This window comes from Emydura macquarii, unplaced genomic scaffold, assembly GCF_026122565.2.
Source record: "Emydura macquarii macquarii isolate MOO-44397 ecotype Brisbane River unplaced genomic scaffold, CSIRO-AGI_Emac_v2 contig_1027, whole genome shotgun sequence".
NCBI classification, from domain to species: Eukaryota; Metazoa; Chordata; order Testudines; family Chelidae; genus Emydura; species Emydura macquarii.
The window spans coordinates 13,423,827-13,542,806 of record NW_027131164.1 but is presented as its reverse complement, the minus strand read 5'-3'; the positions used below and the strand labels follow the sequence as shown (position 1 = coordinate 13,542,806).

The 118,980-nt window shown below is 44.5% G+C and overlaps 2 protein-coding genes and 1 long non-coding RNA gene across 6 annotated transcripts; 2 read left to right on the top strand and 1 right to left on the bottom strand.

Moving 5' to 3' along the window:
• The first annotated feature begins 3,230 nt into the window (after positions 1–3,230).
• IAH1 (isoamyl acetate hydrolyzing esterase 1 (putative)) lies at positions 3,231–19,452 on the top strand. Of its 3 annotated transcripts, XM_067544786.1 has the most exons (6): positions 3,231–3,349; positions 5,706–5,758; positions 6,248–6,396; positions 7,846–8,007; positions 18,237–18,358; positions 19,143–19,452. In XM_067544786.1, exons 1-6 carry the CDS (start codon positions 3,269–3,271, stop codon positions 19,332–19,334), a joined length of 759 nt encoding a protein of 252 aa, XP_067400887.1. In that variant the 5' UTR covers positions 3,231–3,268; the 3' UTR covers positions 19,335–19,452. The 3 variants fall into 3 exon arrangements, with proteins under 3 accessions (XP_067400887.1, XP_067400890.1, XP_067400889.1); XM_067544788.1 differs by lacking the exons at positions 3,231–3,349; positions 5,706–5,758 and adding an exon at positions 6,773–6,842 and having other exon boundaries at positions 6,262–6,396; XM_067544789.1 differs by lacking the exons at positions 5,706–5,758; positions 6,248–6,396 and having other exon boundaries at positions 3,256–3,349.
• A 2,320-nt stretch (positions 19,453–21,772) lies between these two features.
• On the bottom strand, positions 21,773–79,776 carry ADAM17 (ADAM metallopeptidase domain 17). Of its 2 annotated transcripts, XM_067544784.1 has the most exons (19): positions 79,526–79,776; positions 60,165–60,297; positions 58,443–58,576; positions 50,159–50,247; positions 47,602–47,770; positions 46,608–46,738; positions 43,371–43,457; positions 40,913–41,026; positions 39,166–39,310; positions 38,416–38,504; positions 35,843–35,995; positions 34,715–34,914; positions 33,440–33,543; positions 32,534–32,668; positions 30,807–30,937; positions 28,999–29,077; positions 27,588–27,676; positions 26,427–26,483; positions 21,773–23,897 (listed from the first exon to the last, which is right to left on the bottom strand). In XM_067544784.1, exons 1-19 carry the CDS (start codon positions 79,641–79,643, stop codon positions 23,547–23,549), a joined length of 2,508 nt encoding a protein of 835 aa, XP_067400885.1. In that variant the 5' UTR covers positions 79,644–79,776; the 3' UTR covers positions 21,773–23,546. The 2 variants fall into 2 exon arrangements, with proteins under 2 accessions (XP_067400885.1, XP_067400886.1); XM_067544785.1 differs by lacking the exon at positions 27,588–27,676 and having other exon boundaries at positions 23,758–23,897.
• A 2,612-nt stretch (positions 79,777–82,388) lies between these two features.
• Positions 82,389–85,611, top strand: LOC137150837 (uncharacterized). The gene is made up of 3 exons (XR_010919088.1): positions 82,389–83,527; positions 84,047–84,119; positions 85,155–85,611. It is a non-coding gene; the product is annotated as an uncharacterized lncRNA (long non-coding RNA).
• The last annotated feature ends 33,369 nt before the right edge of the window (positions 85,612–118,980 follow it).

The following is a 118,980-nucleotide window of genomic DNA, read 5'->3' as shown; positions in this document are numbered from 1 at the left end:
TCTCAAATGAATTGGTTGTCACCAACTAATTAGATAAGGATAAAGAATTCTCATAAAGAAATACTGATAAATGCTTTTAACATTTTGTTTAAAAGAAAACTCCTCTGTGAAATGTTCTTGTTTTTAAAATGATACTGTCGAGGATTTCAGAAACAGCGTCTGTTAAAATGTTTATAATCTGGTGGGAAAATTCTGATTCTAAATCTATTTTTTTACCATCTTTTACTATCTATCATTTTTCTGTACTACCCATCACTGTAGTATTAAAGTCACTGAGAATTTTTTTAATATAGCCTCTGTGACAGGATTAATTTTGTTTGGCTACTTCAAAGTGAGCAAAAAGTTAACTATTCCCAAGAGCTATGTTGACGCATGAGTAATGCTTCTATCTTAAGCAGCAAATACAACAGTTTGAGTCATGCTGGGGTATGTTTCATAAAAACTTTAAGAGGAAATCAGAGTTTATTCAGTGGACAAGAAGAGAATCATCTCTGGGTAGACTGCTGTTTTCATGAACAAAAGAAATTAAAAATAGTCTGAAGTACCTGAAATTGTCCTTTTATATTTAATCATTTCTGTTTTGAGTATTTCAGTATATTGGTTTTCAGTCTGGTTCATGGAATACATCCTGGTGCTTAACACAGCTGCTTCTGTCATATTGGAAAAACATTTCTCAATCTTCAAGCAGTAAAATTTCCTGCAAATTATGGGCTTGTCTAAGACTCCCTTAGGATTTCCCAAGAGAAGAGATACTTTACTTTCAAAGTCCTTTGATAAGGGAAAGGAAATAAACAGCTGAGATCCAAACTGGGGTGGGGATGTAAATAAGCAACTTCTTACCAATTCATTGCATTAAACTGAGGTTATTTTAGCTGTTGGCACAGAAAGAGTGATATTTTGGCTGAGTTTGAGTCACTGTTTGAATCTGACAATCGAATAATTTTGGGGACATTTTATAACCTGTGTAATACAGGACATCAGAGTAAATTATCACAATAGTCCCTTCAAGTCTTGGAATCTGTGCATCAATAACCTCTTCTGTGTAATGAGTGTGTTTATTTCAGCTGTGCATCCCTTACTTTGGGAGCCCTCTACAAGAAGGATTTACACAAGCATTCATTGGGGACATGGCTCACCCCCCAGAAGGAAAAGTCTTGACTATGGCCATCAACTGGGGGATGAGTCCATCAGATATTGAATAGGGCTTAAACCCTGAAGATTTTGAGTCTGCCATGGCAGCTGGCACCTTACCCTAATGTACCAGGATGGAGAATCTGTTGGGTTTTTTTTCCCGGAAGCATCCAAATTACAGAATTAATCAAAGATAAGAGGGCAAGGGCAAAGAAGTATATCTTAAAACGATTTATAAAAGATGAGTCTGCAGCAAGGAGAAACAGCAGGTTGGACATTGCAAGATTAAATCTTGCTGTCAGGTGCAGTAAAAAGGAACTAAAATAGGGTCATGACTGAGCCACTCATGCCTGCTCACAGAAACATGAGGCAGCACAGGGTCGATGCCTGGCCCCAATGTACAGTGCTATTAAAAATGTCATCGTATTTATTTTCGCTATCAGAATTAGGCTATATGCTCAATGCTCAATTAATGTTCAATTAATGACTTGGATAATGGAATGGAGAATATGCTTGTAAAAAGTTGCAGACGACACCAAGTTGGGAGAGGTTGCAAATGCTTTGGAGGACAGGATTAAAATTCAAGACCTTGGCAAATTAGAGAACCGCTCTGGACTCAACAAGATGAAATTCAGTAAAGACAAGTGCGAAGTACTACATTTAAGAAGAAAAAAATCAAATGCACACTACAAAATGGGGACTAATTGGCTAGGCAGCATTATTGTTGAAATGGATGCGGGGCTTATAGTGGATCGCAAATTGAACATGAATCAACAATGTGATGAAGTTGTAAAAAAGGCTAAAATGTTGAGTGGGTGTATTTACAGGAATGTTGGGTGTTGTATGTGAGTCACTGAAGATAACTGTCCCGCTCTACTCAGCACTGGTGAGGCCTCAACTGGACCATTTAGTCCAATTCTGGGCACCACACTTCAAGAAATATGTGGAAGAAACTGGAGAGAATCCAGAGGAGAGCAACAAAAATCATAAAAGGTTTTAAAAGATAAGGAAAGATTTTTAAAATAGGGCATGTTTAGTCAAGTAAAAAGACTGACATCTTCAAATACGTTAAGGGCTGTTATAAAGAGGATGGTGATCAATTGTTCTCCATCCCTACTGAAAGTAGCACAAGAAGTAATTGTTTTAAACTACTGCAGGGAGATTTAGCCTAACTATTAGGAAAAGAATTCTAACTAGAAGGGTAGTTCAGCACTGGAATAGGCTTTCAAGGAAGGTTGTGGAATCTGCCTTATTAGAGGATTTTCAAGAACGGGTTGGACTAACAACTGTCAGGGATGGTCTTAAGTTTATGCGGCACTGCCTTGGTGCAGAGGGCTGGACTTGATGACTTCGCAAGGTCCCTTATGGCACTACAGTTCCATAATTCTGTGTTGTGCAAACTCTTCCTTGAAGGGTTTAAAAGCTAACCACGGCTAACTAGAGCCCCTTTGACTTCGCTCGGCTTCCAGGCCGCAGTGCAACAGGCGATGTGAAAAGGTCTCGCGATGATTGTGTCCCTGCGGTTCCAAACCAGAGGCACACGCTGGGAGGGCAATGGACAGCACCAAGTGCCGTCTTGCTCTTGCTCGGTGCCAGCCCCTGCCTGCCTGCAGTTTTCCCTGCGGCAGCCGGACCAAGGCAGAGCAGCTGCCGCTAAAATGAATCCCGGGGCCTGGTTACCCCCCAGCCTTCCTCAGTGCCCAGCCGGGAATCCCTGGCAATGGGCAACGCACCCAGCCGCAGGCGGGGCAGGCCGGGCTCTGCCTGGGTGACTGGGGCTCACCAGCCACTGTCCCTTGCGTGCGGGTGAGGGGGAGCCCTGGCGCCTAGGCCGGGCCTGCCGGGTTCCGGGTCTAGCCGCCCCTAGAGCTGCTGCCCAGGCTGCACCTTGGGGCCAGGGGGAGGAATTGGCGGGAGCCTGCTGGGCCCAGCCGCCGGCTAGGGGGGGCCGGCCCGGGAGCTCCCCCTGGGCGGGGCGGGGCGGGCTGTGAGGGGAATGGGGCCAGGGCGCCGCGGGCCGGCTAGGCCGCGGGGGGGGCGGTGGCGGAGCGGAGCCGGATGTCCGCTGGCGGTGGATGGTGGCAGCCGGCTGAGTCCCGTCCCGCCCGCCCACCCGCCCGCGCGGCAGGCAGCGGGGATGGCGTTGGCGGAGGCGGCTCTTCGTCGCCGGCTGCTGCCCTGGCCCCGCATCGTGCTGTTCGGGGACTCCATCACCGAGGTACCAGGGCTGGCGGCCTGCCCTGCTCGTTCCCGCCGCGCCGGGCGAGGGGCCGGGCCTGAGGCTGTGCTGGGCGCGGGGGCTGCCGGGCGCGCTCCGCTGTGGGGCTCCCCGTGGTACCGACCAGCCGCAGCCTCAAGGGCGCCACTGTCCGCCGCCCCATCGGCACCCCCTACGCTGCCTCCGTGTCCCGGGGTCCGTACGCGCCCCTTTCCCCCGCGGCTGTGGCCCATGCACCGCCCCAAGGGCCCGTACAGCTCGTGTCCCCGTGTCCATACACCCCCCAGGGTCTCATACAGCTCGTGTCCCCGTGTCCATACACCCCCCCCCCAACGGCTCCGTAGAGCTCGTGTCCCCGTGTCCCATACACTCCCCACCCCACGGTCTCATACAGCTCGTGTCCCCGTGTCCAGTACACCCCCCAATGGGCCCATGCACCCTCTCCCAACGGTCTCATACAGCTGGCTAGGCTCTTGTAATGCTGATGTAAAACTGATTTGATCCACAGACTCCCTGGTAGCTACTGTAAGTGGTTTGTCAGATTGGCCAACCACCTGTGAGAGGCAGTTCTAATCTGTTGTATTGTGGTTTGAATTTTCAGTGTGCACCAAGTCTGTTAGGTACTGGCCTGGGCTGTGTTAGACTGAGCACCTGCCATTGATTAAGGTTATTTTTAACCTTAAAATAAAAAATGATACCTATGTAATTGAACAGGAGGTGTGTTCTGATCTGGAGTCCATGTGGCTACTGAATAGTTGTAGTTCTGGCTCCCTGAACCTGCCTGTGTGGGTGGCCTGGGCAAAGTATTTAACTGCTGGAGGGATTTGCCAGGAATTCTGTTTTACTGTAAGAATCAATATAGGTTACATGTTGGGGCTTCAATCTATGTGGCTGATTGTGTGGATCCTTAGTGCTTTTATTTCTGGTTCCGTCTTCAATTACATAACTTCCCATTGAGCATTTTGCTATGAACATTGCTTCATAAAAACGAGCTCTCTGTTGGTTTTAACTAATAGGGAAAAGAGGAAATCAGCTGCTCTCTGCCCTCAGACACAGGGTGATGGGACATATCTGAGGTCAAAATTCAGCACCTGAGCATTACTTTTTCTCTTCATTAGAGAAAGCATTTCAGAAGCCACCTGTGTGCTGGTACATTGTGAGTGGATTCAATCCCGCTTTGCATCAATTCTGTAAATTCATGTACTAGAAGTAGTTAACTGAGAATCTCAGGAAAAATATAGCTGTGACCAGAAAGAGAGCCCAAATGCAATACATTCTAATTGGCCTAACTGCCTGATCAGTACAGTTATAAGTGGCAGTCTGGCTCTCTGCATCCAAGATGAACCCCAATATACATGTAAGAATTACATTTCATACAACCTACTGTCTACTCAAAACTGATTATGATAGTGATTCATTTCTTAGTATGACGACTTTCTACGTGTGTCCAATTGGCCTGTGTTATCAGTTGGTAATTACTGTTTGGCTATAAATTAAAGCTAATTAAAAATTAGATTTGTATATAAAAGGATTTTCTAGCCTAATGCAAATAGATTTTCAAATAGATGCACGTCTGGTTTTTAAAATTTAAAGTTTGTTGTTGTTTATAAACATTTCCCTGCAATTTTTGAAAGGCTGATTAGGATGTGACAAAGTGAAATAGGCTATAAACAGAAATGCGAATGATCAATTGTCATTATCCAAACTGAGCAGTAAAAAGTAAACAAATGATGTAAATAATAAAAAGTAAATGTGATTCATTTGGTTTTAATAATCTGAGACATAATTAATAAAAGATACAGAGGTTTGGTAGCTGTTAAGGAATCCTTTTAAAATACAGTTAACAGTTAGGAGTGTCACTTTAAGTATTAGGTAGAGGATACACAGATCATTTATATGAACTGCTCTGCAATCTGAAATTAAAGCTACAGGTCCACATTTAGAAATGATCAGAAAAAAATTGTTGGCCTCAATCATGTATTATGTCACTTGTTACATATTTAGTTGATTTACTTTTGTATGGCTTGATCCTGCACAGTTCTTAAACCCACAGTGAAATAAGTGATAGTTTTGAGACTGGAGGTACAGCAGGATGTGTAGTTCTCCTGTACTGTTCCCTAATGCAGTAACAAAATGTGTGGGGATTGGGCAAAGCCAACAGCAACCTTAGGGGCACACTAATGGCCTACCCTTCAGAAGATGAGAGGCCACAGAAAAAACAAAGGCCAGTTAAATATAATGGGTGGGGAGAAAGGGAAATAAAAATGCAGAGAGGAAGTGGAGTGATGGGTGTCATACTAAATCGTTATCCTAGATATGTTTTAGTTAATGTCTAAACTGTGTCCCTTTCCTTTAGTTTTCCTTTCAGGACAATGGTTGGGGAGTGTTGCTTGCTCAGAAACTGGTCAGGTGAGACTTGTCAAAGTTTGTATTTTAAATGTAATGTTTAGGATGAAAGAAGACCAAGCAGCTTTCTTCAAGTAGATGATTTTCCTTTAAAAAAATATCAGCATTTATTTACTTATATTTGGATTTGTAAAAGGATAATATGGAATGCCTCAGTACTTTCTCCTTCGGTATATGTAAATCCTTATTGAAGTCTACTGCAAAGGTTGAGTAAATACTGCCCTGATTCTTCATTCAGAGCCATGCATATAGATCTTTGTGTCCACATGAATCAGATTGCAGGATTGGCATCTATATATTTAGACTGAAACACTACAATATACTTTATACATACACTACATATATTAAAATATCCCAGTGTCTACTGTGTAATCTGGTTGATTTTAGAGGGATAGAGAGTCTCAAGGCAGGTGTCCAGATTGAATGTTTTAAAATTTCCAAAGTTTTGCTCTTTGAAAGGGATTGTCGTCTTGTTGTATGTGTTCATTTCAGAAAATGTGATGTTTTAAATCGTGGACTGTCAGGCTACAATACCAGATGGGCTAACATAGTTCTTCCCAGATTGATCAGCAAAAGTTCTGATGCTGAAAATACTATTGCAGTTACTATCTTCTTTGGTGCTAATGACAGTGCTTTAAAGGGTAGGTTAATTTTCATTTTTTCTCTGTTGTTCTCGTTAAACAAGTTTTTAAAAGTGTATTATGTCAGATAGAGATTACCAAACAGATTGGGACACAAAGGAGTTAACATTTTCTCCTGGTCCTGCTCCATGAGTTCTTTTTTTACAGTGCACTCTTGATTTTTTTAAAAAATGAGTTTACAGAATTAGTGTACTGTTAATCATCTAAATTTCATATGTACTTCTGGTTTTTGTTGTTCTTTCTCTGGCCAAATATTCATATGTGAGGGACTATGGGGGAAATTTTCAAAAGGCACAAATAGCTGTTAAGTATCTAACTCCCATGGACTTTTAGTTGGAATTAGGTGCCTAACTGCCATTTGTGCCTTTTAAAATAGCCTTGTAATCCACTGGCTGATGGAAATGTGAGAAAAGAGACAGCAGAATGCCTTTCAGACTCTGTTAAAGGTATGTATACTAACATATATAAATATTCTAATGATAATTGTAAAGTCTCCAGTGGGACCATCCCTCTGTAGCATCCACACTTTTTGCAGCAATGAATTATTGTGGGCTGTTATATATATTTAGTCTGCAAAAGAGAAGAATGAGGAGGGATTTGATAGCAGCCTAGACTGCACATAGCAGTCAAAGCCCTGGTTGGGATGATATAGCTGAGGTTAGTCCTGCTTTGAGCAGGGGGTTGGACTAGATGACCTCCTGTTTCTAATATTCTATGATTCCTGCAATTTTAAATTTTAATGTATTTACTTACTTTAATTTGTAATCCATTGTCCCATGATGAAACTTATAGAGAGTGGATAAACACAGTCGTAAACGTCTCAACATTTCTGGTCTACTTGTATTGGCATTGTGTATATGGCTTGACATTTTTTTTTAAATGTTTTTTGACATGTTTTCTAATACCTTTTTTTAATTAATTAATTTAAAAAATCATTTTTTTTCAGGCTACATTCACTGCTTGTCTATATGGAACAGAAATGTACACAATGGGGACGTGATTTCTAAAGCACACAAATGTGTTGCACACTAATTGGTCTGTACAGTATTGTGTTAAAACGTAGTAGGGAACTTTAAGTGCACACCAGCAGGGTCTACAGGAACAAGTTAGTGTGTAACACATTTTTCCATTTTAGAAATCACATCTTGTGTGCATTGCAGCTCCATGTAGACAAGTCTTAAGAAGTAAAACCATCTTCTCTTCAGTTGTTGTTTTAAGTGGATAGGAAGTTATTTACTTGCAGTTTTTCCTCTGTCTGGCTCCTATATCTTGGATTTTCCTGTGTGTCATTTTCCCACCACATCTGATGAATTTATGACTCATGTAGAATTTCATACTGAAAATAAGCAAAGCATCCACATTCGTATGCTGTGTAAATAGGTATTGTATATAATTTACAATGGGCATCTTGATTTTATATGAACAATACATTGTTTCTCCCCTAAACAGATGTGAATCCTAACCAACACATTCCACTGGATGAGTATGCTGGTAATTTAAAAAGCATGGTACAATATCTGAAGTCCGTAGACATTACTGAGGACAGAATTATTTTGATAACACCACCACCTCTCTGTGAATCAGCTTGGGAAAAAGAGTGTATTGCCAAAGGTAAAAGTTTTGGGATAAAAAGAAGTAAAAAGTTGTTAGTGTATGTGTCCAAGTTGCTGACCTCCAAACTGACAAAGGATTTGCTTTGTCTTTGTGCCAAACTGCATGTGTATTCTCTGAGCCAATGGAAAGAGGCTGCTGGTGGATCTGCTGAACATCTCTGGAATATCCATGTGGACAATGATCGTTAATAACTAATAATAGTTAATAGTTAATAACATTCTTTTAAAACTGTAGTTTTAATTGGGCTATTCATTAATATAACTGGTAGGAAAAGCCACACTTAAAAAATTTAGGGTTTATCTCAGAACTTTTTTTATTTATATAAAAATAGTGACGACAATATTTAAGCACTGGGTTCCTGTATTATTAGACTATATAGATGTCGTAATCTGACAATTTAGTGTCTTAACACCCTTTGCATGATACACCTTGGATCATTTCTATGCTGTTACAACATATTCCTCATTTATCAGGTTAAGCAGCAATAGTCCATCTTATGCTTTATTTCTGAAAAGTACAGTTCTGAGGCTACCAAGAAAATGAATCTCTGTCTGAGGAAAAAGTAAAAAGTTTAATTCCTTATGTAAAGCACGAAGGATTCTTTCTCCAAGAATCAGGCAGCACAGACAATATTGAAGAGGTTTATTCACGATACTGGAAAGTCTGATAAATCAGCTTCAACTTCATCGTGTTATAGTGGTCAATTATATATACTTTCTTATCACTTACATAGTACGTTTTAAATTCTTTATCTATTCACTTACAAATACAGACATTGTCCCATCCAGAGAGAACAACAGTGATAATGGTTGTTACATACATGCAGAGGCCCTTTTAATCACTCTGCTTACATCAAAGATGCTAGGGTTACACTCGGGGTGGGGGTAGGGTGGAGGAAAAAGGGAGGGGGTCCTTACAGATACGTGGCAGATGAGACAGAAATTCTAAAAGCAAATGTGCTGTTCTCATTGGAATTAGAATCACTAAGAGGACATCTGGCTTCCTGAGCCATCGGATGCTTACACTAGCCCTTGTCCTTAAGGATCAGGTATGCTCGTTAGCCATTTACATGAGTTTAGACTTACAGCTTGTTAGCTGAGAACAACCTCAAGCCTTACACTTATCAGTTTCTCCCTGTACAGTTCAAGTCGCTCTTACAAGGGAGACATAACACTGCTTAGTTACTGGTGCGGAGTCTTCCTGAAGGCTGATACTCAGCTGGTGTCAATTGTCATATCTTCATTGACTTCAGCTACATCAGTTTGCAACAGCTGAAGTGCTGCCCCGAAATGCTCATCTATGTCTACACTGCAGAGTGAAATCGATTTCATTTCAGTCGACTTTCACCTGCCAAACTTACGAAGTCGGAGGCACGTGATCACACCACGCGCATTGCATTGGGGGTTTGTGTCCCCACCAGCCGTGCTTGCATTGATAATCAGAGCAGTGCACTGTGAGTAGCTATCCCACAGTGCAACTACTCAGTGTCATTTGGGAAGATTGGCTTCCTCCATGATGCAACATGCTTCGTCCCCTCCCTTGTTGAAAACAAAGAGATGAACGTTTTTTTCACACCATTTCTCCAAAACCATCTCTGCCTCACACATGCCGGAGAGGCATGGAGCCCGCTCAGCTGTGCACTATCATTGTGAGCATCACAAATACCTCATGACTTATCCTGCAGTATTTTCAAGGCTGAGACAGGAGGTGCAGTGTGGAAAATTGCGATGTTACTGAAACTGCCCTACTACAAGCCATAGAGTGAAACAATTCCTGTTTGCTGCAGGCTGTCACGCAAAATCTTCAGTCAGTGGAGTGCCAGTTCTGGTCCCGGGAAACAAGCACAGACTGGTGGGATTGCATCGTTATGAAGGTGTGGGGTGGTGATCAGTGGCTGCAGAACTTTCATATGCAAAAGGCCATTTTCATTTAACTTAGTGCAGAGCTGTCCCCAGCCCTGAAACACCTGAATACTTGCTTGAGACCTGCTCTGACAGTGAAGATGTGAATGGCTATTCCTCTGTGGAAGCCAGCAATGCCAGACTGCTACTGGTTAATTGGGAATCAATTCGGAGTTGGTAAATCCACCGTGGGAGCTGCTGTGATGCAAGTGTGCTGGGCCATGAATAGACTTCTGCTAAGAGTACTGACTTTGGGAAATGTGCAGGAGATTGGGAACCCCCTCAGTGGGGTTCCCAAACTGTGGTGGGGTGATAGATGGCACAAATATCCCTATCTTAGCACCGGACCACCTTGCCACAAAGTACATAAACCAAAAAGGATACTTCTCATCAGTGTTGTAGGCCCTTGTGGATCACAGAGGACATTTCACTGACATCAATGTGGGTGGTCTGGAAAGGTGCATGATGCACATCTTTAGGAACTCAGGTCTGTTAAAAAAGATGTAGGCTGGCACTTTCCTGATTAGAAAATAAATATTGGTGATGTTGAAATGCCAATAGTGATCCTGGGGGATCCTACCAACCTCTTGCTCCCCTGGATAATGAAGCCCTACACTGGGCACCTGGACAGCCAGAAGGAGCATTTCAATAATATGCTCAGCAAGTGCAGAATGGTGGTGGAATGTGCATTTGGCTGCTTAAAGGTAAGATGGTGCAGTTTGCTCCCTAGGTTAAACCTCAGTGAACGCAACATACCCACTGTTATCTCTACCTGCTTTGTGCTCCATAATGTGTATGCGAAACAAAGGGGGAAATGTTCCCTCAGGGTTGGGTCGTGGAGGGTGATAGGCTGGCCGCAAATTTTGAGCAGCCAGATTCCCGTGCTACGCAGAGAGCTAACTGCGGCGCGTTGTACCTCAGGAAGCATTGAAAACCTGTTTTTGCAACGAACCGCAGTAATGTATGTCTCAGTGCCATACCTTCCCATCCCCCACCCTAGCACCATCAGTCCCCTTCCCCTTCTTTCCCCGCCGACAATCCTCGAGCTCTCAATGAATAAAAAGTAATGTTTTTTAAAGCAGTACTGTTTTACTGGTGACCTGTTACAGTGTGGGGAAAGGAAGATAATTTAACATTCTCATAAGACTGCTTGGCTATTCAGATCAAAGTGTGACTGCAAACAGCAAAGCACACACATTCCCAGTTCTTAAAGGGGCCATCACTTCTTTCTTATCCCCTCCACTGGCATGGAGTGGAGCACGTACTGCACCCTGTTCAACCTCTTCCTAGAGCGTTTGGGGGTGGGGGCTGATATGAAACAGCTTGTTGTTTGAGTGTTTTGCAGGGGCTGCAGAGGAAGTCTGTCCTGCTGCTGCTCTTCCTGGAGCTCTACCAAAAGCCTCAGCATGTCAGACTGATCCCTCATAATATGCAACAGCTCCTGTTGCATTGCATGCTCCTGCGCTGATTTTCAGTTTTCCATGTCCATGTTTAGTTTCTCTGGCAATGACATCCTGAGCTCAGTGTCAGCAGCCATGGAGGCATTCATTAGTTCATTGCACATATCATCCTGAGGTGTTTTTTTTTTCTGTTTTCTAATCTGGGAAAGGCGCTCCGCAGGAGTGGAAGCTGGGGTGAAGGCCGAGGTGTCCACTGTAAGGCAAGAAAAACACAAAGTTGACATTGTTAGCTGGCCCCATGGACAAAAAGAAATGTTACAATGTAAAAAGAACTCCCTTTCATATTCACAAGGCAAAGCCAAACCCGCATACCAATCAGTACCTATTGCAAGAGTGGTGTTCCAGCCAGGGTAAGTAATGAGCCCTTGCATCCATTATAGGGAAGCCTTTGTAGCACTAAATTCCCCATTCCACACTTAACCAAGGAGAAGGATCTTTGGGATGGTAAAGGGGAGCCCAAAGACTGGTTTGGGAGGAGGTAATCCAAAGGGAGTTGGTAGAGTGTCACTGGAGAAAACATAGGGGCACCCATTCCTGGACCCCTAACAACCATGCCAACAATATCATGGCTAGGAATTGTCTGTGTTGGGGCCCAGGACACCATCCATGGCAGGGGACTAACACACAGTGACTATATTGGTCGGGTACTATAAACTTGCGCCATCTTCCCTAGGTGACCATTTCTGATATCAGTCTCCTGAGGGTAACCCAGGTGGAAAGGGAAGTTTTGCTGCAAGCATCTGGGTACAGGCCTGGCCCTTATGCTGCTATGCTGTGTTCCACAATGATGCCTGCTCATTTAATAGCAATGGCGTGGAAAAGTGTCCTACTGTGGTGGAAGAAATAAGGCTGCCCTCCCCAGAAATCTTCTGCAAAGGATTGCAGAGTACCTACATGAAAGTTTCCTGGAGATATCCACGGAGGCTTCTCGGCACATCTCTGTGCACATAGTCTGTTCCAGGGGCAAATCTCTGCTTCCGTAGACCAAAACCCAGGAAGAACCCCATCGACACAAAAACACAAACTTTTTTTCCCACAAATAAGAAGCTGGACTGGGGACATAACCACAGAAATGCGATTTGCTGTACACACTCACCAGATGTGCCTTCCCCCAGCATCTCGGTCAGTAATGCTGTCCTGTGTCCGGCTGGGCTGCTCTGGGGTAACAAACAGGTCCTGGATCTCAGGAAAATGGATACCTCATTTTCTTGCGCCATTCTCATCCTCATCCACAGAATCCTCCTCAGAAATCCTGGACTGGGATTCTTCGGAGGTATCAATGCTGGGGCACAGTGGTGGGAGGTCACTGCTGAGAACTGCATGCAGCTCCTCATAAAAGCGGCAGGTCTTCGGTGATGAGCCAGAACGATTGTTCACTTCCCTAGTTTTCTGATATGCTTGCCTCAGCTCTTTGATTTTAATGTGGCACTGCTGCGTGTCACTGTTGTGCCCCTTCTCCAACATGCCGCAAGGTATCTTCTCATAGATATCTAAATTTCTTTTGCTGGCTCGGCGCTGAGCTGGAGCAGACTCTTCACCCCACAGGCGGATGAGATCCAAGACCTCAGGTCAACTCTATGCTGGAGCATGTTTGGGGCGTGCAGTTGCCATGAGCAGTTCAGTTACAAAGCTCTCTCCATGCTGACCAACCAGGAAATGAGAATTCAAAATTTCCCAGGGCTTCAGGGGAGGGGCTGTTTCCTGTGTATGTAGCTGTGGTGCAGCAGAGTGCAAATGTCCAGAGCGGTCACAACAGAGCATTATCGGATACCTTCTGGAGACCAATGACATTGATTTATGTTGCGCTCTGCCTACACTGATGTTCATTTGACCCATATAATTCGACTTCAGCACTATGCCACTTGTGGAGGTGGTTTTATTAAGTTGCATTTTATCGTGTTTTTGGTCGGGGGAACTGATGTGCCAGTGGTGAGGCATACTTTGTGGTCGACCTACATTGTCAGTGTAGCCCAGGCCTGTGTTCTGACAGCCTGTGCAGTGGCCCACTATTTACACTTTTTAAAAACTTGCTGCATTTGCCTTATTCCTTCTATATCGTATAGTGAATACCTGGGGGATATTGCAAGTACAGAGGTACAGTTTAGTTAGCTAAGACCAAATTTAGAAAGGTTTGAAGACAACCATGTATTTAATTATGATGGATCCATTTCTATCCAGTAACACAGCAATTCCATAGAATAGCTACCTTTCAATCTACATAGGACATTTTAATCCAGTAGGGCATTCCCTATGTTTCTATTCCAGAGAATGAATCAATGGTTTAGGTTTGACCTAGCTCTTATATAAGAGCACAGTGATGCCTGTCTCTCTTCTCCAACTGGAGGAGGTTACTTTTGAAATGTGATCATTTCTGAGCGTGGAAAAACTTCCATCTTTAATGTTGTTTAGTGTCTCGGCTGCTTAGATAAAGATGTATGTGCAATTAAATTCAGTATCTGTAACCCTATAGCATCTTATTGAAGTTGTTCTAAACAACATTTAAAAGCACTACACAATAATGTATGATTGACTGCTGTGCTCACAAAGCTTAACATATAACTCTTATTCAGAGTCACACTCATTGCATACAAATTCCTAGCCTTTCATGATCTTTTGTCTAGGAAGACAGACAGAGGGGTTTCAATGGAGCACAAGAGGTGGAAGCTGGATTGGATAGGGTCTAGGATGGAATTGGAAGAGAGGGACTCTAATGATTGTAACCAGCACATTCAATGAGTACAGAAATGAAAGGGAGGTATGGTGCTATTTAGAGAAGCAAGTGGGGTTAAGAGTTGGGGGAAGGGTGATAAAATGAGAGTACATAAAGCATATTTATATCATGAAGGGAAGAGCCAGAGGAGAGTGGTTAAGAAGAGTATGGAGAGGATGAGGAGGGTGCATGGGGGATTAGAGGAGGTCATTGAGGTAGAGTGGAGGGGTTAGAGGAGAAACTTTTGCATCCGTGACAGGGAAGAAGGAAGAGACAGTTGTAGGAGGGAAAGAGAGGCAAGCTGAGAGGATGGGGAGGGTCATGTCATCTTGTCAGTTTTCTCTTGGAAGAAATCAACATGATCATGGCCAGAGAGAACAGTGGAGGCAGGAGGAGGGGGGAATTTGAGGAGTGAGTCATAGGTGGTGAAAAAACATGTCTGGGATTAAGAGAGTGGGTTTCAGTTAAGTTGGAGAAGTAGAGTTGTTTAGCTAGGAAGATGTCAGAATGGAAGGAGGAAAGTACGACTTTGTAATGAAGGAAGTGGCGGAACATTACATATAGGGGGAAAAAAGCTGTGTGATCATGAGGGACTTCAGTTTGAGTGAGATATGCTGGAGGTTTCATGCTCCCAGCACTAAAACAGCCTTGGAATTTGTAAACATAGGTGACAATTTCCTAATTCAAAAAAGTGTTGCAGCCAACGATAGAATTCTTTATTAGACCTTGTCTTAACAGATAAAGAGGAACTGATCATAGAACTAAAAATTAATGGTAGCTTAGGTACAAGTGATCATGACTTGATCACATTTATAATGTACAACCAGAAGAAAGCCCAGACCAGTAATGTAGGCCCGCCCACCCACCTGGTGCTTTAATAGGGCCAATTTCACAAAGCTGAAAACAATTATGAGTCAGATCAGCTGAGGAAGAATTTAAATCAGTAAAATATGAATGATAATTGGTAATCGTTTGTGTACACCTTACTAGATAGCCAAAAATCCACAATCTCACAACTGAGGAAGAAGATTGTGCTGGAGAAGTGAGGGCAACTATAAAATATATAATATATAACAAATAGAAAAAAAGGAGAAGTTGATAGTAATAAATATAAATCAGAAGTTAGGAACTGTAGAAAATTGGTATGGAAAATAAAGGGACAGAAGGAGAAATCTATTGCCAGTAGAGTTAAAGACAGTAAAAGAACGAGTTTTTTAAAATATATTAGGAATAAAAAGAATCCTGACAATGTTATTAGTCCATTACTTGATAGAAATGGTAGAATTATCAATAATCAAAAAAGTCAGAAGTGTTCAATAAATATTTCCATTCTGCATTTGGGAAAAAATAGATAATATAGTCTCATTATATGGTGATAACACTTTTTCCATTCTACTAGTGATTCTGGAGGATGTTAAACAGAAGCCACTAAAGTTAGACATTTTAAAATCAGCCAGGCCAGATAACTTGCATCCAAGAATTTTAAAAGAGTCAGCTGAGGAGCTTGCTAGACCATTAATGTTAATTTTCAATAAGTCTTGGAGCAATGGGGAAGTTCCAGAAGACTGGAAGAAAGTAATGTTGTGCCAGTTTCTAAAAGAGTAAATGGAACGACCTAGATAATTTTAGGCCTGTGAGCCTGACATCGATCCCAGGCAAAATAGTGGAGCAACTGATTCAGGACTCAATTAATAAAGAATAAAAGGAGGGTAATGTGATTAATGCTAATCAATATGGGTTTATGGAAAATAGATCCTGTCAGACTTACTTGGTATGTTTTTTATGAAATTACTAGTTTGGTTGATAAAGGTAATATTTGTGATATAATATACTTAGACATCTGTAAGGCATTTGATGTGGTACTGCACAATATTTTGATTAAAAATCTAGAATGATGTAAAATTGACATGGCACACATTAAATGGATTTAAAACTGGCTAACTGATAGATCTCAAAATGTAACTATGAATGGGGAATTGTCATTGAGCAGGTCTGTTTCCAGTAAGGTCCCGCCGGAATCAGTTCTTGGCCCTACATTCTTTAACAACTTATAAATGACATGGAAGAAAACAAAACCATCACTGATAAAGTTTGCAGATGATACAAAAGTTGGGGGAGTGGTAAACAATGAGGGCAGGTCACTGATTCAGCTTGATATGGATCACTTGGTAAACTGGAGGCTATCACACAATATGTGTTTTAATATGGCTAAGTGTAAATATATACATCTAGGAACAAAGAATGCAGGCCATACTTATAGGATGAGGGACTGTATCCTGGAAAGCAGTGACTCTGAAAAAGATTTGGGGGTTGTGGTGAATAATCAGCTGAACACAAGCTCCCAGTGTTATGCTGTGGCGAAAAGATCTAATGCCATCCTGGGATGCATAAACTGGGGAATCTTGAGTAGGAATACAGAGGTTATTTTACCTCTCTATTTGACAATGGTCTGACTGCTTCTGAAATAGTGCATCTAATTCTGATGTCCATAATTCAAGAAATATGATGATCAGTTGGAGAGGATTCATAGAAGAGCTACAAGAGTAATTAAAGGATTAGAAAAACATGCCTTTTAGGGATAAGCTACATAGAGTGAACTCTTTGTCTAACAAAGAGAAGGTTAAGGGGTACTTGACTAGTCTGTATCTACAAGCAAAACAAATTAATAATGGGCTGTTCAGGCTAGCGGAGAAAGATATAACACAATCCAATGACTAGAAGTTGAAACTAGACAAATTCAGACAGAAAATAAAGTGTAAATTCTTAATTTTCCAAGGGTCATGGTGAATTCCCCATTACTGACAATTACTAAATAAGATTGGATGTTTTTCTAAAAGATCTGCTGTAGGAATTATTTTGGGGAAGTTCTATGGCCTGTGTTACATGGTTAGATGGTCACAATGGTCCCTTCTGGCCTGGGAATCTATGAGTAAGTCATCCTGGCCATGGGATTTCTGCCAGAGATTCTTTGTAATGCTAGAGTAGGAGCAGAGGAAGTGGATGTTAGAGGTGAATCAGAGCGGAGGGTTAGCAGTACGAAACTCGCTCTGGGGAAGAAGGGCAAAAAAGTCGAGGCTGGAGAAGAGTGAAGGATGGAGAGAATCATCAACCATACCAGTGGAAGAGAAGGCAGGAAGGAGAGGGCTGACAGCAGATGAAGTCATGATTGTGGATGGAGAAGTAGTCGTGGAAAGGCTGAGTGACAAGGTGTAAGGGGGGAGGCCTCATTTTAAAAAAAAATGCTTTTCAGTTTAATGAGACCCCCAAGGTGGGTGAGAGAATACCTTTTATTGGACTAACTTCTGTTGGTGGAAGGTACAAGCTTTCGAGCTACACAGAGATCTTCAGATCTGGGAAAGGAAACAGTGTCTGTTCTAAATACACATTGGGACAGATTGTTAAGCAGAAGGCGGTTACTTCAAATGAAGTGCATAATTGAGGGTTAGATTGTTATAGCAAAGTTTCATTGCATTGAAATAGAGGAGTTGGACTATAGGATTTTTGGTGCTAAGGCCCATACAGCATCAAGTTCTGTACAATTGAATATTGCATCTGACACGGAGCAACTGATTTCTAATAAATTTGCACTTTATATATACTCTTATCCAAGGATGTCAAAACATTTTACCAAGACAGATAACTATTTAGCCTTATTTTACAGAGGGGAAGCTAAGGCAAAGAGAAGTCCAGTGTCACCCAAAACATGGATGACAAGTTTGTGACTAGACCTCAGATCTCTTAACTCTGTTCTATATGTTGGTGGCATAGGAGCATCATAAACAGTTGTAAACAAGTAACGCAAATTTGATGCACATAGGCATTGGACAAAAAGCACTGGCTAATGGCAAGCATAACACAGAACACAGGGGCTATGCTATGTTCTTACACAGCTCTGCCACTGTCTCTTAATTCTCACCTGCCACACGTCTTCTGAACCAAAGTTTGTATTCAAATTAATCTCTCAAAAATCAGCAGGCTGCAACAGAAGATCTCTAAAGACACAGATTTAGCTCCCAATTACTTAAAAAATGTAAAGGTTCAAATTTTAGTTTGAAATGTTTAACATTCAATAAATATAATGTACAATAGACAGTGACACAGCTTGACTTAATTCCTGTATTCTAGTTCAGTTAATATTTTCTTAACTTCCAATAGGTGACAAATTAAACCGTTTCAATTCTACCACTGGAGAATATGCCAAGGCATGTGTTCAAGTAGCTAGAGATTGTGGGACTGAGGTACTTGATCTGTGGACACTTATGCAAAAGAATAATCAGGTATGATATTCAGAAAAGAAGATTGTGAAAATGCTGACTTGTCTTGTGTAAAGCATTATTTAGGAATTGAACTGTCAACCTTGAAAAATAAAATCGTGCTATAGTTTACAGTATTTGGGAGGAAACATAAATCCAGAATACTTTGTGCTGGTCTAGGAAAATGCTTAAGGTGATTTATTTAAATACAACTGAATATTGTGTTTGATTATCAGACAATAATATATGGCTGCTCTAAATTAATTGGTCTCCCATCCTTCCTTTATAAAGGCAATCAGACAGCAATTGCACCCCATACTGTACTTTGCAAGAATATTTGCATAAATAGCCTTCCTGAAAAGTAACTGTCTGACCATCACCAGAAGCTGAATTTAGGCCAGACTTTCAAAAGTGCAGTGCACCCAACAGCTCTTATTCTGACACTTATAGGCAGATTTTCAAGAGCTCAGTTTTCCATCTACTCAGCTTTTTAGAAAATCTGAGCGCTTACTTTGATCAGATTTGAGCTGTTTTGAAAAACTTGGCCATAACCAGTAATTCTGTTGAGACAAATGGAGTAGACTCAGTATTTTAGTTGTACCAGTTCATCAGCTGATAGTGACATAAACACAGTACATTTACCTGTCTTTTTATTCTTTCATAATCTTGGAAAAGTTTCTTAAAACTGAGATGGATTAAAAACGACATTTGGTGACTAGAGTTTATTTATGAAACAGTAGTATGAAATTAGCTGTTCTGATCCTATATTGTTTCTTAATTTGAATAAATCTTTAACTCCCCCTTATAGGACTTCTCTTCCTATCTATCAGATGGACTTCATTTATCAGTAGTGGGAAATAACTTTTTAGCAGCTCAGCTTTGGTCCCTGCTGGAAAAGAAGATTTCCATGTTACCTATGCTGCTTCCTTACTGGCGTGATGTAGATCATCTAAATCCTGAAATTAGCCTTTGTGAGAAATCCTGCTCTGTAACAAATTGACCAAGTCTATTAATGGACAGGAGAAAATGTGTATTAAGCAAAATACTCCTAATGTTTTTCTTAGAAAAGATAATACTGATGTAAGCTTATGGAAAAATAAAATTACCTTTAGACCTTCCTTGGTGTGTTTATTACCATTTTCTCAATGACTGAACGTATTAACTGTATATATCTGCCAACTGTAAAGCTCCGTTGGACAGTTTATTTCAAGTGTAAATTTTGAACTTTGCCAACCCAAACCAGTACTGAGCTTCAATATTGTCATTACTGACAAAAGTTTTTGAAACTTTCACTGGTGTGGTGCAGGACATGTGCTCAAGGACAGTCGAAAATCTCACGCAGCTTTGGATGGGTAACATTGAATTCTTTGCCCCTTTGGTTAAGAACCTCCCAGTCACGAGATTCTAAACATTTCAAATTATAGAGCATCAGCATCTACTGTCTGGCAGAGTTTTCTGCAAGTCCTGTCCCTTCTTAAGTGAGGTTGTGAAGTTAAGCAACATTCAGCGTGGCTAAATGTGTCATTACTAAACAATCCCAGCTCCTAGTGTCAAAGAATTTTAATGGAGGATGCTGCAAGTCAGAATTTAAGAAGCTAAAAATAATACATCTGCAATGGGAGCTTAAGGACTTCGGCTTATAGCAAAGAGCCACTTTCAGTAGTTTAGCATTATGGAACATAAAAACTACGTTACCTGATTACTTCTTTTGTGGATTGGTTTACATCCCCTGTGTAATTGAAGGGACTTAAGTCAGAAATTACTTCCTGTGCTTTAGCCAACTTTTTTATACCTTTTGCAGTCTGTCAATCAGTACACCCTAGTGTTAACATCAGCCCCTAATCACAATTGCCTGCTTGATCTACTACTACACAGAAAAGATTGTCATCACTTAAAGCAGGGGTTCCCAAACTTTTTCCCTGAGGCCCACCTGTGCAGCAGCAATAGGCACTGTAGCCCATCCCTTGTGGCCCCCCCTGCTGCCTCCCCACCTATCCACCCTCCCATTGCCCCAAGATCCCTTCCATGGCCTCATACCCCAGGCCCAACCTGCTCCTTGCCTCTTAACTACATCAGCCAGAGCATGGCAGCTGCTGGCCAGGTAGCCAGCTCTGAAGGCAGTGCTGCTACCAGCAGCAATGCAGAAGTAAGGGTGGCACTTCTGGCCACCCAGACTGAGCTGCACAGGAAGGAGTTTCTGAGCCCAGGGGCTCCCCTGATCATTGTGCCCATGGGAAGGGAGGACCTAGGAGCTGGACCGTTGGCTCTGGAGGGGCAAGCCCTGCTGCCTGCTCACCCACACTCATCCCCCCTCAGATAGCCATGGATCGCAGGGTGCAGCAGCATGGAACAGGAACAGCCGTGAACCCTCCAGCCACGCTGGGATCTGCCACCTCTTGGGCCAGCCCCTTCTTGCCCTCCATCCACCTCCCTGCAGCTCCGCTTCGCCCTCTGCCAAAGGTAACTGGGCTCCTTGGGCCCTCGGAAGGGAGCATTGGTGGCTGCCACTCCTCCAACATATACAATTTGGGGAGGCAGTGCCCCACATGCCCTCCCCCAAACTCTGCCCGTGACAGCTCACCCCAGACTGTGTCACAGCTCACCCTTTGGGAACCCCTACTTTAAGGAGATGCCACACCCCTAATGAAGGGATTCCAAAACCACCTGTAATCATTGAGTGTCTGTTCAGCTCTGCATCCTCCAGAAGTAGCCCAGCCTGTCCTGGCTAACATAGAATTCCTTCAGTCGGGCACCCTCCGGTGTGGCAGACAGAAAAGAGGGGTGAGAGAAATGCACTTGGAAGTGCAGAGAGCTTAGAAACAGGACCAAATGTGCACTCAAGAACCCTTAATGAAACTGGTTAGTTCCTTACTGGAAATGAGCTGCTTTTAGGATGAATTTGTGTAGTCTAAGGTGAAAATATTCTATTTGCTAAAGTGTGTCTAAAATTCAAGCAACAATGCCAAAACCATAGCAAAACTGAGCAATCTATTCCATTATAGACTCAGAACAGAATCTCAATTGTTGTTTCCTTTGGGTCATATGGGGCTTGTTGGCAATGCGACTGATTGAGGCCTAAACAAGGCTTGGGTTTGTCATCACTGCTATTAGTATTTAAAAAACAAAAACCCAAAGATTTCTTCTGTTTCCACATGCAGTCTTAGCATAGGGTTTGCATCCTGCTGCTGTTATTTATAAGCACAAATGCATTAGTTGCAGAGGTTATGGAACTTTTCACACACCAGTGAAAGTAATGAGAAACATACTAAAAAATAAGATCTACTGGTTTTGTGCTGAAGGAATGAAGCAATGGATATCAAGTTTGGAGCATGACATTTTGCTACTTACTAAAGATCATGACCAAGGAGCACAAGTGTCTTAGGTAAAAATCCTACCTGTGGGGACTGGCAAGTCTTGGTTTCAATGTAACAATCATCATCCTATAAAAAAAACTTTTATTATTACATTGTACTGGGAGTTCAATTTAACTCCTCAAACAAATTTTACAACTAAATATCAAATCCAAAAAACAGTGTAGCTAAAATAACATGGTTAGTTAGATATGAATACCATAAGGCACAAGTTCAAGTATTAGTGTAACAAGTATCCTTGAAAACACAATTCTTTTGTCACAGGTTTGGTTAATCGCCATCAGATTTTTAAAAATACAAGTTTTCCATAGTTAAGCTTTCCTGGCTGATGAACACAGATTTGCTTTCTAGTAGACATTTAAAACAGCTGCAGAACCATTTTAAATAAAGTTTATATAAATCAAAGTTACATTATGACATGATTATGAGGTAAGATAGATGAAGAGCTAAGATCTTTCTGTAGGACCCAAGTAGTAAATAGTTGCCCTATGATTCTACTCTGACAGTCTATCTGTTAATACAGACGAAAATAACTTTGTTTATGGCAAACAGATCACACTATTCACATTTCTGTCTTTGGAAAAAATCTTATCAACTTAAAGGGGCACCACTCCATTAAGTTTAGGCTTTTTATATTATATTGTAATACCCTCTTGGAAACAGTATAATTAATAAAGGTTTCTTATTAATTTTGTCCTTTCAGATTTGGTGAACCTTGATTTTTATCAGTGCTTAGAAATGAGCTGAAATTAATCATTGTTACTTATTGGTCTGTACAACTCAGAGTAGTATTTTCAGCAAACTGCTACTATAGAAAAGAGCTCATAACAAGTGATTTCTGGATCCTACGAGTGGCTTTTCTTTTTAAATTTCTTGGCAACAGTGTTATGTATATAAAAAAGTAGAATCAAACTGGTCCACACCGAAACTACCACTGTAACGATAGATCAAAACCTGAACTAATTGAGTGTCTGAGACTTTCAATGTAAACAGCTGTTCTTTTCTTCCCACTCCCCCAGACAGAGATCTGCAATTACAAGGTGTATTTTTAAGATCGTAAATATCTTCATTCAGAATGGGAAGACATAAGTAAGTTATTTTTCTGTAATGTGGGTTATAAAATGTAGAAAAAATGTTGTGATTAAATTTAGATCTCAGAGTCTGGGAACATTTTCAATGAATTATATAAAATTTTACCATTGCTGTGTGACTTCCATTGATTTTAAAGGAAGTTGTAGAACTAACACCCAGTGTAACTCTGAACACGTATCACTTTCTCAGACTCTGTTTAAAATACAATTTGTACCTACCTCACTGCTCTCATCTGTTTGAAAACAGAATAATTTTATACTGTTTAGGATTTCTAAACTGCTACATGCTCTAGTCTATGCAGAAAACTCACTACAGTGTTTGTTTTTTTAAAAACAACCAAAAACAGGATTTTTTCTATCTGTGCTGTTCCAACTACAAAACGTTAAATTATAAAAACGCTAATATACACAATCTAATATCCAGCAGGATGTTCCACTTTATACCACAGGTTGAAGGAAATGGTAAAGATTAAGAAACTAGAAAAACCAAATCCAAAAGCTTAAAAAACAAGCTAGTTTTAGTCCAGATTTTTTTTCTTTGTTTTAAAAAGATGCAATTGTCTAATAACTAAGGAAGGTCATACACATGACCAGCATCTGCAGTAGGTCACTTCCTTATTTCCCCAGTCTCCCAGCCCCTCACAAAATATCTACCTAGCTATATCTGTATTTATATAAACAAAATGATTTTATATCAAATCAATTAACTTTATTTTGCACACAGTCATGAGGTTGGAAGGCAGCAAGATGCTAGCATTCTGTTTCTTTGCTGTCCACTCGATTTTGGCGCTGTAATTTAAAAGATGATGCTTTTTCACTCCTAGTGACAGGATGGTCTGTAAGATCCTCAAAAGATTTAGCAGCTGAGCTGCTATTTGGGAAAGGGTCCTTCTCAAAGCCATCTTCATCCATGTGAGAGTCAGTACTTGGGTCCTCCTGAATAGTGTCCATTCTTTGGTGGTCCAGTTTTGGTGCTGCAGCTACTACGGGCATTGGTGTGATGGGCTGCAATGGCTGATGTCGGCTTGTAGACTGTGCGGTAGGAAACGGCTTGACAATTCGAACAGACGCTGAGTCCATACTACTGAGCATCTCAACATTCTGCAAGACACAAGTATCTCAGTCAGGGAGAGAGGGTAGGAAAGATCCTTATCTAATTTGGAATTCCACCTTCGTTTGCTGTCCCTTCACAAGGAGAGCAGACAAAAACACCTTCCTTTTGGAGTTCTGGATACTTGGGGAGGAGAAAGTTACAGTAATTCATAATTCAAGGTTGTGACCTGATTGCTTTGGCCTGCCTTCCTGAAAGAACAGATGCTTAAAGATAAAGGAAACATTCTGATGTTATCTTACACTTGTCAAGTCTAAACTCAAATAGTTGACCTTTTGTCTAGTTCACCTGATCATTCAGATAATCTGATCTATTATATGACTGCACTGACTTTTAGAAGACTGGCTAAGTTAAACATTCTTTCAGCTAGGATGTCATGTGGTTTGTGCAGGTTCTAGTCTGCTGCCACTCCTGTTCAACATGAAGCAATTATGGGAGGCAGTGTGGGCTGGTGTGTCTTCAATATGCAGTTTATGCCACTTTCACTGGACCCAGATCATGCAGTCAGTTTGTTTAACCAATACTTGGCTCAGATATGGAACAGGAGAAAGGGAAGATAGCTGCAACTGACTCCAAATAACACTGAAGTTATGGTTGGGGAAAACAACTACGAAGACTGGCAGAAGTGATGTCAAATGCCCTTAGTTGATAGAATATGCCACACGTTTCATTACTCAATTTGCAATCTTGGGGGTTATCTTTGTATTTTAGCTGTTCTGGTATGTCCAGGGTGCTACAGTGGCTACAGTTAGATTTTGAAAGCCCGATGGGATCATTGTGATTATTTAAATTGACCTTCTGCATAACATAGGCCATAGGACCTCTCTGAATTAATTCCTGCTTCAAGTATAATAGCTGCAGGTGGAACAGCAGCAGATCTTTTAGAAAAATATGCAATCCTGATTTAAAGATTTCCAGTTACAGAGACTATACCACAACCCATGGGAAACTGTTCCAATGGTTAATAAAGGAGGAGGGAGCACAGAGAGGTGAATAAATCTGCCTACGGTCACACTGCAGATCTATGGTAGAGTCAGGACGAGAACCCAGATATCTGAGTCCCAGTCCAGTATCCTCCACACTTGCTGTAAGTGCCATGAGTGCTTTGGATTTATTTTGGTTTAAACAGAAGGTCATGCCCTTGTTATCTTGAGAGTGCAAGGTCATATGTACTACTGGGGCTGCAATTTAAGACCACTCAAACACAGCTTGTGCAGAACGTGGCAGTGTTTCTTCCAGGGGCCACATTACACCTCTGCTCTGCCATTGTATCAGCTTCCAAAGTTTTTATAGATAGAAGTTATGATATAAATGATTAGATGATTTGGGCCATGTTGTCTGAGACCTGTTGCTTTCCCTATGTGGTACTATGGCAGTTGAGCTGCGTAAGCTAACAGCACCTTGGTTTACTTATGAGATGGGCTGGAGGCAGGGATTTCTCATTAAGAAGTCCTTGATTCTGGCATATGGTTCCCCTACTGGTTTGCAAGATCTCACATTTATTGACCCTCAGGATCATTCTTCAAGGCCTGTTCTCCCAACCCAGCCTTTTCGACAGATTAAATATGTGGTGGCAAGGGTTTTCGTTGCAATGGATGTACATCTGTGGGAGCACATCTGGGAGGGTTCTAATGTTAATGGATCAGTTCTTCTGTTCATGAAACATTTTATTAATGAAGATTGTACATGCGCCCAAAGCACTAGATGGGTACATTTAATTACACTGAAATAAAAATGAGAGGGTCTTGGAATGGGCTACAACTATATATGTACTTATATGACCTGTGTCACCACAGCATGAACTAGCAGGAAGTATCAATGCCTGAAAAGTGACAGATCCTTCAGCCCTGTGAAAGACATTCCAGTGACCAACTGGAAGCAGCCCAAGGACCACAGTGTGAGAATCTAGAGTTTCAGTTGGAACATCCAGCTGCTAAAAGGATATTCTGTTACTGAAAGGCCACTTTGCAAGAAATAACTAATTCACTAGGTAGACTTTTCTGCTACTGCATCATCAAATTAATATTACTAGCCCTGGAAACTCTCAGTTTTCTTTGCATCACTTGGCCTAGGGATATGTGGTCAGTGGTTGAAACTTGCTGAGCACACAGCCAGACAGGAACTTTGAACACAGACACTTGCCACAGGATGCACAGCATTGCATAACAAAGCAGCTTCCTGCATAAAGTGCCATGGCTAGTGCTTGGGAGCTAGCCCACCTTCAGTGAGCTAAAGAGTTCACCACTCTCAGAGGGAAAAAAGCAAAAGCCACAGTATTTCATTTAAGTAGAACTAACATACCTTCTAGAAAAAAACAATCCTCACAAAACATCCAGCTTCTGTTTGATCTGGCAGAGTCTCTATGCATAAGACTCCATGGCTAGTTTTCCTTTCTTTGATGACTATTCCACAAATGTCTTATCAAAATCAGTTTGTCTAACAAACATTACATTTCAAAGCTAGCTCTCTGCTAGCCCACTGTTAAAACAATTAGTGCTCCTTGAACGCAGCAAACTTACACTGGGACAAAATAGAGGTTTTGTGTTCTCCTCATACTGCTTATCCAATTTCTTGTCCTAAAAAGAAAGAAAACAAACCAGAAAGTCAGTCCTATATTGTTTGCTGACCAGATGAATACACATTCTTTTCCCCCCACAGCCCATTCTACTCCCAGCCCCAAATTGCACCCATCTGATTCCCCTTCCCTGGATAACCAAGATTACTTTAGCAGGGAAAAAATAATAGAGAAAGAGGCTCCTTTGCAATTAACACATGCAGTGAATCCTACACAAGAACTTATTAAAGAATCTCCTATCTGGAGAGACTGTGCCAAAGTCTACATGAGTACGGCTCCTAGGCACTACAGCAATACAAATAATAATAATAATAATAATAATAATATCCCCAAAACACCTGAGTAGAGTTCCCAGTTCTGTTTAATCAACTGATTTTTGTTGGTACCTTGGTCAATTAAAACCTGTACATGTTCCTGAAATACTAGAGAGGTTTGCAGCAAAACGTAAGATTCTACTATATTCAGTGCAGCTTCCTCACAGCTAGTTCAAATGCCCATCTCTAGGAGTTGTTTAGTTAATCCCCTGCTGACAGGGCAGGTTATTTATCCCAGAGTGGGCTGATTTACAGCTGTTCTACTCTCTAAGGAAAGCTAAGGGGTTCTTACAAACAGTTGTTCTGGCAGCTGAGATGAATGCTTGCTGTATCTGATGTGATACAACAGAATCAGGGTTAAATTATTCTGTTTGCTACAGCAGGTAACTTCAGTTTCTCTGCTCAGGTCAGAGCCCATGACTCCAAGCACAGTACCAGTGGTCAAAACGAGGATGATTATCATCTATTATGTAATTCTAAGCAGCACTGGCTAGCCAAAATAATTAAACAAGCCCAATTTAACAATTCTCCACTGATGCAATCTCCTCTGTTAATAGGAAGCAGGTGAGTGTTTTGGTAACACTAGGGTTCATTACAAGGGGCCCTAGAGAAATTAGTGTGAGTTTTACCTGTCTAAGGAATGATGATAGATCCCAAAGAGTAACAGTTTTACCTTTATGTGCTGTTATCTGCTAAAAACTGACCCCCTGGATCTTTGCCATTACGTGTATGAATAGGTTCCATCTACAGTATAATCAAACGGTCAGTCACCTTAAAGTAGGTTTACTCACCACACAATGGACAAGAATACTGAGAGGAATCCAAAATAGCAAGGAGAACACAAGTACGGAACCCACTATATTGTCTGCAAGGAATTTCCCTGTAAACAAGTCCAAACCAATTAGTTATGTGCCAAAGACAACACATACAACCTATTTATGAACATAACATGGGCCTGATTCTGCAATCTTTACTCTTGTGAGTAACCCCACTAAAGTCACAGGATTGCTCGGATGGGTAAGCGCTGCAGGATTGAGCCCATATAAAGTATCTTTTTAGAAAGTTAAACCTCCAAGATGCGTAAAGTCCCAAATCCTTTTCTCTGCCTCCTTTAACACTTTAGTACTAGCTCTCATTCTTTCCCAGTATTTCATATGAGCAGGCTGGGATCCAGATACGTGTAGTTCTCTGGGGCACATCTTTCATTGCTGTGAGCCTCCCCTCCCCCCAGCCAATTCATAAATTCTAATCTCATTGGAATATAACAAAATACATGCCTACTCTAATACTAGGCTTGCTTCCAAATATCAAGAGACACACAATATTTCTGTTTGAAGTTACCAAGTAGTTTTAATATTAATCACCCGGAAACTGCAGTTCTCAGATCTTATAAGCCTATAGCCCGGAAGACTGAAAACCATATAATTACCCTATAGATAACATGGCATTTACCTTGAACTTACACAGTCTGTTACTCTATCATGACAGAACCATGTATTTAATATCTTTTGATATGGTTACAACACAGTGAGGAGAGCTGTTACACCAGGACATACCCCTACGCTTTGTGTCGTAGGACTGCAGGTTAAAGATAACATACATCCAACCACCTGAGGAATGTGTGGATTCAGCACAGCCATCCAGCTTGGAGTGCATTACTTTATACTGTGATATTTATTAACCAAAAACTCCTCTGTCTACATTTAAATCCCTCTTTAAAGATCCATTTTAATTGTGCTGCCTATAAGCAAGTCCATGTGACTGGTATATAAATCACCTATTGTTACTCCTTTTCCTCTGACCTCTGACTACTGATTTGTCTTTAAATTTAAGGCTTCTTGGAACAGAGTCATCCTTCTTAAGTGCTTGGAAAGTCCCTAGCAAATAATAATAATAATGGAGTAGGAAATGCAAGAAAACCAACTTTAATTTTAAAGATTTTGAAGGACACATCAGTATTTTCAGTTCTAACATGATGCACTAAGTTAATTAGAGAAACAACTCCTACCCAGTCCCACCTTCCCAGATACAACCTTTGATTTGTGGGAGGGCAAGCTGCCAGAGAGTTCCCACCTGCCCCACACACAGTAACAACAGTCATCCACCAATCTGATTATTTTCAAAGCACCTTCGGGGTAGAAGTAACTGGGAATGTACGTTCCTTAGCAAATTTTTAAAAAATAGTTAGTTTACTTAATTTACCAAAAGTATTGATGCTAAGCTGATCGATGAAATCCCAAAATCGTTCAATCACATCCTGCACTTGCTTCTCACATTTGCCCTGCAAAAGTAAACATTTATTTCAAAGAATGATTTTACATTACTTAAGCTTTAACCATCCTGGCCGGAGGGCGTGAAAAAGATGTAATGTGAAACATAACTACACAGTCAAAATGTATTGTGCATCGTTTCTGGACATGAATTTATATTGTTTTTCAATGGCCATGGTACATTTCTGACTAGCTGCAGTTACTGCCCTAAGGAAAGTCTATGTTTTGATTTGTTTGTCTAAAAAGAGCTCTTAAAATCTAATTGTAACCTAAATCCATTAAAACAGAACAGTGTTTGATTGAAAATTAGTTAATGACGGAGGTTAGTTAATGCTTGTACAAAGCTTAGGATGCCTCCTGTTAAATTTTCAAAAGTGAGTTAGGCACTAGACAGCCTAAATCTCATTGAAATTGAATGGGATTAAGGACTTTAGGCACCTAAATCTTTGAAAATGTTACCCATGGAATTCTATATAAATACTAAATATTGTTCTCCTGCTCAGATCCTTGCATTGTATGCATCTCCACCCATCTCCTCTCCCAAAACAGTTACTACATATGTACAGGGAGCAGCAGATTAGGTCTTGAGCTATTCTGCTATTCCAACTGATTTGGAAGAAGAAATGGGTGCTGACAAATGGAGAGATTTTCATCATTTGTTTGTCTGTTTATAGTTCATCAATCCCCTCCACTGAAGCATCAAGCCATTGCCATCTTTACAGAAACAAAATATTCATTTTGTTGGTCTTTTGAAGCAAAGCTGGCAAGTCTGTGAAACTATTAAAAAAAAAAACCAAGACAAAGTAGGGATCTGATTCAGAGAGATGCTGAGCACCCAGCACTCTTGATCCCTTGGGAAGTGAGGGCACTCAGCATCTTTCAGATCAGCTCTTAAGCAAAAAAATATTGTTTCAAAACCCTGAAAAAAATAAACAACAACAAAAGTTCTCCAGAAGTCCAATGACTAATTTTTTCCACCACTGCTTCGCAACTCTACATGGGATTCCTTGTGGCCCCTTCAGGTGTCACATCTTACTCCTGACCAACGACCTGGATGTCTGTGTTAGTTTCTTCATTTTCCATAGCTTTTCTGTGTTACCAACTCCGATCCCTTCTACAAACACCAGAGCTCACTCACAAAGAGTCATTTATTTTCCTTCTAGTCAAACCACACACATGGTGAATCTTGTCCCATCAGTCCCACTGATGGAAAAGCTCTGCTCTTGAAATACAAGGATCACTAAAATGGGCTTGGAATAAAAATAAATAAATAAAAAAACTCCAACGATACTTCTGTGGCCCTAGAATATGGCAGGGTCCAAGAACGCAGAAAGCCCTTACACAGGGATTGTTTTCACTGATGTAGCTGGAGAGTTTGTGCAACAACTGCAGAATCAATGCTAAAGTAAAGAGCAGGGCTGGCTTTTGGTAGTGTTACACTGTCAGCAGCACCATTAGATCAGAGCAGTGGACAGGAGAAAGTCAGTCAGGTATGGGTAAGAGGAGCATTTGTGCCCTGTACAAGGGTTTTCCCCCTCCATTGCCCCTGAAAAAAATGAGATTTAGTTTCAGTAGCAGAAGGGCAGTTTAGCAGCAGATTAGGTCTAGGACTACTCTGATGTATGAACAAGCAAGAGAAAATAGATTATGCGAAGGGGAGAAGCTCCCAGTGTTTTATCTAGAAAATCTATTCTTTTGTAATTAGAATGCTTGGAGCAGCTAGCTCCCAGGAAGACTCACATTCATGTCACAGAATCCCACAGTGCACGGCTTTCCTTTCCGTAAGTACAGGAACTGCTGATTAGCATCGACGTACGGACTGCATTTGTCATTCTCATCCCGGCAGCAGACCTTGCAAGAATTGTCAGTTTCTAAAATAAGAGCAACAAATTGTTTCCCCTGGCTCGCGTGGTTATTTTCAATCCATAACCAAGAGTGACTGAGCATGGAGGGGCTTCCTTCCTGGTCCCCTGGCTGACCAAGCCTGTTCACAACAGATGGTGTGTGGAACGGAGGCTTGTGTAGTCTCTAGCCACACAAAGAAGCTTCTTGAGCTGCTCAAAATACACAGAACCTGAAACTTGCCAAGACGCTCCATGCAGCAGAGTGGGGGAGACAAAGGGTGCTCTAGCCTTTCTCTGTCCAGCTCTCGAAGTTAAATTACTGCAGCCTCCAGATGTCAAGGGTGCAGGTGAAGGGTTTCAAAGGCACCTGAGCCCTGGCTCACACCCATGTGCAAATGACATTTTAAAAGCTTCTCACTGGCCCTGTCAAACTTCTGAGCAGTCAGCTGGAGATAGGAAGAACAACCGCCCACAGCCTGAACGATTTTAATGAAGGGGCTCAGGGGTCTGAACTAGAGTGATACTTGGATCTCTGCCCCTGGATTGTACAGAGCCTGGCAAGGGGGAGAGGAAAGTGGAAGGAGGGTGTATTTCTAAGAGTCTGTAACAGACACATGTATGAGGGAATTCTTTCAGTTAGCACAGATGATCAAATTTGCCCTTCAAATCCTCCAGACACGCCCTTCTCCTCCCTCCTGTCACTAGCCCCTCTGTCTAGAACAGTGGCACATGTGGCAGCTGCTGATGGCCTGGGGAGAACTGGCTGGTCACATGGTGCTATCGTTCTTGGTTTCCAACAGCTACATCATATTAAAGACCTTTAATGTATCATTGGGTACGTCTACTCTGCAATAAAAAATTGCGGCACTAAGTCTCAGAGCCCAGATCAGCTGACTCGAGCTCACCAGGCTTGGGTTGCTGGGCTAAAAATAGCTGTGTAGACAGTCAGGCTCGGTCTGGAGCCCAGGATTTGAGACCCAGCCCCCTCACGGCCAAAAGTCTATATTGCAATTTTATAGCCCCACAACTGAGCCCGTGTCAGCTGACCAGGGCCAGCCACAGCTTGGCCACCAAGTCATTTACTGCAGTGTAGACATACCCTCAGTTACTCTCCTGAAGTGCCCTTTCTGTGTAAGCAATTAGTGTAGCTGCCACAGGCAATGGCTTCTGTTACAACCCTTGGCTGGAGGCTGCTCTGGCAATTCTGTTCTCAATGCAGTTGGAGAAGCAGCCTCCCAGCTGCCTGTCAGACTTTCCTTCCCCAGCCTGCCTCGCTGGGGCTGAGGGGAAGTAAAGACATCTCTACTTCCCACACCCAGAATCCCAGTTTATTAGCTTCATCTATAACCCTGTGTTTGCTGCTCTGATGGTTCCACCCTAAATGTCAGAGCAGCTTCCTCAGCCTCTCCCCAAACAGGAAACAAAAGCAAGGGCTGAAAGACAAAAGCTTCTGCCTGGGACTTTTTGAGGTTGGTTGGTTGGTTTGTTTGTCTGAAACCCTAATTTGGGATTCAAGGCCCCATCCATTGACAACTTGTAATCGTAAGAGCAGTGCTAACTGTGACCAACGGGGCCTTGACAAGACATGTCCATCAGGGAAGTTGGCAATCCTGTTTTGCTCACCATTACACGCACATGATTGCAGGTTCTTCTCCCTTATACAGAATGAAACACATTCTCCATCTTTGCACTTGCCCAAATCCACGCAGACTGTATCATCCAGCGCATTCCCCGGGGGTGGGCAATCACTGCTGTTCCCTGCAGACACAGGCATTTAGAAGGATGGCTGCATTAGTACACATAGGCATGGTAAAGGGACAGCGCATTCTCCATGTGCTGGAGAGGAAACTGAACCACAGATGCTCATTATATGGCAACTCCCGATAGCCTGTTCTCAGAGCGAGACTGTGGTCATCCTTCGCGGGCTGCTGCCAAGCACCCCGAGGAGCAGCAATACATCTGGCAGATTCGACAAGAAAGGGGAGTGCAGGAGGGTAGGGAATGGAAAAATTGTGGCTCCCAGCATTCAAATACTACAATAAATTCCTAGATTAGACAAAATGCACAAAATGGTGGGCAGCCCTCTCAGGGTTAACCAGCCTTCAGCAAGGAAAGGCAACTGTCTGGTCTGATTCCTTATCCCCAGGCAGAGTTACTATCAGATGCTGGATGAAAGAGAAAAAGGAAGTGAGTAGCAAGTGGGGAAGCAGAGGTTAAAGCAAAGTCACCCCCTGCCACAGCAAGATTCAGCAGCACACTTCATGCCTCACAATGACGCGTTCCTTTTTTTTAATTATTTAAATTTAAGGCAAGAACGCCATTTCCCAGGTCCGCTGGAGATGCAGAGGGCAGAACAATTCTTGAACGACAACTAAACAGCTCATTTGTAGGACAGAGTTTCTTGGTACTTAACTGAACTCTAAAAGTAAAACATACAAGTTCTATAAAAAACACCAAAAGCTAGTAAAATAGGTCCCTGAGCCTGCAGCGCTGAGTTGATAAATGTAAGAAAACATAACAATGGCATACCAGTGCAATAGGACTCTCCTTTGCAAGTAGCATTTATGGCTTCCTGGCACTTCTTCTGAGCATTTTCAAACTGGCAACCTTTACAGCAGGGGCTGTTCCGATCACTGTGAGATGAGTGGAGAGAAAAGAGGAATATTAAGCCACTCAAGAAATAAATGAGTGCTAATATTAAGAGTGTGACAAACCAATGGAAGCAAGAACACGTTCCTTCTGAGAGCTCTGCCTACTATATATACTCGTCCCCCCATTTTCTAAAGTGTGCTGAAGGATGGGTTACATAAAAGCATGTAACATGTACAATACTACACATGGAGAGGCAGCATGGGACCCTTGAACAAGGCACAGGACAGACTCGGGACATATGGGTTCTTTTCCTGCCTCTGCCACTGACCTGCTGGGTGACTCTGGTCAAGTCCCTTCACACCTCTCTCTGCCTGTTTCCCTTCCCACTCTTTGTCAGACTTGTCTAGTTGGACTACGCTCTTCAGGGAAAAGACCTTTTTTTTTACTCTGTGTGTGTACAGCATCTAACACAAGGAGCCTCCACTCCCCCAGGCACTACTGCAATGCAAATATTTAAAAATCCACATTCATAAGTAAAGTTACAAATGAACTCTGTGCTAGGCAAGGACTAAACATTCATGTCTCAGCCAAAACCAAAATGAGTAAAACACAATTCCTCCAGTGGAAATGGGAGCAGATCTGGACTCTGTGTGCAGGTCGGACAGTGTGCAGTGACTGAGACAGGGACCCACCCACTGAACAGTGAGGATAAAGACAGAGCTCAGCTACCAGAGTCACTGTCCAGCTTGCACACTGGGTGTTGCTGGGATCCTTGATAATATGTGATCATGCAGTTAGACTGCCTTGCAGTGCAGTGCATATGCAAAAGAGGCAGTGTTAAGGTTGCACAGGGAACCTTAATATTGGCACTTTCTGACTTTTTGAGTGCTGCAATTTGCTCTGAACTTTTTTCGGTATGGAATTTACTATTACACTGCATCGTTGTGCAGTTCTCAGCAAGAAAATGGAACAAAGTAGTTAGTCTCAATACTACTGCATGAATTAACATAGAGGCTACCAAGTAACGGCATACACCAAATCTCTCTCCTGGACTCTAACCCTCCCGATGCTCATTTGCCCAGTAGAGAAAATCTCAAGGTACTGGAGTGAGGGTTCATAATAGTGCATTATGCTCCACTGCAAACAAGTTTTTGACCCAGCCCCATATTCCCTTCCCCTCCCAACCAAGGCTATGGCTTTAACACCTCTTACCTGCACTTGGCATTTTGTTTCAGTTTACACTCAGCAGAGCAGCAGGGATCATCATGCTTGTGTAAAAGGCCAGGATCACATTCCTCACCTTCATCTACCCTGGAGTTCCCACACACTTTGTTGTTGCGCTCTTGGAAACATTCCCGGGCCTTGCTCTCAATGGTCCTACAGATGGATTGTTTACTGCAGCTTGAGAACATCTAAAGAATCATGAGCGGAAAGAGCAGCGCTGAGAAGGAATGCGGCATTCCTTTTCAACAGAATACATCCAAGACAGACACCATCACCCACCTGATACCCCCAATTTTGCTGTTTTAAGAAACATTTATTCCATTTACAATGCCACTGTGATACCTTGGAAAAATTTAACACAGAAAATAGTAGCTTGGGTCTAAAAACTGCTTTGTGATTAATACCTATCCATACACATACACACAGCCCTGCATGAGCAACCCTTGGGAGGGGTTCCAAGACCAAATCCAACCCTCCTGCCATCACTGGGGGTTCAGGTGGAGCAACACATCCCAAGAAATAGCCATGAAGTTGCCAAACTAGGGATAGACTTTTCTGACCCTGGTTGTAAGCTGCAGTGCTGTTAGTAACCTTAGGCTAGTCATTCACTCGATATCTCAGTTTCTCCATCTGTCAAATAGGGCAATACCAAGTCCTCAGGGTGTTATAATGTTTATAAGATTAACAGAGACTAGTATGTATTAGCTTAGTGCTTGCCATCATTCTCTTTCTAGTGGCTAGCCCAGTGACCAACAGCTTACTATTTAGAAGCCTGTGTTCTGGTACTCAAGGTCCAAGCTGTATTCCTGATGACAACTGTGATATTGGTAAGTGTAGGCAGCCAAAGTTTGTTACAAAATATCATCCTGGTAGGGCTCGAATGCCTGTAGATCTTAGCTATTTGGGATGAACTTATCTAACACTGGGATATCTAATAATAATCGTTAATGAGTATGTCTCCCTCTAGCGGCTGTTCAAGCAATTAACTGCCTATCAGATACAGGATAAAGGAGTGCACATTAGCTAAGCAGATAGGGACTTGTGCTTATGGTGTGGAAGGTTCTGGGTCAGTCCTTGTTGATTGTAGTGAGATAGTGGAAGTGAAAGTAAATTTACCTTATTGTTTTTATCATCTCCACTCACAGCAATTGGATACATAACATATTTCCCTCCCTGGTCTTCAGTGGGGGCACATTCCGGCAGACTGTCAGGATCATGCTCTGCTCCAAAGTTGTGTCCCAGTTCATGAGTAGTAACCAAGTCTGCTTCCTTGTTTGAGACCAAGAAAATATATCTCAAGTCAGTATGAACATGTCGTGGAGGTCTAAGCAATTCCAGATCACTAGATTTTTAGACGTACACTTAATTACAAAACAGTTCTTCTGTTAAGCATATAGAAGTGCTAAACTGATGTTAGGGCCTGTAAAATTACCGAACTCTTAAAAGCCAACTGCTAGAACGGGGCTCAGACTGCTGCAGCAATGCGAAGGACAAAATTCTTTCCTCAGATGTAGGTTCAACTTTGTTTTGAGTGAAGGGGCAATGGGCATATAAGAGCTCCACATCTGACACTGAGAATTCATTTAAGTCTAAGATTAACAAAATATTTTCTAAAGAAACTTCATGCCACAAAAATCATGCATTTGTCACATTTTCATTTAATTCCCCTGGCAATTAGCCTTATTTTTATTGAATCAACAGTGGCCATTAAGAGCCAAAAGTAAACTCACATTCTACTGTGCTGGTGCTAGAAAAAGGCCTAGAAATAAGATAGAGTGGATTGACAGGACTCACTCCACTTAAGATTCCAAACCTGCTGCAGGAAACCCTCCCTTTCCACCACTCCTCAGCCTGTGCTCTGGATGTGACCTCTTGCCCTTGACCAGCAGGGTAAGTCAGGAGTTCAGACTGGCAGTCACAAGGATACCAACACAGAAACAATAGCTAAGTGCAGGGAAGATGGCTGGACGCAGCACACAAACAAAGGAGGGAACAGTAGCTAGGAAAGGGGCAGGAGAGACAAATTTGGCAGATTAGCCTTGTGCTACTCCACGGACATAGGAAATTTTGAACAGTGCAATAACAAGCCAAACTGGAGCTGGAACACTGGCACACATGCCTGTGCATTACAGCACATATGGAGTGAAAGATGTGAGCCCTCTCAGAGACCACTTGTGTGCTTGGTGATATTTACTTTGTGAGTTGTAGTGCTTTTGGAAGCCAGGGATAGCCTGAGCAGACACTGCAAAGATGCTCCATATAAAGCTGATCTGTAATGCTCCTGCTGTGCCAAGTCCTGGACTGATCTGCATGAACAACTGTGCCAAACTGTCTAGAAGTTTGGTGGCAGAGACTAGGAAGAGGCCAAACTCAATTTCACTTGTAACCAAAGCCAGAGCTCTAACTCGGAGGTGAAAGGCTAACGTAGTAGGCAGTGATGACAGCGAGAGCCCTATTACAGCACTCCTCTAAGTTAGTGGTTCAATGACTTCTTTTCTTTTTAAACTCAGAGAAGTTTCATTCTTTTTGAAAGCTTCTGTGCCAATTTCCAACCCAGAATAATTCTGATACCAATTATAAACTCCCTTTAAAATGAGGGTTTAACTAAACAGTGTTAAAGAAGCCAGCATAAGAAAATATTTTACCCAAATGCAAAAGTTGAGCAATTCTATGCAAATTATAATATTGAGACTCCTAAGGCTTTCAGAATTTGACAAATTCTGCCAAATCCAAGCCTCTCAATATTTACCATCTAATAGATGATTAACATAAGACGTAAGACTGAAAAAGTCAAGCCAGTTTATCTTAAGGGTAAGGTTAACAACTGTAGGCCCAGTCCTACAAATAGTTATACTTCATATAACTCCACCAAACTCAATTGTTTGCCTGATTGGCCCATATACCAGTGCAGTTTGAAGCTATTCTATACCTATTCATTTTTTGAAAAGCAGAAAGAAACAAGACAGAGGACTGATTAAGGATCCAACTCAAGTCTGCTGGCATGCCTGCACTACGTAGCCCTGCAGGTACAAATAGATTTGGCATGCTTAATCCACAAAACTAAGCACGTTGTAGAAGTATAAAATACCAGAGGTGCATGGTTTTTTTCTTAAAACAATCAGCAGTGTTCAACTTTATTCCACTGCCAATCTACTAGTTTAGTCTTCAGGTTTATTTTGATTTTGGGGGTGGTTCTAAGCACACATTTGGGTATGAACTTAGTGCTCCCATCTTTGGAGACTATAATCTTATCATCAATAGACAAGGTCAACACAATTAGAGCCAGAATGTTTCCTTCTCACTGGTCCACCAGTATTGTCAGAGTAGTTCCCTCTCCAGAGCCATTCAGTCCTGGCTCTCTCTCTCTCAACAAGGATGACAATTCTGATGGCATTTTTTGCAGCACAGGGACGCAGACTGAGCGCAAGCAGCTCTTTTCAGACAGGCCTCCAAGAGCCAGTCATATCACTGTAGTTATAGCACTGAACAACCTTCATTTTATCTTTGGCTGTTAGCTTGTGTTCTCTTTTTTCTAATGATTTTATCTTAAGCTACTGGGGTAGTTTGGAGCCTGTGCTCCTCTGTAATATGTACAACTACACAATGGGAAATAACTGGCTCGGAGGGTAGTGTAGCAAGGCAAATGTTTAACAAATACGTCCCATATACCCACATTCACTTTACAGTACCTTTGTGAGGATGGTTTTGCCATAGTTCTTTGTGCTGGTTAAGCCGCTGTTCAGATAGATGTTTTTTTTGGCATTTTGACTATGATAAGCTATAGAAAAGAAGGGGAAAGAAAGTGAAATTCCTCGTATAGCACAGGAAAAGTAACCAGGCTTTCTATAGATTTTTTTTTGTTTGTCTTTTAAAGAGAAAACCATGTTTTAAGGGAAACTGAAAATTCTCCCCAGCTTTTATCTTTCATCTTGTAAATAAATGACTATAATATAACAGCACTCACAAGCTTGTGAATGAGTGTCCTTCCCTCAATTTTTGCAGTGGGGAATCCCTTCAGTCAGAATATAAATAAATGCAGGCTTTAAAGACTGCAAAGCACTCATATACTCAAGTAATGAGGGCCATATAAGTACTTAAGAGACAGATGTTGGATTCCTGCCCACTGCAAAATTTGTCACGCCAGACCTGTTAAAAGCTGCATCTTTCTAGAGCAGCACATGAAGATTTTAACTGCTCCAAATGGGGTCATAATGGCTTTCACTCAACCTATTAATTCAGGTAATATAACTGTTTTGCCCTATCCCATTCCCCTTTTTGTCTGCAGCCTAGGATGCAGCCTTCGGTTCCATTCCTAACTCAGTCATTAGGGAATATTTAAGTGACACTCATTGTGCCTCCTTCAATCCTTTTCCAATTTTCAAAACAAAAAACAAAGATATTCAGCCCACAACTGGGGGTGGGAAAGAGGGAAATCTTACCTTTTGGGCAAATGCCACCATGGCTGTTAGGCCTGGGAGATCCAACATAAGCTAGTCCAAGTGTTCCCATATCGAAATCTTGGTATGTAAAGAGATGAGCAAGGCACACGTGAGCTGCTTTCTCAGCTATATCATAGCTAAATTGCTAAAATAAATAAATAAATAAAAGCAAGTGTTAGAAAAATCTGTAATATGTATGGCAAAGAAATTCAAAGATGAAAAAATCATGTAACAAGCCCGGTATTTTCCAGTTTCAGTTTCTATTACACCAAATGAAGAAATCTGCTTCTTCCCTAGATCAGTGCAGGATAGTCCCTTCATATATTCTAGTACTTTGTCTAGCTTAGTTTTAAATATCACCTCCTGCCAGAGTATAATCAACAGTGTTAAGATTCTAATTCATCAGTAACATCTCAAGGAAAGGAAAAACTATTATAAGGGCCATCTTACAATACAGCAAATTCTTAGCTAACAGTGAACATTAAAAGATTTCACTACAGAATGCCTTCAATTACACTAGGAATTTGCTGCTCCCATTCATGCTGCTGAAAAGATGAAGGAGAAGAGCTGAATCCATACCCTAACATTCCCCTTAGCTTCTCTGTTCAATGTACAATGCATGTGGTGACCAAGTACACCTTTTCATTTGTGTTTCAGCAATTTATTGAATCATTTTTCTGGCATTCCAAAACATGCTGGTCTTTTCACAAGAACAAGCAGGAAAGGAGCGCACAAACTTGTTTTGAAATGGCACTAACAGTGAGGGCAATAGATAGGTGATTGGGGAAGAGAAAGGTGAGGACAGTATCACATGCTTCCTCAGTAAGCCATGTCCACTTCTGAATGGTTGGCGTTTTCTGCTGGTTCTCTTTTCTCTCTTAGGAGGACCTTGTAAGCATCATTGCAGAAGTAAGTTTTAAGAGGAATCTGAATTCAGCCAACAATGTGCATGCTTTACTGAGCATCTTCACGATCTTATTGGCAGCCCTGTCCTGCCTCCCCTCTTTCCCATGTATAACCTCCTTCCAGTGAAGTCATGTCAATAAAGTTGTGTGCTCCTTTAGGAAGGGGCCGTGGCTTTCCACTTTTGGGAGATGACTAGTACGTTCTGGGGGAACTTCAAATACAATACATTTTTTACTTTACTAAAACACAAAATCTGTACACTAGCCATAAAGCCCAAGACATTTGGTAAATTTGGTCAACTGAATAGCAATTTAGAAGATTAAAAATCATGGAGAATTTCAACAAATATGAAAGAAATAAGTTCAACTATACAGCCACAAATTAACTTAGTAACTGAGCACCTTGCAACCATTGGTTTGCCCTCATTGTGAAGTCGGAAAGTATTGTTAGCCCCAATTTACAGACAGGAAAATGAGACAAACAGCTCAAATGTCTTGGGCCAAGTCACGCAGGGAGCCTTTGGCAGAGTCAGGAATTGAACCTGGGCCTCCTAGGTCTCACTCCAGTGCTTTAACCACAAGGCTGCCTTCCTGTCTCAATAACCATGTGAACATTTCTATTTGTTTTGCAATTTATAATTGTAATCTGTAAGTAGATAATGAAGCATCTTGCCATGAGGCTGGGTAGAAATATCCTAGCTTTGTATCCTTGTAATGACTACACATTGTGAAGAGGAAGAAAGGAGTTTCATTTGCAATCAGAGAGACTGATCTTGGATGACAAATAATTTCATTTTTTTTTTTTTTAGGTGGGTCATTTTGTTTGAGAAACAGAGCTTTACCTCCAGCAGTGTCTTCACATCCCAAGCATCCTTCTCTTCATTGGGCTGATTTTTTGCCATGTTATAATGTTTTTCCCCAGGCATCACATGACTTGATTCATTGTGGACAATAATCTATGTACCAGGATATAAACATAATTAGAATAGAGAACTGTAAACAATTCAACAAGCTAAAGATATAGGCAGTGAAGTGCCAAGTGTTGCAATTTTAAAGTAAAAATGTTATAGCCAAGGGAAATCTTTCACCCTCCTAAATGGTGGCCAAAGCACCTCATTAAAATGCCATCCTATTCTTAGATTTAAATATTACATATTCGTAATAGTGAACTCTTGACCTCTTAAGTAAGATCATGCCATACACTTTGACTCATACAAATATAATTACAGCTACATAACTTACTGTAAGAATGCTAATGTAAGTTGCACATCCCAAGTTTCCATTGAACCCCAATGAGATATTCATTACCCTGTCATAAAAATTCAGGGTTCAAATTTGTTATTAAAAAAACACACCAGTGCACTTTTGATTTTATTTAACCAAAATAGATTTACAAGGATTCTATCTTTTAGAAATCTAGATGTGCAAAACGAAAACTGAACAGTTTTTTTTTTGTTTTTTTTTTACACTAAAAGCACTTTTTTTCACATTTAGGCTTTTTTTTTTAATAAAGAGGTAGTTAGCTTGCAGTGTGGCATATGTTTAGTTACGTTACAGTAACAAGAGTCACAGTGGGCTTTTAAAGGATGGCCAACAGAACCTTTATTACTGGGGATGACGACAAGAAAAGAACAAAGTTCATCTTGGGGACTGAGAGTCAAGTTAAGAGCCGGTTGTTAGAAATAACTTGTAAATTGCATTGGATGTGGAAATCATCAACACACAAAGCTGGACCTCAGACAGTCACTTTTCAGAGTAAAAACGCACTCTACATTGGAGATAAGTCCCAAAAGATTCAGGAATTAAGGTTCCCGCAACAATACAAAATGTACTTTTTTGCATTTTTGCCTCATCTTTTGTCACATGATTACTAACTCTGCTGAGTCACAAGTAATTTCCCACAAAGTCACAGAAGGGTAAAAAGGTGGAGGACCTTCTTAACTCTGTTTCCACCATAAGAGGCAATTTCTGTCGCCTAAGACAGTGTTTCCTACAGCCAATCAGGCAACAATGTGTTGACTATCCAATTGCACTGACCATCCTAATTGTGGCCCATTTCCACATCTGATATCTTCAGATATCAGGCACAGTATTTTGAGATTAGCAAACATAGAACTGTGTCAAACAGCCCTTCCCCCCAGGTTTGAACATTTAGCTGGGTTATGCTTGAAGCAGCACTCCAAGATCAGATTTGTCTAAGTTAGGCAAGACCACAGTAACCTGGTCAAAAAAATGAGTCAGATGTGACAAATCCTCTGCTTCAGTGTACATACCACAGCACTGAATGCCCTCTGTAAAACCTACTTGTATGACGCCTACAAGACAATAGCCCACTAAGATTTCCATTTATTTTAAATGCATTACTCCACAATTTGAAGCCATAATTTTCAAGAGTTATTACATGAACTTACTGATGTCACCCACACACAGTGGCTTGTTACCCACCCCCAGCACCATTCACTGCACCATGTCCGAAATTAGTTGCTACTCTTCAGAGGAGGAATTGTGGCTTTTTATCTGTACTGTGGGGCATTTTGCAAACTCTTGGGCTCTGTCAGATAAACACCACTGGGGTATATGACAATATTTGCATAACAGTATGTTTATGAAACAGCCATACATTTTTCAAATTTAGCACAAAAAAAAGAAGCGTTTTCCAACAGAGATCAAATGTGCCAAGTCTCAGCCTGAAAACTCCTCCCTCCAACAGCTGTATATGTCTGATAAAGGACAGGCCAAACCAAACATAGCTATGAAAATCCCTAGGATGATGCTTTTAAGGGGGTACTTATATGACGTAAGTAAGTAATTTAAGAAGTTTTGATTATTTGTATTCTTATTATTCGTATTCTGATTCCAGAGCTCACCGTCCAAAAGTATTATATATATTAAAAAAATCAGAATTTATCATAACAGCCAGAATATGCTCCAGTGCAGTAGTGCCCACACTTTTTACTCCGTGTCCCCCCTTAGTCCTGTCTGCAGCCCCTGCTGTCCCCTCCCCCTTCTCAGCTGGGGTTGGGAGCAGGACCACAGTTGGAGCCGGGGGGCTGCGGCAGGGTGGCGGGGCTTACGAGCTGGGAGCCCCGGGATTATGGAGCTTCCCTGCTCTCAGCCCCACAGCTTCCCTGCTCAGAGATCCGGGATGGTGGGGGCTTCCCTGTTGGAGTCTCAGGGTGGCAGGGGCTCTTGTGCCCCCCACAATTGTCCTCTGTGCCCCCCCAGGGGGCACCCCACCCTTTGAAGACCTCTGTTCTAGTGCCAAAGATTCACAACCTTTTGCATTGGCTCTGTGAATACCTGCTGTATCTGTATGCCGTATCCTTTCAAGTTTGCGTCCCAAGAGGTATTTCGATAGATGTCATCCACTCTGTCTATTAATTCGATCTATGCATGGAAGAGGAAAATAAGCCATTATTTAGATGCAATTCATGTAACAGTTGAAAATATCGAAAAAAAAGTTGTAGCCTATGTATCTTTGAACATCCACTTAAAGTCAAAACTGCACCTCATAAAACACAATGGACAAATTTACTGTTCCAAAAATATCAGAGCAGTGGTCCAAGGTGTTTCCCTGAAAGTTTTCCACAGTCAAAATACAGCAGACTCTGCCATTTACCATGATTTTGTATAGTGCAATGGAAAAGCAATGTAAGATTAAGAATAAATCATCTTGGTAAATACTTTATTTATATGCTAGCATTCCACTATTACTTTTTTTAAAAACTAGAAAGTATAGTACGGAGCAATCCTGTACTCCAGGCTCTCTCTGCAGGCCAATAAACTATCGCTGTCCTCTTCACTACATTTAGTGTTGGGGCTCCAAAGCATCCGCTCTTCTCTCCTGGTTCTTTTGTTCTTTATAGCCAAGGCCTCCCCTTCCAAGAAACAAGTTCCATCCAGAAATTTGCATGGTTTTTGTACTGAAATGCACCTCCAAATTCACTCAGGATGAGCAGCAGGGTTGTTGGTTGTTTTAGGGATTGGGAGGGTGGAGGAAGAATAGATCAAGGGGGTTTGAAATTCTTCTAACAGTAAAACTGATAGAAGAAACACCTAGCGATAGTGGTACTTGAAATGTCCTTCCCTTCCTCCTAGACAAGTTTAGATTTTAAGGCATTTTGTTTTTAAACAAACAGTTATTCCCTCAAAGTAATAATTTCATTCTTTAAGATCCATTTACTTCAGTTTTGCTGACATATTGAAAGCACGTTTCTCTATTCACAGAGACTATTCCTAGGGTTTCTTCTAGTGAAATGGACTCCTTCCCGCACATAAGGCCAGCTCATTCGTAATAACATTTGTAATTTATTTTGGTCACAGATCTCTGGAAGGGGTCAAAGAAGCTAACAGGAACAGGCCTTTCCTCCCACACACATTATCTAAGCATTTCTAAAACCTATCTTTAAAAAGGGAACAAAGAGGAGCTGGGGAATTATAGACCAGTCAGCCTAACTTTGATACCTGGAAAGATATCATAACAAATATTAAACGGTCAATTTGTAAGCACCTACAGGAAAACAGGGTTATAAGGAATAGCCAGCATGAATTTATCAGGAACAAATCATGTCAAACCAACCTCATTTCCTTCTCTGACAAGGTTACTGGCCTAGTGGATGGGAGAAAGCAATAGACATGATTTATCTTCATTGTAGTAAAGCTTTTGACACCCTCAGAAGAAAACTAGGGAAATGTGGTCTAGCTGAAATTACTACAAAATGGGTGCATAACTGGTTGAAAACTGTACTCAGACTAGTTATCAACAGTTCACTGTCATACTGGGACAACATATCAAGTGAGGTCTGCAGGGTCTGTCTTGGGTTCCAGACTACTCAATATTTTCATTAATGACTTGGTTAATGGAGTGGAGAGGTTGCTTATAACATTTGTGGATGACACCAAGCTGGGTGGGATAGCAAGAACTTTGGAGGACAGGATAAGAATTCAAAACGACCTTGACAAATTGAAGAACTGGTTTGAAATCAATAAAGACAACTGCAAAGTACTACACTTAGGAAGGGAAAATCAAATGTGCAAATACAAAATGGGGAATAACTAGGTAGGCAGTAGTACTGCAGAAGAGGATTTGGGGATTACAGTGGATCAGAAAATTAAATATGAGCCAACAATGTGATGCAGTTGTGAAAAAGGCTAATATAATTCCGGGGTGTATTAATAAGAGTTTCGTATGGTAATCAATTTCTCTTCATGTCCGTTGCAGGTAGGACAAGTAGTAGTGGGCTTAAACTGAAACAAGGGAGACTTATGTTAGATATTAGGAAAAACTTGCTAACTATAAAGGGTAGCTCTAAAATAGGCTTCCAAGGGAGGTTGTGGAATTCCCATGAGTGGAGGTTTTTTAAGAACAGATTAGACAAGCAATTGTCAGGGGTGATCTAGATATACTTGGTCCTGCCTCAGTGCAGAAGAAAGGACTAGATGGCCTCTCGAGATCCCTTAGAGCTTTACATTTCTATTATTCTACCTAGGCATCAGACATGGATTATAAAGACAGTGAGGACTGTCCAGAAGGTCAGTACATGGAACTTGAAGTGGATCTGGTGGTAATAAAGAACTAGTGCAGCTTGCAAAGCACTATGATATTCTCTCTCATCTCACAGCAATGAGACAAGCTACAGTGCTGTGCACCAGCTGTAGCATCTTTAGTTTCAGGTAGAGCAGGTTACAATAGTTCAGCCTACATGTGACATTTATCTGTTCTACTTAACCTTAACTACAGAGTCGCAAATGGCAACTCCATAACTAAGCTACTGTGACATTATCTGAAAGAACGTGCTAATTGGCAGAGGGGAGAATATGGTACATCCTGTAATATACAGTGGGGAGGTAGGCAGGTTGGAAATGTTATCATCTGTTGCACTCATGTCTATTCATACAATGAAAGTGGGTGGTCTTATTTTGATATTTCTTTAAGAACGGCATATTTTTCTTATCACAGAAGTTTATCGGGTTCTTCCTGATATTTCTGATGGGTTAGAAGGGAGAGATGTTTTAGATTTGCTATAAATAACTATGCAGTAGACTGGCTGTGAACCACTTATCCTTTTGGAGAGAAGTGTTACACAACTGGAAAATATCCAGTACTCAAATAGTCACTGTTGGAATATTTTAAATGATGAGCTTCACATTAAACAAGCCATACAATATAAATTAGTGCATCTGTATAATTCTATAGAGTAAAAAGACAATTCTTAGAGAAAATCTTAATATACGATCCATGGGGGCAGGGAGAGATAGGGGAGGGAAGAAGTTAGAAGAGCTGCTTAAAAATATTCTGCTTAAAAAGGTTTATTTAATTGTAGCCATCAGCCACCAGTGCAAAATAAATTATTTTAAAACTTCAATTAATTTAACACCCTCCAGGTAAACAGCACTCAGAGTTAGCCATTAAATACAGTATTAGATAACATATAGATCCTGCTAGCTTTCTAACTACTACAGCACCATCTTCCAGCTGCAGTGCATCTGTTTGCGTGACTTCTTCTACCAAACAATAACAGATTGTCACGTACTTACTAAGTAATTAATAGTTGTGCTTTCCTCCCCGCGGCCCATATACTTGAAGAAGCGATGATCTGCCACCACTAACATCTTGCATGTGTTCTTAGAGAGGTCTCTAGTGGCTCTTTTCTCCCGAAGGATGTTCACTGATGTGAATGTTTAAGTGTAATCAAATACATTAGACACACATTCCTGGACAATTTATAATATATTTAGTTTCTATTTGAAAATGCAATTAGTTTTTTTTAGAGTAATCCCTCTGAAAGCACAAAAAGTCTTAATCATCCTCTAACCTATTTATTGTAGGAAAGGAGTGGAGAACAGTGAAACTGTATAAGGAAAGAGCAAGTAAAACTAGCTTTATTTCTCAAGCAAGTCAGCTAAACCTTTCATCTCATTTTCCCATTAACTGAACTTCCTATATACCTCCCGCCTCCACATGTTCTACCAATACCCATTTTGGCAGAGAAGGGCTAGATCCAACTCTACACAAAGTCTATCATGGCTTAAAGAGAGTATCTAAAGAAAAGCACTAGATGTACAAAGAGAGGCTGTATGGCATCACTGGCATTAGCCTGGCATTGGCCACTGTCATAAGACAGGATAGTCTGATCCAATATGACCATTCTTATCATAAAGAGACAAAAGCAAAGCACGAACTCATAAAACCATTTTCAGGTCATCTTTAAAGCCAAAAGAGTAACTAAATGATATTTAGCCACTGTAAGGGTGTGGGATTCATATTGGTCAGTTCTGTGCTTTGGAGGAGCCAAATGCCCTTTCTGAGCATCCTCCTTCCCCCAAACTGGTGACGGTCTTTGGGGGTGAGTTTGCCCTCCCCTGCCACAATGAGTTTCAAAATGTAAGGCTTAAAGTGATATAAGAGAGAGCCAGCGAAGTAGACAGCTTTCCAGACATGAAAGCCTCACGGCCAGATTATAAACTTACACTACTACCTAGCTATAGAAATAGATTTCAAACATTTCACTCTGAATAGCAGCATTCTCACCTTCATTTAAATGGCTGTCCTCTAGTCCTTCAGGCAGCAATTCTTCCTCCTTAAATTTTAAATAGCCACATACTTTGGGCGACTGTAAACGTGAGAAATCCTTAATATCTTCAGATCTGTAGACCAAGAGTCTTTCATCTTGAGTATTATCTATATACCTCCAAAGTGGCTAAAAATAATACAAGAAATGCAAGTGATTTAGGTATATTATGCATGCAAGGGCTTCTAGGATTATCCATATTTAATAAATATGGCCAAAAAGTCCCACTAAAAACAGCCACCGCTGTATACATAGAAATTACGGCCAGATGCCGTTTACTTTATTCACACAAGTAGTTCTATTGATTTCAACAGGACTATTTGCACAAACAGCGCAAGCAGGAACATTGAGAAACGGTCAACAAATAAAAAAACAAAAACAGACATCAAGAGTTCTTATGCCTTCTTAACTGCCCTATGGACAAAGCAGCAGCTGCCATCTCATCCTTGTCAAAAGGAGGGGGACTATGCAACCATTTTTGAAGCTTTAAAATAGCACTTACAAAAAAGTTCATTTGGAAGGAAAGAAAGCTGAGGGGTCTTTCCCCAAAGAAGATCCTAAGAACTGCAGGGTTGGGCAGATGTAGGAAATTTACTACTTATTTACTACCCTGCCTCATTCAACACAAGCCATAGTAGATCACATGGATACATCACTGCACGCTTGCATATTTCACGAGGCAGTGGTTTAATCTTAATTCTGTAGGTATGTCATGTGCAAGTTGAGCCCTCTTCCCATTAGAGTACTGGAAGATAGTTATCAAAACCCCTTTTTAGTAACAATAAATTACTGTGCCTGCATAAAATATAGTTTTTTAAACTCTCACAATTTATCCAAATTAATCCCAAATTTTCACAGGCCATATTGAGGAAAAGAGAAAAACGTGTTCTTAAAAATTACTCTAATCTAATTTGGGACCATAAACACTAAAATATCTTAATCATAATTACATGGTGTCATTACGGAGCAATGTTAAGGTTGTTTGGGTGCCCTAGTTGTGCACTTTCATACATTAACATGATTGGACTTCTCTTAAGTTTAACCTGAGTTTATAAACTCAGGATTTTGAGACAATTACAATATCCCTATAATGCATTTTACCCCACCTTGCTGATATGTACCGTAAATCTCCATGCTCTTAACATAGTTTTTATGCGGAAATATACTGCATAGAAACAACTCTATATGGTAGTATTTAATAGTCTATTTGTGAGATATTTACAGATATTCCCAGCTTTACGTCAGTAGCTCAAAACAGTACAAGAATGATAAATAACAAGAATGAAATAATACATTTTCAAACTAACCCTGGAGAAAAAAATTAAGATGTGCCAAATCCAAAATGTAAAAAGCTCTCCAAGTCCCTTCTTGTTTAGAAGGCTGGCACAGTACGTTACTCTAGAAGACATTAGGTATGTTTCTAAGGTTACTAATGTAACCCACCTTATTTTTTAAAAGCTTTTTCTTGTTTGTCAAAGATAAATCTCTATCATGAAGATGAAAAGCCACCAAGTTTTAACAAATATTCTTTTACATTTAGATGTAGAAATAACTTACCAAGGCTAATCTCTAAGATTCTGACAAACCCTGCTACTCTTTTATTGTAAGATGGAACAGAGATGGCACAGGTCATACACACATATAGAGAGAGATGCAGAGAAGTCTATATAAGGAAGTTTATATTAGAATACTAAATTTTTATTTTATTCGTTAAAGTAAATTTAGTCAGTCCATAGGTGACAAGTTACATTGCTGCTCTTCAGCCAATTTCCCTTGGTTGAAACAATGTCATTTTAACTGACATATCTTAAGAGGGCATTAAGAGCACAGAGTATAAAAAGAACTACTTAATTTTGACACCTCCTACTTCTGCATTAGTGAACAAAGCAAACAGCATACTAGAAAACATAACACTGTTCAAAAATGCTTCTCCAATACAAAAACAAAACTTTAAAGTGGGTACTCTTCTGAATATATGAATCTAAGATAGTAATTCCTATGGTGGTTTGAACGGATACCCTGGACCTTGTAAATACCCCACACTTTTAAAGTGCTGGCACTACACGCACTGAGCAAACAGTGAGCTAGAAGGAACTTTAAAGGATCAAAGGATTCTGCCGAGGACATGGTTTTTCGATGATGTTCAAATGGACTGAAGTTGTTTATTACACCATCAGATTGCCAAGATGTGTGTATGGCCTTAGTTTCACTATTCCTTTGCTGAAGTCTACACATTTAATGGCTCACAAAAATGTTTAATAAGGACCCTTCTGCTTTCCTAGAAACAAATTTTCTCACTGTATATTTATTCACATACACACCTCATATTCAGTATGGAACAACAATCTGTTGCTTCTGCCTTACAACCACTTACAAAAAAATCAGACTCCACCCGTCCAAAAACTGTTTTTCCAGCTACAGAGGTGTTGGGTGGCTGATTAACAATAGGGAAATAGTACTGTTTTTCATCAAAAATGTTCCTATTGGCTCAATCTTTTTTTCAACAGCAATCAGTACCTCTACATTGTATTCTTCTCCATCAGTGTTGATTCTTACAGTAAAGTCTTCATCACCTATGTGTGCAATAACCTTGGAATTATGTTCACCTTTGAAAGTAGAAAAGAAAAATTAAGTTAACTGATGGGACAACTGACTGATCCATTTAGCAAATGGCATCTCCTCTTCTTAAATCAATATTGCTTTCTCTTTAAAGACCAGAGTAGTTCTCTCTTCGAGAGTTTCTCAGATGCATTGCATTTAGGTGAGTGCGCGCCCCGTGCACGAGCCTGCGGAAAACTTTTCTGCCCTAGCAACCCAGTGGTCGGTCTCGGCGCCCCCTGGAGTGGCGCGCGTATAGTGCGGTATATAGGACGCCACCGACCGCACGGGTCCCCAGTTCCTTCTTTCCGCCAGTGACGGTCAGTGGAACGTCTGCCCCTTGCCTCTTTAGCAAGTAGCAACCTATTTTACTCGTGTATATAAGTTTTTTTATTGTTTTATAGTGTGAATAGTTAGAGTAGTATAGTGTATATAGTTAGCCCCTAAGGGGCTCCCTTAGGAGCCATGCCTGGCTCCACCGGGTTTAAACCTTGTGCGGCTTGCGGTAAGGTGTTCTCCGTCAGCGACCCCCATGACCGCTGCCTTCGGTGCCTCGGAGAACAACACCGCAAGGACAAGTGCCGCATATGTAAGGCTTTCAAGCCGCGGACCCAAAAGGACAGAGACGCTCGCCTCCGGGCGATCTTGATGGAGACGGCACTTCGTCCCGACTCCGAGCCGTCCAGATCACCCACGGCACCAAGCGTCTCGTCGATCCGGAGCGTACCACTGGTACCGACAACACCATCAGTACCGTCTAAACCGGTACAAAACAAAAACAAACGGCCAGCGGCCGCACCTATGGACTCCTCCCTGCGACCGGTACAGCAGGGAGTGATACAGGAGATGCCCCAGCCACGTGCCGTTGAATCTGTCCCGGCACCGGCATCTCCTCGTAGAGAGCCTCCCCCGACCCCGAGGGGTGGGGGAGCGCCTCTACAAGGGCCGTCGACGCCGGAGGCGTTCACAGCGGCACGAGCCCTCATGGCCCTGCCTACGCCTCCATCCCCCCCTCGGCCGAGGGCATCGGGGATAGCGTCTCGGGGTAAGCCCGCGCTGGGCTACCCCGGTGGGAGGTCGAGACAGGACTCGGTGTCTCCCCCCAGACGGTCGGGGAGAGGGAGAGCAACATCCTCCCCCCCCAGCTCCGACCGCGCGTCGTCGAGCTCCTCCAGAGAACGGCACCGCAGCTGTTCTGGAGGTTCCCGGGCAAGCTCCGCGTCCGATCTGAGACCTTCGGAGCCCCGGCGCCGCTCAGCACGGCGGGGAAAGACCCGGACGTCGGAGCCACGGCACCGCTCCCGTTCGTCTTCGGGCTCTCGGCACCGCTCACCGGCTACGGTGCCGAGACAGGCTACAGATCGTTCCCGATCAGCGGAACGCAGTCCGGTGCGGATCCCGGCGCCCTCACCATGGCACCGGTCTCGATCCCCGGCATCGCGTACGGAGAGGCAACGGGACACTCCATCACGCCGGGCTCGCTCGCGCACCCGGACTCCGAGCCCATTCCCGGACGCTCCCACAAAGGCACCGAGGGCTCAACAGCGGTACCGGCGCTCTCCCAGCCCGGTACACCCGAAAGCTTCAGGGCATATATCTCGCCCTCACCGCACCTCTCGATCCCCGGTACCGAAAGATACTACACGGCACTGGACTCGATCGAGGTCGCCAGCTCCCTCTCCACCGCGGCGTCCGGCGTCGAGACAAAGGCGTTCGGGGAGCTCGGTACCGAGAGAAAGCCGGTACCATCAAGCTGCGCGGGCCCGCTCCCGCAGCCCGACACATAGCCATCGGCACCGGGAGCGATCTACATCTCGCTCCCGTACTCCCAAACGAGCCTCGGTACCAGATGCCTCGGCACCGCACATCTCTACGGTGCCGCACCCGCCCACGGGGAATCGGCGCTCCAGGAGCCCTAGGGTTCACGCCAAGCGCCATCATAAGTCGCGGAGGTACTCCTCCTCGTCCAGCTCGTCTCCCCGGCGATCCAAGCGTCGTCACCGCTCTCCGGCATCCCACAGCCCTTCTCCTGTTAAAGGGCACTACAAGAGGAGCCGGAGATCTCCGAGTCCGGCTCATCCATCTGGGCCGGCCTACCCGGCACCGGGACCGGTACCGGCGTGGGGCAAGGCCCCTGGCAGTGGCCTTATTGGGGTCCCTGGCCGCCTCAGACAATTCAGGGCACAGGGTCACTCCCCTCCTCCTCCAAACCTCAACCGCCCCCCATCACAGGGGGCACAGCAGGAGGAGCCGCCCCAAGAAGGGGATCATTCGTCGGACTACGAGTCTGATCCTCTGGAAGGGCCCTCTACAGGCCCATTGTTGCAGTCTTCCTCCTCCTCTCCCCCTGATACAACATCTAGGGATCGGAGGACTCCTTTGCCTGATTTCAAGGCACACCAAGAGCTCCTTAAGCATCTGGCGGAGAACCTCAAAATAGACCTCAGGGAGCTCTTGGAGGAGGAGGACCCTATATTTGGTCTCCCAGCCTCGGCGGGGCCCTCTAGGGTGGCACTCCCAGTGCACGACCGGGTACTCAGACTGGTCAAGCCCATATGGGAGACCCCTGCTTCGGTAGCTCCAACCTCTAAGACCGTGGAGCGAAAGTACTACGTACCGCAGCAGGGGTTTGAGTACCTCTACAACCACCCAGCCCCGGGCACCTTAATGGTGGACGCTGTTAATCAGAGGGAGCGCCAAGGTGCCCAGGCTAGTACTCCCAAAAATAAAGACTATAAGAAATTAGATCTTTTTGGGAGGAAGGTGTACTCTACCGCGGCCCTTCAGCTCCGTATAGCGAACCACCAAGCACTTTTGGGGCGCTATAATTTGAATCTCTGGGCTTCTCTCCAGAGATTTACGTCGGCCCTTCCCCCAGATCTAGTGCAGGACTTCACCACCGTCCTCCAGGAAGGGTCAACAGTAGGGGGCGCTACAATCCAGTCCGCTAGTGATGCGACAGACGCGGCGGGTAGGGCCATGGCGTCCGGCATCGTTATGCGCCGGTCGTCTTGGTTACAGTCATCTGGACTCTCCACCGAGGCGCAACAGGCCATTCAAGATCTGCCCTTTGAGGGCACAGGCCTGTTCTCCGCCAAAACAGATGACAAACTGCACGCCCTAAAAGACTCTCGTGCCACCCTGCGATCCTTAGGGCTTTACATGCCGCAGACGACGAGGCGCCAGGGCAGACAGCAGCCCCAGAGGCAGCAACAACAACAGCCCGCTCCTAGGCTGCCCCCCTGCCAGACCCAGCCTCGACGAACCGGGGACCGTTTCCGGCAGAACAACCGCCGGAATCGCCCCGGGACGGCCAAGAGCTCCCAATCCGGGCCGCGCAAGAATGGCAAGCGCCCTTTTTGATGGGACGCTCGGGAGCGGCACCTCTGCCATTCTAACGACCCCAAGGGTCGACCAGGATCTCACCCTACCCTTCAAAGACAGACTTCGCCCCTTCCTCCAAGAGTGGCGAGGCATAACCTCGGACCGCTGGGTGTTAAGTGTGGTGCGGAGGGGTTACGCCTTACAGCTCTCGGCCTTCCCACCGGACTCTCCCCCTACCCCGTCCCTCTTCAGGGACCCCTCTCACGAGCAACTCCTCCTTCAGGAGGTCCGCTCCCTGCTCCACCTAGGGGCAGTAGAGGAAGTCCCACCTATGGAAAGGGGCAGGGGGTTTTATTCCCGGTATTTCCTTATTCCCAAGGCAAAGGGGGCCTCCGGCCCATTCTGGACCTCCGCCGCCTCAACAGGTTCATCAGGCGGCTCAAGTTCCACATGGTCTCCCTCGCCTCCATCATTCCCACATTAGATCCTGGAGATTGGTATGCCGCTCTCGACTTGAAAGACGCATATTTCCACGTGTCTATCCTCCCTGGCCACAGACGTTTCCTACGGTTTATGGTAGCTGGTGGCCACTACCAGTTTACAGCCCTCCCCTTTGGCCTTTCTTCAGCGCCCAGGGTCTTCACCAAGTGTATAGCGGTGGTGGCGGCCTACCTGAGGCGCAAAGGGGTCCAGATCTTCCCCTATCTGGACGATTGGTTACTTGGGGAAGATCTAGACTCCATGTCACAAACAGTTTAGCCCTAACGTGCGCAACATGCAACAGACATGTAGATACCCTGCAAGGTAGGGATAGGATACAGAGTGACCTAAACAAACTGGAGGATTGGGCCAAAAGAAATCTAATGAGGTTCAACAAGGACAAGTGCAGAGTCCTCCACTTAGGAAGGAAGAATCCCATGCACAGCTATAGACTGGGGACCGACGAGCTGGGCAGCAGCTCTGCAGAAAAGGACCTGGGGGTAACGGTGGATAAAAAGCTGGATATGAGTCAGCAGTGTGCCCTGGTTGTCAAGAAGGCTAATGGAATATTGGGCTGCATTAGGAGGGGCATTGCCAGCAGGTCACGGGAAGTGATTATTCCCCTCTATTCGGCATTGGTGAGGCCGCATTTAGAATACTGTGTCCAGTTTTGGGCCCCCCACTACAAAAAGGATGTGGACAAGTTAGAGAGAGTGCAGCGGAGGGCAACCAAAATGATTAGGGGGCTGGAGCACAGGACTTATGAGGAGAGGCTGAGGGAACTGGGCTTGTTTAGTCTGCAAAAGAGAAGAGTGAGGGGGGATTTGATAGCGGCTTTTAACTACCTGAAAGGGGGTTCCAGGGAGGATGGGGCTAGGCTGTTCTCGGTGGTGGCAGATGACAGAACAAGGAGCAACGGTCTCAAGTTGCAGGGGGGAGGTCTAGGTTGGACATTAGGAAAAAGTTTTTTACTAGGAGGGTGGTGAAGCATTGGAATGGGTTACCTAGGGAGGTGGTGGAATCTCCATCCTTACAGGTTTTTAAGCTGAGGCTTGACAAAGCCCTGGTTGGGATGATATAGCTGAGGTTAGTCCTGCTTTGAGCAGGGGGTTGGACTAGATGACCTCCTGAGGTCCCTTCCAACTCTAATATTCTATGATTCTATGATTCTATGATTCTATGCTCATAAACGAGCAGAAATCCACGCTGACCCCAGTACAGCGCATAGAATTTATTGGGGCCACTCTAGACGCAGTACAGGCCAGGGCCTTCCTTCCACTAGCTCGCTTCCAAGCCATGACTGCCATCATACTCGAGTTACAGACATTTCCTACAACAACAGCCAGGCGCTGCCTGCAGCTGTTGGGGCACATGGCGGCATGCACATACGTGGTCAGACTGGCTCGCCTCAGACTCAGGCCTCTGCAGGGCTGGTTAGCATCAGTATATGCCCCAGCCAGACACTCTCTGGGCAGGGTAGTCACCGTCCCACCCCAGGTCCTAACGTCACTGAACTGGTGGACAGACCAGAGACAAGTAATTGAAGGAGTCCCATTCTCGGACCTGATCCCCTCTGTAACATTGATCACAGATGCCTCCGATATCGGGTGGGGGGCTCACATTACCCACAGCCTGAGTACTCAAGGTCAGTGGTCAATGCAAGACAGACTGCTCCATATAAACATTCGGGAACTCCGAGCAGTCCTTCTCGCTTGCAAGGTTTTTCTCCGCTTTCTCAGGGGGCGGGTGATACAAGTCCTTACGGACAACACCGTCACGATGTTTTACATCAACAGACAAGGCGGGGCGCGTTCCTCGAACCTGTGTCGCGAGGCGCTACAACTATGGGACCTTGCGGTGAGAAACGACTTCCACTTGGTGGCATCTCACCTACCAGGGGTGAGGAACGACGAGGCAGACCGCCTCAGCAGGTCGTTTTTTCCCCACCACGAATGGTCACTTCATGGGGAGATTACAGCGTTTCTCTTCCGCAAGTGAGGAGTTCCCCATCTGGACCTCTTTGCCACGCGACAGAACGCGAAATGCCCACTATTCTGCTCCCTGCGAGGGCGAGAACAGAACTCAATTTCGGACGCGTTCCTGATAGACTGGTCAGGGCCACTTCTCTATGCTTTTCCACCGACCCCACTGCTCCCCAGGGTACTCTTGAAAGTCAAGAGGGACAGAGCGGACATCATCCTGATCGCACCGGCATGGCCGAGACAGCACTGGTACAGTATGCTGCTCGACCTTTCCATCGCCGCACCGATCCCGCTCCCGAGACGATACGATCTCCTCTCCCAGGAACAGGGTCGCCTGCTCCACCCAGACTTGGACTCCCTCCACCTGACGGCATGGAGGCTCCATGGTTGACAGAAGGAGAGAGGGCTTGTTCCGCACAAGTCCAAAGCGTCCTGCTGGGGAGCAGGAAACCTTCCACCCAGGTGGTTTATCGGGCAAAGTGGAAACGCTTCACTTACTGGGCACAGTCACGTGGTATTTTGCCTCTGGACTCAACTATCCAGGCTATATTAGACTACCTCCTCCATCTGAAGATGCAGGGCCTTGCCCTGGCCTCCTTAAGAGTGCATCTGGCGGCCATCTCGGCCTTCCATTGCCCAGTGGAGGGGAGGTCTATATTCTCCCACCCGATGTCCATCAGGTTTCTCAAGGGAATAGAGAGGCTTTTCCCACAAGTTCGTGATCCCCTGCCTCTCTGGGACTTAAACCTAGTTCTCACTATCCTCACAGGTCCCCCCTTTGAGCCTATGGCTACATGCCCTCTTCTAGTCCTATCATGGAAGGTAGCCTTCCTCGTAGCCATTACATCGGCTAGGAGGGTCTCCGAGCTAAGAGCCCTAACCTCAGACCCTCCTTACACAGTATTTTTCAAAGATAAAGTGCGACTGAGACCCCACCCGGCCTTCCTCCCTAAGGTGGTGTCCCAGTTTCATTATAATCAGGATATTTTCCTCCCCGTGTTCTTTCCCAAACCACACGGATCGGAGGAGGAGCGGAGATGGCACTCACTGGATGTCAGGCGAGCCTTAGCCTTCTATATAGACCGGACTAAGCCGTTCCGGAAGTCCACGCAGCTCTTCGTCGCAGTGGCGGACCGCATGAAAGGCTCACCTGTCTCCACCCAGTGCATCTCCTCCTGGATCACCACCTGCATCCGCACCTGTTACGAGATGGCGAAGGTACCACTCCCGGGACCGATTACAGCGCACTCTACCAGGGCCCAAGCCACCTCGGCGGCTTTCCTGGAACGGGTGCCCCTACAGGATATCTGCAGAGCTGCAACCTGGTCATCGGTCCATACCTTCACATCTCATTATGCCATCGTGCAACAAGCAAGAGAGGATGCAGCAGTTGGCAGAGCCGTGCTGAGAAGGGCTTCACGCCACTGACTCCTTCCCGCCGCCAAAGGTATGGCTATGTAATCACCTAAATGGAATGCATATGAGCAACTCTCGAAGAGAGAAAACAGGGTTACTTACCAGTAACTGTTGTTCTTCGAGATGTGTTGCTCATATCCATTCCAAACCCACCCTCCGTCCCCGCTGTCGGAGTCGGCAGAAAGAAGGGACTGGGGACCCGCGCGGTCGGTGGCGTCCTATATACCGCGCTATACGCGCGCCACTCCAGGGGGCGCCGAGACCGACCGCTGGGTTGCTAGGGCAGAAAAGTTTTCCGCAGGCTCGTGCACGGGGCGCGCACTCACCTAAATGGAATGGATATGAGCAACACATCTCGAAGAACAACAGTTACTGGTAAGTAACCCTGTTTTTTCACTCTAAAGCCAGATTATTTCCTCTGTGCTATGATATCAGGGAGACATGTTAAAACACAGTCTCCAATTCTGAAAAAGTTACATGCACTAGGATGCTTCTTTAATTGATATTTTTGCAAACGTTGTCGGGATGGCTCAGGGGATTAGTAATGGGATATGGAGCCTTTTGCCAGCATGAAGGATTAACAAACATCACCACAGTCAGTGGAGGTGCCAAGGTTTGAATAGCAAAGGAGACTGGGCTATACTTTCATCCAGAAGCATTGTCTAGGCTGATCTGATTTGAGAATCCAGGATCTCAATGGGAATTAAAGTTAACATTCTCATTTTTAAAAGACCAGAAGCCCAGAGGCTGTTGTGTGTTTTTTTGTACAATACATCTTGATGATTTTCAAACCCAGATTGTAAAGCCTTAACTTAATACACACAGCACCAGTCTCAACATTGTAAGAAAATTGACAAGGGCAGGAACAAAGTCTATTCATTCACTCTGATCATGCTTGAGGAAAATGAAAAAGTCATGATACACAATTCACCCTGGGTCAGCAGAATTTGGCAAAGCTGTGCTACCCCACAACACTGATGTGTAGTCTAGTTCATACTTACCGACTACATGTCCAGTGAAGAATTCTTGCCATTGTACATGATACTCCTTTTCTTTGCCTTTACCGTCCACTATTAGTGCTTGAAAGTTTTCAGAAAAGTGTTCAACAGCTGAAGTTAGGTATAATTTAAAGTGCCTGTAAAATAATTTACTTCCACTTAGTTTTAAGTGCACCACATACAAAGAAACAGACATCAGCTTCTTGTTCTATGAAACCTCTTTGGATATTAAACAACATCTCTTCCATTAATAAAATATAAAAATATGTGCTATGCAATTTGTCAGAATTATTGTAAGAGAGTACTTTTCTAAGAGCTTTTATAACATTTGTAAAGTAGTCAGAATGTTTATTAACATGAAAAAACTGCTATTTTTTTAAGATAATGTATACAGCCACCCCTTCCAAAAGGTACTCAAACAAGACTGGTTTCTTCTTCAGTGCTGATCTTCAGAGAAAGCCAGACCAAAACATTTAATAACACAGGTCAATAATAAGTAAAAAGATATACTCCGATGACCTCATTTCCTGAAATATGACCAAAAACCTTGACAAAACTTGGAATCTGTAGCTCTTAATGGAAAATCTACAAGACATGGAGTTTTATCTTGTGTTTGCTACAGGTGTATGTGAGCAAGAACTAAGCAAAAGATCTCCTAAAAGAACCATGTGCTGCAGTGTAACAGATTTTGGGGCACATATCAATTATCCCTGAGATAAAACTGGCAGTATTTTAAATGTTTGTTACAATGGAAATGTAAAGGAGACAAGATATCAGGCAGTATAAAATAGGAACATGGGAGATTTCTATCTATTTACTCTAGTATTTTGCTCTCACTCATGTTCTGTAGCTGCTGCCTCAGACAGAGGTAAAAAGTATGCATACCAATGTATGTGATGCTGTATATTATGGTAAGTAGTAGCTATGAATTTCTGGAGGGGAGGGCACATGGAAAGAGGTCAGATGAGGAGACTGCCTGACTGAATATTATCAGTCTTCATCTTTTAGCATGAGATGAAATTCTGAACTTGAAATGCAGTGAGAATCAACGTTTAGATACAGATGGGGGTTTTTTCCTCTGACGGTCAAATTACTGTCCCCAACACCTTGTCCATGGCATTATTCCATCCCTCTTCCCCCCCTCCATCTTCCGATCAAACTCCAGTCCCATCAGAGCCCAGAATGCCTTCCAACGTTTCTGTAACAAACTGAGAAATGCTTTGTGGAATGGAGATATCAACACACAATGAGAGCAAGTGGATTAAGTCCCCATAAACACCAACTCTCAGGCACCACAACATGGTAGCCACAGACCAATATACACTCCTTAAATGGAGACAAGGAGATTTTCAAGAAATGTAAGGCAGGCAAAAGTAATAGAGTGAAGCCAGGATCTGAAGAAAAAGCAGGATCCAACCCAGTTAATGAAAAATACCCTATAAGAACCTAAGATAAACAATAAAATGAAAGAAATCTCAATCATTGCTTCTTTAATAACAGAAGAATACAATATAGTTATATATAATCTTCCATTCTCTTGGTCTCTGTGAAACAAATCTCATAACCATGCATATCACTGACTCATAAGAATTGACAATCATGACAGCAAATGCAATAGACATTTCTGTTTTTGGCAGTTGTACATTATTCATTTCAAAAGATAAAGAATCACATAGAATGGAAGAATAATATTAAACCAGTATATGCCACTGATGATTTCATTACCTATGCAAGGCTGAAAAACTTAAGAGCCTCTCTATATGCGATTCTGGCTGTAGGTCCCTTTTCCTTAATGAGTGTTGCTGGATATTTGACAGAGAAAGGATGTCATACTCTGACAGCATGGATTCAAGCCTCTCTGAAATAGATATGGAGACATTTATAACAATTTCAAGAGAAAAATACACATTAAAATTAAACAAAAATTATAGCATTCAGCTGTAACATACATTACAGATGTTCCAAACTCTGCAAACCACTTTAATTTTAGAGTAACTACTGTGCATTCCTGTAAAGGTGCATTTTATACAGTCAGTGAGATGTTACAATATGTGATAGGTATGGATAAGTTCTCAGTCAGTTAATGAAATGTGTTCTAGTGGGAAACATTTTAGCCCACATCTAGTGTCACAGTTTTACTGTGACCCAAGCAATAATTTCTAATGATGCAGTTGTGTTGAGTATGCACCCTCCCATCCCTGGACCAGCTCAATAGCTTCTACTCTCCTCTGGAGCAGACCAGAATAATTCATCAGCTCCCTCTGTCATCTAACACACCCCAACCACCCTCTGTTTGCCTCATCCTTTTTGGGGGAAGAGAATTTTCACAAATTAAACAATTGAGTTTTCTTTTGGAAGGGACTGCATGGCCCCTGCCCTGCCTCCAACTTCCTGCAACAGTTAGAGAATGGATGGCCTTGCAGTCAAGGCACTGCACTGGGATTCAAGGGATTTGAGGTGAAATCCCAGCTCTGCCACAGACTTCCTGTGTGACCCTGGGCAAATCACTTAGGTACTTGAAAATTTAGATGGAACCTAATGGATTTTTCAGAAGCACATAACTCCCAATGGATCCTAAGTACCTTTGAAAATGTATCCTTAGTCTATCTGTATCTCAGCTCCCCATATATAAAATGTAGATAATACTTCCTTTGATTTCTCTATTTATACTGTAAGCTCTTCAAAACAAACAGACTGTTCAGGGGACAAACAAAAGGGGGCATAATAAAAGTATATAAAATAATGAATGGTCTAAAGAAGGGAGAGCAGGAACTTTTTCACAGAACATGTGATTACGCTGTGGAATTTACTGCCAAAGAATGTTGCTGAAACCAAGAAGTTAATAAGATTTCAAAAGTGATTGGATATTTATATGGATATCAATCATATAGAATCAGACAACTGGAAGGGACCTCGCGAGGTCATCTAGTCCAGTTCCCTGTACTTATGGCAGGACCAAGCATTATCTAGACCATCCCTGACAGGTGTTTGCCTAACCTACTCTTAAAAATCTTCAGTAATGGAGATTCCACAATCTCCCTAGGCAATTTATTCTAGTGCTTAACTACCCTGACAGCTAAGAATAAATTGCCTAGGGAGGTAGTGGAATCTCCATCATAGCCTGAGTTATAATAAATAACATTTTTGAAGGGATATTAAACCTCATGCTTCAGGGCTTACGCTGACCTCTATTAGAGATCAGAAGAAAACCCATCAGGAGACAGATTATCCCACACCTACGAGGGTTCTTTACACCCTCCTCTAAAACATCTGGGTTTGACCACTTGTCAGAGATAGGCTATCAGACTAGATTGACCTTGGGTCTGATCCAGCTTGGGAATTCCTACATTCCTCACTATAGACACGTTCAATGGCTAGGCACAATGGGACACACTCTCTCTCACCCTGGCCCCCACTTCAGCAGGGGCTCTCTAAGTGCTGCTGTAATACAAAACATTTACACACACACACACACACACACACACACACACACACACACACACACACACACACACACACACACACACACACACACACACACACACACACACACACACACACACACACACACACACGATTTGTTTAAAAAAAAAAAGTAAGTTTCAAGCTGAACCTGCGGTATCACCCAGCTACCGAAAACTCTCCCCCTCCTTCAGTAGATCTATTATTGAAAGTCTAGAGGAAGCAGGTAACAGGATAATGAGTGGCAGTACTCAGATCCTAGCACTGAGAACCAGGGACAAGGCACTACTGCGAAGACTGCTACTTCTTTTTCTCTCTGAATGATTCTTTTGAGAGGTGTATAGACCTGCATATTTATTGACTATGCTATGGAGTACACAAACTAGACACCTGAATACATAAACGGAAGTCATTAAGATAGGGAGAGAACTCTTCTGTAGTGGGCCACCCTTTCTACTCAGTGACAGCTACACTAATGGCCCAACCACCAAATCACTGTTTTAAGAAATCACTTATCTAAGGATCTTAAGATTTCTAATTTTACAGGCCCTTTAATTAATTAGGCAACACTGCTAGATAACTGATTTTTATGGAGCTGTGAGGTGGTCAGTTAAGACTGTCAGCTTGAAATCTAGTCTATTTTTTAAAAAATGAAGTAGAAGGAACTTCGGGAACCACACCGGACCCTCAATGTTTTCTCCCCCACCTCCAATCAATGTCCCTGGACCCCAGATACAGAGCAACAGCTATAGTGTAACATTGTCACTGGAAATGAAGGGGGGATAGATTCAATTGTCAAGGAGGGTGCATCAATTTGGGTGTGTATTAGGTTGGAGGGAATCTAATGCAGGAATCTAATTTGGGGGAAGATAGAACACTCCACCCTTTTGATACTGCACAAGAAGCCTTGGCAGGGGCATGGAAACCTTCACCCTCAAACCCACTTGAAATATGGAATGTCCGTGTTTTGTTGCATCATAAACATATCAGTGGTTCTCAAGATATTCCCTACTTAGACCCCGACATCCTCCCACATTCCCATTTAGCAATATGAGAAAGGCAATGGGGTTGCATCCTCCTAACAACTCTTTGTAATTCCCAAATTGAAAGAACCCACAACAGATTATAATGATATTCAAGTAGAAAAACCTATTCTTAAGGATGTTGTTTCACTATGCAAAATTGGTTTAGGTAATTCACAATATGTTACAGGTAGCATCCCCACAGTTAACTTGCTTCCAAATGCAAAACTGGTTTGATTCACATAATGAGAAAAAAAATCCTTAAAATTAAATTTCATATTTTAAAACCATTGTAATCAGTTGCTTAGGGTGCAGTAAGCAATAAAACACGGGTGTTCCACAATTTGTCACATCTAGATGGCTCCTGTCACACACTGAACTCACCGAAGGCTGAGAGGTAGGGGATTCTGCTTTCCCTTTGACACCCATTGCCCTTTGCCAGCTTCTCTCATGTAGCAGCATTTGGGAAAAAATTAAAACTAGCAGAGGAAGCAATTAGATCACCCAGTGAGTCTTTTCCATCTCTAGATTCTGTGAAATAAATCTCTTTCAATGCTTTCAGCTAAGGAGAATAGTCTTTTTTGTTAGGAAAATGAAATTTTAGGAGGCCTGCCCCTATCTTCTCTGGTGACTTTATTGATACACAAGGAAATATTAAAAGAAACCAGAACTGTAGAGTTGATGTAGGAGTTGAGTAACAAGACTTAGAACTACGTAAAGTAACATATGACAACCTGCTACTCTGACACTCCTAGTTATCATACTACATGAACAAGAAAGCATTTGTTAAATTAAATGCAAACACATTTAGGATGGATGAAAAGAAATATTTCTTGCAACACGTAAGACATGCCACTGCAAGGTATTATTCTGTCAATTAGCTCAGATATCAAAAGGAAAAAAAGAATCTAGTAGTATCTTCTAAACACCAGTGTTAGAATCTTTATCTGTAACATATGTTTAAAAACCTACAGACAAGAGTTTTATCCAGTCTTTGTTAAAGATGAATTGTAAGTACTTTAACAAAATAAACTCCAATCCTGCATCAAGGTCCAACTGCACAGAGCTCAGTGAAGGACTGAGTCACAGCAAGCAAATGTATTTTGACCAAATTTAATCACCTCTTCTTGCGCCTTCATTCTCTACTAACCTTCCACTGCCTTTGACATGGTCAGTCATTCCCATCTCTCCATCTCCAGTCTCTCCCCCCTAGGTTTCCATGACACTGTGCTGGCTCAGATCTTCCCTTTCTACTCTTGTAGTTTCTTTCCAATGCTCTACATTTTCCTCTTTCCATCAGAGTTCAGCTTGGCTCCATCCTTGGTCCTCTTATTATTTTTCCTCTATATCCTCCCTACACTCCCCTAGTTTCAGCTATGATCACATTTATATGGATGACTCCCATATTTATATCCCAAACCCTGCCTCTCTCCCTCTACGTAGTCCCACATCTATAACTTGCTCTCTTTCCTTTGAAATGTTGCTGCCACAAAGATGACTATACACTCCCCCAGGCTCTCCCCCAAAACTGAAACCACCACCACCACACTTGTCTTCCATGTTCATAACTTTGAGGTCATCTTTGATTCCTCTGTCTCTTTCTTCTTTCACATCCAGGCTATGTGGGACATTAGGCAGGTTAAAATATTTTTATTTCAGTGAAGACTTAGCTGTTCCCACTTGAGAACAGGCAAACATTTTCTCTTTTAAAAAAGTTATACATTAACAAGCATTGCATCAGATCTAATATATAACCCTAGAGCTAAAGTCTTAACTATTATGGCAGGGGCCACACACCCTTAATCAGAGATGGAGGTAACTACATAGATTTAGGAAAGAGAAGGTTGCCCAATGTTCAGCTACCAATTAAAGTGCTACTCACATCTTTCAACTCCCTTAATTTCTATGATCAACAAAATAAGTTCCCATGATCTCATACCCAATTTATTGCCCAGAAAGCAATAAATAAAATGTAGCAAAAAATATCAAGTCAGCCATTTTATAAACATGCTTTTGAATTCTATCACTTAGATACAAAAGTCAAACTGGTCTGAACACACAGAATGTTAACTTAGAAAATGTAATTAACATTTTAAAATCCTGCCCAGGGTCATCTAATGGTAGATAAACTCTAGACAAATCATAAGGTCTGCCTGTATTAAAATGTGACTTTCAAGTAATTTTTGAAAAGTCAAATATATAAGAGCATCAGATAAGAGACTGTAGGGCTAAACTACTATAATTTCCAATTGTTTTCAGTGCCTCAATTTAATTTATTATTCTACCTGAATCCTGAATATATTCTGCTAGGACAAAAACCCAAGATACTCTTTACTTCCACCTTTATACAGCAGCATGTTTTGACAAAAGATCTAATTTCATTCCAAATACAGTTCATGATCTGAAACCAGAATCCAGTCCAGGAAACACAAATGAAAGTCTCTGATACAAGTTAAGTGACTGTATAGGTGACACAAAACAGCACTGCACCACAAAATCCCACTGCCCCTGTCATATACTGAGAACGGTAATAACACATTAATAAGTCATCCAGTTAGATATACAAATGGATTTCACACGAGGTGGTAACATAGCCATGGCTATGAGTAACATACTCATGAACATTCATAACAGCGTACACTATTATTAGAAAGCCATTAACTAAGCATAAATCTACACTACAGCTGGGAGATATGATTCCCAGCATGGTAGATAGACTCACACTAACTCCCTTTGAACTATCGTGCTAAAAATAGTAGCCTGGACACTATGGCACTGGCAGCAGCACAGGCTAGCTGCCTGAGCTCAGACTGACTTGGACTCAGATGGCTAGCCCAAGCCACCTCCAGGGCCAAAATGTCCACACTACTATTTTTAACATGCTAATTCAAGCTAAGATAGCGCACTGGGAACCACACCTTCAAGCTGCAGTGTAGACAAATCATAAACAGTTTGGAAAGAAAACTCCACTGTCAATGGGTTGTTCCATAATTGTTCATCACAGGCGCTCTTGCACCTTCCTCTGGTGCTGACCTATGTTAGAAAGAGGACACCAGCTCGATGGACCAATGGTTTATCTAGAGTTCCAGTTTTGGTTGGACATATTCCTGGAGGTTTCATCACATGACAATCTTTACTTAGAGATTAATCTCTAACTCCTGGAGACTCCAGGACAATCCTGGAGGGCCAACAACCCTAATCTTATCTATCCCATATGTCAATTTCTGTGTGTCTATCAATCTAAATAAGTATTTTTTGCCTATTGATGTCCATTGAGCACATGTACACAGGCGTACTTGTGCGTGAAACAGACTCAAAGCAAGAACTGGTTGTGTATGTTAAGCTGTTTATCATGGGACAAGAAACAAGTTTTAAACTTGATTTAAACCATTTCCAACTAAACTGGTTTGTAATATGTTTCCTTGCCAAGTCATGTTAGAAAAAATGGTTACTAACCTTCCGTAACTGTTGTTCTTCGAGATGTGTTGCACATGTTCATTCCACTTCAGGTGTGTGCGTGTCCTGAGCACAGTCACCGGAAATTTTTCCCTCAGTGTCACCCATCAGGGAGGCTCAAGTGCTCTCTGCTGCCATGTCCCAATAGCACCGTATAAAGCAGCCAGCCAGCCAACCCCGCGACCCCCTCAGTTCCTTCTTATCAGAAAACTCTGATGTAGAGGGGCAGGAGAGTGGATTGTGGAATGGAAACGTGCAACACATTCTGAAGAACAACAATTACAAAAAGTTAGTAACTGTTTATTCTTCAAGAAATTGCACATGTGCATTCCACTTCAGGTGATTCCCAAGCAGTCAATAGGAGGAGGGATCAGAGTTCATGGACACATGGACTGCAGAACAGCTCGACCAAATCTGGCATCATATCTGGCATACTGAGTGATGACATAACGGGAGGAGAACCTGTGCACCGATGACCAGGTTGCTGCTTTACAAATGTCCTGAATAGAGACTAAGAATGCTGCTGAGGATGCTGGCAACCTTGTCAGAGCAGTCAGGTTCGCTGGTGGCAAAACCCCCGCCTGATCGTAACAAGTGCAAATACATGAAGTAATCCAGGACAAAACTGTGAAGAGATTGAGAGACCCTTAATCCTGTCAGCTATATCTATGAACAGTTGTGTGGATCTTCAGAATGGTTTTAGTTCTCTCTATGTAGACAGCTAGGGCTCACCTAATATCCAATGAGTGAAGATGTTGTTCATTCCTATTTGGGTAGAAAACAGGAAGGTATTGCTATGAAATTGTGAAACCACTTTTGGGAGGAAACTGGGGTGAAGACATAAATACAGCTCATCTTTAAAGAAGGCTGTATACAAAAGCGCTGATGTGAGGGCATGGAGCTCCGAAACCCTTTTGACTGAAGTGATGGCTACTAAGAAAATCTCTTTCCAGGAGAGGTATAATAAGGAACAAGTTGCAGAAGATTCAAACAGTGGTCCCCATAAGCTTTTAAAAAGACCAAGTTCAGATCCCAGGGGGGAATGGGTTCTCTTACTTGACTGTATAACCTTTCTAGGTCTTTGAGAAATCAGACAGATGTCATTTGAAAAAATGAACCAGTTATCCACCCAAAGGTGGAAAGCTGATATCGCTGTCAGATGAACCCTGGTAGAGGAGATTGCAAAGTCTTGCAGTTTCAGGTGCATTAGATATTTAAGTATGTCTTGTATGGATAAACACACGGGCAAGACTTTGCGTTGGGATGCCCAAATAGAAAACCGCTTCCACTTTGAGAGGTAAGTAGCCCTGGTAGAGGGCTTTCTACTGCCTAGGAGGACCTGATGAACTTGCTCTGAGAAAGCCGGCTCCCTGGGATTTAGCCATGGAACTTCCAGACCATCAGATGAAGGAAGCTCAGGTTCGGCTGGAGCTGCTGACCATGGTCCTGGGAAATCAGATCTGGATGCAACAGTAGCAGGACTGGACTCACCACTGAGAGATCTAGTAGAGTGGAGAACCAGTGCTGGGGGGCCCATGCTGGGGCTACCAGAATAACCCAGTCCCAGTCCCAGTCATACTTGATCTTTGGCAGCAGTCTATGTACGAGCGGAAAAGGGGGGAAAGCACAGTAAAGATATCCCATCCAAAGTAGTAGGAAGGCATCCATGATAGAACTCGGACTGTGGCTTTGTAGGGAGCAGAATTGGTGACAGCTTCTGTTGTAACCATTTGCAAATAGGTCTATCCAGGGATTCCTCCACTGCTAGAAAACATCTCTTGGCATATCTGAGTGAAGGAATCACTCGTGGTGACTGGAGAAAGACCTGCTGAGACAATCTGCCAGCTTATTTTGCATTCCTAGAAGGCCTCGAACTTGATAGAGTGGGCTAGGTAAAACTCCTTGCCTGTTGAGATAAAATATATGGCTGCAGTGTTATCTGTGAGAACAAATAAGTTTCCACCTGTAATGTGGGGCAGGAACGCTTGACAGGCCAGGTGAATCACTCTGAGTTCCCGGACGTTGATATGGAGTGAAAGTTTTGTCAAAGACTAAAGGCCCTGAGTTTGGATGGGCCTCCGGTGAGCTCCCCACACTAGCACTGATGCTTCTGAGATTAGGGTCATTGATGGTTGTGAGTGTATAAAGGGAACACCAGCACAAACCAACCACCAATTGATGGAGACAAGAATCTGTGGAGGCTTGTGAGTACACTGAGGCCAGACACATCTGGAAGAGTCTGAGCTGTACACTTGCGTGTTGTACCATGTATGTGCACGAGACCATGTGACCTGAAAGCCTCATACAATTTCAGACCGTTGTGATTGGATGATCTTTGAGGTATGTTATCAGGGATCTGATTGATTTGAATGGTAGCTCTGGGAGGTAGGCCCTGACCTGAGTAGAGTCGAACACCACCCCATCTTCTCTATCTTCTGAAGTGGAGCAAGGGTAGATTTTTCTGCATTTACCAGAAGGCCTAAAGCCTTGAACATCAACTGAATGAGTCAGACGTTGGACACTACCTGAGCCCTGGACCGGCCTTTGACTAGCCAGTCACCTAGATAAGGATAGATCTGCACCCCTAACCTGCTTGTATGTATGTACGGCCACTACTGCCACACATTTTGTGAACACCTTCAGAGCTGCAGACAGGGCAAATGGGAGTGTTTAATATGGGCAGAGCTTATGATTTGACTAGAATTTATCTATCATTAGATAACCCTGGGCAGGATTAAAAAATGTTAATTACATCATCACCTGTAAATTCTGTTTTACACTACCAATTCAAGGAACTGAGGGGACAGCAGGATTGGAGGGGTTATACCAGCAGCAGAGGGTGCTCAAGCTTTCCTGACAGAAACCATTAAGGAAAAAATTTCTGGTAACTATGCAGGACACACACACACCTGAAGTGGAATGCACATGTAAAATTACTCGAAGAGGAAAACAAAGTTCCTAAACTCAATTAGATCCCAGCCCAGTGCAGACAGTGCAGTGCAGACAGTGCCTCCCACTATCTCACAAGGTTATTTTTGTTGATTTTGCTAACAGGAAGTATGATGGGAATTTTTTCTTGATGGGGTTACTGCTGAAGACTGCAGAAAACATCAGTCAGCTCTCTGGACAACATGAATGTTTTCTTGAAAACATAAACTTCACCAATTGCAGTTTAATTCTCTGAATGACTTCTGGCTATTTTTGGTTATTTGATAGGAAGTTAAGTGCCTGTGAGCTCCTCCTCATTTATACATGTATTACTTCACACCCAAAATCCTTCAATTTTCCTCCCCCTTCAGAACACCAGTAATGCCCCCCCAGTCACCACTAATGAGAGATATTTATCTGGTTCAAAACAGTAGGTGTCAGAAATAAGTCTGCCTATTATCAGAGTGTGCACTATACTCCCTCTTAAAGCAGATATTGCCCAGTCTGAATAGATCAGAATATATTGCATTCCCTTTTAAAGCAATACAGTAGAACATCAGAGTTACGAACACCAGGGTTACGAACTGACCGGTCAACCACACACCTCATTTAGAACCAGAATTACGCTATCAGGCAACAGCTTAGACAAAAAAAAAAAAAGCAAATACAATACAGTACTGTGTTAAACATAAACTACTAAACTAATAAAGGGACAGTTTAAAAAAAGGTTTGTCAAGAGAAGGAAACTGTTTCTGTGCTTGTTTCATTTAAATTAACATGGTTAATTAAGAGGAGATATCTGAGTCATTAGCGATTATCTTTGAAAAGTGATGGAACATGGAAAAGATTCCAGAGGACTAGAAAAGGGCAAATATAGTGCCCCTCTATAAAAAGAGAAATAAAGACAACCCAGGGAATTACACACCAGTCATCTTAACTTCAGTACCCAGAAAGATAATGGAGCAAATAATTAAGCAATCAAATTGCAAACACCTAAAAGATAATAAGATGATAAGTAACAGTCAGCATGGATTTGTCAAGAACAAATCGTGTCAAACCAACCTGATAGTTCCTTTGACAGGTAACAAGCCTTGTGGATTGGGCCGGGGGGGGGGGGGGGCGTGGTAGATGGGGTATATCTTGACTTTAGTAAGGCTTTCGATACTGTCTTGCATGACCTTTTCATAAACAAACTAAGGAAATACAACCTAGATGGAGCTATTATAAGATGCGTGCATAACTGGTTGGAAAACGTTTCCCAGAGAGTAGTTATCAGTGGTTCATAGTCAAGCTGAAAGGGCATATCATGTGTAAGCCCCTGAGGGAACAGCTCTGGGTCTGGTCCTGTTCAATATCTTCATCAATGATTTAGATAATGACATACAGAGTACACTTATAAAGTCTACAGATAACACCACACTGGGAGGGATTGCAAGTGTTTTGGAGGATAGGATTAAAATTCAAAATGATCTGGACAAACTAGAGAAATGGTCAGAAGAAAAGAGGATGTAATTCAATAACGACAACTGCAAAGTACTCCAGTTAGGAAGGAACAATCAGTTACACGCATACAAAATGGGAAATGACTCCCTAGAAAAAGAGTACTGCAGAAAGGGATCTGGGGGTCATAGTGGATCACAAGCTAAATATGAGTCAACTGTGTAACACAGCTGCAAAAAAAAAAAAAAAAAAAAAAAAGCAAATATCATTCTGAGTTGTATTAGCAGGAATTTTGTAAGCAAGACACGAGAAGTAATTCTTCCACTCTACTCCATGCTAATTAGGCCTCAACTGGGGTATTGTGTTCAGTTTTGGGCACCTGTAGCAAGGAGGTGTGGACTCCCTCATCGATTGAGGTGGCCGGGAGGATTGATGTGGCCGGGGGGAGAGGGGTGGAGAGGAGGAGAGAGATAAGAAGAATAGTTGGGGGTGAGGGGATGCAATGGTGGGACACAGCACACACACATAGTTGGGGGAGAAGGGTAATGGAGTCCCTGAAACAGAAGGGGAGGAAGGTGGCACAAAGGGAGGTTGTGGGGCAGAACGAAGGGCTGGACACAATCAACCCCTGATGTGTGCAATGAGTCTTACCAGAAGCAATAAGGTGTGGGACCCCTAGTCAAAAGTTAGTCAAGAACCAAGCTCTGTATGACAAAGGAGTTCCTTGAGATTTCATTGGGTGATGTTTCAAGGCCTTTCTTGAAAAAGAAAGTGGTGATAAACTCAGGAACGGCAGCAGCAGCAGTCTTAATCCTCTGCTGCTGCTACTACTGTATGAGGAGTGGAGCAGGAAAGAGAGAAACAAATCATCATGGAGAATAAAATCTCAAATTTGTTTTGGATTGCTCACAACTCAGGCTGCATTTGGATAGGAGAAAGAAACAGTTTAACTATATCCTGAATAGCTGCAGAACAACAGTGGATTATGCACATTTGGAAGACTGAAAGGAAGGGGAAGGTGGTTCATGAGAAGGCCGGATGATTCTGAGAAGCACCTGCCTCATATTATAGCTGCTTGCTGTTGTGCAAAATATCTATGAGAGCCAGGGAGAGCATCCTCACCAAGGTCCGGGAGGCAGATGTGAACAGACTTGCTGAACTTTATAAACAACCGGAAAGGATGCATCTGCAAAATGACCTAACTGGTCAGGGAAACACTGTGCTTGTACCCTGAGGTCAGGATGCATTGGAGGAAAATGAATGTAATGTAACCAAGGAAATGAATAAAGTGAATACACTTTGTGTGGCAATTTTATTAGAGGGAACTGTACCTAAACAAAATATTTCAGCAAAGTTGTAATTAATATAAAAAATCTGATTTAATAACAATGCAAAGATAAAACCAATGGAAATGAGGCACTCAGGCCCCAGTGCTGAGTGCACCCATCATTGTGCAGATGGGATCACAAAAATATGTAGGTGAGTGTGTAGCTGTTCTTCTTGTTTTGGGGGCATTGTTTGTTTTTGGGGTACATATGGAATGGCGGTATAGGAAGGGCCTGTCCCTTGTACTCGGTAGAGTGAAAGTGTCCCCCAGTATCCTGTGTTCTTGACAGGCTGCAAGACATTGTTAGACGTCCTGAGCACGAGGAAAGCGCAACATGGTTCTCCAGAAAGTTTATCTGCTTCTGCATCACATCCAGCATCTTTTTCTGATGATCCTTTTCTCTACAAATGCATTCCCTTGACTGCTCCCCTAACCTTCTTTCTCTCTCATTCTGATACTGGAGCATGGAATCTTCTCTCCATTTTTCTGTCTTTATGGCCCTCTGCTCAGATGTGTTCATGAGGTCAGCAAACTTATTCTTCATCGTTCTTTCTTTTTCCCTTAGAGGCTGCCAAGCCTTCTGCCACTGATAACACCCCTCTCCACGAGGGCTCTGCCATGTAAGTGCTAGACACTATACGAGTGCCTCACACTCTCACGCTACAATACTACACAAGTATTTATTGTCCTATTACTAGTTTCCATGTCAACAGTGATGAACGAAACAGTGCTTCCCTTCCCTGCCCCCCGCCCTAAATTTTGACATACTCTTCTACCAGTCTGTGGTACTCTTGGAGATGGCAAGCTGTTTTCCACCTTACCCTTGCAATAGTGCTGGGTGGATGTGGCAAAAGGGCCTCCCAAAGGGCAGATTATTAAATAGCCATGCACATCTGTCTTTACATTGGAGGGTGTTACCCTGAGACATGTCTGCAAGAGGAAAGTTCTCTTCAAAAAAGCAACAGACAAACCCAAAAAATATGTAGAGCTTCTATTTAAAAGGATGGTGCCCCATAGCTGGCACAGGAATAGAAGAGAAACACTATCTATATGGCAAAAACAACGAGAGTCCTGTAGCACTTTAAAGACTAACAAATTTAATTTCTGCAGGCATAAGCTTTTGTGGGCTGTAACCCACTTCGTCAGATGTCAAAATACTGCAAAATAGTTTTCCAGTCACAGGCATGAACCCTTTTTGCTGGAAAGAGGTTTACAATGCTGAGGGGCTGGTTGAAAATAACCATGGCCTTCTGTAACTTGTATATCCACAAATGCCTTATCTCTGTGCATTATGAAATGTCTTGGTAGCCTCATTTGGACAATTTACATCATATTCTAATATGTGTTCAAAAATGTAAAGGTGACTAACAGCTCAGGGCATTGATCAAACTGTGATAAAGTACTTTTTTTATTGTTTTTTCTATTTCTGTATCTGCCGCTACAGTGCTCGCCATGAAATGTGTATCGCTTTTTAACCCCTGTGGTGCCACTGTGTTGAGCAGGGAGAGGACCTCATGGCTGACTGGGAGGGAGAGGAAGCATGTTTGGTCCATGGTTGTGGGATTTGGGATTTCAGGGAAATAAACCCTTTTGCATTTCTGGTGCTGTTTCTAGAATTGCTTGGCGGGAGAATAAAAGCCAAGTAGATAGAAAAAAGCACATCTGTCCATTCATATAGCTCACATCTGCCCAATGTTACAGCACCCAACTGGTATCCAGAATAAAGTTGTTTAAATTTCCATATCCAGCAAAAACTGGGACAGTTTGTTGTAATCCATCGCATAATACTAACTGGTTGAGTTCCCTTCTAAAACACCATCGGGGGGGGCTCTCTGCCTGGATCTCAGGGCCTATCTATGATGCAGTCTCTACTTGGGGTCAATCTCTAGTTCAGGGTTAGGCATGCCAAAGCAATCTTGGCTGTCTGGAGGAATTTCTGCCTTGCTGGGTTCTGCAATTGACTGGATGCCTTCTAAACTGCCATAATTTAGCAGGGTTCCGTTGTGGCCTCCCTGGCAAAAATCCAGTCCAGCTTCTCATTGTACCAACATGTACTGGGAGCATTAACAGAGATCTTGTTTTTGTCTCTGCTGAAAACTGTGTTCTTCTAAGAAACAGATGAGTGAAGGACTGGGGCAACATTATTGCACTTCTGTAGTGTACTAAAAATAGTCCAGAACATATGAAAACACATGCAGTGTTGGAAAGGGAAATTCGTTTAATACAAGGGAAAACAATTGATCCTTCAGAAATGTATCTCACTGAAGATAAAAAAAGTACTGGTGAGATGTTTTGATGTACCTTATTTCAATCATGCAGTCATTTGTAGAAAGAAATCTTACTTTCTATGGTTCTTCTGGCTCAGAGTATTTATGCATGCCAAACAGTGGAAACTTCTTGAAAGAAGTGGAATGACTTACTAAATTTGATCAATAACCTGTTCTCACTATTTAGGGAAAGACATACAGAATAGATTGAATAAGTCGCAAGGAATTGCTCCAGAAAATAGCATCAAGTGAAAGAGTCAAAATATTACTCTTATCATTTTAGACTGCACCCCCAAGATTAGCCATCAGGAACAAATGTATGTGATAATTAGAACAGTTGTAGTTGATGGAAAGCCAGAAATTAAAGAACATTTCCTAGGGTTCCAGGTAATGCATGAAATAACTGGTCTCAGTTTCTCAAACACAATTTTAGAAAAGCTTGAAAAGCTCAGTATTCCATCTGAAAACTGGAGAGGTCAGTCCTATGATAATGGGGCAAACAGTCAAGGCGTTCAAACTTGACAGCTACAAAAAAAAAATACCCAAGCTGTTTATGTTCTTTGTGGGTTGCATACATTGGATTTGGTTACTGTAGATGTTGAAAAATCATCACAAGATGGTGCTAGTTTCTTTGGATGTCTTCAGAAACACTACAATTATTTCCAGCTACCATACAGCAATGGGATGTATTGTGACATCAAGTTAATGTGAAGTTGAAATCTTGAAGTGAAATAAAATGGGAAAGCAAAGTTTATAACGCAGTATGGTTTCAAGCTGCTGAAGTCACAAGGAGACTTTGTTGGAGGTAACAGAAATGTACTGAGATAGTGGCAAAAGTATAAACTCAAGCCTTGGCTGAGAAAATTAGATCATACCATTTACTGATATGCTTAATTATGTGGTATGACATTTTGATTAACATTAATCACATCAGCAAGATTCTACAATCCCCTTCTATGCAAACTAATCTGGCATACATTTGCTAGAAAGCACTTCTGATGAATTATAGGGAAAATGGATTTGCTGGTGCTCAAATAAAAGCCATGGAGATTTGTGAACAAATAAATACACGTGCACATCTCAAAGAGAAACATCTTACAAGTACAAACCACCCACCATCCCTTTCCTATGAAGCGCCTGACAAACTATTTGAAGATGTACTTGATCAGTGAGAAGCCTATTTTTTTTTTTTTTTTTTTAAACAGAGCATCACATCAGTTGAAAACATATTTCAAACTATGGGAAGTGTGAAAGACAAGTTTGGACTTTTTTGGGATTTGAAACAGACAGTTGAAAAGCCTATGGAATTGTTAAGCAAATGCTTCAATAACTTGCAAAACAATTCGAGCTCCAAACATGAATTAGATTGCAACAAAAATAATCTTTTTCAAGAAATTTTAAGCAGATGCAATTTGTGTCCAAAGAAAATGACACCTTTTAAAGTTCCCTCCTTTATAGATGAAAACCAAATTAAAGAGATCTATCCTAAGCTTTAGATCACACTGAAAATCGCTGTAAGATTCCCAGTAATGGCAGCATCTGCAGAGAGAAGCTTTTCAAAGTTGAAGCTGATATAAACATTCTTCCAATCATCTATGGCTCAGAATCGTTTGTCTGGATTGTCAATTATAAACATCAGTCATGATTTGGAAAGAGACCTCTCATACGATGACATAACTGATGACTTTGCCTCAAAAAGGTGCCAGAAAAAAAAGCTTTCAATGAAGGCAAGGTGCCGTTCCCGTATTTTACTGTTACTTCCAAAATGCCATTCATCTTATTTAATGTGGACTTTTAACAAGTGTATTAGTATGTGTTGTGTGGGTATATATTTTGGTTTGTAAATATAATTCGTATTTTAGTGAGGGGAACAGGGGGAACCAAAATATTCCTGTTTAGGCCCACAGTGGGCTAGCATCAGCTGTGAGACATGGTTGCTATAGTGGACTCTGGGTATGTGAACTTCTCATGAGCTGGAATCACTAAGGAGAACACCTGGCTGCTTGCCAACGTTTAAACAAGGAGGCATCACCCAGTCCAGATGATCTTGGAGCTGTAGAGGGTACACAGTTAACAGACAAGCTGGTCTAGGTGTGAGTAATGTACATTCAAAATAGGTAGGAACACATCCACACAAACCTTATACTGGTGTAACTCATTTCAGAACAGAGTTACATTACTTCTAAAGCAAATTAAAAAGGAGTAAGATGCCAGATAAATTGAAAAATACCTGTGTCCCCACAGAAAAACTAAAAAACTAAATAAAAAACAAAACAAAATAGTTTTCCCATGTAAAAAAGGCTTAAGTTAATCTCATACTTGTTATCTGTAATAATAAAACTGCAAAAATGCAGTACAAAAATGTTAAACCATTTTCTCTTCAGGCCATAATTACTTTTATAGGCATCCTGACAGAGATAGGACTTAAGGAAAGATATAAAGGAAGTTTAGAGTTATTTTGCAAAAAAGTACATATAAAAACAATTTGAATGAGTACCTTGCTCTTATTCTTTTGCTAAACTACATGATGTTTGCAATGATTATCAAAGCATATATAATTTTACTGATATTTTAGGAAAAATATTAAACCTACTTATGATACCTTCCTATTGTATATATTAGTGTTACATTATTCAAAATCAGTGCGCCTGTTCAAAGCAATAAAAAACAATGATGGGTAATTCAGAAGGCAGTGCAACTTATTTGAAAAGTTCCAGTTATCTGGAAGGAAATTCACTGACAAAACTATGGCTCAGTCCCATAAACACTTATCCACACTAGTAGTCCCACTGAAGTCAGTGGGATTACTTCTGTGAGGAAGGGTTTGCAGGGATGAGCCTTATATGCTCAGCATCCCAGAAGGAAGATGGAATTTGGCTGCTCCATGACACTTTTATGAGGCCAGTTTTTATATAATGGTTTATTGGTTAGCTTCAGGGAATAAAAATCTTAGGTAGGTGATTAAAATGTGCATTTGAGTCTCATGCTGGTGGATGCATCATGCTGCAAATATGGCAGCGTATGGTCAAGCCAACAACAGGAGGGAACTAACTGCAAAACAAACTAGTTTCTTTAGTATTTGAGTACTGATTTATTAAAGGACTTTTGTATGTTCTCCTTCCAGGAAGCTTTTTCCACTGGAACATAGAAATTGCCATCGTGGATCAGACCAAAGTTCATCTAGTCCAATAACCTGTCTCTCATAGTGGTATATCATTATAATATAGTGCTATATATCACATATCAAATCCATTGGAGGTAGGTGTAAGAACTCTCTAGTAGAAGTAGCTGTGGGATAAATTCTCCTGCCCCAGGTCTCAACCTGGTGAGTTAGGCAATGTTTACACTGCAGTCGAAAGTGTGATTGCAGCTCAGGCAGACATATCTACACTGGCTTTATTCTAGCTAGCACAGCTAAAAACAGCAATGAAGGTGGGTGACACTGGCTGCAACACAGGCTAACAACACGAGTACATATCCAGGGTCCTGGGTGAGCTTCTACCACCCACACTAAAGCCAGTCCGTGTCTTCACCGCTATTTTTAGCTATGCTAGCCAGATTAAAGCATGGCATTGTCTACTGGAGCTGCAACCACAGCTTCGATTGCACATACTGCAATATAAACATAGCCTTTGAAATTGGCTTAAACCCTGAAGCATAATATCCCTTACAAACATTTTGCTGCCATTAAAACAACTCTGAATATTCTTGATATTCATACAAATATCCAAACGCTTTTTACTAAATGAAAAATGTAACAATGACTTCCTGTGGAAAGGGGTTCCACAGTCTAATCACATGTTGTGTGAAAAAGTATTTCCTTGTATCGATTTTGGATTTATCACCTGTTAATTTAATTGAATGTCCCCTTGTCATGAAACAAACAAGAGTTCCTAATCTATTTTCCCTGTACCAATCATTGTTTTAAATTTTATCTTGTCTCTTTTCTAAACAATCCCCAGCACTTCAATCTCTCTTCACATTAGGGTGTGGCCTTCCTCAGATCACTTAATTTACCCAGTGGTTCTGTTCCCTTCCTGTAAAATGGAGATAATAGCTCTTCCCTGCCTCACAAGGGAGTAGTGAGGAAAAATTCACTATTGCTTGTGAGGTGCTGAAAGGCTACACCAATGAGGGCCACGTAAGCACCCTCTGTACAGCATGCCCACCCATTAAAGTAGGCATTAACAACAGATATGAAGCGTGCACAATGGCTATTGTGATAGCAAGAGGTGTGTGTGAATTTATTACTCTCAATGCAGAAGAGACATTCACTTTCACAGAAGTTTCACTGATGAAAAATGTTTCCACCAGGCAGTTTGAATTGTCAGTTATGAATGGACAGTCCTACAATGCTGGTTAAAGAATCACCATCATGGAGATAGGTCCCAAAGATAAGTTTTGTTTAAACACAATTCCACTCTGTCTAATATGGTGGAAAATTGAAGTTTTGTTTAAATGAAGTAAACTCAGTTTTAAATTTAAACATTTGATCTGGAAGTATGGAGACCCCAGCAAAACATGAAACAGGAATCTGTTTTGTGCTTGTACAGTACAAGGCCCGTTCTCCACTGGTCCCGAGACACTACCACAATAAACATGATTAAACACACACCAAAGTCTGTGGCAGAGCTAGGAACTGACCCCAGATGTCCTGAGAACCAATACAGTTCTTCTTGGCCCAGTCCCAGAGTCACTGCTTTCCCCAGCAGGGTGAGTGCATGTAGGTACATGCACACACACACACACACACACAGCCCGAAATTCACTGATCACGCCTCCCCTTCCCCCCAGCCGTGGTCTCCCCCACACATAAGGTCTTCACTCCTCCCCTTCCCTCTCCTGCCCTTGTCTCCACACCCCCCCCCCCCACACACACATGCAGTCATCACTCCCCCCCTTCCCCCAGCCGTGGTCACCCCCTCCAATATGGTAATCGCTCCACCCCTTACCCACCCCCCTACCGTGACCACTCCTCCCTTACCATCCCCCAGCGCACGGTCTGCGCTGCCTCCCTCCCTCCCAAGTGACGCTCCTCTCCTTACCCACCCCCCACACTAGCTCATACCTCCCGCTCCCCGCCCCAGCCCGTGACCATTCCCGCCCTCCCCCCATATCCAGTGCTCGGCCGCTCGTCTCCGTGCCCCTCCCCCCATCGCTGCCCGGTGCTCGCCGCCCCCTTACCCTGGTGCGGGCGGCCGAGGCGCGGCTCCGCTGGGCGCGGCGGGTGTTTGAGCGCCCCGAGCGCGGGCGCCCCCCACAGCAGCAGGGCAGGGAGCAGCGCACAGAGCCGGAGCCTCATGGTCCGAGCGCGGCCCCCCCGCTCACATGGGTCCGGGAAGCCTCCTCCGCTGCGCCCGGGGACAGGCGCCTCCCTCAGCTCTCCGCCGGCTGCCGGAGCGCGCCCGACCTGCCGCCCCCAGTGACAGGGCCCAGACCACACCCGGAAACCCGGCTGCCCGCGGAGCATTGTGGGCGCGGCGGGGACGCCGCCATCTTGTCCTGGGGCCCGGCCCGGCGCGGGCAGGGCGGGACCCGGGGGCGGGTTGCAGCCCCCGCGAGAGGACACCGGGGGGTCTGATTGACGTCGACTTGACGGACACGCGCGAGCGAGGGGAGCCTGGGGCTTGGCCCGAGCCCGGAGAGGGAGCCTCGCCTCGCCTCCCGGTTACACGCCCCAGAGTGCCGCGGCGTCCTCGCTGCGCCGCAGCCCTGGTGCTGAGCCCCGCGCTGGGCACCGAGCGGCCCGTCCCCGGAGGGAGCTGCGCCCGCCCGGACACACAGGCGCTGCCAGCTGCACTGCAAAGGGCCCCGGTTCCAGTGCAGCTGTGACCCCAAAGGGATAGAGCAGCGTTCTCTTGGGGGGGACGGGGAGCGGGTCCCCGGTGCCGATTGCTGTGTGTACACAGGTGCTGGAAGGAGGGCTGCTGCCACACCCGGCTTGAAGTGGTTTCTGTCATAGACAGGGTTTACAGTTTGGTTCAATGGCTCTCAGCACCCCCACTATACAAATTGTTCCCCCACCTCTGTGTGCCTGTGTGCACATGCACACGCGCCGTGCCTAGCACAAAGGGGCCCGGATTGAGGTATGTGAGTGCCGTCCCATATAATAAATAACCTTAACGTGATACATGAACTCTCTTCCCAAATCCTGTTACAGTATTGTGGTTCAAACACATGTGGGTGTCATCTGCACTGCAAGCCTGAACCAGGATTTAGGCACATAGGAACTGCCCTACTAGATGGGAATAACAGTCCGTCTAGTCTGCTACCACGTCTTGGGCAGTGAGGAGTACTGTGGTGCTTTGGGTAAAAAAGGAAAGGCAAGGGACATGTAGGTGACATGACAGTGTGCTGCCTTCCCAGAGGCAAGACACACAATGTCACTAAGATTGGATAGGCCTTTGAAATCGACTGGAAAGTATCTGTTGGTGATGGTTCGGATCTAGTCTGGGAGCATAATGTAAAAATCTCATTCCATGAACAAATTTGTGATAGGAAAGCGAAGGAGGCGTCATTTGATTTGTAAAATATTTACAGAATCATAATTTCAATGGTGTAAACCTCTGCAGAGTGTCGGGGGGAGGGGGAGGTCACTGCCTCCCTGGTTCCCAGTCCGCTGGTTGGAGAAAATTTTGATAATCACAGTGTAGTTGGAAATAAATTGAATTGGGTATCATTTGAAAGCCTTTTGTCCTGTGAACACAATGGCATCAAACATGACAAAATTAGAACAATGATGTAGATGTAGATTCAAGAAAGTGTTTAAAATCAACTTTTTTTAATTATACAGGAATGTAGTGCTTACATAAAAAGGACAATGATTTTTGGTAATCCTAGGGAAATTAACCTTGACATTTATTCATCAAAGAAACATTTATTCATCAAAGTCACCATTAGTGTCATCTCCATCTAGGGTGCTACTGCTAGACATGTCTGCATGGTGTTTCACACATAACTGGTGTATGCAGTGCAGTGTCTACACTGATACTACGTTGACCTATGTCAACATAAGCAGTACGCCTTCAGTGGAGGTGGAGTTAAGTCGGCGGAGCAGGCATGTTACATCGTCAGGAGTGATATTTTAGGTAGTCGCTTACAGAGCTAAGTCAACATAAGCTCCCTTGCATCAACCTAACTATAGTGTAAACCAGGGAATAAGTGCATGAGTAGTACATGAGGATGAGGGTATAAATTGCAGAAGTAAAAATAACGGAAAAATATAGGATGCATAGTAGGAAAATCAACAAAATTAAATTAGTTTTCCTATCTAAAAAAACTCTAGGCTATATAAAACTGCATAATAATCTCCCAAGAGAAGAGGTAGAACTGTCATTGTATATGACTTCTGAAACTAGACTGGACAAAGCATTAGGAAGCATCTTGTAAGGAATAATCCCCCACTGGCAGGAAGATGGACTGGATGAGCTCATTGGTCTTTTCCATTCTAACTTCTGTGGTATTCTACAAAGTATTCTACCCCTACATTGATTTAGGAGTTTCTCAAAACAAAATTTGTATAGGGAGGGCTTCAGGTTTGCACAACATAAAGGAAAATTGGACACAGTTCTGAGAACAGTTTTAGAGAATTCAAAGGTATAATGAGATAGCAGGTCATATAGTCACACCTCTTGGTTGTATTAGGACAAAATTAATCCCTCTTTATTGATATGGATCTAGCCTACTATGGACTAATGAGATCTGGAATCTCTCTAAACCCCTAGTTGCTAAAGAGTACACAAGTTTTCCAGAACTTCTCTGTTTCTTCCCTGCTTTCTCTTCTGCTCTCCTAATGCATGAAAGTAAAGACACCAGAACTAATGGAGCTACAAAAATATTTAATAAAACCTGAAAATTTGAGCTGCCTTCTTGTTAACTAATACTTCCCTCAGTTCTGTTTTCCTGAACTGTCCCTTCTTTTATCTCCATGAATATTTTTCTTTTTCTTCCCATTTAGCTCCTCATCTACCCTTCCTCTCCTATGCTCCCACATCTCCGTTAATGCCATTCCACCAGTCTTCCCTTATGAAACATGTAGGATAGTATTCTATATAAGTGGTCCAACATTTTACAATATTAATGTTGCAGAGTTTTGGGCAATAACTGTTGTATTGCTTCTATAAGAATATACACTCCTTTCCCCTCAGTTTCCCCTCTCTGCCTAGCAAGGTAGAAATTTGGTCATAACCCATTAAATCTACTTATCCCTTATTTTTTAACCCCAGAGGGCCTCCATGATCTTCCAGGATCATGCTGATGCATTTCAATTGGCTTACCTAGCCTGCCAAGCCAAGTTGGAAACATCACTGCTCCTATACTATAATACATGCAGGAGCACAGAGAGGTGGGCTGATGTGATAGGGCTACTAAAAACAGCAGCCTGAAATTGTGACTTCAAGCAAGTATTGTGACACCTCAGGGAGGTTTGATTGAAACTATAGCCACATGCTCTACATCATCTTCAAAGCTCTTCAGAATTAATCTGCCTGGAGAGAGAGTACATTACTGTGAAGTTGTTTTCCTGCTGGGATCTTTTCAAAGGCGAAAGTAATTCTTACTGTCCATATTTTCTGGCATAAGTGATATTTTCCACATCAAGCAGAAGACAGGGCGGCCATTCTTCTGTCTGATCCTTTCCTACCCACTAAAAAGATGACTGCACATTTTTTAGAAGTCCATAAATACATAACTAGCAAGGACCAATGCCTCTGTCTGTCTGATAGATTTTTGTGCTGATGGAGATTTATTGGAAAAAAAAAGCCTGACTACCCTGTTAGATCCAATCATGTATTAATGAAGTCTACCAATTAGGGCTTAAAGGCAGGTCCATTCTTGAATTTTCCAGGCTTGTTCTCTTGTTACATGGCAATATGACAAATATAAAAGGCTTGAGATTTGTTGGGCAGTTGGTTTATTTGCTAAGACAAATCTGTGGTAATACTTTTTGTGGCTGCAAATGCTTTAAAACAGAAAAGGACTGAAAATTCTTTCAAGGATTTTTTAAATATATTCCAATGGGAATTTTACCCATGGGACAGACATCAATGCCATCGGAAAAAGTTAACATCCTTGACACCAGCGTTTGAGGTGACTTCACCAGCGTTTTGATTGGTTCTCTTTTCTCTGCAAGAAAGCATATTCCTGTCATCTGTGATAATGTGGAAGGAAACCAAATCTAATTATCAGGTAAGACAAATGTACTTCTTCTGGATGAAAGCCTTTGAGCAGGCTAATGTATTTTCAGAAGATATTGTTGAGGATATGGAGACTGCTAACAAGGAGCTATGTAAAGTAATGAAATGTGGGCTACGCTCCAGCTGTATTGTTTTGGGGAAAGAAGGGAATTAACTGACAACCACTGCACCCCAGCAATCTATCTGAAATCTGGCAACTAGGCACTGAACATGGGACTGTTGAACTGCAAAAAGAATTAGCAAAGAACTTAACTGGATGTATCTGCCCACATGAAGATAACAAAAGAACTTTGAGCTTAGGCATCCACCCTACACGGTATGCTTTTCCCATTTATTATATGTTTCCGGCACGTGACTGAAAGTATAAAGGAAGCTTTATAAACAGCAAATGCAGCCTCATAGGCCAAATCCTGAAATCGTTATTCACTGACTTCCCAGAGACTTCAGAAGTGAGGTTTATTTGCATTAGTAAGGTTGCAGAGTTGAACTCTTGATTTTTTTTTCCAAACAGGATGCACTGACAAGATGGGATGTAAGTGTAAATGGAGATTTAAAAATGCCATGAAAAATTCATTTATTGAATGGTAGGCAACCTAGATTGCTAAGAAAAACAAAAAAAGTGTAAGCTAAAAATGGGCTCTGTGGGAATGGATTCATGTTAAAGTTTCATAATGTACTAGTGAAAAAAGACCAGAATTCTTGAGGCTGTGAATTAAAAATATTTGAAGTGAGAAGAGGTTTCCAATATGGAATATAGATTGTCAGTCTTAGACTTCTATGTTCTTAGTTATTCTTTGTTAGAGGTGTGGTAGATTTTGTAAACTCAAATACAGTATTACAAAGGTTTTAATGGTACTTTTAAAACAATTGTTTTAACATGCTTGTCAGCATGCTAACTTTTCCACATAACTGAGATTCTACTCTAGTGGTTGTAGATTTTTTTTTAAGTTAAATAAATTTTATAATGATTTTAAGAACATGCAAATAAAAAGTAATACTGAAGAGAATGTGAGTACATTGTATTACAACAAACCTGGGAACAAAAGGGGGAAAAGTAAGCTTAAAATATGGAAGGAATTAAATAAATATGAAAAAGAAATATATCAGATGCAGCTAACTGGTTCAGATATGGCAGGAAATGAGAGCCAAAACCCTGTGCTCATTGCTAAGGGGCCCATTTCTGCATGCCCTGCTCAGACCTGAGTTCTTATGCAAGTAGTAGGGTTACTTAAGTGAAAAAGAACTATTGAGCATAAGGACTGCAGAAGGGTGTCTTTAGTTTTGATGCTGCTATCCATGGGAGTTTGCCTGAACAAGACGTATGCCCCAATCCTGCAAGCAACTCCATGCAGACGCACCGCAGTCCCTCCATGAAGCACTATGCTTGAAGCAAGTGCAGAGTGACAATGTCTGGATTGGGGGTGACCATTTATAACATTATTGATATCAATATTGCAAAATTACAACATATCTGGCAAAATATGCCATGTAAGCTAGCATTGGAAAAGTTATGATTTACTGAATATGATACGCTCATTTATATGAGCGTATCATCTCTGTACTGTAAACTATGAATGTGTGTGATATTTTTGTATCTAAAACTGGTGCTGTTCTGCTAGGTGACGCTCCCAACAGATTAGCCTCAGCACTGTCCAGCCTGCTTGAGACCAATCAAGGGCCATCAGTGATACAAGGAGCCCAGGGAGAGAAGCCGGGGCTGCACCTCTCAGTCATTAGGACATGTAGATACATGCCTGTGAACAGGGAACTCCAAGTGCTTTTCCATGCACATGTGCTGTGGGCTTATGTTTGAAACAGGCCACATGGCAAAAAGACATAAAAGGCAGCTGCACCATCTCCATCTTGTCTTCATTTCTGCTTCCTCCTACTTCTGGATCAACTCCTGTACAACTGAAGCTGTGAAACAAAGGACGGAGACCTGATACTGGATGTACACCAGAGGAACTGTACAAGCCTGCAAACTCCACAATACTATTGAAAATCTGATATATAGGGACTTTGAAGTCATTTGTATGTATTTGATTGCTTTGATCAATTAACATCTCTCTTGTTTGTTTCTTTTCTAATAAACCTTTAGTTTTAGTTACTAAAGGATTGGCTGGCAGCGTGGTATTTTGGGTAAGATCCAAACCAACATCTGGTAATGTGGCTGACCCTTTGGGGATCAGAGGAACATTTTGGTAAAGGGAATAGAGATTTAAATAACTTACCTCTGTACTGGATCTAGTTACTGATTGGGAGCCAGAGACTGAAATGCAATAGAGGAGGCTGTGTATTTCATTTTTTGGGCTTCATGATAACCAGTGTGGAGAATCGGTAGCACTGTTTGTGACTGGTTGGGGAATTTAACTTCAGTGTTAGCCACCAGTTTTGGGAGAATCTGCTCTCCTTTTGCCGCCTGCCATTTTCAGTGGGCTACCCTAGTACCTATCACACAGATATCCACCTGTGCTGAGTTCTGTGCAGGATGAGAGTGTAGTGTGGTCTTAAAAAAATACTCTGCTGTGCTGGCGTGAACAGACTGCAAGGGAATACCCCTGCACAGGAGGCCAGCTGCACAGTAGGCGATATGCACCTCCATCCAACCATGCAGAAGGCCCTAGAATAGAAGGCAGACCAAAGCAGGAAGAAGAGTAACCAAGCATTCCTTCCCCTAGGAAATCCTGCACTCCTGCAATGGCCCAGTGAAGGAGGGGCACAAGTTGGAGCTGCCCTAACTTTCACCAGGGGCTGAACCAGCCCTTGGCAACCCCACAATTGGAGAAACACAAGCCACCTCTTCTCTGCCCTTGTGTTGGCCCAGAGATGAATCTGTCAAAGAGGCCTTGATTCTTCACTGTTTTCAACTTTGTGGAGTTATTCACATCTGAGCAGTGAATGTCAATCAGTGCCATTCTGGTCTGGTAGTATTCTACACCCACTTTGCACAGAGGTAAATGTCTGCACAAAGTGGGCAATCAGGACTGAGGGCCAAATCCTACTCGCCTTTCTCACATAAGTGTAGCCCTATGGACTGCAATGGAACTACTCACATATGAGTAAGGCAAACAGGATCTACCCCATTTTGAGAACCTCCTCCAAAGGTTTTGGGTGGTATCCTGGCCCTGTGGAAGTCAATGGCAAAACTCCCAGTGACTTCAATGGGGCCAATATTTCAACACTTATGTGTAACCCTTCTGCAGAAAATCTCCACTCAGATATCTATTTCAGTACAGTTAATGATGTTCTGTCCCTATCATTTTTGTGAAATATATTTGTAGGATTCCATCTCTTCCCCAGCTCTCTCTTCCCTTGCTCCTGGGGACCCAGTTCTTCTTATTTCTAAGTCTGTGCTTGTGATCCTAGGAGCGCCTCAATGCCAACTGGCAAAGGGTCATGGTTCTGTGACAGGAACTCCTATCGGGCCTGACAAATTCACTACACCTAATATTTTGCTGTTATAGTATTTATGTAGCTGTCTTGTGAGATCTTAAATGAAAGCCAGAATCATGCTCCTCAATATCACTGTGAAATGTGTGTACTCATCACATTAAAAAAGTCTGTATACTGAAGACATGCCCTTATAGTTTGTACCAAGCTGTTACTCCCCAGTAGAGGTGAAAAACTGGTTTTGCCAGACAAAGGGATGTATATTCACATGTCCGCTTGGGTTTGTACGTAGATTAAGTATTGTAAACCAAATTGTAAACACAATTGGAGCTACTTTTGCATTTCAAGTCAACATGAGAATGTGAAGATAACTTGGAGCCAGCACACAGGAGAACAAACAAGGTATGGGGTGTCATCCTGACTTGGGTCAAAACAATGAGTTTGGAAAATAAAAGAAGCAAAAAGCCATTTTGGGATCCATTTAGTGAGGAAACCCCTGGAAGGAGCTGGGGATAGTCATGAAAAGGTGGATCTTTCTTTTGACTGAAAACCAGCAGCTCTATCAAAGACCAAATCCTTGGCAGAAGACCTACTTTATTAAATAGGGAAGGTAACCATTAATAAGGGTAGTTCTAGGGGGACGTGTTATGTTTTGTTTTACCTGTGTAACCAGCTTTGTTGCCATTCATCCTTGCTCAGTATCTCTTAATCTTCCGTAATAAACATATGATTGTTTTCACTAGAAATGTATTTCAGTGCTGTGTTGTTATAAGGGACTTGATCCTGAACTGTACAAGTCAAGCTATGTGCACTCTGGCTGTCTGGGGACAGCTTCCCTGGTAATTATACTGAGTGTCTACCGACAGGGGCTAGGTACTGCAGGGAGCACTGTGAGAACTCGGGGGGCTGGTGTGAACCCAGCACTAATCTGCACGGAGAGGGCGAGGTCTGCGGAGACCTGGAAGTCAATGCTTAGGGGGCCAAAGACTGGTGAGGTCAGGGAGCTGATCCACAGCAGGCACACGCAAGGCTACATCATGCTCAGGGCAGGTAGTGGTGGGGTGCTTCTGGGGAGCATCACAGGCCTCTTCCTCATCCTCTCCCCTTGTTTCCTTTCAGCCTTTGATCTCTCATGATGTCTTCCTTTGTATTCACTGGCATTTTCCTTTCTCTTCCGTCTGTCTCAGCTGAGGGCATGTATGCAAAATGTAGGTCCTCTGTAATGCCCGCATTGTGTCAGCTATGTGCAAAAGAGCTGGATTATTCACTAGGATGCACGACACTTATGCCAGAATGAAGCCACACTGGCAGCTCAGCAAATGAGCCAGCTCAGCTTTGCAGCCAGCTGGTGGCTAGAAGGTTGGGGTGGTTCTAACACTACTGATAACAGACTAGCTCCACTGCAAACTGGTCAAGGATCCTCCCAAAAATCAGATGACCCTTCGATAAGTCACCTCCCTGTGCCTCAGTTTCCCTATCTTTGAAGTGGGGATAATTATATTGCTCTCCTTTGTAAAGTGCTTTGAGATTTACAGATGAAAAGCGCTATAGAAGAGCTATGTATTATTGTTACAAACTTTACAAGTCTCAAGCACTGGGTAACGGCGGTGTGGTCCCTGAATAATTACTGACAAAATGTCACTGCAAGCAATGGTTTCATTTTACAGTGAAAATAACTGATTGGCAGACACTTATAGGGTCCCAAAAATGGACCCTGTAGGTGTGGTGTTTGCAAAGGCCCCAGTGGCAAGCCCTGAGGAACTCTTACTTATTCCTTACAAGCCTACCTTTCTGGATGGGTGTGGAGCACAGGCAATTTGAGCCAGGTGTTAACTGCTGGATCCAGGGTAGGACTTCTGCACTCTGTCATGGCTCTGAACCTCAGAACAATAGTACCTCATAACTGCCTTGGGGAACTAGTTTAGCTGAAAGCAAATTAAAAAGATCTACATTCGAAAACGTAATGTTCAAGTGGATGTTTATTCTGAGAAAATGCCTGTTATTTGTGACTGTGGTTAAGCAGACAGGGCTGTAATCAAAGGAATCAAGAAAGTCTTTTGAAGTTCCAGAGGAAATATGTAGCAAATGCAGTCAAGAATGAAGTTCAAAGGAGTCTCTGCATTCAGTTCATAACATTTAGGCAAAAACATGGGGCCTGATTCTGATCATGCACCAGTTTTGCAGATGTGTAATTTCAACTGTTAAATGTTCTGTATGCGCCAACCCACGGCCTTTCCTCTGTGTCCACAGAGTAATCTGACCCAAAAAGGGGGAGGGAAGGGGTTATGGATCTCCTACAGTTGGTGTTATGAGAAGTGAGGGAAGACGGTTACAAAAACAAAACAAAAATGTCAAGCCATGTCACTTCCTACTGCACTAACCTTTTGATTTTTATCATTGTTACCCTGGATCCTCCTCCTTTTCTCCCTTCACCTCTCTGACTCATTATGATCTTAACAAAGGCCAAGCTTGCTAACCACTTTCTTATATGGTTTTGTCCTTGTCTACACTTGTAATCAAACCATGCTCAGCACTGGTTCAGCTACTCTCCTCCCCCCATCGTTGACAATGGCTTGTTTTTATAGCATGGACTAGGTTTATTTGTCTGCCTCTCAAACACAGCTGACAGAAAGAGGAAGCTGGAGAATAGTTACACAGAATCAAAAGAGCCTCCAGCTGCAGTAGGTAATGGACTAGAAAAACAAGGTTATTTACCAGTAACTGCTGTTCTTCGAGATGCGTTGCTCATGTCCATTCCACTATAGGTGTGTGCACGCCTCTATTGATGGTTACCGGAACGTTTTTCCCCTTAGCAGACCCCGTAGGGCTGGCTCCAGCGCCCCCTGAGGCCCTGCGCACATGCTGCGGTATATGAGGCGTTGCCAGCCCTATGCCCCCTTCAGGCCCTTCTTTCTGCCAGCTCTGGCAGCGGGGATCGGGGAAGGGTTGTGGAATGGACGTGAGCAACACATCTCGAAGAACATCAGTTACTGGTAAGTAACCTTGTTTTCTTCTTCGAGTGCTGGCTCATGTCCATTTCACTATAGGTGACTAACAAGTAATACCTTTGGAGGTAGGTCGGAGTTAGCGGTGAGTGCCCTCAGCACCGCTCTGCCAAATCCCATGTCCTCTCTTGCCTGCTGGACGATGGCGTAGTGGGACGTGAAGGTATGCACCAGGTGGCGGCTCTGCAGATGTCTTGCACGGGCTTTCTCTCCGGGAAGGCTGTAGACGAGGTTTGAGCTCTGGCTGAATGTGCTGTGATGGTTCCCGGAAGCGGCACCCTCGCCTGCTCATAGCAGAACTTGATGCAGGATGTAATCCACGAGGAGATGCGCTGGGTGGAGACAGGTGAGCCTTTCATCCGGTCAGCCACTGCGATGAAGAGCTGCATCAATTTCCGGAACAGCTTTGTGCACTCGATGTAGAAGGCCAGGGCCCGTCTCGCATCCAGCGAGTGCCGCTTCCTCTTCTCCTCCGAACCGTGAGGTTTAGGAAAAAACACCGGGAGAAAAATATCCTGATTGCAATCAAATTGAGAACCACCTTGAGAAAGGCTGGGTGCGACCTTAATTTAACCTTATCCTTATAAAACATCATGTAAAGGGTCTCCGAGGTCAGTGCTCTAATCTTGGAGACCCTCCTAGCCGAGGTAATGGCCACCAGGAAGGCCACCTTCCATGAAAGCAGGAGCAGAGGACATGAAGCCATGGTTTGAAGGGGGGCCCTGTGAGTCTCAAGAGGACCAGGTTGAGATCCCAGTGAGGCACTGGGTCACAGACCTGTGGATAAATCCTCTCCACCCCCTTGAGGAACCTGATCGACATGGGGTGGGAGAACAGGGATCTCCCCTCTAGTGGCTGATGGAAGGCCAAAATAGCCGCCAGGTGAACCTTCAGTGAGGCCACCGTCAGACCTTGGAGCTTTAGCTGGAGCAGATACTCCAGGATTGCCTGTATAGGCAAGAGGCTGGGCAGGATACCCCGGGACTTCACCCAACAGGTTAAACCATCTCCACTTAGCCAATACACGACCTGCGTAGAAGGCTTCCTGCTGCCAAGCAGGCTCTCTCGCCTTCCATCAGCCACAGAGCCTCCACGCCATGGGTGCAGAGTGTCCAGGTCTGGGTACAACAGGCGACTGTGGTCCTGGGAAAGGAGGTTGTGCCATCTTGGGAGCTCCAGGGGTGGGGCGATCGAGAGATCTAGCAGCATGCTGAACCAGTGCTGTCTCGGCCAGGCTGGAGCAATTAGTGTAACATCCGCTCTGTCCCTCTTGATTTACAGCAGGACGCTGAGCAGGAGCGGAATGGGAGGAAACGTGTACATAAGGCTCCCCGACCAGATTATGAGGAAAGCGTTGGAAATCGACCTGGTCTCTCGACCCCCAGAGAGAGCAGAACCGTGGACACTTCTTGTTCCAGGCCGACGCGAACAGGTCCACCTGGGGAGAACCCCACTTCCAGAAGATCATAGACGCCACCTCTAGGTATAGCAATCAGTCGTGGTGGGGTAGAAACAACTTGCTGAGGCGATCCACCTCGTCGTTCCTCACTCCCGGGAAGGTGAGAGGCCGTCAAGTGAAAATCGTGCCTCACAGCAAAGTCCCACAGATGGATAGCTTCTTGGCAGAGGGCTGAGGAGCGCGCTCCCCCCTGCCTGTTTATGTAAAACATGGCTGCGGTGTTGATTGTCAGCATCTGCACTACTCTGCCCGTCAAGAAGCGGAAGAGCACCCTGCACGCTAGGCGAATGGCCCGCAGCTGTTTCACATTGATGTGCTGGCGCCTCTCCTCGCTCGACCAGAGCCCCTGAGTGCCAAGGTTGGTGCTGATGTGGGCCCCGCATCCTATGTCTGAGGCGTCGGAAATTAAGGTAATCAACGGGACTAGTTCCTCGAATGGAATGCCATTCAGCACTGCCCATGGGGTCCGCCACCAGTTTAGGGGGGCTAGGACGGGCAGGGGAACTGTGACCACCTGGTCCAGGGGGTGTCTGCTCGGGACATAAACCGAGGCCAGTCATGCCTGAAGTGGTCTGAGTCCAGACAAGCGAGTCTCACCATGTAAGTGCAGGCTGCCATGTGACCTAACAGCTGCAGGCAGTGCCTGGCTGTTGTCGTGGGGCATCGGTGCAGCTGGGTGATGATGGAGACCATTGCCTCGAAGCGTGGCTTGGGCAGGAAGGCTCTGGCCTGGGAAGCATCCGGGGTAGCCCCAATGAGCTCAATGCATTGCACTGGGGTTAATATGGACTTCTGTTAGTTTATCAACAGGCCCAGTCTGTAGCATGTGGAGCAAGTGAGGGCCACGCTGCTCTGCACTGGGGACCTGGACCTGCCCCTGATCAGCCAATTGTCCAATTATGGAAAAATGTGTACACAAATTCATCTCAGGTGGGCCGCCACTACTGCCATACACTTGGTAAAGACCCTCAGGGCTGACGATAGGCCAAAGGGTAAGGCTGTGAACTGGTAGTGGGAGCCAGCCACCATGAAGTGAAGGAAGCGCCTGTGACTGGGGAGGATAGATACGTGGAAATATGCATCCTTGAGATTGAGAGCGGCATACCAGTCTCCTGGATCCAGGGAAGGGATTATGGAAGCTAGGGAAACCATGCGAAATTTGAGTTTCTTGATACATTTGTTTAGACAATGCAGGTCTAATATGAGACTTATACCCCCTTTCGCCTTGGGAATGAGGAAGTACCTCGAATAGAACCCTTTCCCCTTCCTGCCCTGAGGGACCATTTCCACCATTCCCAGGCTGAGGAAGGTCTCTACCTCCTGTACCAGGAGTTGTTTGTGAGAGGGGTCCCTGAAGAGGGATGGAGGGGGAGGGTTGTTTGGGGGAGCAGATGTAAACTGGAGGGCATAGCCCACCGAGACCACCTCAAGGACCCAGCGGTCCGAAGTAATTTTGGCCCACTCAGAGTGGAAGGGCGCTAGGCAATTTTAAAAGAGGCGGGATGGATCTAGAAAAACGGTCGGGGTGCCACCCTTGGACGCACCATCAAAAGTGCCTCCTGGGGGGCCCTTGTTGGGGGGATGAGGATGAACTAGAGAGCTGATTGCATCTTCTAGACCCCTTATTTCTGACCCGTTATCTATAGGACTGGAACGGCCTAGGTTGAAACCTTTGCTGCTGCTGTGCCTGGGGGCAGAAGACTGAGGCGTGTAAAGCCCAGAGAGCAAAGTGTGGCCCTCAAGTCCTTCAGACCATGCAACTTCGCATCAGTTTGATCCGAAAACAAGGCCGACCTGTCAAAGGGAAGGTCCTGGATGGACTGCAGAACCTCTTGGGACAGCCCGGAGGATTGGAGCTACGACACTTTCGCATACAGACGGTGGAGGCTATAGCCTTGCCCGCTGAGTCAGCCGCGTCTGAAGACACCTGGAGCGCTGCTCTAGCTACCGCGGTACCCTCCTCCACAATAGTGTTAAAGTCTATGGCCTGATCCTGGGGCAGGACCTCAGCAAAGCATCTCAGGGAGTCCCACAGGTTAAAATTATACCTGCCCAGGAGAGCCTGCTGATTGGCAGTCCTAAACTGGAGGCTTGCCATTGAATACATTTTTCTCCCAAACAAGTCCAACTTCTTGTTATCCTTGTTCTTGGGAGTCGACACCGGCTGCCTCTGGTTGGCAGCGTCAATCACCAGGGTCCCGGGGGGCGGGATGGTTAAACAGATACTCAAACCCCTTGGTCAGAACGTAATATTTTTTCTCAGCCACCTTTGATGAAGAGGCAACCAAGGAAGGGGTTTGCCACAGGCCTTCACTATTTTAAGGACCCCTTTGTGGACCGGCAGGGCTACCCTGAGCTGGGGCAGTCGCCGCCAGCACATTAAAGAGACTGTCTGCGGCCTCTTTGTTCCTCCACCTCCAGCCGCAAGTTGGAGGCAACTCTCTTGAGCAGCTCCTGGTGCGCCCTGAAGTCATCTAGTGGTGCAGAGTGGTCTTGGGAGACTGCTTCGTCCGGCGAGGAGGAGGACTGCAGGGATGCAGCCGGAGGGTGTGTCCCCTCCTGGCGACATGTGGTACCCGCAGAGGTTCCCTCATGCGGGTCTGACTTCTCATCCAAGAACTGGTGATGGGTCCTCTCCAGTACCAGAGGCATGGATTGTACCCCCGAGGACTTAACTGATTGGGGTCCCGGCCCCATCTGGAGCCCATTGGTTACCTAGTCAGGCGGTGGAATCTCCATCTTTGGAGATTTTTAAGCTGCGGCTTGACAAAGCCCTGGCTGGGATTATTTAGCTAAGGTTAGTCCTAGTTAGTCCTGCTTTGAGCAGGGGGTTGGACTAGATGACCTCCTGAGGTCCCTTCCAATTCTATGACCCCAGGGGGCCCAATAAGGCCATTGGCGTGGCCACTGACCTTGAGGCCATCAGGGGGCTAACTGGATTGGGAGCTCTAGCACTTTATGAGTACATTGGCTCACCCGATGGCTACCCCCCTGGGGAGATCCCAAAGCAGCATCAGAGTCCAAGGCCCTCGCCCTGCGGTACCATGCCGGGGGGGACAGGTGTCCTGAGTCACAGGCACTCTGTCTTGCTGTAGAATGCCCCCTCGGCGACGCCAACCACGAGGATGACAAGAAATGCCTTCGGTGCCACAAACGGTGCCGATGAGCGGGGTCGCGCTCCAAAGAGCTAGAAGTACCAGAGCATCGTCTTGCTATCGACTTCCGGCACCGCTTTGGTGACCGACTTCAGTGCCGCCTTGGTGCGGGCGAATTCTTCGGTGCTGGGTCCTCCGACGATGACCGGGTTCTGCACCACCTCAGTGCAGGCGAACTCTTCAGTGCCGGTGAGCGGGAATGAGAACTGTCTGAGGAGCATCGCCCGGCAGGGGACTTCAACCAGTGCCGTCTCCTGACTTGAGCTGCTTCCGGTGCCGGGGATCGACGTTGGTGTCAGGAGGGAGACTCCATGTCCCGTGTCAGAGCAGGTCGGCTTGACGACTCTAATCTGGAGCGACTGCTAGGGGAGCGGCTCTGCTCCACCCTAGATGACCGTCCAGCGGGAGATCCTCCTCCCCATACTGGGGATTTCCTCTGCCATTCAGGGGGACCCAATGCAGGATTCCCCTATGACACCAGCCCCTTCTCCCTTGGCGGAGGGTGGGGCGTAGGTGGTGTAGGCAAGGCCAACAAGGCTCTTGCTGCCTGAAAAGCCTCCAGCGTCGATGGCATTGGCAGGGACAGAGGGGCCCTCTCGCTCCCAAGAGTCGGGGGAGGCTCCCTAACCGGAGATGCAGGCACGGAAGAAAGGGTCTCCATGGACCGACCTCGGTGCATCTCATTACTCGACCCCACCCATACTGATGGTGTGGGGGAGTGTCCGCGTTCCGCATGCTGTTTCTTCCTCTTCTTCGGTGCTGGGGAAGCGGTGCGGTGCCGAGTTGCGGTCGGTGCCGATGGCACACTCTGTACTGATGCCACACTCGGTACCAAGACAGAGCGGGTCAGCTCGGAGGCCGGGCGAAGCGCTGCCTCCATAAGCAAGGCTTTCAAACGGATTTCTCTGTCCTTTTGAGGCCTTGGTTTGAAAGCCTTGCAGATCTTACATTTGTCCTTGCGGTGGGCTTCCCCCAAACGCTTAAGGCGGCTGTCGTGGCGATTGCTGAGCGGGAAGGCCTTCCTGCAGGAGGTACATGGCTTAACGCCCGGTGACTGGGGCATGCCCCGGTCATGCTAAATGCCAGCCGGGACTACCTTATCTCTAACTACACTATTAACAACTATTTAACTAACTATAAAACTACAAAACAGAATAATCAAGTCCAAACAAGGGAATAGTACTTGCAATGCAAGCAAGGCTAGTTCCAGCAACAGTCATGGGCGGAAAGAAGGAACTGAGGGGGCGTAGGGCCGGCAGCGCCTCATATACTATGTCATGTGCATGGGGCTCCAGGGAGTCGCCCTATGGGGTCCGCTAAGGGGAAAAAAGTTCCGGTAACCGTGCACAGAGGTGTGCACACACTTATGGTGGAATGGACATGAGCAAGCACTCGAAGAAGAATAAAGGCATACTCAGAGTTTCTAAGGGCCATTTGGCTGAGAAAAAGCAGGTAGGTTGTAATTTTGTGGCACTGTCCCTGTGTTGTTTGTTTATCTTTTGCATATAAGTTGGTGATCTCAGTCTAGCTTCTTGTGAACAGGTTTCTATGTCACAAAACCACCACCACCCTCTTTACTAACTGAAGCCTTATTGGCTTCCTTCAGCAGAGACACTCAGTAATGAAAGGCCATGGGACCACATTCTGCCAGTCACACACAGGTTGAGTAATACCTGATTCTAGTAGAAGTATCATCAAAGGAAATGAAACAGGTAGCAGAATTTGGTCGATGGAAATTAAACTATTCTCTCGCTTCTTGAAATGTTCCTCCTAATCCTCATGGTGGAGGCACATTGGTAGGGCCAGTGGAAGGAAGTCTGCATTGTCCCTTTTCTCTTGGTCTGACTTTTCTGCTAATAAAGAGGGCTTCACTTTTCAGGGTTGTGAAAAACAGCACCTTTCACATACTCCACAGTCACTAAAAAAATTAAGGGGAGGGGTGACCTAGCATCCCCAAGTGAGATCCACTGTGTATAGTTTTGACACATACTTTGTCATTACCTTCAGCTGATATAAATGCAGGACTCTTGCATTTAAAATTGTCAAGAAATTACTTGGCTTTATTGGTGTCAGAGTAATTTTTAGTTCAAAGCATAAAACCCAAGACCCCTGTTCATGTAGAGAGGGATGAATGGTAGTGATATTTCAAAAGCATAGTCAGCATAAATGTTCTGAGTTACCACATGCAATAAATTGGAGTTCAAGAGCTTTAATGTAAGGCATCCATTTAAAAAAAAAAAGATTTATTTTTGTAAGCATGACCATTGATTATTCTGCTGAGTGGCTTTGAATGATGTCCTACTTGTGCTATGTAGTGTATTTGATGTGCAATTTGAGTCCTAGAGACATTTCTCTTTTTCTGTATTAAAATAGAAACTTACAGTGGAATGCCTAGCTCAGGAGACTGAGGTCCTTCACCTGTAAACTACTGGTTTGAAGCCAACCAGCTCAGTAGCAGCTGAAAGCAGCAACCATCTGCTGACTGTTCAGTAGCCAAAATGAAATGACTCATGATCCAACTGTAGACAAGTGTCCACCTCACACAGCAACAAGCAGGTTTTTCACATATATTCAGTTCCCAGAGACTTCAGCCCTTGTGGTTGAAGGACCCATCTTTCTCAGCTTGCAAGACCTCTGGTCCCTTGTGTCTGTCCAGAGATAGTTGCCAAAATGACTCCTTCTGTCTCCTTACATCTTCCCAAACTCATTATTTTGTCTCCAGACTCAGGGTGATATTGTGCTGTTCTTCCCTTTCTGTGGGCTTCCCAGGCCCTGCTGATCTGTATGTAAATTGGCTTCCATTGTTTTTGGTCACACCTTGCTTAATTTTCTTAGAGACAGGTAGATAGTTGCCTTTCTTCTGTTTGGGCGAAAACTTGTGTTTGGTCATTGATTTTAAAGCATATCATCAGTATGCATAATTCCTCATATAGTTTTAAAACATACATAATTTTACAATTATATTAATCACCAGTGAATCATTAGCTTCCATAAAGGACCTTACTTGATATACTTTCATAATACTTTATACAATCAGTTGATTCAATTACTTAATCAATTACTGTGGTCCCACCCCCTGCTCCTCCTCTTCCCCCCAAGGTCACACCCCTCTGGCCAGGCTGGAAGTCAGAGTCGGGTCATGGTAAGAGCTGCACAGGGAGCCCGGGCCACTGTGGGGAGCCCTGGATGCTCCACCGGCCCTAGGTGGGAGGCTGCCTGAAAGCAGACCCTGGCCTATGCCCTCCCCCGCCCCCACTCCGGGATGCACCACCCAGGACAGATGGAGGGTCTAAGTTTCCCCACAGTGATCTGGGCTTCCTGGATGGCTCTTACCACAGCCTGGTTCTTCCTTCCAGCCGGGGAAGGGGTCAGGGCCTCAGGGGGAAGAGGAGGAGCAGGGATGGGGCCACTGAGAGGGACTGGCACCAGGAAGAGGCTGGTGCTGCGGGCAGAGGCTGCGTTTTGCAGCAGGGGAGCTATCTGCCTCCCTATCTGAAGGAAAGATGACTAGTCTGCCGGCTGAGGCAGCCACCAGGGACCAAGCAGCGTCTTCCTGCCCAAAGGAGACAGAGAAAGAGGCCTGGGAGCACCTGGCCTGAGAGGAACCTGGGTGACTGTACCAAGTGCAGGCTGGTTGCCTTATTGGAAGAGAAGGTTAAAGGACTAGGGGCCCAAATGTCAACCCTGCGGTGCATTACAGAAAACAATGTCTTTCTCCATCAGGCACAGGCAGAGCATAAGCAAGATTCAGAGAAGGCCGGGCAGGCGAAAATGAAGAACGGGGAAGGAAATTGGCAGCATGTGACCTCCCGAAGAAAGAGAACCCATGTGCCCACCATGCAGATAGAAGTAAGGAATCGTTTTCATCCTCTCTGCACAAGTACTACGGCGGAGAATGATTTGGAGGACCCTTCAGAGGGAATGGATCAGAAGGAGACCCGTTTGATCAGAAGGCAAGGGATGAATTCTCCTAGGGATGGGGGTTCCACAACCACCATTCCCAAGAGGAAGAGAAGGGTGATGGTGGTCGGGGACTCCCTCCTAAGGGGGACGGAGTCATCCATCTGCCGTCCGGACCAGGAAACTAGAGAAGTGTGCTGCTTGCCTGGAGCTAGGATTAGGGATGTGACGGAGAGACTGCCAAAACTTATCAAGTCCTCAGACCGCTACCCCTTCCTGCTTCTCCACGTGGGCACCAATGACACTGCCAAGAATGATCTTGAGCGGATCACTGCAGACTATGTGGCTCTGGGAAAAGAGATAAAGGAGTTTGAAGCGCAAGTGGTGTTCTCATCCATCCTCCCTGTTCAGGGAAAAGGCCCAGGTAGGGACCGTCGCATTGTGGAAGTAAATGCGTGGTTACGCAGGTGGTGTCAGAGAGAGGGCTTTGGATTCTTCGATCATGGGATGTTGTTTCAGGAAGAAGGACTACTAGGAAGAGACGGGATTCATCTAACAAAGACAGGGAAGAGTATCTTCGCAGACAGGCTGGCTAACCTAGTGAGGAGGGCTTTAAATTAGTTTTGACGGGGGACGGGGACCTAAGCCCGAAGGTTAGTGGGGAAGAGGGACACCGCATGGAAGCAGAAGGAGGAGGGGGCAGCAGGGGAGGCCTCCCGATTCATACTGTGGAAGTAGGCCAGTCGGCTACTTATCTCAAGTGCCTGTACACAAATGCAAGAAGCCTGGGAAACAAGCAAGAGGAACTGGAAGTCCTGGCACAGTCAAGAAACTACGACATGATTGGAATAACTGAGACTTGGTGGAATAACTCTCACGATTGGAGCGCTGTCATGGATGGGTATAAACTGTTCAGGAAGGACAGGCAGGGGCGAAAGGGGGAGGAGTTGCACTGTATGTAAGAGAGCACTATGACTGCTCTGAGCTCCAGTATGAAACTGGAGATAAGTCAGTTGAGTGTCTCTGGGTTAAGCTTAGAAGCAAGAACAATAAGTGTGATGTCGTGGTGGGTGTCTGTTACAGACCACCAGACCAGGAGGATGAGGTAGATGAGGCTTTCTTTACTCAACTGGGGAAAGTTTCCAGTTCACAGGGCCTGATTCTCATGGGAGACTTCAATCACCCTGACATCTGCTGGAAGAGCAATACAGCAGAGCACAAACAATCCAGGAAGTTTTTGGAGAGTGTCGCTGACAATTTCCTGGTGCAAGTGCTGGAGCAACCAACTAGGGGCCGTGCTTCTCTTGACCTGCTGCTCACAAACAGGGAAGATTTGGTAGGGGAAGTAGAAGTGGGTGGCAACCTAGGCAGCAGTGACCATGAGATGGTCGAGTTCAGGATCCTGATGAAAGGAAGAAAGGGGAACAGCAGGATACGGACCATGGACTTCAGAAAAGCGGACTTTGATTCCCTCAGGGAACTGATGGGCAGGATTCCCTGGGAGGCTAATATGAGGGGGAAAGGAACCCAAGAGAGCTGGCTGTATTTTAAGGAGACCTTATTGAGGGCACAAGAGCAAACCATCCCGATGTGCAGAAAGAATAGCAAATATGGTAGGCGTCCAGCTTGGCTTAACAAAGAAGTCTTTGGCGAACTTAAACGCAAAAAAGAAGCTTACAAGAAGTGGAAGCTTGGTCAGATGACTAGGGAGGATTATATAAACACTGCTCGAACGTGCAGGAATGAAATGAGGAAGGCCAAAGCACAATTGGAGTTGCAGCTAGCAAGGGACGTGAAGGGGAACAAAAAGGGTTTCTACAGGCATGTTGCCAACAAGAGGAAGATTCGGGAAAGTGTAGGCCCCTTAAAGAAAGAGGGAGGCGACCTAGTGACGGAGGATGTGGAGAAAGCTGAGGTACTCAATGCCTTTTTTGCCTCTGTCTTCACAGACAAGATCAGCTCCCAGACTGCTGTACTGGGTGGCACAGAATGGGAAGGAGGCAAACATCCCGCAGTGCTGAAGGAACAGGTTCAAGACTATTTAGAAGGATTGGACATTCACAAGTCCATGGGGCCGGATGCAATGCACCCGAGGGTGCTGAGGGAGTTGGCTGAGGTGATTTCAGAGCCATTGGCTATTATCTTTGAAAGCTCGTGGCAACAGGGGGAGGTCCCTGAGGACTGGAAAAAAGCAAATATAGTGCCCATCTTCAAAAAAGGGAGGAAAGAGGATCCGGGGAACTACAGACCGGTCAGCCTCACCTCAATCCCTGGAAAGATCATGGAGCAGGTCCTTAAGGAATCCATTTTAAGGCACTTGGAAGAGAGGAAGGTGATCAGGAACAGTCAACACGGATTCACCAAGGGAAAGTCATGCCTGACCAACCTGATTGCTTTCTATGATGAGGTGACTGGCTCTGTGGATGTGGGGAAGGCGGTGGATGTGATATACCTTGACTTTAGCAAAGCTTTTGATACGGTTTCTCACAGTATTCTTATCAGCAAGTTAAAGAAGTATGGGTTGGATGAATGGACTATAAAATGGACAGTGAACTGGCTAGAGCATAGGGCTCAACGAGTAGTGATCAATGGCTCCATGTCTAGCTGGCAACCGGTCACAAGCGGAGTTCCCCAGGGGTCGGTCCTGGGGCCGGTTTTGTTCAACATCTTTATTAATGATCTGGAGGATGGGGTAGATTGCACCCTCAGCAAGTTTGCGGACGACACTAAGCTGGGGGGAGTGGTAGATACCCTGCAAGGTAGGGATAGGATACAGAGTGACCTAAACAAACTGGAGGATTGGGCCAAAAGAAATCTAATGAGGTTCAACAAGGACAAGTGCAGAGTCCTCCACTTAGGAAGGAAGAATCCCATGCACAGCTATAGACTGGGGACCGACGAGCTGGGCAGCAGCTCTGCAGAAAAGGACCTGGGGGTAACGGTGGATAAAAAGCTGGATATGAGTCAGCAGTGTGCCCTGGTTGTCAAGAAGGCTAATGGAATATTGGGCTGCATTAGGAGGGGCATTGCCAGCAGGTCACGGGAAGTGATTATTCCCCTCTATTCGGCATTGGTGGGGCCGCATTTAGAATACTGTGTCCAGTTTTGGGCCCCCCACTACAAAAAAGATGTGGACAATTTGGAGAGAGTGCAGCGGAGGGCAACCAAAATGATTAGGGGGCTGGAGCACAGGACTTATGAGGAGAGGCTGAGGGAACTGGGCTTGTTTAGTCTGCAGAAGAGAAGAGTGAGGGGGGATTTGATAGCAGCCTTTAACTACCTGAAAGGGGGTTCCAGGGAGGATGGGGCTAGGCTGTTCTCGGTGGTGGCAGATGACAGAACAAGGAGCAACGGTCTCAAGTTGCAGGGGGAGGTCTAGGTTGGACATTAGGAAAAAGTTTTTTACTAGGAGGGTGGTGAAGCATTGGAATGGGTTACCTAGGGAGGTGGTGGAATCTCCATCCTTACAGGTTTTTAAGCTGAGGCTTGACAAAGCCCTGGTTGGGATGATATAGCTGAGGTTAGTCCTGCTTTGAGCAGGGGGTTGGACTAGATGACCTCCTGAGGTCCCTTCCAACTCTAATATTCTATGATTCTATGATTCTATGACTGAAGCATGGAGACCTTGTGTGGGTTCCAACCCTGCCAAACTTACAGCTGCCCTACCAGGAAGAACTTGGGACTGCAGCAGGAAGCCACCCAGGGTCCACCAAAGGGCACTAATAAGAGACAAGCCACCACAGGAACTTGAACTATAGGGTCCACACCCCAAGCTAAAGGGGCAACAGTAGGAAGTATCCCAGGGCAGTGAAGGTAGACTCCCCGCTGGGAGATCACCTACTCAGGGGTGACTTACACAAGGACCTGGGCTGGGACCTAATGGAATGGGAGGGACCATGTCCCCTAACTCTTCCTCCCTTAAAGACTGAGGCATCTCGACCACAGAAGCAAGGGCAGGAAGCCAGGTACTCCAACCATGAGGCCGACTGGCCCTTCAAGCCTCCCTCTTATAGGAACATTTTTGAGAAAGGTTGTGGAAGTAGAAATAGAGCTCACAGAGTGAATTTATCTGTCTGAGGGTGCTTGGAGATTACAAGATTGATAGCAACAACTAATGCAGTTGGCTATCCACTAGGAAAGTCTTTTTCTTTAGAGATTGCAGACCTTTTAAATCTGTTTGCAATTGAGACAAATAATTCTGGAGTCTTTCTGAAAAGTTCAGTCAACATAGAAGGCCAGCATTCTCCTGAATCAAGGGTGTATAACAGCACCTCCTTTTTGTCCGGGTGAGGATTAGAGTGGAAGATTGGGAGGCGAATGGGATTCGTTAATATAGAACTCAGAAGATTTTTTTTGGTAAAAGCTTGGGGTGTGGTTGTAGTGTGACCTTATCTTTGAGAAATATTGGGAAAGGGAGGTATACCATAAGTGCCCTTATTTTCCCAACTAATCAAGCTGAAGTGATGGCTACCAGAAATGTTGTTTTCATCGAAAAATGGAGGCGTGAGCGGTAGCCATTGGTTCAAAGGGAGATCCTGTATGGTATTTAGGAACCAGATAAAGGGCCCAAAGTAGAGTGGGATGCTTGACTAGTAGAAAGAGAATTTCAAACCCCTTGAGGAACCTGATCATCGCTAGGTGGACAAATATGTAATAGCATTCCACTGGAGAATAGACTCCAAGTGGACTCTAATGGAACTCGGTGACAGCCCCGAGTCTTTCAGTTCTACGATGTAGTCCAGTATATCTAACAGTGATGAGATTGTTGGTAGAATGTGTAAGAGGTCACACCAGCAGGCAGATCTTGTCCATTTTTGTAAGTAATAGTAATGTGTAGATGGTTTTCTGCTGTGTAACAGCACTCCTTGTACTTCCTCTGAACAGGTCATTTCTAATCCTGTGAACTATCAACCAGTCGTGCTTTGAGGTGAAGAACTCTGAGATTGAGATGAAGGATCTTCCCACCTTCCTGGAAGAGGAAATGAGGAGGGCCCTGGAAAGTGATCAGTAAGTAAACAGCCAGCTGAATCAGGTAAAGAAACCATGTTTGTCAGGGCCAGATGGGGACTATTAGAATAACTCTGGCTTTGTCCTGTCCTGAGTAGGGCTTAAGATATAAGAGGAGTCAGGGAAACATGTACAGTAGATCCGATGACCACTAAAGGTGAAAGGCAATTCCCAGTGATCAGTGACCTGACGCAAAGTTGGGCGCATTTCTTGTTTATCACCATGGTGAACAGCTCTATTTGAGGGGTGTCCCATTGCCATCCCATTGAAATATGTGGTATAGTATGATGGACTCTTATCTCCCACTCATGCTCTTGAGAGAAGTGCCTGCTGAGTATGTCCACAGTCACATTCTGTACCCCCAGAAGGTAAGCTGCTGTGATGATGATCTGATTGCATATGCACCAATTCCAAAGCTTGATAGCCATGGCGCAGAGGGAGAAGGATGTTGTCCCTCGTTGGTTGCTATAGAACATACATGACATGTTATCTGTCATGACTTTTATGCGTTTGCCCCTGATTAGTGGTAGAAACCGAGGCACGTATATTTGATACTTTGAGTTCCAGAAGGGTGATGTGCAGAGTGGTTTCTTTAGGTGTTCACCTGTCCTGGACCATGTGGGTGGATAGATGTGCTCCCCACCCCAAACAGGGATGGATGCATCCATCCTTATGCTAACCTCTGTGGGAGGTTGGGTGAAAGGGACTCCTGCACAAACGTTGTGAGAGTATTTCCACCAGTTGAGAAATTCTTTTATGAAGGTGGATATGGAAAATAGTGTAGTTAAATTGTGTCTGATTGGTGCAGGGGTCCTGAACCACCCTTGAAGGCATCACATTTGCAGTCTTACATGGTCTATAATGAAAGTACCAGCTGCCATATGCCCCAAGAGCTAAAGACAATTCTTGACTGGGGTTTAAGGACTGATCTGGATTGTGTTGACTGTGTTGGATAGGGCCACAAATCTGTGCATTGGGAGGTAGGCTCTTACCACTAATGAACTGAAATGTGTTTTTATGAATTCTAACTTTTGCACAGGAGTCAAGGTGGATTTTTGAATGTTTAATTGTAGGGCCAATCTGAGGAAGAGGTCTGTAGCTTCCCAAGTTGGCTGTGAAATTACATCCAGAGAGTGACCTTTCAGCCAATCATCTAGGTAAGGGAACTCCAGAATTCCTCTTCTGTAGAGAAGTGCCGTTACTACTGACATGACCTTTGAAAAGACCCGTGTGGCAGATGATAGGCCAAAAGGGAGCACCTGATAGTCCTGACCAACAGTAAAATGTAGAAATCTTTTGTTGGATGGGTGGATTTCTATGTGAAAATATGCGTCCTGAAGGTCAAGGGCTGAGAACCAATCCTCTGGGTCCAGTGATGGAATTATTGCTCAAAGTATCACCATTTTGAATTTTTGTGCCTTCACAAAAGTGTTGAGTACCTTAAAACCTTAAATCTAGGAGGGTCATCAACAGCTGTTCTTTTTTGGAACCAGGAAATACTGGGAATAAAACCCCTTCCCTCTGTGCTGCATGGGAGCTGATTCTATAGCACCCAAGAGTAGGAGAGAGTCTATTTCTTGTTAAAGCAGGTTCTCATGCGAGGGGTCCCTGAAGAGGACTGGGGTTGGCAGATGGAAGAGAGATAAAGTGGATGGAGTACCCTGTGGAGATGATCTCCAAAACCCACTTGTCCATAGTGATTGACTCCCAAGTCTGCCAAAACTGGTAAAAGCAGTCACTGAAGGGAGGAAGGCAGTTGAATCAATGCAGTTGGTAAGAATGTGGATGGTGACTCAGGACCTTGACTAATGGTGCTTGGAGGTGGAAGACTGTGAAGTTGAAGGTTGAGAAATGGGTGGTTTTCTTCTCTGGAACCTCTGTCTCTTGCGTTGTGGTTGGTATGATGTCTGGAAGCTTGAGAATTGGGTGGGACAGGATCTCTGTTGGGACTTACTAAGCTTTTTCTTGTGGACGGGTGTATAGATCCCGAGAGACCACAAAGTAGCCCTGAAGTCCCTTAATGTGTGCAGAGATTCATCCATGTTGTCAGCAAACAATTTAGTACCATCAAAGGGGAAGTCCTTGATGGTATTTTGCACCTCCTTTGGAAATCCTGACAGCTGTAGCCAGGAGGCCCTCTTCATAATTACTGCTTTAGAAATCGAATGTACAACAGTATCAGCAACGTTGAGGGAGGCTTACAGAGATGTTCTGGTGAGCAGCTGGCCTTCCACAATAATTGTTTGGAATTGTTCTGTGTTCTGCTGGTAGATGCTAAATAAATTAATTCATCTTAGTATAATTTGTATGATTGTATTTTGCCATTAAAGACTGGTAGTTGGTGATTCTGAATTGCAAAATAGCTGATGAATAGAATTTTCTACCAAATAGGTCAAGGCGCCTATGATCCTTGTCAAAGGAAGTGGAATTAGTGTGATACTGCCTCCCACGTTCATTAACTGTGTTTACAACCAAAGAGTTAGGATATGGATGAGAGAATAAAAATTCTGAGTCCTTAGATGGAACATAATAGTTCTTATCTGCTCTCTTGCATATAGGTGGAAATGTGGCATTCACAAGAACCAGTAGGGACTCATTAACAGACAAGGCAATGTAGGCAGATGAAGTCATATGAAGGCTGTCAAGCAGCTAATGATATGATTCTTTGACATCCTCAAAAGGGATCTGCAAAGAATCTGCAATTCTCTTGACAGGGTCCTGAAACTGCTTGAAATTGTCTGCCAGGAATGGAGGAGGTGGCATAACCATTTAGTCCTGGGATGAAGAACAGATGTTGGCTTGTGGGGAGATGTCTTCATCAGCCCTAGGTTCCTGTTCCTCAAAGATTTCTTCATGAGGTTCTGGTGTCCTAGAGAGACAGGGGGGTGAAGGTTGTCTATCTCTGTGGTGGGTGGTGCTTGAGGTCCTAGATAATTGCTTGTGATAGGCCACCCCAGGGTCTCAGTATGGCTAATGAGGTGGTGCATGTGGCATGGGTGGAGGCATCCAAGGGTATTCATACCAGCAAGATGGTGGTTGTGGCTGTCTCTCATGAGTGATACCAATTGCCTCAGAGACGTCTGGAAAAGAGCCTGTATAGAAATGGAGAGGAGAGCCTTGCACCAATATTTGGCAACCAAGGCAAGATCTTCATCAGAACTCTCTTCCAAATCATTCTATAGCAGTGGAGCACTGGAAGAAACATAAGTTGAAACCATCGCTACTGGGCAAATACCCGGAGATCTGGAGGTCCTCGGTACTGAGAGTATACCGGAGCCGAGCAATGGTGAGTCAGGTGTCTTGGACACAGCGAAGTCTCGGGGAAAGCAAAACTCCTGTGGTACTGAGAGTTTTGTCAGTACCATGTCTGTGGCCTGCTGGGAAGTGATGGTGACTAAGTGAATTGACTCTACTGAGAGTCTTGTGACTGCACTGACAGGAGTCCAGATGTAAACCGAGTGGGCTTCTTCAATACTGGATGAAAAGCAGTAGCACTATTCCTGCCTCCTCACTCCATTGACAGTACCAATGACCTCTCAGAGCCTGGGACTTTATAGTACCCACATGGGTACTGGGTCGAAGAGCAGTGGGGGTCAAAGTGGCTGGAGTCATCGGCGAACGGAACTTCTTTAAGGTAGATTCCCTACCTGGAGAACTCAAGGGATGTTCTTTGGGAGTCTGATGAGAGGAATCTTGGGTCCTCCTCTTAGATGCCCTTGAAGAGTGTGATTTGGAGACAGTGGAGGCAGCAGACTTACTTGGAGACGTGTATGGGAGGGAGGGAGGGCTGCCCAGGGTCAGAGTCCAGGTGCAGTGAGCTCTCCATCATGAGAAGTCAAAGTTTCATCTCCCTGATTTTTTTGGCTATTAATTATAATGCCAGACAGATGTTGAATTTCTGGGATATATGAGATTCCCTGAGTCAACGGATGCACCTGGAGTGTCCGTCACTCATTGGGATTGCCTTCTGGTATGACAGGCAACGTTTGAAACTGGGAGAACTGGGCATGCCCTTCAAGAAAAGAAAAAACTCCCAGGAGGGAAGAAACTATCTAAAATCTAAATATAAAAAGTTTAAAAAAATATTTTAAACTACTACAGCTGAAACGACTACTAGGAACAACTATAATAAACACTAACTACTAAAAGAGCTAAGGGGAGACATTTGAAGTAAAACTCAACATGGATAACTGCTAAGGCTCCGTCTCAGGCTGAGGAGGTTGAGAAGGAACTGAGGGCGGATTGCCTATGCAGTGCAGTATAACATGAGCAGAGCATGAGACTGAGTAACACGCATGTGTGGGTCACATGGATGCTGCTATAAGAAATCTCTGATCAAAAGTGCCGGGGGTGTAAGCACACCTAGAGTCGAGCACCCTTAGGGACACTACTCAAAGCAGAAACTTTCATTACTGGACAGTATCATGTACAAACAGAAGGTTAGATCCTGCAGCCTCACTCACATGAATAGTCCGTCTCATTGAGATCAGAGTTTGTTTAAATTATGTTATGACCTGGGGACACCTTATGTTCTAACAATCCCCATTTAATGCAACATCCCTCAGAGGCTGTTGGCAGCCAGCACAGCTGTGAGCAACACCACTGAAATGGCAGAGACAGTGCATCAGTGATGGCAGGGGAAGTTTGGCCAGATAACCTCAGGGCAGACTCCCAAAGTTATTAAAAATCCCTTGAATCTTTAAGGCAAGATTGGGAGTCCAGTACAGCTGTTTTGTGCTGCTGTGCACAAAAGCCAGCTCAATCAGCTACCTAGGAAGTTTCCTAGGGTAGAACTGAGCTGGCACAACCAGCCCTATGTTGCCACTCACCTACCCTTGGCCTACAGAGCACAATGGAGTGGAACAGGGTATGGTCACAGTGCTGCTGCACTCCAAGAATCCCTGACTTCAGAACAGTTGTTTTGGGGCCATTGCAGCTGGGCATAATTTAGAGCATCACTGAGACTGCTACTGAAAGTTATGGAGAGTTCTGGTACAGCTGAGATCCTAGTCCTTAGTCTCTATGTGGCGTGGATGGGAACTTGGTTTTTAAAGCATCAGCTAAATTCATGTACAGCAAATTGTATACTGTTCCATTAATCGATGACTAACGGTGACTGAGTCACGCACACCAGGATCGTTGTGGCTTGTTTCTTATGCAATGAGCTTTCTATAACATTTTGAACTTTACTTCAGTCATGTGCCTGCATGACTGGCCATAGAATCATAAACTTTAATGGAAAAGACAGATTAGGTCATCTAGTCCGTCCTTACTGCCAGGGCAGGATTGCTCCCTAAAGTGTATCCCTTCCCACATGCAGTTATCTTTCCAGCAGATGGACAGCTAGTTCAGATTTCCTTTTGAATTTCATAACAGGAGCTTTTGCGAACGCCTACTTTTTTCAACTAGATTACTCAGTTAAAAGTGTTATATGGTTGAAAGAGAGCTGAGGCCTCCCAACTAACTGGAATTTCAAACACATGAAGGGAAAAAAAACCCTCCAAACCTTCCCTAGGTCAGAGGAATGTTGCAGCAAGGCTCTGTTTTAGTAAAAGATGTGTGTTGTGTTGTGGTTTTTTTTGGTGCAGTGTTTAGGAAAACCAGGGCCACTCAGCCTTTCTCTGAGTCAGGAAATAGTTTCTGTGACTCAGTGTTACCCATCAAACAATAGGTTTCTGGCTACAATATTCAGCAAGCATTTGTGAAGCTATTAGCAGGTCCCCAGCAGAAGACTCCATGCTTTTGTAACCCTTCTGCCAGGTGGTTAACAGCAGCAAAAAGGGGATGAGGTCAACTGGCTTGAACCCCACCCAGAAACTTGGGAAAACGACTCTCTTTCTCTGGGTGCCCTTAACAGGCAGAGCTTCCCCCCCTCACAACCTCTCTGAGAGGATGTACAAACAAGGAAATCTTTTATTAGTGGAAAGAGAACAGTCATAAACTTGGGAAAACACAGCAACAGCATAGCCATGCAAATAACAAAATATCCCCTCCTAATAATGTGGGCGGTAGCCCATCTAACTCTTTTTCCACCCACCAGTGAGAAAGTCCCTAACAGTGCTATTGCCTGTGGGACAATCTCACTAGTGCACCAAATCTCACTCCTGGTTTGGGTCAGTGAGTAGCAGCAGCCCTAGGTCCCTTTACAGCTAAGTCACCAGTCCCAAAGGAACCTCTTGTCTGGTCCCACCTGGAAGTGCTACTAGCTAACCCGGCTTAGTGATTCAGCCTTATTAAGGTTCTGGGTAAGCAGGGCTTCATTGTGAGTCCACTCAGCTCTCCTGTTGCCCCCTGCATCATCTTTCATCATGCAGTCCTCACTCTCCCTCAGTCCTCACTACAAAGTGCTTAGTTTGCATTATCCCTGGCCACAAAATCCTCACAGGAAAGGAACTAGGTGCACTTAGAAGTAGAAGACTTGAGCAGAATCTTAACTATCCAGAAATGAGAACATTCTGCCACAAGAGCAGAAAACTTCCCTCTCTTTCAACCTCTCCAGCAGCCCCTCCCCTTCCCCAAATACAAGTTCATGTTTGCTTATGGTGACTTCCCAACGGTCACTAGAGAAATTATGGGTAGGTAGCCTGTGCAAATGAAGCTCTCTGTGGTAGCACTTTTCCCTTTTCACCATAAGGGGAATAGAGAACCCTGTTCCTATGGAAATTCTGTTCATAAGGTTTACACTTAGTGTTTAATGGACAAATGAATTGATTTCCCTTTGACATCTCTTAGATGCTGGCTATATATGTAGCAAGAACTCTGCATATGACTGGACACTCCCCACTCACCTTAATGAATAAGCGAATTCATCCACAGATCCTTTTCTGAAGGGAGCAAACAGAACAAAGGAGGAACTGAATAGATACAGTGCATTAGTTCTCTCAAGAAAGCTCTAGAAACAAATCAGAACCAACTCATATCATGTTCCATTTTCTATTATATATCAGATATTTCTCTCAATTACACAACTCCAGGGTAACTCCACCAAAGTCAGGCTAGAACAGTAATCTTTCTATTAAGGAGTAGTTGATTTTAAAGGATCTGGGAGAAAGATAGTCTCCTGTGGAATAGATTCAGATTCCAGAGATGAGAATCTATTTAAAGTGGCCTTTCTATATAAACAAATCATTGCATAGCTCGTATTATATAACTTGATCTTTTAACCGTATGTGAGTGCTAAGGGGGTTAACTCCTTTTTGTAAATTATATTCCAGTCTGTTTTTAAATGAAATAACTAGATCTTATATTTTCTGCCTTGACTGAGTGACCCAGTCCAACTCCCAAAGAAGTCAAAGGAAGTTTTTCCATTGAGTAATGGAAGTAGGAGCAGGTCCTCAGATTGTAAGCTCTCGGGGGCTAGGACAACGAAGCCTTATTAGGGTCTCTGAGTAGTATGGTAATATCAGTAATAAGCAGATCCACTCTTACATCACAGAACGTCAACTGATTTTCTTGAAGTAATTCTAATAGTAAAGGCACAGCCATGCACTTTGACAAGAAAGAAAGGAAGGGTAGGTGCCATCATTGACAAAGGCAAACTCTAGCAGAGGAAAAACATAATTTGTGAAGAAATTATGCTGGGTTTTTTCTTGTGGCTACTTCTTCACACTTCTGGAGGAAGATAGTTTATGAAACCACTTGATATGAAACTACTGTGATCATTTTGGTTTCTTTTTTAGTTTGTCATTAAATTTCTTTCATCAGTTGTAATGTCTACTAATTATTAATAATGCCCAACTGTCCCTTCAGGTGTTTGGAATGTAGAATACCTGTCACTGATGCTGGAGTATCAAGGTCCAGGATGTTGACAACAGAAAAACAAGGTTACTTTCCAGTAACGGATGTTCTTCAAGATGTGTTGCTCATGTCCATTCCACTATAGGTGTGTGCACGCCACCGTGCACTAGTTTCCGGAACTTTTTTCTCCTTAGCAGACCCTGTAGGGGCAGGTCTGGTGCCTGCTGGAGTCACACGTGCATGCCACGGTATATGAGACACTGCCGGCCCTACGCCCCCTCAGTCCCTTGTTTCTGCTAACTCCGGCGGCAGGGACGGGGTGTGGGTTGTGGAATGGACATGAGCAACACATCTTGAAGAACATCAGTTACTGGTAAGTAACCTTGTTTTCTTCTTCGAGTGATTGCTCATGTCCATTCCACAATAGGTGACTAACAAGCAATACCTTTGGAGCTGGGTCGGAGTTACCGATGAGCTGCCCTCAGCACCGCTCTGCCAAATCCCATGTCCTCTCTCACTTGCTGGAGGATGGTGTAGTGGGATGTGAAGGTATGCACCGACAACCAGGTGGCGGCTTTGCAGATGTCCTGCAGGGGCACTCTCTCCAGGAAAGCTGTAGACGAGGCTTGAGCTCTGGTTGAATGCGCTGTGATGGTTCACGGAAGCGGCACCCTCACCTGAATGTAGCAGAACTTGATGCAGGACGAAATCCACGAGGAGATGCGCTGGGTGGAGACAGGTGAGCCTTTCATCTGGTCAGCCACTGCTACGAAGAGCTGCGTCCATTTCCGGAACGGCTTTGTACGCTCGATTTAGAAGGCATGGGCTCGTCTCACATCCAGCGAATGTTATCTCCTCTACTCCTCCGAACCGTGTGGTTTGGGAAAAAACACGGGGAGAAAAATAACTTGGTTACAATGAAATAGGGAACCACCTTGGGCAGGAAGACTGGGTGCAGCCTTAACTGCACTTTATCCTTATAGAATACTGTATAAGGGGGATCCGAGGTCAAGGCTCTAATCTCGGAGACCCTCCTAGCTGAGGTAATGGGCACCAGGAAGGCTACCTTTCATGAAAGCATGAGCAGAGAACATGAAGCCATGGGTTTAAAGAGGGGCCCCGTGAGTCTCGAGTGGACCAGGTTGAGATCCCAGGGCGGCACCGGGTCGCGGACCTGTGGATACAGCCTCTCCACCCCCTTGAGGAACCTGACTGACATGGGATGGGAGAACAGGGATCTTCCCTCTAGCAGCTGATGGAAGGCCGAAATGGCCGCCAAGTGAACCTTCAACGAGGCCAGCGCCAGACCCTGGAGCTTTAGCTGGAGCAGGTACTCCAGGGAATGCCCCGGGACTCCACCCAAGAGGTAAACCATTTCCACTTAGCCCGATACATGACCCGTGTAGAAAGTTTCCTGCTGCCCAGCAGGACTTATTGGACCTGCACCAAGCAGGCTCTCTCTCCCTCCATCAGCCACAGAGCCTCCAGGCTGTGAGGTGCAGGGAGTCCAGGTCCGGGTGCAACAGGCGACCATGGTCCTGGGAGAGAAGGTCGTGCTGCCTCGGGAGCGCCATGGTTGGGGGTGATTGAAATGTCCAGCAGCATGCTGAACCAGTGCTGTCTCGGCCAGGCTGGAGCGATGAGTATAACGTCTGCTCTAGCCCTCTTTATTTTCAGTAGGACCTTGGGCAGGAGCAGAATGGGTGGGAACGCTTACATGAGGGTCCCCTCCAGTCAATGAGGAACACATCGGAAATCGACCTGGTCTCGTCACCCTGGAGTGAGCAGAACCTTGGGCACTTCATGTTCCAGGCCGACGTGAATAGGTCGAGTTGGGGAACACCGCACTTTTGGAAGATCGTAGTCACCACCTCCAGGTGCAGCGACCAGTCGTGGCGGGGTAGAAATGACCTGCTGAGGCGATCCACCTCGTCGTTCCTCACTCCCGGGAGGAGAGAGGCCATCAAGTGGAAGTTGTACCTCATGGCAAAGTCCCACAGACAGGTAGCTTCCTCGCAGAGAGCCGAGGAGCGTGCCCCTCCCTGCCTGTTTATGTAAAACATGGCTGCGGTGTTGTCCATCAGCACCTGCACCACTCTGTTGTCAGGAATCAGAGGAACAGCCTGCACGCTAGGCGAATAGCCCTCAGCTCCTTCACGTTGATGTGCAAGCGCCTCTCCTCCCCTGACAAGAGCCCCTGAGTACTCAGGTTGGCGCTGATGTGGGCTCCCCATCCCACATCCGAGGTGTCGGAGATTAGTGTGACTGACGGGACCAGTTCCCTGAACGGAATGCCCTTCAACACTGCCTTGGGAGTTCTCCACCAGTCTTGGGAGGCTAGGACAGGCGGGGGAACTGTGACCACCAGGTCCAGTGGGTTTCTGCTCGGCACATACACCGAGGCCAACCACGCCTGAAGTGGCCTGAGCCTCAGGCAAGCTAGTCTCACTATGTACGTGCAGGCTGCCATGTGGCCTAACAGCTGTAGGCAGTGCCTAGCTGTTGTCGTGGGGCATCAGTGCAGATGGGAGATGATAGAGACCATTGCCTCGAAACATGGCTGAGGCAGGAAGACTCTGGCCTGGGAAGCGTCCAGGGTGGCCCCAATGAATTCTATGCGTTGCACTGGGGTTAGTGTGGACTTCAGCTCATTTATGAGCAGTCCCAGCCTGCTGCACTTGGAGCAAGTGAGGATGACGCTCTCCTGCACTTGGGACCTGGACCTGCACCTGATTAACCAGTCGTCCAGGTAAGGGAAGATCTGTACACCTCTGTGCCTCAGGTGGGCCGCCTCTACTGCCAGGCATTTGGTGAACACCCTGGAGCCGAAGATAGGCCAAAGGGCAGGGCTGTAAATTGGTAGTGGGAGCCAGCCACCATGAAGCGGAGGAAGTGCCTGTGACTGGGGAGGATGGACACGTGAAAGTATGCGTCCTTAAGATCGAGGGCAGCGTACCAGTCTCCTGGATTCAGGGAAGGGATTATGGAGGCTAAGAAAACCATGCGAAACCTGAGTCGTTTGACATATTTGTTTAGATGACGCAGGTCTAATATGGGTCTCAGACCCACTTCGCCTTGGGGATGAGGAAGTACCTCGAATAGAACGCCTTCCCCCTTCTGTCTTGAGGAACCATAACCACCATTCCTATGTTAAGGAGGGTGTCCACCTCCTGCAAGCGGAGTTGCTCGTGAGAGGGGTCCCTGAAGAGGGAAGGAGGAGGGGATTGTTGGGGAGGCGTAGCGGTAAATTGTATGGCATAGCCCCCAGAGACTATCCCGAGGACCCAACGGTCCGAAGTGATCTTTGCCCATTTGGGATAGAAGGGTCTTAACCTATTTAGGAAGGGACGGGGCAGATCCAGGAGAGCAGTAGGGGCGCCACCCTCGGGCGCACCATCAAAACTGCCTTCTACGATTGCCCAACCCCCTGAGGGGCCCCTGCTGGGGGGCTGAGGACGAGCTGGGGGGCTGATTCTGTCTTCTAAACCCCCTATTTCTGTCCCTATTTCTTTACGGTTGAAAGGGCCTAGGCGGAGGCTTTGGTTGCTGCTGCGCCTGGGGCCATGACTACCACCTGGAAGCCTGGGGCGTGTATAGGCCCAGGGAGCAAAGCGTGGCCCTGGAGTCCTTCAGACCGTGTAGCTTCGCATTGGTCTGATCGGAGAAGAGGGCCGACCCATCAAAGGGGAGGTCCTGGATTGATTGCTATACGTCCTGGGACAGGCCTGAGGATTACAGCCACGAGCACCTCCTCATGGAAATGGCAGAGGCTATAGCCCTACCTGCCGAATCAGCAGCATCCCTGGACATTTGGAGCGCTGCCCTGGCCACTGTGATTCCTTCATCCAGGATGGTGGTGAAGTCTGCGGCCTGGTTCTGGGGCAGGGCCTCAGCAAACCGCCTGAGGGAGTCCCACAAATTAAAATTATATCTCCCCAGGAGGGCCTAATAGTTGGCAATCCTGAACTGCAGGGCTGCTGTGGAATAAATTTTTCTCCCAAACAAAATCAACTTTTTGTTGTCTTTGTTCTTGGGAGTGGAACCAGGCTGACTTTGCCTGTCCCACTGGTTGGCTGTGTCTACCACCAGGGTTCCTGGGGCTGGGTGGGTGAATAGATACTCGAACCCTTTGACCGGGACATAATATTTTTTCTCAGCCACCTTCAACATAGGGACGACCGAGGAAGGGGTTTGCTACAGGGCCTTAACAATGTTGAGGACCCTATCAGGGACTGGTAGGGTCACTCTCGCTGGGGCAGCCACCGCCAGTGCATTGAAGAGGGTATCATCGGCCTCCACTAACTCCTTGACCTCCAGCCCCAAGTTAGAGGCCACCCTCTTGAGCAGCTCCTGGTGCACCCTAAATCCTCCAGTGGCACCATGTGGTCCCTGGACACTGCCTCATTCGGGGAGGAGGAAGAGGACTGCTGAGGCATGTCCTGCGGGTGCTCCTCTGCCTGCCGAAGGGATGCACCTGTAGAGGGTCCCTCCATGGGGTCTGACTCCTCGTCCGAGGAGCAGTGTCTATGGGCCTTCTCCTGTGCTGGGGGCATGGACTGCACCCCCGCTAACAGGGTGCGGGCAAACCCCTCGGTGCCAGGGATCTGGAGCAGGAGGTGTCTGAGTGTCGCCTGGCGGACCTTGACTGGTGCTGCCTCTTGGCCTGCACTGCCTCCGGTGTCGGGGACTGACGTCGGCACCGTGAGGGAGACGCCGCATCCTGAGTCAAAGCAGGCCAGCTTGATGACGTTGACCTGGAGCGACTGCTAGAGTGAGGACGCTCCCCCATCCCTGGTGGCTGTCTGGTGGGAGATCTTCATCCCCGTACCGGGGATCTCCACCGCCCTTCGGGGGGACCCAACGCGGGCTTGCCCCGGGACACCAGCCCCTTCTCTCTAGGTGGAAGGGGGTGGGGTGGAGGTGGCGTGGGCAAGGCCAACAAGGCTCTTGCCACCTGAAAAACCTCCAGTGTCGATGGCGGCACTCTCTCACTTCCTGGAGTCGGGGGAGGCTCCCTGCTCGGAGTTGCGGGCACCGGAGAAGGCTCGACAGGCCGTGGCCGGTGCATCTCTGCACTCGACCCTGCCCGTACTGACGGCGCAGGGGAGTGTCCGCGCTCCGTTCGCTGTCTCTTCTTCTTCGGCATGGGAGATGTTGCTCGTTGCCGAGTCGAGCCCAGTGCCAGCAGTGCACTCTGCACCGAGGTGATGTTCGGTGCCGAGGTAGAGTGGGACGGCTCGGATGCTGGGTGGAGCGCCGCCTCCATGCGCAGGGCTTTTAACTGGATTTCTCGGTCCTGCTGAGTCCTGCATATCTTACACTTGTCTTTCCTGTACTCTTCCCCCAAGCACTTAAGACACCGATCGTGGGGGTCACTGAGTGGGAAAGCCTTCCTGCAGGAGGCATATGGCTTAAATCCAGGCGACCAGGGCATGGCCCGGCTGCTCTAAGTCCCTCAGGGACTTCTTATCTAACTACACTTAACACCACTTAACTACTTAAAACTAACTAAACTACTTTGAATAACAAAGAGTTCAAAGAAGGGGAATAGTACTTGCTGTGAGCAAGGCTAGTTCCAGCAACCATCAAGGGCAGAAAGAAGGAATTGAGGGGGCGTAGGGCTGGCAGTGCCTCATATACTGTGGCATGTGCGTGGGACTCCAGGGGGCACCAGAGCCAGCCCTACGGAGTCTGCTGAGGGGAAAAAAGTTCCAGGAACCATGCACGGTGGCGTGCACACACCTACAGTGGAATGGACATGAGCAATCACTCGAAGAACTCAGATTTACATTTAAAAATTGTGAACTGTATTACATTTTTGGGATTCAAGTGTTTCTTTTTTGTATAGTATTTTTATATGCATGACTGACTTTAATCTATTTGGAACCCAAATGAAAAGAGTCCATCTTTGCAGGGGGCCCTTTCCCAAACAGAAGCAAATAAGCAAGAAATTCCTGCAACAAACACTTCCTCCCTTCCCAAAGCAGTGTAACAAACAGGAGCCCACCTTTATACATAGCAGTCTTCTGCAGAGAGATACCAAACGTGAGTGTTTAGAAGAAAAAGGCACCAGTTTTTCTTAAGAATAGTGGTGGGTGCTTAATTTCCTTGCAAGATAAACAACTATAGTATTGTTACAGTGCATCACAAGCTACTATCCAACACTGATGCATGGTACAGTAAACAGGCAACCAGGGCAAGAATACAAAGGATTTTTTCTTCCTTTTCTTTCATCCTCCTTGAGATGTAAAGATTTTGCAAAAACGAAGTTGGCTATAATCACTATCAACAAAATACAGACCTCTGCGGCAAGGCATTGGCATACAGAACAGCCACTGAAATCAGCTAGAGTTTCGTAAGCACAGGGTTAGGCCCCATCTCTGGAAACCTAGGACTGGTTTAAAAAAAGCAAATATACTGAAGTCTATACACAATTCCTGTTATTCTTGAGAACTGCAGAAGCCACAGAAGGTGCCTGGAGCTCGAGTCTAATGATTCATGGGAAACAGATGCCTTTTTGCTCAAGCCAACCTGAGGATGGAATGCTTACCAGTGGCAGGCCTATAAACTGCTCAGGCTTGAGCAAAGGTTTAATTATTTTTTCCTGTGGAACGTTGCTGTCGCTTGTTGGGGCAACATTCTTCACTCAGCTGGGTGTGTATGACACGTCTCTAGTACTTTCTTACTGGTCCCCAGGAAATCACTTCCAGGACCTTTGTTTAAATAATAAAATAAAATAATAATAATAAAGGTGTGTTATTTACCACAGCTGCTTCCTGTACAATATTTTTGAACCGTAGTCAACTACAGTGTCAGAGGGAGTTATGCACTCTTAATACATCACAGAGGGCAAAGTATTTTATTGTTACGGTTTGGGGAATGCATTGCTGGACATTAAAAGAGTTGTTTGACCTTTTTCATTCTGATTGTGGAGGAAGATGTGTACCCTGCCACATCTATATGCCAGATTTAGGGAGGCACATTTTACCAGTATTTTAAGAGAAGAATCCCCAATATCCTGGATGTTACCACTGAAACCAAGAATTTTACCAACCCCGAGAAGTTTCCCACCCTCTCACATAGCTACCATTCAGCAGCTTCTCCTGCTTCCTATACACCATCCATCTCATCTGGGAATGTGAAAGATTTCAGCTGCAGGAGCCCAGGAGCAATCGCTCTCCATCCACAGCCCAGCAGGACAATCTTTAACCCTAAATCCAGGCCTGAGGGTATGTCCAAGAGTGCCCAGCCCGCGTAGACAGACTTGAGCTAGTCTGAGGGGCTCAAGCTAGCATGTTAACAAATCGCAAGTGTGTATGTTGTGGCTTGGGCTCTCAAGCCTACCTACTCCCCTACGCTTCAGAGACCAAGCTCCAGCCCAAGCCATAACATCCACACTGCTGTTTTTAGTGCACTAATTCAAATCCTTCTAGCATTAGTCTGTCTATGCTAGAGGCTGGGCTGAGCGGCTCGGTCCCAGCTCCCTGACAGGATGATAGAGGACAGCCGGAGGAGAAAAGGAAGCAAGGTTAAAGAACTGGAAAATGATTGGGAAAGGCAAACACAAGAACACTGGAAGGGAGTTAATGGGGACAGAAGACCTATAGAGGGGAAAAAAAACCCACTAGATTTTGAGCTCAGCTGTTAAGCAACAAAAGAGAGTAGCAGCCTCCTGGAGAGAGCATGTTAAAATACAAGTAATGCTGATGAGAAAAAATAATGGCCACAAGAGGGGATACATACACTAAATGGAGGGGAACAAGGATGGGAGAAAACAGCAACATGCTCTAGT

Coding starts and splice junctions, on each gene's coding strand:
- IAH1 (XM_067544786.1), top strand. CDS start 3,269: ATGGCGTTGGCGGAGGCGGCTCTTCGTCGCCGGCTGCTGCCCTGGCCC. Junction 6,397..7,845: donor TAATGACAGTGCTTTAAAGG/GTAGGTTAATTT, acceptor TCCCCTAAACAG/ATGTGAATCCTAACCAACAC. Junction 8,008..18,236: donor AAAAGAGTGTATTGCCAAAG/GTAAAAGTTTTG, acceptor AACTTCCAATAG/GTGACAAATTAAACCGTTTC.
- ADAM17 (XM_067544784.1), bottom strand. CDS start 79,643: ATGAGGCTCCGGCTCTGTGCGCTGCTCCCTGCCCTGCTGCTGTGGGGG. Junction 43,458..46,607: donor GCACAACTATTAATTACTTA/GTAAGTACGTGA, acceptor TTCCATGCATAG/ATCGAATTAATAGACAGAGT. Junction 27,677..28,998: donor GCTTAGCATCAATACTTTTG/GTAAATTAAGTA, acceptor ACTTGTTTACAG/GGAAATTCCTTGCAGACAAT.